This window comes from Platichthys flesus, chromosome 20 (genome assembly GCF_949316205.1).
Source record: "Platichthys flesus chromosome 20, fPlaFle2.1, whole genome shotgun sequence".
In the NCBI taxonomy this organism is placed as follows: domain Eukaryota; kingdom Metazoa; phylum Chordata; class Actinopteri; order Pleuronectiformes; family Pleuronectidae; genus Platichthys; species Platichthys flesus.
The window spans coordinates 9128276-9254767 of NC_084964.1; the positions used below are offsets into that span (position 1 = coordinate 9128276).

Sequence of the window (126492 nt, forward strand, 5' to 3'; positions counted from 1 at the left end):
CAAAAAATTACAAAGTACACAACCAAACGACTCAATTACAGTAACGTGAGTAAATGTAATTTGTTACTTTACCCCTCTGACCTTAACTTACTTGAGTAATCCTGCGAAAAAGTGAGACAGACAAACAGCAATGATAAACCTCAGTGTTAAATGTTTTAAAGGTTAATAAACTGTGGCAACATTGGTAACTTTGCACAGTTTCACCTGCAAAACTCCAGTAGTTAAGGCTATTAACCATTGACCAAGTGACTGTCTGTCTGCTTATCATGAAAGCTGTCATTGCTTGCTCGGCATTTTAGGCCTTTTTCTTATCTATGTAAATTGATGGGGAGATTTCTTACAAGGAAGCATCAGCATCCTTCCTTGAAGGAACAACATAAAAAAAAAAACTAGTGTGTTTACACTTGCTAAGAATACAAAGAACCGGGTTTATGATCTTGAAAGAGAAAAATAAAGCATGTGTACGTGTTATGTCATTTGGTTAATTACTGTACCTGAGCACGTTTTTGGCTGATGCACTGATTCACCACTTAGAGTATGTTAGCTAACCAACCCTTTAGATGACATGCTTCAGTTCTGACTTCCAATCAGGGCCATGGTGCATTATAACTGGCTGCGGACACTAACACTGCAAATATTTGTATTATAACCTTGTCCTGCTACAAACTCACCTGTGGGAATATTCCCAGATGTCACCACTCCTCTGAACAAGCCTTTAAAAGGTAAGTCAAGCTTCAAAAACCAAGCCCAGTTTAGTCTAACATATCTGGATTGTACAAAAGATAAACCCTCTTCTTAAAGGTCTCAGTAATAATGCAGAGATCTTAATGAAAAAAAACAACACCATATGTAGGGGGGGGGGGGGGGCTGGGGGTGACACAGATATTATCTTTACACAAAATACACAGAATAACTACACACTTTTGCTCTCTCGTTATTCTAGCTTGAAGTGACTTGGACTTATTGTGACTTTGATTATCTTCATTTTCCTTCTTTCTTTCATTTAAACAGCAGAGACCTAAAATGACAAATACTCTGCAGCTATAACACACATGCAGCCACTAAATGAAGTGCGGATATCCATGGTGCTGGGAGGATGGATCCTAACAGCTTTGATAATCTGTCTGATTTTTCCTCCAGTGCCACTGAGGTGACGTGTTTGCACAGTATCTCAATCGTCTGCTGTTGGGTGGATCTGCACACGATGGCTCCGGTGATTCACTGACTTCCCCTCTGGTGCCACCGTGAGGTCGACGGTTGTGGTTTGGAGTGAAATGCCTCATCAACGGTTGAATGGATTCACCAGAAAGTGTGCAGCACACATTCACGCCACCCTCAGGACAAAATGTATTAACTTTTGTAATTCTAGTTATCAAGCTATTATAATCATTGGGTAATGCTTATATTTTGCATTTATATATATATTTTATACAAACATTTTCCCCCTAAATTTCTGCAAAACTAGTGACGTTCCCTGTAACTTCTGTACTTTGTGTTTCATGACAATTTAACCTGCACCATTGTGTGTTAGTACATTGACCACCATATATTTCTTTAGCATGGTGTTTGGCACTGTTGCCCCACAGCCCTGTGATGGACTGGCGATCTGTCCACACTGTACCCCACCTCCCGCTTAATGACAGCAAGGGATAAGATTCAGCTCCACACCCGATCCCTAAAAGGATAAGCTGTATAGCTGATGAATAAATGGATGGAATTCATTTCTTTCCCCGATTTAGCTCGAGAGGGTTTTCTCTCTTTCTCTCTTCAGCACTTCTGTATCGCAGCGCCCAGTGTGTTCCCGTGTAACGCCACCCATAACACTCCTCTGTTGACTCCCCATTCTGAAAAATCCACTCAGCTGTACACAAAGATAATGTGAACTTTTTGTAATAATTCATGCAACATGTATTTACTATGTAATGTGTCAGTCAGAAATTCAAGACACAGGGGAAAGTTTTTGAAACCAATTGTTTTTTCTGTTTTTCAAATCTGCAATCAATTCTTTACAGTCACACATCAATCAAATCCAGGCTTGTTCTCAAACACACTTCTGACCTGTTATAATACAACTCTGATAAACGTTTAAAAAGATGGCACCATCACATGGAGGGGGATCATGACCGGGGAGGACGGTGATTTCATAGGCAATTTAACAAAAATACCTCTTTTAATGAAGATAGATTCTTTTTTTTTGTAATTTTTCATATACTCTTTAACGATAGAATAAACTTTTTGTCTCTGAAATCCGGAGGTTTGATGTTTGAAGAGTGCTATGTTGACAGTGTTGCATAGTCGAGGAGACGTGTAAATGTAGGGATAGTGGGGGGGTGGGTCTTAATTTAAAATGACACATAGGGAGGTAAAAAGCTCTGCGTTTAATGCAGAGCGCAGGGCTAAATAAAATAATTTCTCTCTGAATACTTCTATGTAGTTGTTTTGGCTCCAAACACTTTAAAAACAGTCTAAGTCAAAGCTTGACCTGCCACCGTGACGCTCGGAGCTTGTGTACTGAGGAGTGCGAATGTAGAATTCCGACTGCAGGCGTTGGTAACGCGTACTCCGCCTTTGTGCAAATTCTCAATAGATTCAGATCCACAGCAATCACGTGATAATAATCTCACAAGAAGGTTTGACGAAACACAGGGGAAAAGCTTGTTTTGTGTATCACTCACACTTCAGCCTTTAAAAAAAAGGTGCCACGCTGCGGCAATACTCTTGGCAGGCAAACTAATACCAGCTTAGCGTTAAAAAAAGAAATACTGTTATTATACTGTAGCTTATGGTTCAATTAAAGCTCCGATCCTCAAACGGGAAGAGCTCTAATCGTGAAAAGCAAAATTTACGTGATTGTACTGCTTGAGGGATTGTGTTTATAAAAGCGGACTCTTCCGAGGAGTCCTTGTCCTGCTGTCGTCGGACGTGTTTACGTAGCTCGTTCTGCATCTGCTGGATGAAAGCGTCTTGAGATGCTTGGCAAAGCGTCTTTTAAAACCAGACATTAAAACACGTGATAGAATGGGTGTTTGATATGACCCACGGCCAGTCTCTGCTGCTGGTTCCAACGTCACAAGCTCCAGCCAGGGAGCAGAACTGGCTCCTCCTTCTGGTCTCATCTGTGCATACATTCATTTGTCCCTGTCCATCCGTTGAGTGTGAACACACGAGCACTTTGCCAAAGCTCACGTTTTCAACCTTGGTTGTTCTCCTTGTCCTCCACACTAGCATCTGCAGAACTCTGCTTTAGCCCCAAGTCTTTGTCCGTCCAATAATAAAAAAATTAAAGATCCACGATGTTGGCCGGGGTCACCGGAACTCATAGATGGCTGCACTGTGCTCTGGAACATGGGTGAGGTTTAGAGACTGGTACCTGCAGTGCAACAACACGGTATATGTTAGGAAAAGATAAGGGCCGACTTCACAACATGCTGATGACAACGTTCTCCATGGGGGAGGAATCTGGTGCTAACATTCAGTTATACGCCCTTTACAGCTACATGGCTTTAATTGGTAGTGTTTGAAGCAGACTGCCAAACTGGTTTCAAACCGTCATGAGGGATCACAGAGAAAATTACTTGAAATCTGTAATTGTATCAAAGTTAAGACAGATGCATACAAAACATCTTGCCTCTTCTTCTTCTTCTTCACATAAAAGCATACAACTAGCAAAACATGGGGCTATATTTGGTTAAAGCAGAGAATTAAACACAATCAAAAGAATTAAATTATAGTGCTTTGTAACAACAGCTAAACTATCATGCACAGAGGGAATTGAGGAAAACTAAAGAAACATCTAATTAAAGTGAAAACACTAAAGATGGAGAAAACGCAACCTCATAAGCAGGCAGTAGGACCGGATCAATCGAAAGCAACACATTGTGGCTTCATTCACATAAAGGTATATAAAGTTGTTCGTAAGCACGCCACATTAAACGTGTTCACCTTTTTATATTAATCCAATTTAGACAATAATCTGAATAAGCAATAATCAAATGAAGGCAGGTGGCGCGTTCTCACCTTAGTCGCGTTATGTAGATGTGTATACATCTCAATCACTGTGTAACATCCTATTGGAGTTGTCACAGCATTATGCGACCTTAAACATGTACAGCAGTTACCCACACATGCCCTGGGTTCAAGTGAACACAAGTAGTAGGAAATAATGTTGATGCAAGTCTTTACAGACAATGATTTGTCAGTAACATGTAAAAAGGAATTGGAAAGGAACATTCTACTACTAACAAATATCATAATGGTAATGTCTTATTCTGAATAAGGTCAATAGTCAGATTATTGGTTAATCCCAGCAGCAGCTCCCAGTGCACCCCAACAGGAGCTGCTGCAAACCTTGTCCGTCAACAACTGGAATTTGATCCAGAAACGTTTCCTTTTCCTTCACTGGCAAAAATCAACTTGACCCCACAGTGACCCGTGTTGTGCTGTGTTACCATTCAGAGCTCCTGTGGTAGTAGTAGCCCTCGATCGTTGCTGTGGATTTCTGGAAGCAGATGTAGTAGAATCCAGCAAAGGAAGCGCCGCTGATGTCTTTGATAGTGTGGTCTGGGACCAGGAACTGCTCCTGAGGGGACGCACAGGGTGAGGAACAGCAGCAGCTGCGGGTCAGGGGTCACTTACATGAACATGTGGTCGAGCTCTAATTCAGGCAGCACCTTACCTTCCACCTCATGAAAATAAAGTCTGAGTTCTTTAGATCCTCATAGTTAAAATCGTCTGAGTTGAAGGTCTTTGCATACTGGTAGAAGGCCTGGAACTTGCCCTTCACACAAAATGAATATTGATTATGGCACAATAAAACAGCATGTGTGGAGCCCTGCAGAGTGTTTGAATTCAGTTTTGGCCTTACCCAATGCTTACGATCCACATCTTCATCTGCATCCCATTTCCTGGTGAGAAATGGTCGTTTCCTGCTGATGATCTCTCCGGCAAAGAATGTGGTCAGAGTCGGGTATTCCTATGAGCGTGAAAACAACAGTACATAAATCATATTAGCGACACTCATTTTTATTTATGTTTTGCACAGTGAGATGAAGAAACACAGTTCAAAGATTAGGGTTAGGTTAATTGGAAAATTTAAATTGCGTTTTTTTCGTTCTCATCTGAATTCAAGAGAGTGGTCTTTCAGCTTGAGAGCAGGACTTATTGATTAAAAAGTCACATTCACAACCTGTACTCGCTTTTTTAGAAAAAAAGTAGTCCCGCCCTCCTTGTGGGTGCATTAGCTAGTTTCTTTGTTTTTCAAATCTGCAATCGATTATTTACAGTCACATATCAATCAAATCCAGGCTTGTTCGCAAACACACTTCTGACCTGTTATAATACAACTCTAATAAACGTTTAAAAAGATGGCACCATCACATGTGAAGCCAACACATTCACAAGGGTAAGTCAATTTGATTTGTAAACACACCACCTGGCATTCTAATGGTTGGAGAGTTTTGACGGACTTGTTGCACAAAGGAATACAAGAGCAAAGGAGAAATCTGAGAGCAGATGTTTCACACGTGGAAATCTGTCCAAGCAGCAAAATATCTGAGTACAAGCGCAAAGTTAGAACACAAGCAGAGCAAGTAGGGTGCTATTTAAATGCCAGTGCAGAGCTTAGAGTGAAAGGGTAACAAAATCCAAAGTGAAATCAGTAAGGCCTGCTCTCAAACTGAGAGACCACAGTCTTGATTCAAGATTGTTATCTGTCTCTGTGTCAGTCCTGTGATCCGCTGGTGACCTGTTCATGGTGTCCCCGGCTGGGAGTGGTTCCAGCCCCCTCCCCATCCTGCGACACTTATAAACAGTATTTATAATGGATTGATCTTTTTGAATGTTGAAGGTAGAATGATTTCAATCAAGTAAGAAGAGCTGCTGTCACCTACGAACATACCAATCGTCCTAGTCTGACCCCGTCCCTGCAGAGACAGTCTTCATTGACTGTGCATGTACTATTAAAAGATGCTGTCAAGTTGACCCGGGAACACCCGGGTTGTGAGGCACCTTCAACGAGCTGGGATCTGCTGTGGATTCCAAAGTGACATCCTCTCGGTACAATGCAAACTACACAATACTGAGCAGGACCGAGTGGAGCTAGATTGTACCAGTCTGCTGGGGAAAAAAAAGGGGGGTGGGGGGTGGGCACCACTGGCCAGTGGCCGGAACCAGCTTCTAAACATTCATGTTTATTGCTTGGTATTAAAGAGAATGACTCGTCTCACCTCAGTCAGTCCCTTTATCTTCAGGTAGCCACACAGGTAGGAGTCCTCCATGGTGACATGCTTAGTAAAGGAAACACAACAAACAACAGCGTGTTACTACACATCTGTAGAGTGACATTCAGCCAGGAAGCCGGATTATGTGATGTTGTACTATATGATATGGGAATAATCACTTGTTATTTATATCCTCTCACACAAATACAACCATAAACATGCATGTGTGTATGAGTCCTGCTACGTGGTGCAGCACAAACACATCAAACCTCAACAGGGAGGTGGTTACTTATAACGACAATGAATCAAATACGTATAGTATCAGTGGATTAAATGGGCATTAATGGTTACACAGGGCTGCTGGTTGTAGCTACAGTGACAGTTAGCTTGGCGCGTTGATCGACGACAGGCCCCATTGATTTCAGAGCTGTCAGTCACCACAGCGCCCGTTTGACAGATCCCCACATCGCCCTGACAGCTCGTCCCTGCATCATGAAAATGTCCGACCCCCCCCCGGCAGCGGCACCTGTAACACGACCTCCACGTCGTACGAGTTCCCTTTGCTCTTCTGGTGGCCCCGGAACCTGGAGCCGCTGTACAGCAGCGAGGTGACGACGCCGGGCTGCCGCGTGTTTATCGGCGGCGGCGGGACAAGCGAGGCCGAGGATGTGAAGGCCGCGGCGGGGGATTCGCCGAGGTATGCGGCGGGGACGGGCATGGCTCCCGCTTCGTTGGCTCGGGGCGCCGACCGCGTTCACTGGCCGTCCGGGCGAGGGGCTCTGTCGGCGGGGAGGAGGAGCGGTGAAGCCCACCAACACTCAGACCCCGACTTATTCCTCCGGAGTTTAGTTCGCCAGGCACCAAGCTCCCAAAAAAAATGAGGGGACCTCGAAGCGCCGACGTAGAAGCAGCATCCGCCCCTCTCATTGGCCAATTGAGTTCACTATGCAAAGATTCTCCACGGGCATTGGTTAGATTTGCGGAAGGCTCCATGGGAGTGCGCGAGTGTAGTTTTTTTGCTCGACGTGTGATACCGCGTAGATGCAGCTTAAAACTACACTTCCCGACTATTAACATAGTTTGACTCCATCTGTCAAGCTAGCGCAGAAGGTCAGACGCATGGTTTTGAACGTAGGAGCTCGTCTGTGAAAGCTAAGGACGAAATATGTGGTAGGGAAATAGCGACTTAGCACCGTTTGCAAGTACAGGATAAACAAGAGCTAAGGCTAACACGTAAAACAACTGTAGTCTAACAATGTTACGTGCGGATAACTAACAACCTGCAGTCACACAGAGATAGCCTAGCTTGTTTTACCGCTTCTTCGCCGGTGTCTTCTATTGGAGCCTCACATCTTCACCGAGCTGCCACCATGTTGAGGAGCCTGGTCAGACTCCAGAGCCAAGTTAGAAAGCCTCTCGGCAAAGTGTGCCTTGGAAGTCAGCCCCCTCTGTACTCCACAGCAGCATCAGGTAAGAGGAACACACAGCAGACTGAGACGCCTGTTGGTTCGCAGCTTAACTCTGTTGACTGATGATCTCTCCTCTGATGTAACCAGAGAGAAGGAAATTCTACCAAGATGTCAGCATATCCCAAGGTGAAGGTAAGTGTCAGATCTTCTTGTTACTGTTGTTGTTAAAGTTGTGTGTGTGTGTGTGTGTGTTGTATTTTCAAAGTCATGACAAAGGAAAGACTACAGTGAAAGAAGGCCCACTAAAGTTGTTCATTCCCCCTGCCTGTGTCACCCAGGTGGTGTATTTGAGATCAACCTGGACAGAAGGAAACTGAAAACTCCCGGAGGAAAGTTGTTCACAGTGCCCAATGAAGCCCTGGCCATCGCCGTGGCGACCGAGTGGGATGCGCAAAGGGACACGCTCAAGTTCTACTCTATGCACCTGGTACGACCTTTGACCCGGGGGATTGAAATTGGGTTTAAGGGTTCAGGGTGTAAGATTTAGGTGATAGGGATATAAAGGAAGGTTTTGAGGATTTTGGTTTTCAGAAAATATAAGATGCCTTCAGTTGTTATGTGTGAGACAGAAGCATTTTACTATAAGATCCCAACACCAGGATCCGCCATTGATATTGCCAGTCAAATTATTTTACCGTGAAGCTCTTGCGATGTTTTTAGTTTTTCACGCCACTAGTAGAGGTAAACTGTTTACTCTTCCTGCAGACTACGCTGTGCAACACAGCTCTGGACAATCCCACAGAGCGAAATAAGGACCAGATGATCAGTGCTGCTCTGAAGTTTCTGGAGACTGACACTGTCTGGTAAACTACTCAATCACTTATTCAGTTAGATTTTTTTTGTTTTTCTCATAATGACAATTATAACCATTATTTATAGTAACCGTATTGAAGCCATAGCTTTATAGTAAAAAAATGTAATATTTGCTCCTCTTTATATTCATATACAATCAGAGCAAATCCTAAAAACACTGTCTTAATAAAAGCCCAGTATAACCAAGTAAATCCACACTGTAACTCTGCTTGTGAAATGCATTTACATATTTGTTATCAGTGAGTTACTTGTGTTATATGTGGCTTCAAATGTTAATGTTGCATATGTGCTGCTGTGTAGTTACAGAGTAGATGAGCCTCATGCTTTGGTTGAGCTACAGAGGAATGAGTGGGACCCGGTGCTGCATTGGATTGAAAACAGGTAATGGCAGCATTCGTTTTTATCATTGTAAGAACACTTGCCATTAAATATTCTAAGTAAAGCACTGTTAAATCAAGCTACTCCACCAGCTTGTTCCTAATTGTATATTTTCCCACAACTGTCTTGCAGATACAACGTCACTATCGGCTCCTCGTCCAATATTTTGGGTCCTGAGATCCCAGAGCAGACCAAAGACACGTTCCGGCAACACTTGAAATCGTACAACTTTTGGTCTCTGACAGGTGAAATATTTCTATAATATATAAAATATAAAAATGGACAGGAGTGTGACATTTGTGATAGTTTGTATAGTACTTTACTAGGCTGTAATAGAAGCCGGACCGAGCTGTGCAGTAATTTTTTTCTTCCTGCGCAGGTCTTGAGTTTGTGATCACACAGCTGAAGTCTGTTGTGCTGTCGTTGGCAATGATTGACACACATCTGAGTGTGGAGCAGGCGGTGCTGCTCTCCAGACTGGAGGAGGAATACCAGGTGGGTTTTTCCTCCAAGATCTTTTTCAACAACCTTTACTTTATATTATTTTATATTACACCTTCTCACAAATAGTAACTCGCTTTTGGGCTATTTTATCAAGTGTCATTGTGTCCTAGATCTGTCACTGCCAGAAAAATGTATTCTGCATATGGCCATGAGAGAAACAGCACCCTCTTGTGTTCTAATAGTGATTCTCATGAAATCAGGACTTGTAGCATTAGACGTACATTGCAGTGTAGAGGCTGACCTTGCTAGTGGTCATGATTTTGTGATCTTGTATTGCATGTAGCAGCTTAAGGGTTAAGGTGAGAAAGTATAAGTCAGACCCTTTTGCTGACAGTCATTGGTTGTTCCTTCCCCATAGAGAGTACAAATTCACAGAGGGAGGATTTGTTCTGCAAATATTTTTTAACTAATTTCCTCCAAACTCAGTAGAGGAATGACGCAGGGGCCAGGGAAGAGGTTCTTATATTTTGGTGCAGTGGATACAGACACTTTTTACCACTTTCCATAACATTGCAAGATAGTGCATTCTTTCCACATTTTGGTTAGTTTCTTGGGTAAAAATGTATTGATCTAAAAAATTGTAGAGTATTTTGGATAGTTTATTCCATTCTTGATTTTTATTTATCCTCCTTTTTCTTTCTCCCACACAGATTCAGAGTTGGGGAAACGTAGAGTGGGCGCATGACTATGACACGTATGAGCTGAGGGCCCGGACCGCTGCAGGAGTTCTTTTTGTTCACCTCTCATCTGAGAGTTCAACTGTCAAGAGAAAACTCATGCAGGATTGAGAAGGAGGAGCTCAAATACAAAAACTCAATGGGCACACAGCAAATCTGCCCTCAATCCGAGATCCCCCAAAGTTCAAAGGTTTATCCGTGATTTGTGATTCTACATCCATGCAGACAGACACCATGCATCCTCTTTGTTCTGTTTAGCAGTGACAGCTGTTCTGTCTGTGATCTGTAACAGAGTCATCTCACTCCAGCACATCATACAGGCTGTCTTTTTTGCCATGTTTATTTGTGGCGGCTGCCAAGAGTGACACCCTCTCAGAGTTTCCAGGCGGTTCTCAGTCATCCGTGACATTTTGGCCACTGGTAACTACTGCTGTTGTCTGTTTGGTGGTGGAATGTTAATTCCACTGCTGCTTTATTTTCTCTTTGCTACATTTGAATGCTGGAAGGTTCATAAGAGGATGTCGAGTCGAACTGTGCTGTGTGTAGATGAAGTGAAATCCTTTTGCAATAGGTTAAACATACTGCATTCAAACTACTATTTGTAAAGACATGAACTCAAGTAGGAGATTGTTCGGGTCAGACGCATTCACAAAAGGAACAAAATAGAGATGTACTTACATGCAGGAGGATATTACGTATACATTTCACTCCAGGATTCACGTTTTGGTTCATAGCACATCAACACTGGCATCGGGAAAAGCCTTTGAATCTTGTCTTTCCAAGTTGACATCATAATTGGTGTCCTTTTCACAAGGGTCCAGGCAGGAGTAGTTCTGGAGCAATGTCTGGACATTTGTGTTCTCACATGCAGACCCTCATGAAAATTTGGGGGAAATATTCAGACTTCAGTGCTTATCTGAAAGAAACATACGTAATATTGGCATCGTTTATTTGTATGTATTCAGGCCTTTTCAGTGCAGTAACATGTTGAGAGCTGTATAGGAAAATCCTGGTCACTGCTGTCATCTGCACAGAACTGGAACAAATTGGACTCCATCCTCATCCTGTAGTAACGTTTAAGTGCAAAGCTCTGTTTCTTTTACAGGTCAAATAAATCAAAGTGTATGAAAGAACGACATTGTCTGACTCATGGTTTGCTGATTCCTTTCCAGCACTTTGAAGCAATATTTGTTCATAGAGTTTAAGGGGTCTTACATTGAGAAAAGACTAACCATTGTAACAGATGTCTCATCACAATACAAAACTAAATGTGCATGTTCTATGTCTGCATTATATAATATCAGAATAAGCTCTTGAGCCATGTAATAACCGCTTCACTTTTATGGACGCAACCTTTGGTGCCTTTTATTTACAATCGCCCTGCTCCCTTGATGGATGCTCCAACTGTCCAATCACGCCAAAGGTCAGGATGTTACGGCCAATCCGGCTGCTCGGTGGGCGGGGTTTTCCAGTCTTTTCCTCATGTATCGCTCTCCTCACCATCAGCCCATGGACTGACTTGTTTGTTGTCGAGCAAGATGGAGTTCCTTCTGGGAAACCCTTACAGTACCCCGGTGGGGCACTGCATCGGTAATGTACCTACACATTTAAGGGACGACTGTGCGTAGTGCTCGACGTGCGTGTGTCCCAGAAACGTGACTGTTTTTGGGGCTAAATAACCGCTTACGGTCAATGCTAGCTTGAGCATGCTAATGTCCCCGAATGAGTTGTATACAGCTGGAGAGCCAACGTTAGCCGCCTAAGCTAATCAGTAGTTACGTCGTTACCTGCTGTCATTTGGCCGTTGTCACTCTAATGCTCCATTGTCTGACACCGTCACTTCTTAATGTATCGCTTAAAACACCAGTCAACTCAGTGACCTGCTACATGTTAAAGGTTAGCCAATTACTAAGTTAGCTAACAGCTTGCTAGCCACCGGTCATCGTCATGTAATTGGGCTGCTTTGTTTTCGCTGAAACGTCTTCACAGGTTGTCTTCTCAACCTCTGTCATTTGTGTGTGTGTGTGTGTGTGTGTGTGTGTCTGTCTGTGTGTGTCTGTGTGTGTGTTGCAGAGAGAGCCACTGATGGCTCCTTGCAAAATGAAGACTGGACCCTCAACATGGAAATATGCGACATCATCAATGAAACAGAGGATGGGTGAGTAACAAGAGGAAACCAGAGGATACCTGATCCCTACACTTTATTGATTAACTCATGAACAGGTTCTCTTCCTTGTTCCTGGGCTGATCACACAATGCATTGCTGTTGCATCCTCCACATGTCAGTGTCACTCCAGTTTTCCTGCTCTGGCACTGGCTGTGTGAGGTGGATGAATGCAAGAGCACCCTGCTTATCTCCCTGCCCCATTAACCTTGTACTCTGTGTTTCGGGCTGCTGTGTGAAGTCCAGCTCTTGTTTGATTAGAGGCTTGTAAACAGGCTTCAGTGGGTCTAGACTGCTGCACTGTACTGCATCCCAGCAGCAGAAGTCTATAAAAAGATTCCTGACTCTACTTCTTTATTGTCACAGAGGAATCCAAGGGCTGTCGTACGCCAATTTACTCGGGCAATGATGTCATCTGTTAGGAGCAGTCAAATAATAAAAATGTTAATCATTTCTGTCGGGCAGAAGAGTGGTCACAGTGGAAAAGAGAAGAATCATTGACTTGTACCTCAACATGGTGATTAGACTGCCATTCAGGATGTCTTTGGCCATTATCGCCTAAGTCGTTTATTTTGCTCTGCTACATATGTATCATCGGTCCATTATAAAGCTCTGCATAATATGCTATTCTATACTTGTGTGTTTAATGTGTCTCTTTACATTTGGATGTGTGTGTGTGTACAGGCCAAAAGATGCCATTAGAGCAGTGAAGAAGAGGCTGAATGGCAACAGGAACTATAGAGAGGTGATGTTGACTTTAACGGTGAGTGTAAAGTGGCAAGAGGAAGACTCGTACACCTATTTACTTATTAAAAAGTATTAAAAATATTAGTAATTTTTCTAATTCTCCGATTGTTACAATCAGGCATTGTGTGTTACAGTTTGTCATCCCTATCACACACTGTGATATTGTGTAGTGCAAATCACTAAGGATTGCTTAATTTTATCTCACAATTTACATTCAAAGGTTTTTGCAATCCACTGTATCCAAACTCTTTGCATGTCTCTTATGGTGTTTGACCTACTGTTTGCCTGACATTAGCCTGCTCTTAAATCAGTCTGTTCTCTGCATCCACCAGGTGCTGGAGACGTGTGTGAAGAACTGCGGCCATCGTTTTCATGCTCTAGTCACCAGCAGGGACTTTGTGGATGGTGTGCTTGTTAAAATCATCTCTCCTAAAAACAACCCGCCGACAATCGTTCAAGATAAAGTACTCGCCCTGATTCAGGTATGATAACAAGCAGTATTGAGTCATGCCTTCACAACCTGTGCATGTCATTGATCTTAGTCGATTATTCATCTCACGGATATCTAGTCTATTTTTCTTTTTTAATTGCTGTGGGGGAAACTTGAGTCAGTTAGTGAAAACTGATATGTTTTATTAGCATTGGTGTTTATTACTAAGTTACCTGTGAAGAAGTTCCATAGGTTGTTTGTCATCCTCAGGATGAGCCTCAGGTAAAGTCCAATGTCTCTAGGGCTTCAGCCAGGAGCAGCCTCCAGTTACCTGCCACAGCTCATGTTACCTTGCAAGGCTCATATGGACTGCTCATATTTCCACCATGGGAACCTTGTGTCTACAGCTGCAGCCTTGATCCAGCAGGGGAGAGAGTCTGTAGTTGTTGTTTGTCTCATCATTAGAAGTTTATGTCACAATGGTCATCTGGGACGATTGTGTGGGAACATTTTTCGAGCAACACACATGTGCAGACACACACCACAGACACACATGCAGAGTTGAAGCACCCTTTAGCAAGATGTGTATCATCCAGTTAGACGACTGTGTTTTGGGTTGTGCAGCTCCCTCACTGTCTCATCTCTCCTGTGTTAATGTGTAAAAGCAAAGAAAAAGGTTCAGTTAAAAAATTCTAACCAAAGTCTCAAGCAACAGTTAGAGTATTACTTACCGTTTTTATTTAGCTTTTAATCAAAAGAAGGAAGCATCTGTAGAGATTTTTATTTAGATCAAAACAGATGTGCAGTTTAAAGTAGCCGAGTAGAAAAGAACTCCCTCAAAGTCCATTTGAACTAAGTTTTTTAGAAGTGTGGCTTGTGCTTGAGCTATTATTGCGTTCCAGGGTAGCATTAGCCTCTCCACTGCTGAGAGGGATGCCAAGTGCTTTGTTGTTGGCTGACTGACTGCATTCAAGGCAGGCGAACAAAAATGATCAGAGAATAGGCCTGATTTACTATTCTGACATCTCTTTGCTTGTTAGCTATATTTTTCCATCTCTTTTCTTGTAACTCTTTTCTTTGCCTTCTCCAGGCATGGGCGGATGCATTCAGGAGCAGTCCAGACCTCACAGGGGTGGTTCAGGTCTATGAGGAGCTAAAAAGGAAAGGCATCGAGTTCCCCATGTCAGAGCTGGAGACTCTGTCGCCTATACACACACCTCTGCGGGTAGGAGGCATTTCATTAAGCAGCTTACCTCAGCTCATATGCAAAGTCTAAGTATCGTAAGATAGTACTTCTAATTAACCTCTCACACTCTATTATTTATATTAAATCTCTCTTTGTTGTTTCTAGTCTGCAACTGCTCCAGAGGGGGACTCCACCTTACAGAAGTACAGCGCCCCCGCTCAGCCCACACCGCAAGCTGTCCCGCCAGCCTACATTGAGCCACAGGTCCCCAACATTCTCCCCTCTGGATCCATCAATCCTACATCTGACCAGGTGCAGAGTTTTTCATTGAAACAGAATGAAACCACAACTGCAGGTTCCTTACAAAAGCACCGTCGCTTACGTATTCAGACTTCTTCTTTGGTTTCATGCAAGTAACAAGGGTGAAACAAACCAAACTACAGGATTAAACCAGAGTTTAAGTCAACTGCTGCACACATGCATGTTGCGAAGATGTCTCAAGCCAGTGGTTTGTATCTGCCACCTTTTTGTTTAACCTTTATCCCCAGAGCTGTCAAGACAAAATTATCAATATTTGGTCACATTTGTAGATTACTACTAGAATTTCAAAAAAAATAGTTTTGCTTATTATTTTAAGTGTTCTATTATATTTAGCTATTTGACAAATTCATCCTCTACTTTTTGGCAGCTTAATTCAACTACTCTGATTTCACACACTTCTTCCTCCCCAATGCAATTATAGATTTTAGTGAGTTTAAATCTGCCTAATTTAGTTTTCCACCCACTGTTCAGACAAATGTATAAATGTGTCTGTGTGTCCTCCAGATTTGCCAGCTGCGCAGCGAGTTGGACATCGTTCGTGGAAACACTAAGGTTATGTCAGAGATGTTGACCGAGATGGTCCCAGGACAGGAGGATGCTTCAGACTATGAGTTACTACAGGCAAGGAACCACTTATGTGTTTCGGTGTTTGTCTATATCCTGAAGTGTGAAAAATGAGCAAATATAAGAGCTGGTTGTTTTTTGTTTGTACAGACTAGTACAAACTGTAAGAGAACCATAACCTGAGACCATCATGCGTCCGTGTGTGTGTACGTTCTTAGGAGCTGAACAGGACTTGCAGAGCCATGCAGCACAGAATAATGGAGCTCATCTCCTGTGTTTCCAACGAATCTGTGACTGAGGAGCTACTGCACGTCAACGACGACCTCAACAACATTTTCTTACGCTACGAAAGGTTCGGAAAAACTGATGAGCACACATACAACGGCAGGGGCAGGAGGACAAAATTACACCCACCCAAACTCTTCTGTTTCCTGATGTCTGCTCTTATTTGGTTAGATAGACTGAAGAATTTCTCATTCATCTCTTTCATGTCGCCTTGTCTTTGCCTCAGGTATGAGAGGTTTAGGTCTGGGAGGTCTTCTGCTCAGAGTGTCAACAACGGGGTGAGTGGGGAAACGCCCAGTGTTTGTTTTACTCTTCAAACTCCTGGATTACCTGTCTGTATGTTCTGTATGTTATTTTCTTTTCTTCATTCTTTCATTCCCACACCTTTCACTGTTGGTACTGTGTCCGTGCAGGTTACATTATTTGTCGGGCTTTACAATGTCTGTGGGTAACCATCAGAAATGTACACAATGTCCATACCTAATTTAATGGAAACCCAAGCAAAGGCATACATGCATTTACTTTTATTATTATATTTTGAATGTGCCACGTTCCAAAATGTTTTCCATTGCGACATTAATGATACTTTATGTAAAACATTCAAATCAGGCCTGTTGTATTGGAGTAGTGTCCAGCAGGGTGAAACATTCACTGTTTCAATGCACCTCAGCGTCCGGTCTAGTCACAGCTTTGAAGCTGATAATTATTCATAAGGTGTGAAACAGTGGCCCCCTATCTGTTTGGTGAAGCTTTATGGGCGTCAATTTTTGTTTTCCGAGGTTTCAAACTGATCCGTCGACAAACCAGACAAAATCTCGATTGAGAACGACTTTCATCAGCAGCTAGGTTTTACTTCTTGCTTCCATGAGTCACATGCTTGCAGCTGCTAACAGCAGCATCTTTCTTTGCTTCATACCTTCTCTCAATTTCATGTTGTTTTACCTGATTACCGCTTTAATACTTGATAACACAGATTAAAATTTAGTCAGTCAGGCTCTGTTTAGACTTGGTATTAACATCTGTCCTGAGAGATCACAAGTTGTCTGGGCCAAGTCCGTCTGTTTACACCAGGTTTTAAAATGGGTCCTAAATGTGCCTCCTTTGACAACTTGTGATTGGATGTCACATCCCTGCCCTCAGCTCTACAATCAAATAATCGTGTATGTGATTTAAGTTCACGAAGACCAAATTTGGTTGTTTTAAATCAGTTTACCTCTGTGTGTTTGGACACTGAGAAGCTTAAAAACACTCAGATCATTCATTGTGAAACTGTCGTGGGTCGGATTGGGATGTCAGCTGAGTAGGCGTGTCAATCATATGTGGCTAAGGATGCATTTGCAGAAACACAGCAGAAATGATGTGGCCAGACGCGTCCCAGACCATCTCCGAATGTGGTGTAAGCGATCGGATCTCAGGACACATACATGGTGCATTTGGGTGCGTTCAGACATGAACTTAGAGCTGACCACCTGTGATGAGATCACTCAGGAAGGATGTTGATGCCAGGTCTCAATGGGGTCTACCAGAAATAAAATGAAAAGCATGAAGCAACACTGTGCTTGTGGAGGCTCTTGGGTTTCCCATTTATCTGGGAAAGTATATCTCCCATCGTTATGCCATTACATTGTGTCCCTGCACATGTCAATGGTATTCACTGTCTCTTCCTTTCTGTCCTTTTCTGTTCTTCTGTGTCTGTGGCTAGCTGAGACAGGCAAGTATGAAAATATTGTCCCTGAACAACCAGTGTCACCCAACAGCTACCGTTGAAACATAGTTTAAATAATATGGGCCCAGCGTAGTGTCTTTCACCCCATATGGCATGTTTTGACTCTGCAGCCCCTATAGCCAATGATATGATGAACCTGGAGGTAGACTGACGGTGTCACCGTCACGTCGTGTTTGCATTATCTCAAATGATCTGGGTTTGAGATTTGCAGACTGAACTTGGTAGAGCAGAACCTCCAGAACCCACAGACTTAGTCCTCCCCCCTCCCTCCCTGCTGAAATTCTACCTTCTTAAGGGGATGTTTTGTTTTTTAATAGATGACCAGTGCTTCCGATGCATCTATAATAACTTCCAACAAATCAGAAATAAAAGGAGAATTTCTTATTGGCAAATACCAAACATGCCCTCAATGTAAAACAGTATCCTGAAGCCCCTTAAGAAAAAGTTTTTCAGAAAGTAATTTAATTTCCTGTTGCCTTCAATCACAGACATTTTCATGCTCTCCTGTAGCCAACCAACACGTTTTCCAAGTGTGTACTTCTTATGCACTGTGCCATCCTTTGTTTCATTTAGACCACCATGTACTGTCTAATCCTGCCTTTTCGTTAAAACTAAATCCTTCTCTCTGCTTCTACATGACACAAGAGCCGTAAGTGTGTCTCATCCCTCCTCCTTCACCAGGTCCTCAGTGAGGCCACAGATGACAACCTGATTGACCTCGGCCCAGGCTCCCCAGCGGTGGTCAGCAACATACCCAGCGCAGCCCCCACCAGCCTGCCTGCCACCATCACTGCCCCTGCAGTAAGGCCCTCCTCGCCAGCCACCTTGGCCTCCCGCCTGGCTGGTCTCGGTATGCAAATCCTACCTCAGCCATTAGACAAATGTTCAGTTTGAGACTCCAGATATGATTCTCCTCTTCTCCTTGAGCGAGTGGGCGGTTTTATAGCTTTTAATAACAGTAGTATGTAATGGTGGTTGTGTTTGGTTGAATCACACCAAGAGAAGCGGCTCTATGAAATTAGCCAGATGGCAAGTTATCTCTGGTCATGTTCGACAGTGTTGCATTTAGCAAAAGATGAATATGAGAAAAAACTAGTGAGTACACAAAGATTCACGGCTATTTACACGCCTAACCCGAAAGTTCAATGAACATCATAAAGTCATGCCAGGACAGCAAAATTGCAGCAGAGCATCTAAACGGCCAAAATATAGCATAGGATCAGGAAAAGGCGCATTCATGCGGGGGGTTGTGTTTCCATCACTGCCAATCAGGGCTGATTCAAAACGTATTTATTCGTCTGCGGACTCATTTGACCTGGGGGTGAAGGCGGATGTGTCCATTCCTATTGCAGTTCAAAGCCAGATGTTAGTGGGAGTTAGTGGGTTTTTTTTACCACTGCAAATGAGGCTTTAGTAAATGAGAGAGAGAAGAGTTACCAAAGTTCAAAACTCCAGACAGATCCCTGGTATTAAGCCTCCATAAAACCGCAACTTGTGATTATGCTTCTCAGTTTGTGTGTAGATTAAACACACAAGATACAGCCTGGTAATTAAGGCTAGTTGGTGGGCATGTTTTTTTATCTTCGGACAGAGCCTCGCTAGCTGTCCCCTGTACTTTTGTTTTGATACAGTTTAAAAAGCGTACAATTTGTACTTTGTGTTTCACGCTGCAGGGGTCAATGACAGTCCAGTGTGTTTTCTCCTCTCCAGATATGGGTGCAGACAGTGTGAGCAGTACCTTGAGCTCTCTGACCAGCTGTAAGCCTCCTCCTGCTCAGGACGACTTTGATGTGTTCGCTCAAACCAGGACTGGAGCCATGTCGGAACCACGCAAGATGTAAGCAACAGAGATTTATTGTTGATTCTTCTATCCATCAATTGTAGGCACTAAAATGTAAAGTTTGTTCTGCTTGAGATGCAACGTTTAAATTAAGTTTCGGCCTCTGAAACCCTGCTGATATTTTGGAAGCTTAGAATAATCATAATTTTTTATTCAACCTTCAGATTTTTACCTCGATTAATCGTTTGATGTACTGTAGCAAACTATGTACCTCAGTTTCAACTACCTTCTCACACTGGAGAAGAAGCTGGAATCATAAAATCGGTTTCAGATCAGTTTTCTTTTGATTAATGAAGCAATTGATTGTTTAAAGTGGCAAAGCAAGTTCCAAATACTACTACAAAGTCCCTTGTCTGTCTCGTCTCAGTACCACAGCAGAAGACAGCCACGCCCCTGGCAGCCTTCCTCCCACTCTGGACGTCCTACAGCCGACTGCAGTCGGGGTGAGTCTCTTTGACACCGTCCTTTAAGTCCAGTCTGGTCTTAAACAGACACTGTATTTATATAACCACTCAGCCACCATCTGAAGTATGTTTGTGAATGTGTGGTTTAAGACGTCCTGACGAGCTATACCATCACGATGCAGATATCTTCTCACGTGCTTTTACTGCTGCCGCTAGAAGCAGGATGCTGCCAAACATCCCAAGTTGTAGACTAACGAACCCGACTGAGCCAGAAAAAAAACTAGCTGAAACAAACAGGCACGGTTACCGGCACGTGGAGCTAAAGTAATCACGTATATAAAACAGTCAGAGTGACTAAACTCGAACCCAATCATCATTTCAAAACTTTGGTCTGAGTCCTGAGGGTCTTGGTACGGGTATCCAAGCACTAGTGCATGGGAACATGGTCCAAACAAGCAAGTCATATAGATTACTCTCAAACCTGGATTCTCTTATTTTAAGTAGTTCTTATCACATAGTTTTTTGTTTGTTTTTTATTTGATGCAATAAAAACCAGGTGAACCGCGTGATAAACAGATGAGACTGACCCCCGATTGGTCAACATGTGTCATCCATCTTTATACGTAGTTGAAGCCGCATTGCCAACAGGACTGCCACATTATGTCTTGTCAGTTGTTTGTGAGCTTGTCATGAAGCTGTTTTCACGCATAGTGATTCTGAGCAATCAAGTATGGAAGGAAACACATCAGACTCTGTGTGTGTGCTCCAATAGCCAACATGACACTTCTTTTTAATGGGTTGTTTTCTTTTAACAAACCTGCTCCTGTGTGTGCGTGATGGGCCACACCCTTCACAAATATTGATGACCCGTTTCTTTGTTGTTTTGTTTCCTCAGAAAATACTTTACTTCCTTAAGTTGTATTTGAGTTATCACTTCATTTGAGTCATTTGTTCTTTTGTGTTCGGGTGTTTTTTTTGTTTTCTTCTGTTCTCACTTGTCACGGCCTCGCTGCTGCTGTGTAGGTTGTCGGCGGCCAGTCCTCTGTCATGGATGACATAGAGGAGTGGCTGTGTACAGACGTGGTGAGCCCATCCTGATTTTTTTTTTTTCATTTCTGCCTGCAGTTTTCTCTCTTTCCTTTTTTATGCTGTTGCATCCACTTCTCCTATTTTTTTTAATTGTTTTAATTACATTCATTTAACATCCTAGTCCACTTTAAGTTACTAACAGTTTGTTGTTGGGGCAAACTAATCTTGTCATGTATAAATGTTGTGAAATGAGCATAAGGTCTTAGAACTGAAAATTGTTTACAGGTGCATCTAAAGGTATATTGTGTAAAATGTCAATAATTTTCCTCAGGTATTTAAGGTACTGAAAATCCAATATCCAAGACTCATTACATGTAAAGTATTTTATTTTGATAAATACAGCCTACAGCTCAAACAAAACACATCTCAAAATATTCAGAATATATAATTTAGAGTTTGAGGAAATCACTATTATCATAGTATAAATACCTCATATCTCTCATTCTAGTTCAGTATAGAAGGTCATTGCTGAAAGAGCTGGATATTTGCAGAGTGCTGTATCCAAGCATATTCAGGGACAGTTGACACAACGGGAAATATGTGGTAGGAACAACTGCACAAGGAACAGGGATGGCCGCAGCCTTTAGAAGATTGTCAGTGTCAAGAACTTGGGGGAGCGTCACGTGGAGTGGACTGAGGCTGGAGTCAGTGCATCAAGAGCCACCAAGCAAAGACGTCTCCAGTGGATTGATTACAACCGTCACATAACTATGATTAAACCAATCCTGATCCAGAGACAACGTCAGAAGCCTCTTACTTGGAATGAGGAGAGTAATTTGTGCTAGAGGAGCGCCGACCTCCAACAATTGTCTAAATGAACATACTTGTCAGTAGTTGGACATAGTAATTGGCCATAGTAACCTAAATTAAAACAAGACAAGATGAACATTTCACTTTATGTGTAATGAATCTTGAATTTATGAAGGTGTTTTGCTTTTTGCTTTTTAATTACCCCCAACATTTTTATTTTTCCAAGATTTAAAGATGTACCTGTATAATCAGGTTGTCTTACTATCTGCTTTCATCTCTGACAATCAAGGATAAAGTTCCTTCTACTGTTTAGTTTATAAGCTTTATCCTAAATCTTTCCAAATTAGGTTGCCTAAACTTAGCGGAATTTTAACCAAAACATCAACTGAGGTCATCCCACAGGCAGATTTGTAATGTGACGCAGTCAAAGAAAGGAAGTGTGATTAACTGCCCCTGGTTCACAATAAGTGAGCACATGACTTCATGCTCATTTTACTGTGTTGCATTACTAAATGGTGAAATGCAACTTATTTGTTCGGGAGATAACTGGTTTATTTGATTGGGTATTAATTTGTTGTTATGTAATTGGGCATCAATACAAAGTGGTACGGCAGGTAAGTGGCTCCTTGTATTGTAATGAAAACTGGTGAATGTCGCAATTAAAACTCTATCCTGAGCTGCTGTGTGTGTGTGTGTGTGTGTGTTGAATTGAGTGGTTTGGAGTCATATACACAGGATGAGAGTTCCTCTTGGTTTTTGGGGCTTTCCTGGGAAATATGTTTTCAGAGTGTAACTATGTCCCCCCTCCCTCCAACAGATAGGAGATGATGGTGAGGAAGGCGAGGAAGGCGTGACAAGTGAAGGTCAGTCAACACATATCTCATTTTCCTTTTTTTTTCTTTTTCCACTCACTAACTTACTTCCTCTTGTGTTATTCCTTTTGCTCATATTCTCTCCTCAAGAGTTCGACAAGTTCCTCGAGGAAAGAGCCAAAGCTGCAGAGGCGACGCCCAACCTGCCGTCGCCCCCCAGTGGTGACCCAGGCGCCAGGCAGGGAACCCCCAGCCGCAAGAAGGCAGAACAGCCAGAGGACGCTTTGTTTGCCATGTAGACCTTCAACCTCTGACCCTCGACTGCCCCCCCCCCCCCCGACCAGCTGAGCAGCATCACACGAGGACCGACCTGACGTTAAAACACATCCACCTGATACACACTTCGGTTACACTACACAGATCCGTGCTGTCCTTGTACAAAAAAAAAAGGAAATTATTCCTGCTCTCGGTTAATTTTGGATCTCCCCCCCCCACATGATGTCAGAGGCAATGACGCCGCCTGCTTATTCCTGCATCTTTATGTGTGAAGAGTCTCCCCCCCGCCTGCTGGGGACTGCAGAGCTTCATGTCGCGGCTAATCCGGATGATGACATGAAGAGTTTTCTAAAAAAAAGAAGGAAAAAAAAAGAGTCATGGCCATAAGTAGGAGACCCATTTCCTTTCTAAGCCTTCACAGCATGAATTAAGACCAACCAACCTTGATCATTTTAGTTTTTATGGATTAAAAGACCCCCCCCCCCCCAACAGAAGCATTACGGTTGTTTTCGCAGCATTGCTCTTTAAAAGCAGAAGCACCGAGCCTCCATTTACCGATATTGTTTTGGTGTTTGTATCAGTACCTTTGCAAGTCCGTCTAAGTTGGATTGTAAATCTGTAAATGACAAATGTCAAGTTTATTAGTTGTTTGTATATTTAAGCTACAATATGTATGAAAGAGACGTGGATTTAATGTAGATTTTTTGAAGGGTTTATGTTCGCAGCTGCTCTGGCAATAGGGATGTGCCTCACTGGGCACCAAAAAAGGGAATAGTATAATTTAAAAACTCTAAATCAGAAAGATGAAGAAGGGATTCTAGTTTTGTGATCAGTAAAGTTGCGCAAAAAACTGACAAATATGTTTTTTTCCTTTTAAAGCTTGTTGTAGATTTCTCATTTTACAAATGTAACCCGAAGGTTCGACGACGCGTTGTCGGAAACAGATTTATTGAGATTATTTTGCTGAGATTTTACGAGTGTGAAGCTGCTGTTGTTCACGTCTGCTGGACAGTTCCTGTCGATGTAAACATCCGTATGCTGAAGATGGATACAAAGATATTTTTGTGCCGTTGAATGTTTTAAAACAGGTTCCCAGTCTGAGTTGCTGGTACCTGAGGAGATGATGCTGTATGTAAGGGACCAAACCTATGGATGTGGAAGGAAATTTCTGGATAACAAGCGTGTCCGGGCACTTTTACCCAGAATCCACAGATTTATACGTGTAAGGGATGTCATGAGAATTCAGTGTCACACTTCAAAAGCTGTTTGCACATATATTTTTCGTTGTTTCATCTCGCCAGCATCTCAAAAGGCCTGACCTTTCAACGTGACATTTGTTTTTTTTCAGAACTGAGCTCACCGCGGACGCAGCGCCCACAAACAAGACATTTTACTCCTTTTGACAATAGTAAATGCGTCATGTTACACAATCGTAACGAGCTGAAAACAAGCATGCACTCTGACGCCCGCGTTACCTTTCAACCTGCGCTGTGAATCAGCACACGCTTCACCAGATGTACGTAATGAGAAATACATCAGCGGAGGTGTAGAAATATGTCCAGCACTGCTTATTTTTCAGATCAGTATTTAAAAATCGATTCATTGTGGAAAAGAAAACTGGGAATGATCTGAAATGTCGATGAGAAATCGTCATAATAATCTTTAAGTGTTTTTTCTCTTGGTTTTATGGCGTCCTGATTTCCGTTTTTATACATTGCTGCTGGCTAATGTATCTTTGTCATGGTCATTGGTTTTGTGGGTTTGTTGATTGAGTCCACGCGGAAAACGTTAAACGCCGCGCGAGCATAACACCGGTTCTTCTCATTTTATCTCATGAAGGATACATGTTTTTAAATCGACCACTAGCACACGACAAAGCTGACGTGCTCCACCTACTCACGACACTTTCGACGAATCATAAACATTGCACATTTTAAATACATTGCCCTTCTCGTGTTTTCTTCTTTTTAGTGTAAAACATGTGGGTGTCAGCAGAAACGGTTTTATCTCAAATATGCGTCGTCACTGTCCTGTTCGAAGAAGCGCCCTGGGTTGATTTCAGTTTGAGCTCGGCCTGTGATTTCTAACTGAATCTCAGCGTAGCGGTAGCTTCGGCCTGAGCGTCATCTGGGCCCTGAATTACAGAGGAACAGTGTGTTTCTTTGTTTGTCACTGGATAATAGAAAGAGATGCTCGAAAAGGGACGGCTGTGCTGTGTGACTGCAACTTTCCTCCGTTGCCTCATCTGTCATTTCTCTTTGTGTTGTTGGACTTATGCATGAACTCTAATAAAACATTAGCAGTGTGTGATCCGCAGCCTCGTGTCCTGTCTTCATTTTTTCTCGTCTTGCTTTCAAGTGTCTGCTGTTCCCTCTGCCACGATGCCCGGCCACCGCTCCAGCCATACCACCCCTCTTACTGGATCCCCCTTCAGATGGTAATAGCCCAGGCTGTCCTATAGTAAACCCCTTCATTTACTGTAGCCCCCCTGCTACCACCTCTCTCTTGAGGCCTGTGGGCCCCACACCAGTGGCTTCCCCATTGGTCGTCAGGCATCGCCTCATCCCACAACATGGCCCCTCACATTCTGCCCCAGTCACTGGAGCGTTTTCCCGGTCAAAAAGAAAGAGGGGTGTGTCTGTCGGACAGTAGACTGGAACACGCCAGTACACAGGATCCCTGTTTTGATGCAGCTGGAGTCCGTAGCTCAGTTATTTTCTCTAAAGTCGTATCGCACAAAAGAGCTGGTGGATTTCTCTATGAGAGGTAAATGAAATGCTTTTATGTTTTCAGTTTGATCACTGAGGAGATTTGAGATACAAACTAAAAAGTTGTGGCTGGATAGAAACGTGGTCTTTGTTAATATGGTGTATGCTGCATTGTTAGAAGCAAATATTCAAATATGGTGCTAAATCAGAAAAAACTCTATACATGGATTGCCTGTGGCAGAAGCACCATCTGCTGCTTGTGAGTGTTCGTGTAACAATGTGCATCAACAACTACCGTTTTATGTTTAGACAATGATGCTGATGATACACTTAGACAAGATCAAAAGGATTTCTATGACTGTTTTTCTCTTCAAATACAAATGAGGCTTGAATTCTGATAAGCATCACTTTAACCCTCTCTTATTATAACATCTGTTACAGAGGAGCTGCTGGATCAGGGTCGGATTCATAATCAGAGAAAAGAAATATGGAGGATCCACATTTTCTCAGGCTTCATCCACCACCCTGGTGTGTGTTTTTGTCAGAGTGTGTGTCCTCCTGTCCACACGCAGTCAGTTAGCGCCCCCTGCTGGCTGGATTACAGAGCCTGTGACGACACGTGTCAGAGGTCAGCGTGTGTGGAAAAAGCAACTTGAACCACAGAAATATTGTAGGAAACACAACAACCCTCCTGGACGAAGTGTATCCAGCGTGCGTGGACATGCTGCTCTGGGCTGTGGTGCATTGTAGTTGCATTGCATTTCAAGCTGAGTCAGTGCAATGGAGCTGCTCTGCAACACAGACCTTGGCCTCAACACAACTCCACCACCAACAGCATCGAGTGTGATAATTATTCTATAACTTACTGTGTTTGTGTGATGTTGACCTCTGAAGCTGAATCAGGAAGAACATCTGGATTTGAACACAGGCCTGTACCATGATGGATGATGTTCAGCTTCATTACTGAAGTTATTCAATATTAAAAACGTAATCTCACCTGTGTATTTGAATCTGCTTCGACTTGTTTTTCTGTGACATATTAAACAGAACATCTATTTTATATTATAAGGTTTATTATGTGTCATAAAATTCCACTGTTATTAAATATCTATTACACTCAGTGACAAAATTCCTTCATTAGTCGGAACACAGTCACTGTAGTTCATTCTCTGCGGAGACCACGTACGGCTGTGGCTCAGGAGGTAGAGCGGGTAGTCCACTAACCAGAGGGTGGCTGGTTTGATATAGATGCACTGAGTGAATGTGTGTGTGAAATGATGAATTTGAGTCAAGACTAGAGAAAGCACAATATAAAACTAGACCATTGTCCTGACACTGAAATTGTAAAGTATCAAATGTGTATTCAAATTAAATGTGCAATATCCACAACTGGGAGTATTATCGCCATGTACATCTGTGTATCTAAAAAACTACAGTACTCGGCTGTTTGTTGAAACTACTTTTACATTTTTGAAACAAATACAGACCAGTTTTTAATATTTATGTTGTCAGTATATAAGTATATGATGCTGGGACTCACCAGAAAGGTGTCTATCTAACCCTATATTATTAATTAGGTAATACATTACAATGCATTGTATACTATTCCTGTCATATGTAACCGCATATTTGTGCCTTTGCAAAAGTTCTCTGTAGCTTTCCGGTGCAGGGGGCATTAAACAATATGAGTAAAGGGTCAAATCCCGGCTCGACCTCTTTACTGGAACTTTACCGAAGGTGGCATGTTTACGAAATGAGATGTGACAAATTTAAACATCTCTCTGGCAGATCTCTGTGGTTTATTTTCCTTTTGAATGTCAAACCCCCTTTCCCCTTTTATTAAACTGCCCATTTCCCCCTTTTTTCTCTCTCTCTCCTCGTCTCACCTCCGCTGCCTCTGTGTTCCTGCGAGGGATGTCCCTCCAACAGTCAACATCTTCCAACTTGCATTGATTGACATGCTGTGTTGATTTTCTCATTACTGACACACACACACACACACACACACACACATATATATGCACTGGAAGCCATTTAAAAACATCAAAAGCATATTCCAGTGTTAAAGTGCGCTCAGGCTTCACCTGCAGCTCGCGCCACAGAAATGGCAAAGGGCAGAGCTGCATGTACGTCAGAGGCCTGAGGCTGTTTCACTGATCTTCATTAGCTGGTCGCTCGCATTGATAACGCCGAGACCATTCACCTCCTCCGACCTCGGCCCGAGCAAACAGCCGAATTACACAGACACACCCTCATTAGAACCGAAAAACAACAACACGCTAATATTTATCTTCATCCCACCATCCTCGCCACGGCCTCAGCCGCCCAAACACGAGCAGCGAAGATTAAATCACCTGTTTGTGTTTATGATTTATTTCCTATTTAACGTTGCAGATCAACGCTTTCCCAATTTCCTCCACCTGCACTTCCGCTGGTTCCTCGCCCTGAGCTGCTCACTTCACCCGCCGAGCGTAATGAAGTCTCAAACAAAAACACGACTCCACACTATAAATGGGAAATGATATTGTGTGCGTAATTATAAACAAGTGGGAGAAGATGGTAGGGGGATTAGCTGGAATGAACCTATAACCGGATGAGGATATGGTAATTTAATGGAGTCACGTTCATTGGTAAACTTGCGCCAGTAGCTACACGTTCACACATTCTCCGACAGGGTGACATGTGCATTGACTTTTTCGGAGGGCCTCACTTGCTGCCTTGCTTTCTCCTTAGCTGCCTCAACAGACCCCGCAGCCTCAGAGCACTTTATGCTAAGTTAATTTACCCAAATATATCCACGGCATCATGGCGGCGGCGGCGGTCCCGGCTATTCAACATCAACAACTTTGTTAATGGAAACTTACTGATCCATAAACGCTTGCGCTGCCACAGACGTCTGCTGGGGGGCAGTTCACATATGAATGTTAAAAAACCCACAGATCGATGAGGGGGCATTTGCAAAAGAGGCGTAAAGGTGTGTTTAATTATAATTGCGTCTAGGGGTTTTGTGTGTGTGTGTGTGTGTTTGTCGGGGGGGGGGAGGGAGGGGCAGCTGCTTGGCGGGGGCCTCTGTATTTAAATAAGGTCACATTTCGGCCTCACCTTGCGAGTGTTATGCTATATTAAATGCCACTCATGTTAAGTGCGTTGAAACTCCGCCGATGTAGTCAAGACATAATATAAAGGTTAAATTGAAAAATGTCCCTTCAGCCGCTCAGGCGAACGCCATGATTGATCTCCCCACCCCCCCCCCCCCCCCCCCACCCCTCTGTACAGGCAGAAGGAAATGTTACAGGCCTCAGTTTGGTTCGGCTTCACTTTGAGTGTGTGAATACAGTTCGTTGTAATGAGGCCTGACGGGATTAGAATTTAAGTGTCAGTCAATCAGGAATTTGAAAGGTCAATGAAGGGAATTTGAAAAAATGTGGGGGGTGGGGGGGGGACTGGAATAATTGAATTCAGTTGGAATAGGCCTTTTTTAAAGAAAATACTCGCGGTAGAAAACACAGGTAACAGCGTCAATGATGGCTCTGACCTATGTGATGTGTAATATGTTTATATATTGTTGTTCGGAAATGGATTTAGTTCTGAAGGTCTATATTTACCTCGGCCAAGGAGGTGACGTCTTCAGACAGTTTGTTTGTGGTTTGTTTTGTTTGTTTGTGAGCAGGACTATGAAAAAACTACTGGTCGGATTTCCACAAAACTTGGAGAAAGAGATGAGGTGTGGGTCAGGGAAAACATTTTGGTTTGGATCCAGATTAGAGAGTGAATCCAGGAATTTTTTATAATTTTCTTTAACATTGTAAGATATATATGATTTTATTTATTTATCCATTTTTTTTTTTTACTTTTTCACAGATTTCCAATATCGATGAGTTTCATGGCTTTCCAGTTATGTCTTAGTTTCAGTCAAACAAAGTTTTAAGCAGCAACGAAGCAGATTTTTGTCTTTTTTCCCCCCTGATAAAATCATTATTATCAGTTTAAATTCTAAAGACCAAATGAACAGGGGACAATGATGTGACGACACCAACATGAACATAAACTCTTTGTTTATGAAGAACTTCATGTGACCTGAAGATAAATCAATAAATCCAACATATGGAGTTGGCTTCACAAATATTTTAAACACATCATCCTCACAGCTCTAGTGTATTTACATATATATACATATATAAATATATTTAGATTACCGTAAACCTACAGTCTACGTCAGCACTGCACACTGTACTTACAGTTTACTAACAACATGAACACATGATGACTTGATCCCACCGTACTGTACCTCTTCATTTGTTCCTCGTGTATATTTTAAAGTCTGTCAAATTCCTCTGGTGGAATCTCTCTTGTCTGTGGACGTCCTCAAACCTCCCAGTTCTGGACAAGTTGTCAGTTCAGTCTCTTTGTGTCTTTCCTCTCATGTTCTCACAGAGTCCAGAAGTGCAGGTTCATTTGCTGGGACTCCAGAACATGTAATGGCGGCCCTGTGGGCCCTATGTGCATGGGGCCGTGGGAGGATCTGAACCCAGGTAGGGGGGGATCTGGAGTGGACAGGATGTAGTCAATGCTAAACTTGATCTCCGACTCGGGTTTCCCCTGCTGGGGGGGGTTTGGGACGAGGGGGTTCTGCTGTGGGCCCGGCCTCGGCCTGTCAGGGTTCAACGGGCAGAGGGTGGAGTCAGATTCTGGGTGCCGGGCTGCGGCTACGTGCCGATTGTTGTGGCTTTCCAGAGGGTGGAACGGGGATTCTCCAGAATCACGGAGACCGATTTTCATGTTCCTCCGGCGCCGGCGACGCCGAAAGTTGCCATTTTCAAAGAGGTCGAGCATGGATTCACAGCCAGTGGCAAAAGTCCAGTAGTTTCCCTTCCCCTTCTCATTGCCCTCTGTCCGAGGAACCTGGGGAAATAAAAACAAAAACTTATCAATGAGAAAACATTATTATTACTGGATAAAGGATAAAGAACACTATAACAGTATTTATGAACAGATAAAAAGGTTAAATAAACTTAAGATTAATTACTATTAATTAATGAGGTATAAAGGGTATTTTCACCAAATTTCTTTCATTACCCATTAAAACACTTGAACATCATGTTAAACAGATCGGATTTCCCAGGGTGCAGCAGCATCCTTACCTTGATGAAGCAGCTGTTGAGAGACAGGTTGTGTCTGATGGAGTTCTGCCAGGCTCTCTGGTTGGAGCGATAGTACGGAAACCTCTTCATGATGAACTCGTAGATTCCCGACAGAGTGACGCGCTGCTCGGGGCTCTGCTGGATCGCCATGGCGATCAGAGCGATGTAGCTGTGACACAGACATGAACAAGATCATCAGCACCAGGATGTGAACACTTGTTTTTACCATGAATAATGTTGCTTGACTAAAACAAAAGTTTTTATATGTCACAAATTTCTCAATTTTCTAAAGATGACAAATTTATTATAAAGAAATATTTTATCTTACATATGGTTTGCATGAATATATAGATATGAAATAGGTTTTGAAATATACACATATACAATTTGAGAATTGCCATATTTTTAAATCAAGTGATTTGCAAAGAAATGTTTGATATCATTATACGTTCCAGAACATCAGATCCTATGAACAAGCTGTAATAAAATAACACACGTTTAAACAGACTTAATTTAATTCGAAGGATTAAAAGAAGTGATGGTGCATGAATCTGCTGTCAACACCAGGCACAAACAGAGAGCGAGTGTAAATCCATTGACTGCTTCTGAGAGCAGCAAGCAGAAGTAAAGCAGGTTTTTTTATATCAGTTTTCTGAAAAAGTCAAATTGTGTTCAGTAGCAATTTGTTTAAAATTTAGTAAAATTCATGAAGTAAGTGACTAAACAACGATGAGTACGTTTTCTAATGTATCAAACAGAGCCCAAAACAGTGGGGCAAAATTAATCAGAATGAAATATTTTTTTAAGGATTTTGAATTAAAGTTTAGCTTGATTGATGTGTCTAGTCACACTAGAGTAAGCTGCTGTAAAACACGTATTTATTGTTACAAAAATCTATAATTATAACAAATTCAATTATAGTTAAGACAAAATGAAAAATAAATAGCAAAATAAGGAGAAATTACTCATTATTTACTGTATGGTAAAACAATCTTTGAAGAGGGATGACTGCCAAAATAGGAGTCGAAGGTTTGATTTTTGTTTTATGAAATGAAATATAAAATACTGAAGTTATACCATGAACTGTAGTGGGTGGAAAAGGGGGAAAGTGACCTGGTAAAACTGACATAAGCTCTCACACAAAATCTCTATCTTCTCCTTTACCAAACTAAGAGATCAAATTCTGGGACACTCGTGATTAAACTACTGATACACAGGAACTATTAAATGTATTTATCTTCACCAGTGGGTAAAGTGAAGTGAGGTAAAGTGAAGGTAAAGTAGAGGCTCAGCAAACGTTTGAAGAAGAAAGAAAGGAGAAGGGAAATCCCCGGTACCTGTACGCAGGTCTGCACATCTTCTTGTCCTCGTCCGTGCTGGATGAAGGGTATCCGTCCCCATCGTAGTTGAAGCAGTTGAAGGGGTAGTGAGCGCTATCAAACATGTCTCCACCGTGAGGACGTGTGAACCTCGGCTGCTGGGGCTCCTCTGACTGTCCCGGCCTGAGCCCAGCAGCAACACCTCTCTCCTGCTGCTCTGCTCAGCTGACACACACACACACACTCACACACACACACACACACACACAGTCACACACTCACACACAGAGCTAATGACGGCTGCCCCTCCAGCCCCCCTCTCCCCTCCTTGTCCCAGCTGCAGGTCTCAGGACCCCCCCCCCCCCCCCCCCCCCTCCCTGAGCTCTATGAACTCTTGAGCTTGTATTTTTGCCATCCAAATGAGTTTCATATTCTTTATCAAGATTTTTTTTATTTCAGGGCCAAGTCTGCTCCTTTTAGCACCAAAAATGCTGGACAGTTTTGAATAAAAAAAAATCTGAAACAATTCTACTCTAATGTTTAGAGGAATCTACCTTCTACGTACTTTAAGTTTTGGAAAAGAAGAGCTTAAAACCTTTTCCTACAATTTTACACCGTGGAAATGCTCTCTTTTAAGGCCAGAAGTTATAAATTGTAATAAAATAATCATAATAATAATACACATAAACAATTAAGAGAACACAAATCAAATCAAGAGAAAGAAAAATCAGCTTATAGAACAGAATCAAATGAAGTTACACACATAATAAAAACAGTATATCTATATATCAAACATTAATAAAAGCTTTACAATGAAAAAACATGTTTTAAGAAGATATTTAAAAGACACGGAGGAGGTTTCCTGTCTGATGTCGATATGGATGATTCCACAGTCTCAGGACTTAAACAGGAAAGACCCAGTCACACACAGAGGAGTTAATATGTCCTTGGTATATTTAGGACTGAGGCCATTTATTGCTTTAAAAATGATGAGTAGAAATTTGACATTTATATTAATTGTTATGGGCAACCAGTGCAGATTCATTTATTTTTTAAATATGTTGCTGGAAAGGAAAGAAATCCTTCTGAATGGATGTCTGGAATCCTTTTGTTTCTCTTTAGTGCTGAATGGTAAAATAAAAAACATGATTCAGCCCCACCTCAGCTGTTACACTCAGTGAAATCAGTCATTCTCTCCAAAGTGCAGAGTAAAAATGTGAAGTCTCGCAGACAGGAAGTGCTCGCGTGCAGAACATGTGGCCTCAGTGCATCAGAATGACTGTGGGCTGGATCAAACTGTTCCTGTTTTCAGGCTGAGCAGGAGCTGTTTTATATTCTTATTTATTTTTGACATCAGTCTGTGTTTACAGATGAATGAAGGATATTTTCAGACCATTCTCAGTAACGTCTGATGTGACACTAATTCACGATGGAAGTGTGCGTGTGTGTGTGTGTGTGTGTGTGTGTGTGTGTGTGTGTGTGTGTGTGATTATTTCACTGTGAGTGTTGGCATGCTCTTCCTGTGTCTGCGTAATCTAAACATATTTAGCTCTACCAAAAACCACATTTCCCAGCATGGACACAATTTCCCTGAAAATTACCTGAATATTTCAATCTTTAACCTCAGTAATGTATTCAACAAAATGAAAAATTGAACAAATTATAGCTTTGGCTCATTGGTGTTTTCTTGTCCAATTATCAGATCCCTGCAGAACTTTATTCAGCATTCAATTCTGATATTATTTGATAGTCTTTTGTGTTCTTCATTCTCTCCAGAGCCTCAGAGGACATTAGTGTAATGTGTTTGCACGGTGAGTTTTACTGCTGCGACCAGTAAACACCTTACTAGACCTATACTAAAGACCTATTATGATAATATAATATAAACTTAATTGATATAGAACTTTTGCAACAGAGTTTTGCTTCACAGAGAGAAAACATGAAATAAAAGGAACAACAGGATGAAGTGAGTAATGCATCAGCAACAGTAAATATATTTCAGAGGAGCGACCTGGACTCAACTAGTCTGCTTTCACAGTAGCAGCATGGTCGTCTCAACCTGGAGCGAGTGTGCTGAACATACTCCTCCTCTCCTCCTCCTCCTCCTCTTCCTCCTCCTCCTCCTCCTCCTCCAGCGGGATTCTGGGTGGTCTCGCCGGGCCCGCAGGCCGCCTTCATGTGTTATTCTGCTTCTTTTTATAGCCTAATCTCTCCCACTGTACTTAAAACAGCTCAGCCCAAACCAACAAACAAGGTCCTTTGCATCTTTGTTGTCTTTTTCTCCCTGTTAACTCTTTGGGGTGTGTGTGTATCCACTCTGGCAGACGTTTAGTCAACAACGGGAAGTTTTTGAGATGCTATCTATAATGCTCTGTAATGGCCATAAATTGCTTCCGTGTCTATAAAGCAGGGGGATGTGTATTTTGAAGGGCTCTTAACAGGGCAATCGGAGGCCTCCTGTGGGGCGACGGAGGCCGGGGGAAACAGCCCCGAGGTCTGCCGGGCCTCTGTGTGTGGCCCCGCCGGTGCAGGAGGAGAGACGTGAACAGAGGCTGAACACTGGGGCGACACGGAGACATTAAAGCGGAGCTCTGTTTGTTTCTGATGGGGTAATGAAGCAGCTAAAAGGTCAATGCTGTACTCAATTTTAGGTGCAGGCCGGGAGTTTAAGTGGCTTCATTAAAAACCGCACCACATCATGAAGTAGAGGAGCTTTTCTGGCGTCACTGCTTTCTGTGTCCTTCTTTCCTTCATTCTCTGTATATATATTTATATATATGTCACATTTTTAAGCGTTTAAAGTTTGTAAGACATGTGGATTATGAAAACAGGAAGGATCTAGGGAATGACGATATCATGTTGCATTATGGGAAGTGTAGGATTCAGTATTTTTACCATTTGGAGACGTCCCAAAGGCCTTAATGGGTCCATGCTCTAAAACTGCAACATCAAACACCAGTGTCAACCTGTTCTTTCCTATATATAAAATACATTTTTCAAACCCCACATTTTATAAGGTCTCAGCCTCACTACTTAAAAGGCCTTGAGGTTATGTCAGTAATGTTTTGGTGTTATAAAAATACATAAATGTTTTATGACTGCTGAGAAAAACGGGAGGAAATGTAGTTTCTACTCAGCCTGTTATTCGACTGTTTTGCTGAAAATGAATCATGATACAGAAACATTACTTTACCTTACATTTGATAACATATTCTCAGTTCTATAGCTTGCTGAAAATACTTGCATTTCATTAATATTTCCAATACAAGATATTTACTTGTAATGAAGCATATTTCAAACATGCAATTCCTACTTTTATTAGAATTTAAAGACCTGAATAATTCCACCATTGAGTTCAACATCACTGAAACACTCACAGATCAAGAGGACAGACTTCAACAAGTTCTCTGTCCTGTCCCGTTCCAAGAAGAACAGATTCTTATATGAAAGAGTGAGAGAGGAGGAGAGGAGGAGAGGAGGAGAGGAGGAGGTCACAGTATCAGGCTGGTTTGAACTCAGATCTGATAAGAGCCCCTTGTCTCACTCCCATGACGAGGCTTCCTCTGGCGTCCTGTCTGCGGCCGGCCACACTGATTACAGCCCTCGGTTGTCCTCTGGTCACTGTCTGTCCCTCTGATGGTTGTCTCACACACTGCTTCCTCCATTCATAGCCGGCCGTGGGTTTGTGTGTGTGTGTGTGTGTGTGTGTGTATGTGTGTGTGTGTGATGGTCTGTGTGTGTGTGTACGTGCGTTTACGTAAACCAACCAAGTAGCTTTTCTGGGGGCTGTTCTGCGAGGAGAGGTTATCAAAACACAACAGTGCGTTGGGAGCTGTAAATATGCTCGTGCACAGAGCTGCAGGGGCTGAGGGCCGTTTCCACTGTGCAGCCTACTTCACTGTGGGCCACTGGACAGGCCTCGGATCACCTGAGTATAAACCAGTTTAACAACTCTGCCTTAATGGGTCTGTTGTGTTTATCTTGGTAAGAGCTGATAGCACGTTGTAGTTGTTTGTGTATCTATTCCAAGCTGGCTAAATAAATCCTGTTTGAATTTGAATAATTTCCTCAGATGGTTGGGTGACATTATTTCTCGTCCTTTTTTTCTTTTGAAAAGCTAAAACTTTTACTTCCTGAATCCACTCATTAAACATTTGGATTGTGGGTCAGATTCAATGTCCAGCTCTGCTCATTGTTAGTTTGCTTAGATGCTGTATAGCACATATGTGTAACTTCTGACACAATAAAACTTTCACATTTACCTGTTGAGCGTGGGACATTTTTTTGTCTGTATTTTAAATCTGAGTTTAAGATTGTGAGAGTCCAGTGCACTCACACTGAGACTGAAATTGATAGAGAAATCTTGTGCCCCGCTGTTAAAAGTATTTAAGTAAATATTTGCATATTTACAACATATGACAGCACATTATTATTTTTTTTAAGTAATTTTGTTATATAATTTAAAAATGTATATATAACATATCTTTACATTTTTTCATACAAGTATACAAATATATAAAATCTTTAATTAACAATCTGACCTGATGCTTTACATCTAATGACTTCTCAAAAAAGATACATAAACACAAGACAAAGAGAAATAGCAACATGTGTAAAGCGTCCTTGGGTCTCTTGAAAGGCGCTATCACTATTCAAGCTATTAAAATTTGTATTATTATTTTACATGTAGTCATGTAAATCCCTGAAAGCGTGTGAGCTGTGATCACTGGGAGCTTGTCACAGACTGTATTCCATTCGGCTGGAGGAGCAGTCAAATGAAGGAGGAGGCTCAGGTCACCAGACCAGGTCAAACAGGGTCAAACAAGAACTTAACTGGATAAGTTTACAGACAATTACAGATTAAAAATTAATCTGAAATATCACATTGGCTGCAGGTTGTAAGATGTAAAGAAATGAAATCAATGGCCGTTATCATCTCTTAAATTACCTTCAAACATACACACACACCCATGTAATTCTCCTGCTGAAGAAGACATAAGAGACGCCATGATATTATGCTCATTTTTGTTTTATTGCACTTTTAACCATGATGCAAAGAAATGAACAATAAAATCCACAGAAACGATGAGTGTGATGAAAAGATTAAAGCAGGTCATCTAAAGGTTCTCCATGGATCTCTCCCCCCCACACACAGACACATACACACACACTAACACACAAGGTCCATCCACTCCCACCTGACACATGACGATGGAAACTGTAGAATAAAACCCTCATGGAGACAGATGAAGTCAGCAAACGCACACTCACACGCACACGCACAAATATACATGTAGACCTCAGGGTCTTATCTCGTACCTGGGAGAAGCTCGAACCTTTTCCACTGTGAAACCAGACATTCAAGTATTTCTATCATTGCACAGGCACTAGATTTGTCCTACTCTATATATTAACCTTCAGCTGAATCACTGACGCCGTCAGTTCGGCCGTCCGCTGTTGGCGATGAATGAAATTTACATCCTGAAAAATAATCTCTCCACAACAGCAACATCTGGACATCAAATATATTACAAAGGAAACAAAAATATAAAAACTTTTTCTGGTCACATTTGGCTCGTGGTACCGGAAACGTGACCTACTGTCATTAGAATGGAAAGAAATAGAAACAGAAACAGTAGTTTGGATTAAATGTTGTAAACAGAGGCACAGACTCGCTCTTCTGAATCTTTCTCATGGTGACTGGAAAACTGGTTTGAAATCAGGTTTGATATTTGGAAACGGGTGGAAATATGGAGAGGGGTCATTTTACTGACAGGCACAGACCTGGTCGCTCCTTTTGCACATGCTCAGTTTGCCCTCTACTGGACAAATGAAGAAGTACACCTCTCTGATGTCAACTCAACAGCTCTTATTAACAAAAAAACCCTCAAACAATAAATATGGATTTTTAATAAATACTCTCTCAAGGACATTTAGGGGCAAAATGAATCAAATCCAGGAGTAAACCTGCACTCCAATCAAATATCGCCTTCTCCAATACCAATGGTAGGAGCTGAAACAGCTCAGCAGAAATAGAACATAAAAAAAATAATAAAAAGCAACGCTATAAACATTCTGCAGCGAAAATCAAAACGTCATTTTGATAATTAAGACAACAGGAAGTTGACCTCCTCCTCCTCTGTGAACTGAAACACTCGAAATACCCACGATACCCAGAAACACATGACTCAGCTTGTGTTGAGGGGGGGAGGGGGTCAGGAGGTACTGCACAGGTCCCTCAGAATTCACTGAATTCAAACGAAGGGTCCCGGACAACACGGAGAGAAGGCGTCCCTTGCGAGACTGGTTTGGTGATGCTGCGGTGGGTCAGTGGGTGCTGGGGTCTGCCGTGGTGCGGTGATGCTCTCCTACACTACAGTCAGGGCTGGACACTTTAAGGAGTCTGGGTGATGTGGAATGGTTTCGGTTCCGTGCGGAGCCCTGACTCTCCGCTGCGTTCTTCACCTGCGTCCAAGTCTAAGTCCTTTCCAGCAGGCCTCTACTTCCACGCAGCGTGTTTTTTATTTATTTATCTCAGGCAGGTGGGCTTCCTCTGTCAGCTCAGCACAAACCGAGCCCTCTGAGGAATTCAGCACAGATGGAGCTCATCTGTGTAACAGGAAGCCAGTTCAGTTTTCAAAAACAAAGACTGGATCTGCTCCGTCCAGCCTCCTATCTCCGAGTAGTCAGTTCCATCCAGGGCCCCCCACCCCCGGACAGCTACCTCCGCCGCGGGCCGGCGTGGCCGTGGTCTTTCCCCCTGTCCCCCTGGAGGTCGTCCTCCATCACGTAGCTGTAGCCCTCCTTCTCGATGCACTCGGACAGCACATTCAGCACCTGGTGACACGAGACAAGTCTTTTTTTTATTGTTTTGTCCCCATCAGAGGTCAAACAGGCTCCTGGCACTTAACGGCCTCTTTAAAAGACACACCGAGTGGCAAATTCAATGAGACGATTTATGCCGCTCTCTCGTCTGCACTGTGAGCAGCCGTTAAGTTCAGAGTGGAAACAGCTAGTTCAGCTCTGTCCACAGGGGAGAGAGAGTCACCTACCGGCACCTTTAGAGCTCATTAATTGTCACATTATGTCATGTTTGTTAAGTTTGTTGTGAAAGAGTCAGTTGGTTGTTTTTGAGGTTTTTTGGTGGGTGAGTTCTGTCACTTCTGGCTAGCTGTTTCCCCCTGTTTGCAGTGTTTGTGCTAAGCTAAGTTAAAAAAAAGGCTAAGAATATTCCCTGGTATGTTGAACAATTCCTTTAAAGTTCAACTAACAATCATTACGTGCGGAATTTTCACCCGTCTGTTGTTTCTAAACAGGATTACAGAAAGTGAAAGGCGGGATTTCCACAAAACTTAGGGGAAGGATACGGTTTTTAATCACTTTCTTTAACTTTTTTTGACATTTTCCCTGATTTCCCAGTGGATGATTCATGAACTGTTGGGCCTCAGTGGAGGTATGAGCTCTTCTGAGCGCCAAATCTAGTTCGTCTGCCAACCTTTTTCTTGATTTCCTGATTAACTGATTGATTGTTTGGTCCAAAAATAAAACAAATATGTGACACATGTCAGAAACAATTTCCCAGAGGTCTTCTTTAGAGACTCTTTTTTGTAGTTCTTAAAAAAAAAGTAGATTAAGTTACTGTAAATCAATTAATCAGTAGACTGATTAGTTCAGCTCTAATTTATTGATCAAAATAATAAAAAAAAAAACATTGTACAGGCACATCACAGAATGAGTATGACGCACTGACCTGGCGTATTCGTCGGTCCATGGCTTCCAGATGCGGCCGGATGAGGATGGGACTGAGCCGGTCCCTCACCAGGGATTCTGCCATGAGCGTGGACAGCTTGTATTCTTCCTTAGCCAGCATCTGCAGACGCAAGTGGGTCGACTTCCTGACCCTGCAGAAAGAGAGAGAGCGAGAGAGCGGCCGCCCGGGACGGCAGAGTCAGTGCTGCCTCGTGCACGGCTTTATAGGCTCGGCAAAACTGATCATGTGCATACAACATATCGCAAATCCTGCTTTTATTTTACTCTGGGGGGGGGGCTCACCTGCAGCACTGGGTCAACGGCACCAGGATGGAAATCTCATCGTGAGAGTGCTTCCCAAAGCTGGAATTAAAAATAGAAACATTTTATGTAAAATAAAATCGCACTGATCATTTGTTTCTGTCTATGAAAAGGAATAATAGAACCTTCATTTCCAAATGTTCAGTACACCCCCCTGACATATTGTAGATGTGTGTACTGTATATGCATTTGAAGTACAATATCAGTTAGATATTTAATTGATTTAAAGTGACGCATCCATAACCCACCCAACACATTCAGGTTAGTGAGTTTCTATTGTTATAAAGTTAGCATCATGGCACACAGCGATCACATGCATTCATCTGGAAATCCTTTGCTTGATTAGATATTAGACATCATCTTCATGTCGTGCACGTGTTTTTGTAATTCTCTTCTTTTCTGTGATTAATATGGACCTGAAAATGCACTAAAGCTAAACGTAGAAGTAGAAGCAGGAAAGCTGCAGAGCTCTTAAAGACAGATCACATGACAGTTTGGGACGTACCCTCGCCCGTTGTCCAGATGGATGATGAAAGTCTCATTTCCAAACTTTTCAAATGTCTCATAATGGTGGCGGTCCATGTTTCCTGTATTAGAATATAGGCAAAACCAGAAAGTGTGTTAAATGTTAATGTGTTGTGTAATGTGGCTACCCTTTATGTTACATTCTGCATATATTTACAAATGTATATATACATATATATACTTTTTTTCAGCACCAGAGGAGAGTCACAGTTTGGATCTGTAGTTGAACCACGTGAGACGAGCTGACTCACCCATGAGGAAGTCGAAGATGGTCATGTCCATGATGTCCAGCAGCCGCGTCCCGCTGTCGTACGGTGGCGTCTGTTTGACCTCCTCGCAGTAGTCTGGGTCCACCTCCCACCTGAAGAAACAAACACAAACACACACAATGATAAAAGTGTTAACATTTTACATTTACTCGAAAATTCCGATGGCTTTCTTCCATGAATAGATGTGCAGTCTGTGTAACTGTATTTTAATGACAGTCAGCTTTTCTATATGCAGGGGAAAAATGTAAATAAATAAAAAAACGAATAAACGACTCAATCAAATATAAATAACGAAATAAATAATAAATACTTAAATAAATAAAGGCTGAAATGAATAATTGAATACATACAAAATAAATACAGCTCTGTGATGATAAATATATATATATTTCTAAGGGTTTTTATTTATTTAGGTATTTATAGAATTATTTTTATATATATTGACAAACAGATCTCTTGCTCTGCTCTCTCCAATCAATCAATTGTGAGGTATCGCCGCCGGTTGTCGTCAGTGAGGGTAATAAATACCCCCCCGGTGCCACAGGGCTCCACTGCGCCTGCTTCTATTGAGTGTCGGTAAACGCCTAAAGCGCAGGGCGGATCTCTTACTCGGCCTTCTTGCGTTTGTGGTAGGAGCGTCTCCACGGGTTCCTCCAGGTCTTGCGTTTGGCGAGGGCCAGGTCCGGGAGGAAGGCAGCCAGGGATCCCTCGATCTGGTCCGGCTTCCCGCACAGAGCGTGCTCGGTGGAGCAGTAGTACGAGCACTCTCCGTAGAAACACACGTTGTTGGCTGAGAATCGGAGAGGAAACACACTGTTGTCGTTGTTTCGTGGACCCACTACCGAGCGACACCCTTTGAATCAAATCTGTTATTCTACTGAGAGTTAAACAACTCAAAATGGGACTACTCTCTTTCTGTCCTCTGGGAGTTTATGCTGAACACCCTCTTTGAACACGATCCAAACCACCGGGGGACATTCAGGGACTTGTATTAATTACTGAATTTGTCTGTAATTTGAATCCTCTGAGAATTCTCCCTGTGTATAATATGCAAGGTAAAAAGTTGCATCCCTAATTAACTGTAGCACTCTGGTGCAAGCTAAAGACCCCTGATAATACTAATCCCATGCAAATGGATATCCTGGGAATTCAGGGCCCTGAAGGAGCTCTGCTCGACAAAATGAGCAGGAAACCATTGTTCATGCTGGACTGTAGTGTCTGCAAGAAACGGGGAACTGAGTTTAAGATCATCACAGTGTGGAGTGTGGCTCCATCTATTTCTTGACAATGTCCATAGAGTCCAAGAACATAGAGCTGATGCGTGCTTCAACTAAACTCCGTCGTCCAGGAGCTGAGTTTAAAATGTTTTCGGAAAAGTTTCCTCCTCAAACACTAAATGAAAACTTTGAAAAGGTACTTCAAACATACTACACAGGCATAACCATAGATAAGAATATAAACCCAGTCAAAGACTAGTGTGCCCTCTAACTATCTAACAAGCACAGACAGCATATTACAGTATTTAACCAATTGGAAACCAGCGCTGACTGCAAATAAAATAAATATACTGCTGTAATTTAACTATGAAAGCAAAGCGAACATATCTTTACAGCTGTTTTGCAAATGTTCCTTACTGTTTTGCATTGCACATAATTAAAAGGTTGTATAAATGATTTGAATTAAGGCATTTCTATCTGCACTGTGGCTTTGTCTCTGAAAGCCATCATTACCTGGCGAGATGAAGAAGGTCCTCCAGAGTTTCTTGTCTCGCGTGACGTCCCTGATCTCCTTGGTCATGTTCATCAGCCTGCCGGCCACGGGGGGCACACGGCGGAAGTCCAGGATCCTGCAGGACAGAGACAAACACTGAGGGGTTACCTTCCGCCTTCCGGTGCAGAGCAGAGGTTTTATCAAACTTCCAGGTGAGTGCAGGAGAAGCACTTACATCCGCCAGCAGTCACAGGAGTACTGATCCCCCCCCCCCCCCCTCCTCTGTGGAGCCTCAGCTAAATATGAACTAATCAGAAACGACTAACACGTCTTTTTGTTCAGTGAGACCTACACCTTCACAGGAGATCAATATCTCCGTTATCACACATAAATATAGACCGCGGCGGCTCGAGGAACTCCCACGACACACAGGGAACTCCTCTGTTCTCCTCATACATATATACAGTAGATCACACCTCTACAACAACCTGTGCTGACACTCTGGTCTCTCCTCTCAGTCTAACAGGGCAGACTGCCTCCCACGCTCAGTCTGGATCTGTCAGAGGTTTAAAAGGACTTTATCTCCTTGTGGGCACTGCTGAGTTTCTCTCTGTGATATTGTAAGGTCTCGACCTGAACAATATGTGAATTGCTTTGGGACGATGTATGTTGTGATTTGGACTGATGTAAATAAAACTACACCAAACAGAATGTAATACAAGTATAGAAATAAAAAAAAGAAGAGCTCTAACCTCCAGAACTTACGTGAAAATCCTTTTGTTTTAAGTTTTTGGTCAGTATCAAAGTAACTCCCATGAATATAATTCAAAGAGGATTTTATAAGAGCTGACTAGACATTCTGTTAATTATGAAATGTTGCTTAAAGGCAAAAAAAAAAAGTGAAGCCATTGAGGTTTGCCTCAAAGTGACACATCTACACTTAATCACAGTAACATAATCACAGTAGATCAAAAAATATCCGGAGAAGGATGCATCTGTGTTTTTTAATTATTGGCTCTAACCCTGAAAGTTGCTTTGTTTCATGTATCCTCTTTAAAGTAGAAAGAGTTTTTGAATGTAACAGCTACAAGGACAATCAATTTGATAATGTGTGAAAACTAGATTCCACCCGAGAATCTAGTTTTGTCACCGACAGCAGGGGGCACTGTGACACAAGCAATGACAACACCATGACATGGTGGTATAAACTCGCGGTGGTTTTTTTTTTTCAACTTTAATTTTACACCAGACACATTTTTTACTTCCACACATAGATACCTGCTTTATGGTCCTTCCTGGTATAACGTTTCGTGGGGAATTTATATCCATGCTCTACTTCTGGAGCATATTGTGTTTGCATTATTTGAATATTTATGTGCATGGAGATGGAGGGAGGGAAAAGGGGTGAAGAAAAGTCGGCTTGGTTAATGAAAGATAGCGTGACTGTCATCCCGTGTGCGTGCCACATGCCTACTTTATGCATGTGTAGCCCCCTGTCGTCAATCCCACGCAGCTACAACCTCAGCTCGGCCTCTTAAAAAATTGATGCCCCTGACAACACCTAATGGCCACGGCCCGAGGGCAGAGAGACACAGGAAGAGAGGCTGAGATTAAAGATGGAGGCGGGGGAGTGAGAACTGAGAGAGCAAGACGTGGGGAAAACGAGGTGGGGAAAGGGAGAAATGGTGGAAAAGAGGGGCCCATTAATCCAGAGCCCGCGAAGTGAAGTGAGACAGACGCACAGAGTCGTGTGTCTTTCTTCCTCGCTGTCAAACAGATAGAAGGACGCAGGATGGAGCGCTGTGGAGCAATGTCGGGCCTGCTGCCGTATAAAGGAAGTATTTTATAAACCTTATTCCCACACTGGCCGCTATAAACTTGTGTTACATTCAGCGTGGGACAGAGAGGCCGGCTAAGACTGAGCATCAAACCCGGCTGAGAAGTGTATTAGACCCCCAGTGGGTGTCGTGAATTTGGAGCGATATGATTTACTATTTCAAGGTGATACTGTGCCTAGTATTGTCTGTACATTTGCTGGCTGCCTAATGCAGCCAAGTGCACTTCCCATTTGAATCTAATCATTTAATTAATGAAGCCTAAAGCTGTGCAGCCTGTATAATAGAAGACAGTGTGTCTCTGTGGGTATTTGTGCACACGTCTCTGTGCGAGTGCTGCTTTTAAAAGAGCCTGTGTGTGTCGGTGGGCCCCCTGGGAGGCAGTGCAGCCTCAGCCTCTGCACCAGCAGCTCTGTAGCCAGGCTCTAATTTAGAACAGACAAAATAAGGGGGGGAAAAAATAAAGCGCTGCTTTTGGCAAACCCTGCCTGGCTTATATTTAGAATGGGCACAGGGCCTTTCATACCTTTGGTTTCCTCCTCCTCGCCTTAACCCACACAAATGCCTGGAGTGTGTTTTCAAGTGTTTATGTGTGTGTGTGTGTGTGTGTGTGTACAGAGGAGGACCAGATGTGTAGCAGACTGGTGTATAGAAAGCTGCTGCTAATGCAATTGCTGGTGAACTGTGTCATTTTGCCTCAAGCGAGAGCAGATTCAACATCCCTATCCTCGGTTGGCCCTTTGTGTGTGTATGTGTGTGTGTGTGTATGTGTGACCTCAGTATCATCTTGGGTCACCAGCATTCACTACAGCACTATCCCTCCGCTCACAATTACACAGAGCCACGGTGGCGTCACCTTGGCTTTAACAGCGCCTCCGCCGCTGAGACTCAATGCTTGCTGTCGTCGATCAGGGAGCCTCGCAAGCTTTTCTCTTTCCATTAAGGTCTCTCCAGCAGGCGGGCGGACGGGCAGGCCCCGGCCGTAAAGGGTTAGTGAAGTCAGAGAGTGTGGCGGTTGGCAAAGCAAGGAGGCGGCAGTCATTGTTCAGTCAGATGCTAGCTGCGGGAGGGAGGGAGGCATTTATTCTCTATGAGTCATGGCCTCTCGGAGCTCGCAGCCTCTACTGTACGGGAACCGGCTCACAGCGCTCGCTGCGTTTGAAAGAGAGACGAGCTTCTGAGGGACGGCCGCAGAGGAGAGGAGACGACGGTCCACGAGCGAGCGGCACAGACAAATCTCAAGCGCTCTGACGGCGTTCATGCAGAGAAGAGACATGGGTCTGCTCTCAGTTGTGCGTGCACACACATACTGTATGAGTGTTACTACACATATCATAAAGCTTTACTGTGGCACGCAGGTAGCGAGCTCCGGCCCTGCAGCTCTGCTCAGCTCTCCAGGGCCCGTGCTCCTCCTGGGAGGTTAACGAGCTGACACAGAAAGAAGCACATGTGCAATCAGGGAGGAACAGAAACCTGCAGGATACCGGCCCTCCAGGAGGGAGGGGAGGAGGATTATTTGATTATTACATCTAATTATTTGATTATAATCAATCATTTTTTTTAGAATGATTGGATTATTTAATTTATTACATTAAGGATTAGGACCTAAATTAGTTAACCTTAATTTAGGTTCTTCTTGCCAAACTATCATCATTAGTTCCTTAAAATTAACACACACACACACACGCGCACACAAACACACAACCATATCCACTGAACAGGCTTATTTTCACCTACTTGTCCAGATGGAAGGCAGCGATCTCAGCGTTGTGTCTCTCAAAGTCAGAGAAGTAGAAGAAGTCTGGCGGCGTCTCCTGCTCCCGGGTCTGCCTGCGTGAGCAACAAAAGGAAAAAAAAAAAAGGCTTAGAGGTTTGATATAACTGCAGCGCAAAGCCGACAGTCAGCAATATGCTAAAGGAACAGTGTTAACCTCACAGCACGACATGAGAACATAGAGCAGCTACCGATCTTTATCCTCCTCATAGATTGATGTTCCAATTATATCCTCAATTGAATGATAAGGGATTTAGAACATCAGGTAACAGCAGAAAACCCAAATTATATGTGTTTTTCAGACTCGCAGTCCAAAAGCCAAATATGTTCAAGAAATAAAGTAAAAACCAGAGGGAAAAATCTGTTTATTTGTCAGTTTTGCTTTAAATATGACCTCAATATCAATGGTGGCATACTTTTCTTTGAATCAACCATTAATTGACCATCATTTTCATTTTATAATAAACTAATTTAATTTGAGGTGTGTGGTTCTGAATTTCCAAGCAACAGATCTCACACTAGCAAGAATTCATTACCTCCGCCAAAGAGGTTATGTTCTCACCCCCTGTCCGTCTGTGTGTTTGTTTGTTTGTAAGCAGGATTACACTGAAACTACTGGACGGATTATCACCAGACTTGACAGAAGGATTGTGGCACGTGTCAGTAGAGAACCCGTTACATTTTGGTGCATGTCAGGATAAGAGAGCCGATGTAAAAAAGAATTGCGAGATACAGTGTTTTTCAAGCGTTTCAGTTTCCCAGGGATTACATCATTGATCTTGAGAAAACAAATCATCCATTTGATGACATTTGATGCAGCTTGATTCAATTTAAAGGACTGTTGGTCCCTGTGGAATAGAAAATCTGTATTGTCCACTTATAACAGAGCAGACAAGGCACATGAAAGTGACAGGTCAAAGTCCCACGAGGGTAAAAAATACAATGAACACAATAAAACAAGCAGCTGGAGTAGCAAACTAGAATATACACAACTCACAACATACACATTGACATTGGCACGACGTGAGATCTTCACATTTCCAGTGTCACTCAAACAGCAGCCCGGCTCTACACCTGCGTACCTGATACTGCCAACCGGCATTTGTGAGCAATGACCAAGACCCGATAAAGTGAAGTGTCCTTGCCTCACAGGGAAAAAAAAGGCCTCGACTGAGCTGTTTTGTGGGACAACAAAGACAGAGAAGGGGGACGAGCCAAGGTCAAGGACCTCCTCCTGAAGCGTCCACTCCTGTTCTCGATCTGTACCTATTTCTGTCCGGCTCTGATCCCACCCCCCCCCACCCCACCCCCAAAAAACTGCTGTTCTCACACATTCTGCCTTAAAGCTCTTACTGGAGGGAAAAGAGGCTCTTAAAGGCTTAAATTCCAGAGCTGGCGGAACACGGGCCAGGACGGTGCAGCGCAGACAGGGCGGCTGGGGTAAAAAAAAAGAAAGAGAGAAAGGCGAAGTCAAAAGAAGTGGAGGTGAAAAGACGCCCCTGAATAGGTGCCGGGTATTTAAAATATGGAAATGTCTTTGAAGGGGGACAAGGGGGAGCAGCGAGGTCCATCATCAGCTCGCAATCGTTCTCCAGAGGAGCTGCATATTTGTAGTCATTCTTCCTTTTATCCACACTGGCTTCTTTGCCTCTTTTTTTTTTTTTTTTTTTTTTATTGACAACAGTAAATACTTTCCAGGAAGGCAGTGTGTAATGATTTGGACCGCAGCCTCTGCCATTTCTGTTACAGCGAGGGAGGATGAGAAGAATGGAAACTATCTTGGCAACTTCTCCGTCTCTCCTCCTCTCTCTCTCTCTCTCTCTCTCTCTCTCTCTATTCCCTCCGGATGCCTCTCGCTGTTTATTTCACTCAAAGTCCTCTATCTCACCTCCTCTGCTTCTCCCTCTTCCCTGAACAGTTTTCTCTGCTTTTCTTCTGTGCATCCACGGCCTTAATACTTCATATCTGTCTGCCTCACTCCTTTTTTCTTTCTCTTTCTCTTTCTCTCTCTCGCTCCTTTCAGTCCTCCGATCCCTTCCTCAGCTGGCTGGCTGATTGCGCCTCCACAGCTGTGTGGCTGACATTTGCACCAGTCATTAACTAACCCAAGACGGAGCCCAGAAACACACTCATCCGCTGAAAACTCCTCAATTTCCCCCTCTCCTTATCCTCGCATTGTGTCTTTGGCTGAATCTCGCTGGGTGACAGACAGCCGCTCACTGTACACATGGGGAGAGCCGTTTGACTAAAGTAAGCAGGGAAGTACTATGAGGGGGATAAATTGTGGATTAAAATAGTTTTGAATATTGCTTTGAGCAGGGGCTGGGCCAGGGGGCGGGGCCAGGGGGGCACTGGGCCCAGCTGAAGTCTGATTGGCCCCTGAAGTGCCCCTGTCCTGTCAGTAGTGTGTTTTTTTGTGCTTGAAAACTGTATTAAAAAAATCCTCAACTCTATAGAGCTAACAGCAAACAAGGAGCGACTTAAACGTTCCCCTTAATGAATCAGGGAGTGTGCGTGGATGTTGGACATGTAATTGGATCCACTGTGTAAATTGGGGCCCCTGATACCGAAAAATCCATTTAGATTTGGAAAGGTTCTTAGCTCCAATTTTCTCTGCCGACAACCATGATCAACGTCAAAATTGAACACAAACTGTACGTGAGGGTAACCCAGTCCTCCTTTTTATGTTTCCCTTCTACCCGCTCTCTCCCCCTGGCCCCGGCTCATCCCTCACTCCCGAGCAGCCGTGACGTCTCTCTGCCGGCAAAGGCCGAGCGCTGTCTGCTGATTGTATCGCGTCTCCTCTCCTGGAGGCTGCCTCGCTTCAGGGACGCGGGTCCTCGCGCCACTTCAAGGAAAAATGACGCTGACTTTGAAAGAGGAGAGCAGGGCTCTATTTACACCAACGGGACGATATCATTGGCTGCGGAATTTGAAGTGACTACAGCTGTTTTATTGATGGGGACATTCGTGCAAAGTCAGGGCCTGAATTTATTTACCGCCAAATGTCGGAATGATTAGTCTTGGATGGATGAATCATTGATGTATCAGAAAGGCCGTAAAACTTTTGGAAGTAAAGTGAGTGTGAGGTGAAGGATTTGAGTAAAATTTGCGTAAAATTTACTAAAACAACTTATTTAGGCAGAGCTTCTTTCTGCCATACAAATCTCATTTGCCTGTTTACAGACATTAATTCAACTTGCAGCGGGTTAGGGTTTCAAACACGTATGTACAGTTGTACAAGGACACTTCAGAATACAGACTAGAGGTGCTGGAGATCGAACTGCCGAATTTCTGGATCGTGGACGACCCTCTCTACCTCCTAACGGGGGTAACAGACGGCCAATGGAGAAGTCATGTTAATTGTATGAGTCTTAATCAGTGAGCTTAAGAGGTGCTGGTTAACAGATTTCAGATCTTGTTACCTTCGCGCAGAGCAATGCTACCCGTTTCCCTATGTCTCCAGTCTTTATGCTAAGCTACGCTAGTTGCCTGCCAACTACAGCTTCATGATTAGACTGAGACTAAGACTGAGAGTGGTGTCAATCTTCTAATTTAACTCCCAGCAAGAGGGTGAATAAGTGTGTTTCACATTATAGTGCTTCACTATATGCCTTAATCTATAAATAATGGTGTTAAAACGCCATCAAGTGTAAGTTCTTTTAATAAATCAAGATTTAGGATGTTCTTATGAAACCCATCTTTTGACATCTGGATTCCAGCACTCTCTGAGATAATATCCTATATTAAAATAAAGAAAATCTTTTCTCAGGAGGGGAAGACTGTCGAGACAAATTGTGTGATATTGGAGTCTAACAGTATTTCAGTATTTCGTGACCACACTGACCGAACAGGAGCGTAGTCATGGAGATTCCTTGAAGGACAAGCACGAGCAAACACTGGTGCAATGATTCACGGTCAGTCAGCCTTATAGAAATCCACAAGCATACTTCACATGGCCCTGCTACCTCTCAGTCTCCATATGGGGAAATCAGCACAATACGCTGCTTTGTACCGGTTTCGATCTCAAAGCTCCGATATGATCCAAGAAGACACGTCTCAGGGAAATGTGTTTGGTGTTCATCTTTTGTGTCTTTAAGTAACAGTCAATGATGATAGTGGTTAGAGTTCCCGTGCGTGTGGGCCCGGCTCGAGACGTGGCTGCACCGATGCTCTCCTCTCAATGAACGCCAGACAGGAAGCAGGAAGCCAGGGTAATTACAATGATCCACATCCAATTGAAATGTCAATAAAGTTATTTAGAGCATGGCACGACGCCCCCCCCCCCCCTCCCACGTCCTGTCCGGGACGGAGGACAAGCAGAAGAAAGGGAAGTGAGGGAGGAGAGGAGAGGGAGGGAGATCAATGTGACAAAGGTGCTGCTGTCGAACAGGGAGAACAACCAGGGACAAACTACGGTCAATGTCTATTAGTGTCCTTTGAACTCACAAACACGCAGCTGCTGGAGACGTTACGTAACAGCGTGTCCGAGGCCTCCGACAGCAGCACCTGTGTCCAGGCAAAGCTGAGCATGTTCCGATGAAGGAAACCATTAGAGGAGCTTTGTTTAACGAGGGAGCCGCTCCATCGACGAGAGGTTTATTTACATACATAAAATGCAAAAACCCACACGGCCTCTGAATGTTTGAGTAGACAGTGTGCACTCAGATCAGAGGAAATGGAGAGGAGGGCAGAGAGACGATGGTTGCTCAAGAGCTCACTCCCTTCCTTTCGCTTTGGACTGCCTGGTTCGAGCTTAACTTTTGAAATATTTACAAATCCACAGCGGATTTACGCCGAATGATAAGTAGAGATCACGCGGCAAGCTGCCAGGAGGAGCACACGTTTCCTCTGCTCATCTGCGAGGCACAGTAGAGCTGACAAAAGTTGTTTTCCGCGAGCACGGAGAGGAACTGTATATTTTGTATAAGGGCGATTCGGTGGCGCCACCGTGGCCGTCTGTGTGCACCGACATCAGATCCTTTATCATCGGCTGCAGGTGAGATGTGCTGGGCCGAGCGTGCCCACAGTGACCCTGGCCCCCGCTGTAAACAGATAGTTTACACTGGGTGGCCAGACAGTTTGTTGGCTCTGCTCCCTGCTCCAAAGGGGCCCCAGCAGCCACCGGGGCAGCAGAGGTCTCGAGCTGCAAACACACAGCAGCGTGAGAATATAAAGGTGAGTTAGAGCAGTGCATCTGGAAAAATCTACCTGTGCAAACAGCACACAGCTGACCTCTGCATCAGCAGCGGGAGAAAGGGGGGGGGGGGGGAGACAGGAGGGGAAATAACATAAGAGGCATTTCCTTTTGCCCTGATATTGACATCAGATCGGAAAAATATGTTTTTTTTTTTGCCTCGATGCTGAAAAAACAACAAAATAAAAAGAACTTTTCAGATTTATGTTTGTTCAAAAAGAGTCTGTTGACTTTCTCACACATTCAGTGATCGGCTGCGATGGAAACGCACACTCCCACGCAGCAGCAAGAGTTCAGCACAGTGAAGGCGAACCAGCGTTATATCTCCCGTCCCTTCGGCATTAGAATCATCACAGACCAACCATTCGACATAGCGAAATGTAAATGGTTGCAGCGTGCACTCTGCCGATACACTTGCGGGATTTCTGGGTAAATTCTGACATTTCACAGTGAAAGGAGAGCTGCTCTTTTTCATGTAGTTGAGAGACATGCAAGGGTGAGATTTTTAAGGAGAGAGCTCCAAATTGAAGCCGCAGAAACAAAAATATTAAGACTCTAAGTTGCTTTTAAACCTTCAAACATGCTCGGTCCTACTTCCCCCATAATGCAGCTTGTTAGCATATTTTTATTAGAGTTCCACTGCCTGGTAAATGCCTGCAAACTCCTTGCCCCAGTTTTGTGACTTTATTTTGTATTATTTAGTCTTCAAGCCCAAACTTTTGTTTTCACCGATTTGAATAGGCTCTCCCCCAAGTCATAGAAAAGAATAATTGTATTAACGGAATGAGAAGCCCTCCTGTTAATGAGTGAACTGCATGTACACCTTTACCTCTCTCTTCTTCCCATAATGACAGCTCCTAACAAAAGAATGCATATGGCACAGTGTCTTGTTCAATTTGTTAGCTGTGGCACATGTATATTTAACAAAATTGTAAACATGAGCAAGACGTCTCTTCGCTCTGCATCTCTGTATCTAAAAATCTCTCCTCCTGCCTGAGATACAGAAAATCCTTCCAGCATTTCTGGGAGCTCACACCACAAATCCTTGTTTTCCCTTTTGTAAGACAGCAATGTTGCATCTCAGTGACTACAAGTCATTCATTATGAAGACAGCGCCACATTATGCACAAAGCATTTAACTGTGACTTCCTTCCATACAAATGAATCTGGAGTACAGTCTGGGTTTGATTCACTCTCGCCTGGCCTGTTCTTCACTGTTCAACCTGCTCACGCTTGAATGGCGCCCGCTCACAGCTCTCGTACCCCTCGCTCCACAAGCCTGCTTGGTTTGAATTATGGAAACGAAACATCGTCAAAATGTTGTTGCCTTTGACTTTATAATAAGAGGGACTCTCTTATCCGACGTGATAGTTAACGACCCGGGTGTCCCCGTGCCACGGAGCATCTGGGGCGTAGCGAGGAGAGAGGATGTTTTATGTAATTTCAAAGTCAAACTGCCAATCGATCACCGCGAGCCTATAACTATGGTCGTGGGCCACGGAGCGGGGGTGGGGTGGGGTGGGGGGGAAGCGGCGCGGAGGAGTAAAAAAGATATGCTGTAAAATATAAAAGGACAAGGGCATCTTCCAGCCCCAGCGGGTTCCCACCAAAGGGCTGACTCCACACACTTGTCACACATCATCTGTCAAACCCATGGCGACGGCAAAGCGCGTGCGAGAACAGCTTGAAAGAGGTTTTTAAACGTCCTCTAACTAGAAGGCCGGCGGTTCGAAACCCAGTCTTCCCCGTCCGTTTGCCGAAGTGTCCTTGGGCAAGATACTAAACCGCAAATTGCTCCTCATAGGAAAAAGTGGTTCCTTGTATGAATGTGTGTGCATAAAAAAAACTAACAACTGAACTGTAAAGCGCTTTGAGCGACCATCAAGACTAGAAAAGCGCTATATAAATACAGACCATTTACCGCAAACCTCAAGAGGGGGCTGCTGAGCTGCGGAGAAGCAGGTGAGCCTTAAACGCATGAGAGCGTACGATAGCGATTCCCACCTAGGGGTCAAATGGGAAAGAACCCCCCCCCCCATCACCACCACAGGGAGACTGGGGATGAGCGGAGGCGGTGCATTGTTTTATCTCAAGCATAACGTGTGTGAAGGTCGACCTTTGGAGCGATGACATTTGATGAATTGAGGGAAAAGGAGCCGTTCACAAGCATTTGAGAGCGAGCGTACCTGCACAGTTTGCACCTGACAATGTGCGTTAGCGTTCACTGGTCGTTCGCTGTCATCTCATGCACGCGATGAGGATCTGGCACGCAAAATGGCAAAGCGTGAGAGGGTATTTTGTAACTGTATAAGCAGGTGTGAGCGGAGATGACATTTTGAGTGTGTGTGTGTGTTTGTGTGTGTGTGAAAGGATATGAAGAATATGTTTTTATTACAGGGGAGAATTAGCCTTTTAAGGAGGTTTCTCCCCCCGACCACAAACAAATTAAAAGACAATATGAAAACCTGTGATATAAATGTAAATATAAATGGTTTTATTTAGTAATATAAAGGCTCAGCTATAGACTGTATATAAATACGGCCGATGCGTCCCCACTTCCCCCCACTATCCAGAAATGAAGCCAAAATATTTAGACCCAGAGTCAGCGTATACAGGATTCTGAGTAACAGGTAAACAGACTAAAGAGTGATAGACAAGATCCTGCAGTGGGAGAGAGAACTGCCACTTGTGAGTACGAGCAAAACTGCAACCATGGGGTCTAACTGTCTGCACGGACAGTAAAAACTTCTGCATCTGCCGCTGTAGAAAACCAAAGAAAAGCCTGAAGACTTTAAACAAAAACAGACAAACATAAAACAGCCCATCAGGTCAAACTGTAAGTGTGAGCAGGCATAATGAGTCAAGTAGTACAAATTTCACCCAGGATTTTTAACTAGCTCACCACAAACACCCAGAGGCTGTCGAAGTAACCTTCACACTGCGATCCAGGTGTGTGTGTGTGTGTGTGTGTGTGTGTGTGTGTGTGTGTGTGTGTGTGTTGTCACGCTGCGTGTGGCTTGGGCTGTGTGAGTTGCAGTTTCTTAGTGTGATGGCTGTCATAGTTCCCCAGGCACTGCCGTGCTCGTCCTCCTCCTCTTTTTACTCCCCTAACTCTTCAGATCCCAGGCCTGACATACAGAGAGACAGCTGTTTCCTTCCAGCAAAGCTCTCTCTCTCTCTCTCTCTCTCTCTCTCTCTCTCTCTCTCTCTCTCACACACACACACACAAAACAAAGAGAGTCAGATCATGATGAAAACAGAATAAAAAGGAGAGAGCCACAAAGCTGCATACATAGTCAACACACAAGGAGATACAGATACACAATGGCAAGTGATGAAAGTATGAGCTGGAAAGTAGAGTAAAACACACGCACACAGATGGACACACACACACACACACCATGCAAAATCCATTTAACAGCTTGATTCTAATCTACATGGAAAACTACATGTGCGTTCATGTTGTACGCTGCTTCCCTCTGAGACCAATTCATAAACACAACCATGATTCACATACATCACAACGTGTATGAATAAAAACAATGTCAATATAATGAATAATGCATCAGAGAGGATTCTTTTTTTTTTTCCACTTCATCATGTTTTAAGTTCAGCCTCTCTGTCCTCAGGGTCCAGCACCATGCAAATGCAGCCATCCTGAATAAAAAGCCAATGCCTTCGGAACACAGCAGACTATTTTATTTATTCTATCTGGAGCCACTTCAAAGAGGCCTGTGCTTTAGCAAAGAAAAGTCCTAAATGAAAATCACTGAGCAAAACACAGCTATTAGAGCGTGCGGCAAGACCCCATGACGAGTGTGAGCTGCTACAGGAGAAGGAGGAGGGGAGACGCTGGAAGAGGGATGTTCTAGATTATCACTGAGGGGGTTTGAGATGATGGCAAGAGACAAGGGACCGAAAGGTGAAATGTGTGGACAATTAGTTTAAGTCAGCAAGGATTAGCATTGTCATTTTCTTTGTGTTAATCCCAGAGAGGCAGGATTGTGTAAATACACACACACACACACACACGCGCGAGGAGGCAGAGTGCACAGTAACATCCCAGCAGCTACAATGCCTCCTCTTCCTCTCCTCTTGCCTGAGCTGTTGTCATGTCATCCTGTAAATATCCTGTGCAGATAAACAGGCCGTAAAGATGAAGCCATCATCTCAACATAATCTGAGACAGATATACCGCCGCCCCTGACAGCCAGTTCGATCCCCTTATCTCTGGACAGGATGCCTCTTTCCAACCGTACAGGTTCTGTAACCGCACCCCCTCCCAACACAGCATCTCTATCCTCCTCACTGTCTCAATAAGTCTTTCTTTATTAGAAAAAAAAACTGCCCCTCTAACTCTATCTTTCCTTCCCTCTTTCCAACTCCCAGGCTTGAATTTCATTTTTTCCCCCCAATATGTTTCTTTTGATTTGAATAGCCCAGAAAACAAGCAGTGAGTCATCCTTCCAGTGCTGGAAATATGTCTTGGAAATATCCAATCATTTCTTGTTTAGTTCCAAAGGCATCAAAGCCGGCAAGAATTCAGGGAGGGCTCCAAGTTAATTAAATTGCAATTGATTAAAAGCTGAGTTTGGGAACGCAATTAAGCACTGCAAAAAACGCCTAATGCCATGTCTTCCGTCTTGGACTGGAAAGGAAGGACAGAATGAGGCGAGGATACATGGACGGATGGATGGAGCCTTCAGAGTCGAGTGTGAAGCGGCAAAAATCGATGGAGGAAAGACTTAAGGAGAGGATGAAAGAAATACATAAATGCAATTCATGCAAATAGATGGAGAGATGAAAACCTCTCTGCTTAGCAATTCAAATATTTCCCAGTTTCCCACGGGGAGGGGAAATCCAATTTCCATGCAGCAAACCAGGAAATAAAAACATGAAGTCACGATAAAATCATGCGGAAGATTGAACCTAAATCTTGCAAGGCCAACAGAAGCGTAAACACGCGTAGTTGAATTCCCATATAACTGTTTTCTAATCTCCATTTCTGAAGAAGAGGTGGATTACACATGTGTGCGTCTCGCTGAGTGGGAAGAAGAGATGATGAATTCTACCATACAGAATAAAAGAGGACGCTTAATCTGCAGAATTCATTCAGCTCTCAAACGTCGGTCGGCTCACACGAGCTGCCTCACAGTGTACTGTGCCACGTACTGACCAAATAATCGCATTACATGTATAACTTCATGCTTTGGTTTGACTGCACGTAGAGACACAGTAGAAATGTCCTGCTGATTTGTCAACCCCATTTTGTTGCATTGAATAACTAATTAGAACCAAACTTACCTGAAAAACAATTCAATGTGATAAGAACTACATGAAAGAACATACAATCTTGATTGAACGTGTCCTATATCTTTTTTTTTTGTTCCATGTCCCATCCACCATGGTGGCATGAATGACCTATACTGCAGCAAGCCACTAGGTGGCGATGGAGATGTTTATTTTTTTCGTATATACATCTGTGGTTTGACCTTGGAAGTACAAATATAATAGCTAGCACTGAAAAGAAGTTTAACCACCAATTTCTGAGGTAGTTAAAAAAATCTAATTTCATTATTGTAACTTTGTAACAATGCTAGCAGCGATACAAGTAAACCGCTGGATGAGCTCAGTGCTAACATGCTTATAATAACAATGCTAACAGCTGATGTAAAGGATCATTTTTTAATCAGTATTTCATTAAAAACTGATATTGATATTTTTTACAGTGTGGATTAAACTGGACTTAACAGACTAAGACATCAAGCTTTGCATCGAGCTTAAAATAGCACGAGACTGTAATCACACAACGTCAACTTCATGTGATTCATCTTTTTTTCAGAAATTTGTGACAATAAACACAATCAAAACATCTATAAATATAACCACTACAATTAAAGCTGCGATGATAACAAATGCACACGAAGAATTGCAGTAAGTAATGCTTTGCTTTGGTTGAACAAACATTTGCTCTGAGGCAGAATGGGGGAGAGAACGTAGCTCAATATGATCATGAAGCCCCACCGGCTCGACGACTGCCAGCCATTTGTGATCAGAGTTATTTATTTGCCAGTCGGCCTTGGCAGCTCGTGATCTGTGGTTTTGCCTCGGCCTCTTTGGGTTCAAGTCAAGCACTGAGATTATATCTGCCGCCCTCTGTCTCTGATCGCTGTCCGACTGACTTTGAGTCCGACCTGCTGCGGCAACACACATGTCCACCACTCCACCGTCCAGCAGGGACAATCAGCATTTAAGACAGACACCGAAATGCGTCATATCATATTCAATTATCCATATCTGCCATTTGCTGCATATTCGACTTCATTGGAATCACTTCAAGTGTCATTTCACAAAAATAGCCTCCATTCACAATGAGGATCTCGACTGGATGATTAGGGGACAGGCTCGCCGGAGACTGATTGCTGTGGCCTTTTCAGAGCTATTCTTGCTCTGCTGAGTGTGTGCCTTCCACTCAACATTGATCTATCGACCCACAGTCCAGTAAAACCTCGCTCAGACCAAAAGGTGAATCTCATTTCTGAACACACACACACACCACCCGAACGCACACTCAGGACCAGTCGAGCTTACACACACAAACACAGAGACACAGACTAACAAGCATGTTGATTTTTGATGACAAGATTGATGTAGCCTCTCTGAATTCTCCTTGCATCGACAATAGCCAGCCACTCTTTCTCTCCAGAGTGTGTGTGTGTGTGTGTGTGTGTGTCTGTCTGCGGTCGTGCACCACCGGGCAGCCTTTGTAGGCCTTTGTGACGCCATCGCAATCACTGCAGTATAATTGGAATTGAGCAGCTCCTCCATGTAGCTGCGGCTCCGTAGGTGGGGTTGGAAAAACGATTGCTATTGTTGGCTATAATGAGATGCAGGTGGATGCCTGGGGGTTAAAGGTTAGCTGTGGAAGGTAATAACCCATTCATCAAAAAAATACACGCAGGCCACATTCTGGTCCACTGAAAAAAAAAAAAAAAGTTCTATCCTTACATGCAAAATGTAAAATATGATTCACTACAAGATGTTTGTGATGTTTGATGCTTGATATCTGATGAAAGTGTTTCCTTTCAAATACATGTATTATGACACAGCAGAGCATTTTTAGGATGAATAATTAAAGACGGATTCCCACTGCTGTTGGAAGTGTAATCCTAAGAGGGGAGGAATTTGTCTCTTAAGTTTCTGAGTGTGTGTATTTGGCCTTTTCTTGCTCAACACTCAAACGGCAATTTTTCTCCATCGCCTGTGAGCTCATTCACCTACACTGAGCTTTCCTCTCCAGCGTGCCGCCACAAGAGCTTTACGGCCCCGGCCTTCATGTCACTACATCCAGGGCTGTTCCTTGGCCGCTCGTTCTCTTGCTTTTTGTCTGTTTCACCTTCTCTTTTGCTCTCTCTCGTCCTCTCTCATTCCCCAAGGCAGTGAAGAGTGCGGAGGGAAGCCTGCTTTTACAGCTCTGTGTTTCCAGTGCTCATGTGTCAGGTCCTCACTGGATGTTTTCCTCATCCTGTCCATGCAGCCCACGATTAAGATGCAAATGAATATTCAAACCTTCACAGGATCGTGATCCTTCATTGGCTGGATATTGTGCAAAAACGTTCAAAGTTCATTTCAGTGCAGGTTGGCTGCAATCAGACAAACTGTGTGTAAATGATATATCGCTTCACAAAATGTTATAATGCTGTTAACTGCATTAATATTCGTTCATTTTTAAATTAAAATCCATCTTTCTCCTTTTTTTTTATGAAGCAAAGCAAACATTTGAGATGACTCATCTTGGAATCAGGGACGTGCGCATAACTTTATTCAATGAAATTTGACTTTGAGTGACAGGATGACCCACCCTATTCCAATATACCCAACATCATGGGTCAGAGGTGTATGTTTGGATCTCCGTCAGCGAAATACTTTTATTAAAAAAAGTTGTCCTATTACTAATGTGGCTGAGATCTAATATATTAATTTCTCTTCTGACCTTCCTCCCCGGATCTGACAAAGGGGGTTGGTGGAGGCCAAGTCCTCGACAGCTCCATCCCGCTTCATTTTCATCTCAAGTTGTGTCCACTTTTGAGCGATCAAATCAAATCGTAGGGAGGGGAGAGAAAAACGCTGTTACTTACAGTTTTCAGGTAATTTGCTGAACTCACTGAAGTTTTGTGACTAACCAGTTTCCTTTGGCATATCTGGCACTCTGACTTTTAGACGCTTGACTTTTATGACATCTTGCTAGCGTTGATGAAACTTGTGAGCCTGCCATGTTGTCCTATGTGAATTGAACATCACGCTGTATGTATGAGATCATGAAATCCGGTGGAAACTGTTTACCAATGCATTAAATCAAGTGAGAAGTTGGCTCGTTTTCTCAGTGGGTTTAATCGAAAGAGACGTCTTTTGTAACCAGTTGAGTCACCCTCTGCTGGTCGTTGTAGAGAATACAGGTTTCAGGCCCTTCTGCATTAGCTTCACTTTCTGGACCCAGAGTCTACGTCCATTTTTATATACAGTTTATAGTTAGAATTGCATGGGTGAAAATATGATATATCATATATATATATATAGATATATATATATATATATTATTAGGGTTAGGGTTAGGGTTATATGGCCAATACAAATGATTCACTTGACTTCCCCAGCAAAGAGGACAAACATTTGTTGATTCATAACATGAGACTTGGTTTATTAAAATAAACCGTATATATTCGGGGAAGATGTGAGGATCTTTTTAGACAGTTTTTGCCAGATATCTAAAATGAATATAACTAGTTAAAATAGACATGTGCTGTGTTCACGTCAAATGTAATACAAAGTGTTACAGGCAAACACAGGGGTAAACAGGAGAAACTCTCCAATGTAAATACACCAGAACATAAAATCAACCTCCAACCAAGTGGCCTTTCTTTCCCCTGACTGAACCACAATTACTGCTAATTATCAGCTGCTCCGCTCTCCTCAGCTTCTGCCCTCAGCTCTCAGCTCACGTAGAGCACTTCCGTCCGCTCACCTCTCGGGCCGCTCTGCTCCGCCTCTATCTCCCTCTCCCTCCGAGCCTCCGTCTGCCTGTTACCGAAGCAGCACAGGAGGACGCCCGGGTGTTGCCGGGCCCGATGGGCAGGCGTGAGTCCTCGTTGCTTTTTCATTATTCATGCCCGCCCCGCCGCCTTGTCACGGTTTCCCTTCTTTCCCCCCTGAATCCCTCCATCCACCCTTTTGCTCCCGTAGCGTGCAGGGGATTTATTAGACGGTATTACAGAGAAGGCCCATCTCACATCCTGATGGACCAGATGCAGAGGAGGGAGAGAGGTGAGAGCGGGAGAGGAGGAATGATGAGAGGAATTCATGGAGAGGAGGAGGAACAGACCAGGGGAGGAGTAAACACAAACAGGACTCAGGAGAGATGACGGGGGAAAAGTGTGTGCTTAAAAATACACTTCCTTCAAACGCAAAGATGAAGCAGTTTGTTTTGTAGTGAACTGAGTCGTATCCTGAGTTCTTTGTAGGGAGCCTGCTGGAAATCGGCCTTCTCCTTTCCATCTCAGATTTGGTTCATTATTTCAACCTTCACTGCATTTTTGTTTTCTTTACTGTTCATATAAAGTGAGCAGGCGTCGCTCACATTAACCACGGGAACCTAGGGAGAGGAGAGGAGTGAAGGCTTGGTCCGAGATGATGACCGAGTCAAAAAATCTTGTCCAGCCCAGATTATCTCTCTCTGTTAGACACAGCTTAATGGTACAAGCACACAGTGCAGACAGACATGGGCCATATTAATCTTCCCTTGAGAGGCCCACTCACACACACACACAAACACGCGCAAAAGCACAGACACACATATTCCCCCGGGGCAGCAGAGACAAGTCAGTGTGATTAAGTATGTCACCGAGTGTGCGTGTGCTATTGCATTTGCATGCATGTCACTAGGTTTGCTCAATTACGTGTCTGCAAATGCATTTTAGTGACAAACACAAACACGAGATGCCACGCCGTGCCATTTGTGGCATCAAACGCATGAAAGTCCCGGAAAAAGACCCGGGCCTTTCCCAAGCTCATCAAGCTGCTCTCAGAGCTGATAGACTGCAGCTTACTGTACCAGCAGCAGCCGCCGCTAGAAGCTGCACTGGCGAGAACAAAGACGGGGGGGCCCTGTGGAACACCACACAGGCCAGCGCGGTTCCAAACCCCACAAGGGCCTCTCCATCGCGCCGCTCATTGTGTCGCGGACTTATCGGGCCTTTCCTGAATGGGACGCGCTAATAGAATTATGAGCGGGGAATGAAAGGAGCAGAGAATGGCGGCGATGTTTCTGTTGAGAGCCGGTTCACTTCCAGAGGAGCGCGGCAGTCGCGAGGACATATGTTGCAGGCATTGTGCAGCCTCCCAGTCAATGGGGCCGCGGCTGACACTTAATGAACTGCCAGGCACGGGGGGGGGGTAAGAGCAACCACAGGAGTCACATCCACATCTGTGATTAGGGAGCAGGCAAGAGTGAGAAAGGAAGAGAGGGAGGGAGAGATGGGAACTGAAGGCGAGTCTGTATCCAGTTTGACGCTGAGCGAGCAGGTGGAAAAGTGGAGTTTCAAATCATTAACACACACAAGAGCTACCAGCATTGAGATACACACACTCACACACAAACACACACACACACACACACAAACAGGTCACTTTGATGGGCGTGAAGAGTGCGTGTGTTCCACCAGAAGAACGTCTGAGGCCGAGCAGTCAGGAAACAGCTGGACCGGGTCGATCAGCACTGGTGCACAGCAGCAGAGAGCCTCACACTGGTTTGCTATAATGGTTTATAATGCACTGGTGCCCTGTCTCCCTTTATTAACTCTGTCATTAAGTTATTAAAATGATTTAAAATGCATTTAGAGAGCGTTTATTGCTCGTGGAGCATTCGTTTCTTAAATGTGCCTCAATTCAGAGCAGTCGAATTAAAATGTGTTCCCACGTGCAAAGCAATTGCTCGTATGTTATTGTTTCAATTGAGTGTCAAATAAGAATTCACAAACACACTTCCTCACAAAATGACGGCTGGTAAAGAAATCACACTCCACGGGAAAGAGTCCGGTCGCAGCAGGTGGGCTGAGGGCGGTTTCCTCCCTGCATAGTGCGAGCTTGCTGCTGTTTAGAAGACAGCTTTGTGTTTTGCTCTTGACTTTCCATTCATCAACCCCGCGTGCTGGGAAGACTTCCTGCATGTGTGGGCAAAATAAGGCAAATCCCAGCATCTCAATTTGGAGAGGACAGAGTGTATCTTCCCTACTGAAGCCATTATTTGTGACTGACACGACAGGTATTTTTTTCACATCAAATGTCATCGTATTCTATCTACAAAATGGACGACGCGAAGCCATTTGAATTCAAATTTAGTTTGAATTTAATAGTATCACACTCTTCTCTTTTATGACTCAGGTTCACAGACAAATAGCTCCACTGGGCGCAGCAGACTCCTGCTCTGAACTGGGAGGACAACATGTCTGCACATGATCAGTTTTTTTATGACAAACCACTGTGCTTGGGGACATGCATATGGCAAATTGGAAATGTAATTATCCAAACATTTCAAGGAGCCAGAGCCTTGATAAAGGCAGAGCTAATCTCATTGGCTGAGATTAGCATCGGTGGGCAGAGCTGCCGCACCACAGCTGTCGAGCTGATAAATTACATCCTGAACCGAAACCAAGAAATAACAATAATCAAAGAAATTTAAAAAATGTCAATGGGTTTACATTTGTGTGTCATGGTATTTGTGAAGGCGATGTTCTTCAAGGAGGTTGTGTTTTTGCCCCGTGGGTTTGTGGTATATTGGTTGGTTTATTTGTTTTTCAGCAGGATTACGCAAAAAGTGTTTGTAGTATAAGGATGGGACATGTGCCAAGAAGGGATCCATTCAATTTTGGCACTGATTTGGACAAAGGGGCGGAGCCAGGACTTGCTTTCACTTTCTTCAAAATCATAAGATTTTCGACATTTTCACCAATTTTCACCAATTTTCACCTAACACATTATATGTAGTAAAATAGTGAAAATGTCCACTGTGATATTCTAGAGCTCATGGTCACATACAGTATCTTGTTTTGTCCAGTCCAAAATAAAATAAAATACTCAATATAATATCACATAAAACCTAAATACCAGCCAAATGTGAAATTTGTAGTTTGGTTCACATAGCCTTATGAGATGGCCCCAAAACCAACTTTTTACTTTTTACCATCCTCTCTATTAAAGCACAGTCAAATGTTTTATTTCTGCAAGACATTATGGAGACAGCAGACACATGAATTCAGCAGAAACATGTCTTGTCTCGTCCATTTCATTCATATGCACACAGGTACGCCATGGAAACTCCTTCAAAACTGGGCACACACTTTCACAAAAACAAACTGGTGTCCAGACTCAACACAAAGTGAGCATTCATTTTACTCCACCTTCAGTTCCTCCTGTTTTTTAAGCAAGTTGTACCACTGGCTGTCACACCTACGTGAGGCCTTTACGTCCATGTGGAGTTTCACACAGTACATCTCCACTGCTCCCAACAGCAGAAGACACATAACAACCTCCGGCCAACAGCAGCCCAGCGAGCCGTCTGACTTAGACGGCAGGTCAAGGACAGAGATGAGAGCAAAGATTGTGTAATTTGCCAGCAACTAATCATTATTCAGACATATGGATGAGAGTTGTGTGCTTGGAGGTATGCAGTGACGGAATATTATAACTCCCCGGAGCCTTTGTGTGTGTGTGCGTGTGTGTGTGGGCTCCAAATGGCACAGTAAGTATGGCCTGGCTGCATGTAGATGCCATCAGATTGCCTCTGATTGAGGCTGAAGTCATCCCTCTCCTCCTCTTGTGTTTCATGTCGGCTACATTAGTGACAGGAGAGTAATCAAAGCCGCCATTAATGCCCGGCCATTTCCTCTGCCCTTGTCATGCGGGCCCACGGGGCAGGGCCACGCTAAAGTACAGAGTGGAGGGGGCTTAAACCACCGGGCTAATGGATTTTCCTCATTTCCCGTGGCTTTGGACTTGAAAGAGAGTTGAACATTTTTTCCAAACATTCTGGTGAGGGTGAGAGTACTGATTTGTAAAGAGAGATAATTTGGAGACAAAAAAGTTGCTATCTTTTAATCAGCATAAGCTGGGGTTGGAAATGATTAATGCAGCAGATCGCGCCATCTCAGATCACGGCTGACTGGTTTTTAATGTGGCAGCCTGAGTTAAGAACCACATAGGTTGTACTGTGTGGCTGCTAAATAATTAAATCTTCTCTCGACAGGTTTCCATCACGGATGGATGGTAAATGTACGGCACCACAGGTAAAACTCACTACCCCCCTCGTTTTTATCGCGTCAAATTAATAACTAAAACCAAACGTCCCGCCAAAATAAACACTTGAACAAACATCAGTGTGTTAATAACTGACAAACGACGACAACCTTTTTTTTCAGCTTTTCAAATTTGGGGTTTGGCCCTTGTCCTATCTTCTAGCATGGAGGAGGTGGACTTTCGGACCTTTACTGAAAACAGCCACTAGATGGCGATCAAGATGCTTCCGCTTCACTTTTAAGGGGCCATCACGTCGTCCATCTTTACCTATAGTCTAGAGGTCTTCCTATACTGTAGGTTCAGTCCCCATCCCCCATCCAGTGTGGTGGAAATGCATTAATATATAATATTAAGAGTAACAAAACTAAATCAAAAACTTTCCTTGTGACAACGCGTCTAAACCCACAATGGTAACGTCTTGTAGCCTCTAATCCTCACAGATATTTTGTTTTGTGTTACCTCTAAACCGAACCAGGCCCTGAGCAAGTTAATTGTATTCTGGCTGTAGCTTGAGATTTATGACAGAGTTGGGGAAGAGTTGGGTGGCCTGGGTGTTGGGCGCCTGAGTTAGAACCACATAGGAGTATATCCCCATGTGGTTCGACTCCTGTACTTCCCCTCCTGTCTTTCCCGACACATCCTGTCTGTCTGCACTATTCTGATATAGATATTCGTGTCTAGAGACCTGATGGTTATATTTCCCAAATGAGCAATTCCTATTCTGACAGAAACTGTTGTTCTGTGCTAAAATAAAACATCCCCAAATACAAAGTCATGCGTTTTCCATGATATAGTCACTGACCTCATCAGAGGAAGTATAATATGTCAAACAAGGGGGGATATTGAACTTACAAAATGTCATTAGGACGTAAGAGCTTGCCCCCCCCCCTCATATTCACCTGCAGCGCCTCGCCTCATTCACAATGTCTGACAATGACAACGGAGCGGAGCTGAATTAGACATGAGAAGATAAACCATTCATACATTTCGTATAACACCCCATTAAATCCAGTAGAAGTGTCCCATTCTGCCAGGCATCCCTTCACCCGTCCGCCCACTCTGTCGCTCTCTGTCTGTCTCTCTCCCTCTCGGCGTCACACGGCTCGCTACAAAACACCCAAGGTGCATTTTATTTCAATCCGGTGGCGGCTGTGCACAATTTCATTTAACTGGGCCTCAACTTGTGAGCCACTTCAATTGGCTCTAACTTAAAATTACCCTTCACCACTGCGCATTAAGCCTGTGTCTTGTCTCTGAGCATGGGCTGGGAACTATGCGAGCAATTAGCAATGTAACCCCCCCCCCACCAAATTCTTTCATGTCTGGATTGAAATTTATTGCTGGGACAATTAGTATAATTATGCTGTTTGCCGCCTGGCTTAGAAGGCAGTTGCATGCCACTGAAACAGGACCCAACTTGTGCGCTTCTGTGTGACTTCAGTCTAGACTCACATGTTGTCGCAAATGAGGAAACACAGAGATTGTGCGTATGTGCTTCGTGACGACGTGGTGACCGGCCAGCATGGATGATTCATGACACTCAAATCTCCACGGATTACAGTTAACGGATCACAGCTGGAGTAATACACACGTGACAAAGAGGAGCAAAGGCGAGGAGTGTTACAGCAGTGTTTTTCTACTGGTGCTGCTGGAGGGAAACCAGTGAGTGGCAGCGGATGAGTACTCGCTCTATGGCTGCTTTCACACACGCACTGATCTCCGGATATTCTCCTGTAATTATCCAGAGGGATCTGTATGTGAGAACGCAAGAGTCAGTTGCTCTGGACTTTCTCTGGAGTTTTCCTGCCCATGTGAGAAAACAGCAGGATAACGTCTGGAGAATTCACTGTGCGTGAGGGGAGCGTGCAAATTACAGTTCTTACACGTCACTGATGTAAAACTGAAAAAAAGAGAGAGAATACAAATATCTCTAATTGAAAAAGATGTGTCACACACATAGATGCTGCTGCTGATATCAAATTGGAAAGACACAGAGATTCTGCAGTTTTTGACAAACATGTAGAAGGCAAAGGAGTTCATGTCTAAAAACTGCTTATGTCAGACCAGAGAGAGGGTAAAAGACAGAGAAAATAATAAAAAAACGTGCGGTGGAAAGACCAAAAAGGAATCAGCACAGACACAAATCAAGTGATTTCGGGACACTTTTATAAAAAGCAGCAGATGAGAGAAAGGGGAGGACAAACATCAAGGTCTGGTTGAGCTGCGAGTGACGGCAGGCACGGCCTGTGGCGTCCTGAAATCCCAGGGCAGAGTCTGGCAAATTGGTGGGTGGGGTACATGGTGGCTGTTGATAAGCAGATAGAAAATAAGGCCGTGCGCCTATAAATACACTATAAATACACACGTGGAAACCCTGTAGCCATGGTACCGGCAGGAGTGAGGTAAAGCTCCACGCTGGAAAGACACAGTGAAAAAGAGGCCGATGGGTGGATAGCGGGAGAACGAGGGAAAGAGGAACAAACATTGAGGTAGCCAGGAACATTTAAAAGCAAAACATTCACCAGCACACGTGATCAGATATCAGTCACCGCATGAGTCACTGCTGTTACATAAGAGCAGTAAATGAAGGTAAAGGGTGTATCTTTCCCCTCCAACCTCAGAGGAGCCATCCTCTTTTTTTTTTTATTGCCCCACCATTGTAACCTCACAAATATAGGTGGAGGCCAAATGGATGGACGCAGCTGGAAAGTACAATACAAAGCTGACCTTGTTAAGCTTTTATGTGGCCTGTCTGGGAGGCTTTATGAGCAGGGAAAAACTAGTTTTGCGAGAAGAGGAACAATAAAGGACAGATTCAGATTTTCCAGGGATGTCAGGGAAGAAAGAAACTCACAGGAGAGGAGCGTAGAGGAGAGGAGAAGAGAGGAGAGGAGAGGAGAGGAGAGGAGAGGAGGGTCAGTGTGTTGTACAGTGAGCCCGCATCCCTCGGCTGAATTCCCCATATCACATCGGGAGAAAATGAGAAGATGAGGGTCTTGTAAGGAGCGAGTGAGTGCTGCGCTCTCCTCCCGCTTTCTATTCCCACAAGACCAAGAGACTGAGATGTGTGGCTGGGGGTAAGACGGGGTGATGGTGAAAAGGAGTGACGGAGGGTAGAGAAAAGGGACAGAGGGACACGGGAAATGGCCAACGGAGGGTCACAAAGGAGGTGAGCGAGGAAATAAAACAGAAGGGAGGAAGATGAAGAATGAGGGGGAGAAGAAAGGAGAAATAAAAGGTGCTGATAAAAGGAACGGAGGTGGGATACTTGATATGGGCTCATACTCGCAGGTTTATCCTCCCAAAGATATGAAAGCGCTAATTAGCCTGTGAACATGGAAATTCTATTAGTGAGGGATCTATTCACTATCAGCAAGGTCGGGAGGAGTAATAACACTGATCAAACGCCTGTTGCAGTGTACACCCGGGCATGTAAGCAGTGTTTCAAGTAGGGCTGGGTGAAAAATTATAAAATTTCACATGAATGTCACATGAATCATTATTTAAGGTTTAAAGCCCGATCCTTGCCAGTGAAGGTTCTGGTTTTAAACTCTTCTTTAAGAGCTGAGAGTGACAAAAACAGCAAAACATTCTAAAAATCAATTAAGTGTGTGACCTCCTCACAGTGCTCACACAATGCATGAGCAACAAATCGCATTATTGGGCCTTTTTTTTTTTAATTGATATTGATAAAAAATGATGTTGCGGTTATAATTGACTTCGCTGTATTGCCAAGTCCTATAAGCCAGGGCTGGTAACTTCATTTGGATTGAATGTTTGTTACGATCCTGCGAGGGGCCACATACGCGCTTCAGTCCTTTGTCTATTGACGGCTGTCCGCATCAGAGACATGCAGTAAAATGTCTTTGCCAAGAAACTGCAAGTAAAGCAGGAGAGGGACGCACAGCAGCGAACTGGCCATCGGGACACAAACTGTCACAAGTCGCTGTGTTCCATCAACCAAACACGAAGCAGCAAATCCAACTGTAACATTCCTGTGTCTCCCCCCCCCCCCCCCCCCATGAAAGACTCGTGCAGATTTAATTAAGGAATATAAAAAAAGGGGGGAACGCATGGGGAGAAAAGGAGATCTGTGTAATATTTAATGTGTTTTTTATTCAGAAGTCTGCTGCACTCAACTGCAGCTCCTCCATTTCTGCTCTGCAGAATGAAGGGGGGGGGGGATATTGGCCGAGAGCTCAAACAAACTGCTTTTAATGTCTCCTTAAATGGTACGACAGATGTGAGAGCCCCTCTTCAGTCTGTCTGATGAATTATGAGGTGCACTCTCATATTCAGGCCGGTGCGTGCTGCATGTTTAAGCGCCGCCGCCGCCGCCGCGTGCTTGAGTTGTTCATGAGCGTGGGATTAGGGGAGGACGTGGGGGAACAGAGGTGTATCTCACTCGGGGCGACGACTTCATCGGATCATTACCCTGAATGACGAGGCAGCCACGCCCCCCCCCCCCCCCCCCCCCCTCCCCCTGCTCTGGAGATAGCTCGTGCTTGGACAAGAACTGAGACTCCAAAGCTCATATTTGAATAAGCCGCTGGACAAACAGCCCAAATGCATGCCCGCTCCCCTCCCTCCCCCGCTCCCCTGCTCCCCCCCCCCCCCCCCCCCACCCGCCCAACGCTGACTTAACTGAGCACACAGGACAGCATCACAGTTGGTAGGGAAGTGCGCTCTCCCAGCACACTAATCCGTGCCATTTTGCCAAGCTGCTTTCTCCTCGCCGGGCCCAACAATGCTGAAGTCACTTCTCATCCCTCTCTCCCTTTTTTATTTTTGTGCAAACAACAACAAATCATAATCCCTCGTGAGCCCCACCTTATGGTCGTTTCTTTATCCTTTCTTTATCCACACTCCACTGACATTAATAATCTGTGGGGCTGGGGAGATGCTATGTGACGGCCAAAAAACACACACACAAAAAGCATTCAAATAGTGTTGTTTGTTAAGCTGCAACTGGCTCTGATGTTGAACGAGTGTTTTGCAAGTTTATGAGACAATATCTTAGGAAAAATAATGAGGAAATCTATATTATACTGTATTGTTCTAGATGATTAATTGCACAACATTTAAAGCTGCACTAATCTATTTCGATTTTTTACTAATAATTTCATAAATAATGATTAGACAGGTCTCGCCTGCTGTTACAAACCCATAGTTATTATCAAATATATTTGTCTCATGTGTTGGGGACCAAAAAAAGACGCTGCTAATTTCTCATTTCTCAACCAAATTTAAAAGTAGTACAATGACAAATGACGCAGACTTTTTAGCATAAGACCCATCCAACAACGCCTACGTCCTATCCACTAACATGGATGAGGTGGGAACAGTACTGCGGTCTGCCAGCAGGGGGTGCTCGAGAAGCTTCAGGGTTCAAGCTGTCATGACGTCCATCCTTATACACAGCCCGCAGGTTACAGATTGTCGTGCTGCCCCCCAGTGGCCAAACATCAGCGAAAAAACACTCTCATAAGTGTTTGTACACACAAAAAATATTTTACGAATAATGCTTCTTAGAGCCGTCGACAATGTCAAACAATAGAGTGATTCACAACGAAATAACGTGTTTATTTGAACACTCTTGAGTAATCTATTTCGAGAACAAACACAGCATCACTGTGTTTGATGTCATTTCTGTCACGCTCCATAACAGTCGCTCTTTAAGTCAATTATAATCTGTTACCTAATGTTTTTCTGTTCCAGCAGTGAGTACATTTGCATTCCGTGCCAATAGAGCACATTAAAAACGCTGCGATAAGAAATAGCCAACTCGGTCTGAGTACATTATTGTGCCACTTACGCAGCACTACCCCGGTGAAACAAATTACATGCTGTCGTCGTTTTAAAATTGTGTTAATTTTCCAAGACGACCGGTGCTGTTTGAGTGCAGAGCCTCACTCCCACCCTCTATCCATTCATGTGAGGCGGCAGTTCATGTTGAGACTTGGGCGTTATGGGAGGCTTTTTAATCTCCCCATCTGAGGCTGGTTGCATCAGTTATTTTGACTATCCTCCTTTTTCCAGCGAGGAGGAAGTCACTGGTCAGGCTGCAACATTGAATTGTAAGAACGGAGCTTTCTACTCTAATCAAGCTCGTGAAGCGTTCGCCAGTGTGGAGCAGATGCCGTTTAATCCGCATCTATACCATAACCAGAGTGCCGACAGCTGTGGTTCACACACAACCTCTTTCCCTCCGTGACACCCAGTCGCCTCTCTGCTGTTTGCTAATTACCTATCACAACATGCCCTCATAACGCCACGTTCCGGAATGCCTCCCAGAGCGGGCCGGCCCTTCGGGGGGGGGGGGGGGGGGGGGGAGCCTAATTAGACCGAGTGTCCGTCTGTTGGAAAGGGAGAGGTGCAGGGCGAGTTGAAGAAATGAGATAAACGCTGTTAAAAAAAAAAAAAAAACGCCCCAGAGACCTCGCAGTGCTATAATTAAACCTGACAATCAGGAATGTTGGAGAGCGACGGGTGAACATGGTGTTTTACCCCCTGCTTCATTACAGTCTAATGACCCCCCCCCCCCCCCCAAGGTGTTTTCCCTGACACTAACTGCAGCTTATAAAAGGGTTCACTTTCTGCCGTGGGGACCGCCGAGGAGAGAGCGGGAGCTTTAATGGTGAGTGAAGGTAAAGACAGAAAGAAAGGAGGGGGATCACAGTGGGAAATCTTCGGCTCCGCAGACCAGACTGAAGCTCCACCGAACTATAAAAGCACTCGATACTTCAGTAAAACCAAAGCTGCGTCTCTCTGTGGCAGCAAAGCAAATTCAGTGTCTTTTACATGAACCACAGAGCACAGCTGTTTCTCCAAGACTTCGCTCTTACATGAAAAAGCACTGACTTTGTTTACACCATGCAGTGCACTTCTGCCCTGCTGATAAATCAAATCACATTGTCCCTATGCACTCTAGACATTTTCCTGAAAATTTCTAGAGCGACTGGATATGAGAATGCACATTTTCCGTAGCTCTTCCCATTCGGCCCCCCGGCGAAATGTCAGGAAAATGTCAGCGAGAGCTCATGATCGAATATAGCAGCGTGTTGATGAAGCTTCAAACAAACGACGGAGGCAAAACTGGAGGAATAACAAATATTTCAAGATGAAAAAGCGGTGCCATACCAGAGGAAGACGCTGACAAGGATGTCAACTTCGAAACACAACAAGTTTTGACGAGGATTTCAAGATGAAAGCTGATGTCAATCTTCTGTAAAAAACAGAAAAAACCTACAACAGCAACAAATACATGATCTACCCAGGCGTCATTAAGGTTCGGGAAATGTCCCTGTCCCCGTGTCTGACCCAGACCCATCTCCTGCTGCGTTGTTCATATGTGTTTGGACTCAAATCGCTGTATATTTTCTGTAAGTTCAGATCCTGATCAATGAAAACAGTGGGACCTCTACCCCTAACCTGTTGGGAGCCCTTTCACCAAACTCAAGTTTCTTTGGCCTGAACTTTAAGACTCAAATAACCAAACCTAGACCAGTGAAAATGTTTCTTCCAAGAGAAGCGCTCTGCTGTTTTTAAGATGTGAAACTGTAGGCCAGCTGCAGGGAGCAACCCAGAAACTGCCAGGTTTGAATGGTACACGAAGACGGATGTTGACGTCTGATAAGCCGGCAGCTGAGCAAAAACAAAACAGCCGTCAGGGCTCTGTTATTTCCTCACATGCTCCTAAACTGGTATAAACAGCGCAGAAAGTAAATGAGTCCATGCTTTTTGGCCAAACGTTAAAGGGGCTGCGGTTGGATTTATTTAGATTCACTCTGCTGCCAAGAACGTCTAGCCTCGTAACACGACAGGTTTCCTAAACGCCGTCCAGCAAACCGGAGCATTGTGAGTCAGTGTGAATTTTGTTCACAAGACCTGGTTTGTTTGGGTTAGACATCTTGAGAGTGAATGACCGACAAGTGAGAATGCAATGAAGTTGCCAAAGGAAAGGAGCGCGCAAGGTGGGATCACACAGAGAAAGGTGTGGAAAGCTTCATGTACTTCCCCTAATGCTCCTTTTTGGCCTCTGGAATATTTTGCATTGTAAAGCAGCCGGTGATTCCACTTAACTGGAGTGTGCGATAATAAACACGGGACACGTGACACCGGCCCGCTCTCCCTTTGTTCATTGACGCTCAGACGACATTAAAAGGCTCATTTCCAGTTATGAAACACCCTCTGCGCCTCTTTTCTCCTCTCCTCTCCTCGACGAGGACGGCAGCCCCGATGATTCAACGTCTGCGGTGATTGTCACATCATCTGTCGAGGTGCACTGTGCCCGGGGCAGAGACTACAGCGTGCCTCTGACTGACGGCTCCTTCGAGGCACAGAGACAAGATGACAGATGGTATCAAAGCCCACGTTCCCAAAGAAACACGGAGCTGGATCAGGTTTTTTCTGAAACGTTGATGGGCGAGTAATTAAGCTCCTCTTTTTCATTATTTCTGAGAAACAATGAAGGAGTCCATCCACGATGAACTGCAGTTGTGACGACCCGGGAACGACTTGCCTCTGAGACTGCAGAGAAATCGCGTGGCACATGCACGCACATCTGAAATGCATGCAAGTTTGTGCAAGTGTGTGTGCAGCTCTGGCATTCGCTCGGGCGCATACACACAAGCTTCCACACACACACACACACACACACACACACACACACACACACACACACACACACACACACACAGATGGCAGAGGAATTTCTCCGAGGCTTTGCTATGCAGATTGGATGCTGGCTCTGTCATTTCTGCTGGCTGCAACACTGTGTTATCGCTCCTCCAACACAACATTAGAGCTGATAACATTCACCTGAAGGGGGCAGATGACTGATAACATCGCCAAGACGTTTCGGCTCCTGGAGAGGCCTGAGCGAGCGCGCTGTATGGAATTTACCACAACCGTATCATATGCACGGGCAGAGGAGCAAACGCACAACCACACACACACACACACACACACACAGAGATACAAATACACATTGTTCATCATGCAAAAACCCAAAATATCACCACGTTCTGTCTCCTAGGCAACTGCAGTACAAATGCCGTGACAGTTTGTCGAAAGTGGTGAGAGGTTTGCTCGTGCACACACGTGCACACACGTGCACACACGTGCACACACTCTCACACACGTGCACGCTGAGATCTCACTTGCAGCGACAGCAGTGCAGCACGCGAGGAAGTCCTGAGATGAATGGATGCTGATGTGGAGGGTTTTTTTAAGTCTCAAGGAAATAGAAAGGAGAGAAGTTGATGCCGGCATCTTACAGAACTGTCAGACTTAATGATTATGCTAATCAACCACACTGATTAAAAATGGCACCGAGCGTCAGAATATATTCCAGAGGAAAACATCACTGGCTTACTAATATCTACATCCTACATAAATCATGGTGGCTGATTACAGGGGATGGCAGAACGCCAACAATACATTAACAGATTATTAGAGTGAGCTACTTCCTTATGTGGAGCTTTTTTTTTTCTTTTCTATTCCCACTGGTCCATAGATTAGTTGCATAAGCTTCTGTCACTAAGTGCTCATGGCATGTTTGCCTATAGCAGAGCGGGCCATAGGTCTGCACTGCTTGCTCTCCATTACCACGACAACTTCAGTCCCATATTAAGAGATTTTAATCAGGGTGAGGCGGCTTAGCCTTTATTTTCAATTACTAAATATTCCATAAAAAAAAACCACACACACACACACACACACAAAGCTAACGGGAGATATCTCTGTCCTGTAAGACCATGGATTGAGACAAGTATGTTTCTCATCTATAATGTGTTTTGTTATGTAGCGATGTAACAGCCTATCAGCAATCATCTGAACTAGCCTCTGGGGGCAATGGCCAATAATTTGGGGCTTAGTGGATATCTGGGATACACTGTTTACGTTCAGGCTACTTTCTATTATCACACGAGTCAAACGTTTCTCCACCAAAAAATAAGTTTTAGTTCCAGATGACATATTTGCCAGCTATCGGCATATGAATGCAGTTAAACATGAACTGAAGCTAATGACAGACGTGATTGGTCGATCTAGAGACGCAAACCAGGAAGCCCTTGTCCCCCGCCTCCTGAGTCTGCGTATTCACAGGTATAATCTGTTTATAGAAATATAATAACCATTGCAAACGCGATTCATCAATAATGTGACTCTGTCTTTTCATAGGAGCTGTATAAGACCAGGTTCAGGGCCTCGGCCTTTTTGGTAGCAGACAACCTTTTACGATACAGATCATCTCAAGAGAAACAAAATGAGCATGTTTGAAAAAAATTCCATTATGTGAGTCCAGCCCAATGGAAATCTGTCTGCTTCTCTGATGCTTCCCTGACACGGCTGTCATTTCAGCATGCCCTAGCAACAGTGCTCTGCAAGGTCCCCCCCTCTCCTCCTTTCACCTATTTATCTAGCGATGAATAGAGGTGTTCTTAGCTTGGTATCCAGCCTCAGTCAGAAGTGCTGATAGTATTATATGACGGAGGTTCGGCAGCATGTGGGTGGATTTCACCACTTTTGTGTCGTCTTTTTTTTTTTTAAATCCTCATCTCTCTGTACATGCTGGGAGCAGCCAGGCCAGCACACAGTGTATTGGGTGAAAACAGTGCAGATGTGCTCTGCATGATCCTGGTGCACCAGCAGTGTGTCACAGTCTCTGCAGGGAAGACAGTAAAGGGGGTCAGATTACCAGGCCTGAGGGCTCCATTTGATTATATGTATCACTCTGCTGCACACGGAAATACATGTTCAGCTATTGCAAAATCTCTTCTTTACTACGTGTGATGACTGATGTGTGTGTGTGCGTGCACGTACCCGCTGCACACATGCGCTTTAGCGAGCAGTTCCTCCAAACGGAGCACTTGAACACAAAATATGCCGTAAACACTTTAATTTCTGCGTCGGCACAAACTGTAGGGCAGACAATAATACCCCGGTGAAACAATTATAGCGCAGGGGGAAACAGCCAGAACATTAAGCAGAGAGCTACGCTGCTAAATCACACGTCTCGCAGTGGCTGTAATTTTAGATTAATTATTCAACTGGTTCCTCCACCGAGCCAGAGCCAGGTGGCGGCGCAGAAAAGAACCGAACAGACACCTGTCCTGAGGTCAGTAAATGCTTTTTTCACAAGCGATTATAATATTCTGCTATTATTCACAGCTCTTGAGTCTAAGAAGCGGAGCACGTGCACGCTGCGTTGTATTTTGCAGTCGATGTAAACACACCATTTTGATTAAGAGAAACTGAACTGTGACAGTGGAAGGATTGCTGAGAGTTGACAGTTTTTTTTCAATACACACTAATATTGGGGTGTAGTGTGAGCAGGTTTAAAAAACAGCTTATATGAGATGTAAACTTTCCTTGAATTAAAAGCATGTAATCCATGCAAATGCATTTACTGTGGATTTCACTGATGTGCTACCTACTTTAATGCCGCAAGCGTGTACAGTATAGATTGTAATAACTACACGTACTGCACATGTCCACGTGATTGTGTTTCAACGCCTTATGCCACGGTTCACCGCGGCCCGCTGATGTGTGTGTTGCATTGCTTCCAGGTACGTGGGCCGGCAGCGTGAGGGTTAACGTGGTGCCGCGGCCCTCGGCTCCTGCCACTGAGCTGCTGTGAACGTCCTGTATTTTCCAGACAGAGACACACTCATCATCTGCACTCTGAAGGACTTGTCCTGAGGCCGGTTCGTCCCTTTAGTTTCTGACTCAAAGTCGCAGCACAGGCACAGAAGACCTTGTGAGTGCGACACCACACAGTAAACAAGCACACATGCAGACGAGCCCACAACCGACATACCAACCCAGCAAAAATATATATATAAAGAATGATGGGAGGAAAACAGAGGCACGTCCACATAGAGGTTAGTGTTTTTTGACGTCCATTTTGCCAGGCAACATACAGGAACAAGGGCTGGATTGTCCTTGTCTCATCAGCCTCCCTGTGTTTACTGTTTGTCTTGTTCAAAGGCAAATTTAGACGGGATAATAAGGCTTTTTGTTAAGGCATGCCCACCCCGGCTCCACACAAAGCTCCCTCAATCTTATTCTTTCACCTCCCACAGCTGAGGCCGCTTAATGAAACAGCATCAACACTCGCATGCAGCCAATTTCCCCACTCATATTTCACATTTAATACGGACATTTTTTTCTCCAGGCTGTTGTTTGTGCTCCCGTCAATATGTTATTGACACAAACGATGTGACATCATGGGCCTCCCGTCTCTTGCCTCCCCGATGTGTCAATCAAAAATTAGTCAGGGACCCGACGCGCCACCGATATGGATCGCTCGGAGGGGAGGGGCGGCGGAGAGAGCAGATATCCAATCTGCGACAACGCTCCCATGTGACCGAGCCGAGAGTCGTCGGATTGACAAGCGACACAATTAAGCCGAGGCGAGAAGAAACGGAAGACCGTCATTATATCAATCATCGCGCCTTCCTTCGTCGATCATCGGCGCTCGTCAGCTAATGGGCTTTGTGTGCTCGGAGACTAATTTCACTGCAAAACGTTGCAATCAAGCTTCTCCGGCTCAGAGCCATAACGGCAGGAAGAGACAAGGACCGACGGGAAAATAAAAGATTGTTTTCACAGCCAAGACACTCAGGTTCAAAGTGCTCAGAAAGTACAACACTACAGCTGGGACTCAAACCTACCGTTCAGCGGCTACATATCTGCAGGTGATATTGTAACAGAGGTCCCTAGATGTCCTTAAGTTTTTTTAAGTGCACCTCTTTATTTGCACTAAAAGGAACATGGACCTTTCTGACAGCAATAGGTGCACTACATGTATATACTGTATATGTGGTATTATTTGAACTTGAGGGTTAGCTTTTGAAGGTACAAAATGTCTTGTTGCTGGAGTGGTCCTCCCAGAGGGACTGTACCTTTTCAAAGGGACTGTACCTTTTCAAACGCTTTCTTTCTTCAGGGCTACAGAGCGCCGCTATGGGCTACCACTCCGCCTTGTAGTGCTTCCATTTTAATTGGTGATGGCCACAGTTGTGACCCCTGTTTTTTGCTACATGGTATCCAGTTAGCCAATGGGAGTTCAAACTGAGGGTTGGACTTTCAGCGTGATCAATCGAAGATCAAACATTGTGCACTGGAAGTAACGTTAAGCTTCATTAGCAGCACGCAAGGCTTTAGAGTTCCACCTTTCAGGCAAAACTGGATTCTGCCTTATCTCTATCTCATACATAACCAGACAGGGACAACTAGGGGCACTGCTCGGCTCACACTGAACAAGATTTACAAGAACAACCAGTAAGGATCAAGAGTATACTTGACTAGTTATTCCTGTTTTATGCCTCAGAGTCGGCAAGAGCTGTGGCTGGAAGTACCACGCTTTTTAGTTGCCTGTCCATAGTCCATTTGTCCCATTCTCTTGAGGTAATATGTTGTTGTTTGGCACTTGACCTGATAGATGAACTGATTCGATTTTGGTGGTCCAAGGTCAAGCTCCCTGTGACCCCATAAATCCCATTTGGCTGTGACTTAAGAACTTTCTTTCTTTTTAAGGGTTCACTACAGATTTTATATGAGTTTGGACAGACATGGATTCAAACAGGGACTTGACTGATCAGTGGAGACCTACATACAAATAATCATGAGGCAGTAATTCTAGTTCAGGTTTTAAAGAGATAGTCTATCTTCTGCCGGATAATATCCAAATGCATGCAGATGACGTGGTCATTTCCTTACACGCTGATTCAGAATAGAAAGCCACATCTTCACAAGCTGAGCCCCTGTACCTTGACTTCCACAGGCGTTTATTCGAAGACCATGTTTTTAGCACACACCCACATGTTTAGAAAATGCCCCAAAACAGTGCAAAGCGTTTGTTTATGGGAATAGAAAGAATAAATTATGGAAATGCTGAAATTCAATCCCGGCCATAAGCATAACAGGATGCAGAGGATGACGAAGATGATAATTGTGCTTAGTCATCAAACTGAGTATTATTCAGGATCCAAATGTTTTTCAACTGTCTGCTTAGGCAACACAGGGCTGGGACTCAACTGGGATTTTTTGGGTCCATCCCATTAATACTCTCTGATCTCACCAGGACTTTAGTCTTCACAAATGTTGCCCAACAGGCCTTGAGTTAGATTAGACCTGCTAAGACTGGGTTTATTCCAGTCTGGAAAAGTGAACCGCAGACAGCAGTTGAATGGGCTGATTCATCTATGTTTCATCATAGTGGACAGGTGTTGTGAGCCATTTCGTGGTGTCTCAATAGAGCAGGCGCTGATTAAATCTCCTACACATCATGCTAAGGTGTGTGAGGCTTTACAGACACATAAAGCGGAACCATCACTAAACAACATCACTGACTGTAGTATCAGAGTATCACTCTCTCTTCTTCTCTCTCTCTCTCTCTCTCTCTCTGAGAGGTATAGAGGAAAAGAAAGAAGAGAGAATACCTGAGGAGTTAATAGGGCAAGCCTGAAAATGGATTTCTTCATCTGCGCTTTTCAGTAAAGACCTTGTGCGAGAGAAAAACAAACAGACCGAGTTGCAGAGAGCGCGGCTGAATGATGGAGAATACTAAGAGCGTTAAAAAGACGGCGGGCCCGATAACCAGATAGAGCGGAGGAGCGAGAGTCCAGGTTTCCACAGATATGGAAGGTTGGAGGGTCGATGGCTACCCAGACGCCGCGTGCATGCCTTCCTGCCCGCCTCCCCCTCGCTGCCTGATCGCCTGGCACACATTTGCATTAGGAGTTGAGAGGAGCTGAGCAGAAGAGCACAGCCGGAGAAGCCTTTGATCTCTCAGCCTGGGTCTCTTTGATGCACCATGCAGAAACACACCAGCAGATTTGGCAAAGAGGGGATGACGCTGGGTGTTAAGTGTGTGTGTGTGTGTGTGTGTGTGTGTGTGTGTGTGTGTGTTTGTGTATGTGCAAGGGTGCATTCGTACAGGTGTTTACGTGTGTGTGATCTCTGCAATGATGTATATAGCTGGAATGACAATGAATGTGCAAATCTGTCAAGACCTTGATTAGTGTCCAAATGAGCAAACACACACAATCTCACATACACACACACACACACACACACACGCCACACACGCCACACACGCATGCCAGCATGACTTGCCCTATTTTGTTAAAGTCAAGTGCATTCAAGCAACAGGGAATGAAAAAGCTCTTGCTGTTTTCTGGGATTATCAAACATCACGGCGGCTCTGACAACCCCAACTGTCAAGCAACAGATTTACATCCAAACCCATCACCCCGTGCTTTTCTCCGAAAATGTCATTTCACATTTCCGTCTGGGTTCAAATTCGAGGCAGTGCACCGAGATAATCTGTGGGATTTCCACTCTGTGCGTGTATTGACAGCACTCTCCGCCCGGGTCTCCTCGTCGGTCTCTATCTTCCTTCCCCTCGCCGTCTCCTCCTGTCCTCTGCCCCTCACCTCTCCTTCCTCCTCCCTCGCACACTGCAAACCTCTCCTCTTTCAGATCTTTATCCCTCCTCTCACCTCGTTCTCATCTCTCCTCTTCCTCGGCCTGTCAGCATGATTTCAGGCTTGTTGCGTCTGGCCTGACTTAGTGTGGTACGACTGAAGCGGTAATTACGCCAGTCTCTAAATAGCCTTTCCTCCCACTGAAAACCTTACTACCTATCATCCACAGGCTTAACCCCGCTCCCCAGGCCTATATGCCGGGGCCAGACAACAGCCTGCGTAGAAAACCATTAACCCACAATTAAATCACAATCACCATAACAAAGGACGGGTGACATTCAAATCCACCAATCGAGAAGGGATTAGAAGCAAAGAGCACTTCTCTCGGGATGTCTTATCTTCTAAAATATGACAGCGTGGATAAAGAACAAGTGAATTAATCAAATATTTCACAGTATCTACCGGGGTATTTTTTTTACCACTGGGGAGACTTATCTCCTCTACCAGTTAAGCCAGTGTGTATTACAAGGTGTGCAGAGGTAGGCTCAGGTAGAACAGGAACATGTTGTTTTCACCTCTTTATGTGAGACATCAATGATATGCTTTAGTTCACAGGGTTGGATGTTCTTATATCACAACTATAAACAGGGTTCATACACATTTTGACCAATGCATTTCCATGACTTTTCCATGACCTTTCAATGACTTTAAACCACATTTCCATGACCTAACATTTTGTGAAACCTCTGTGTATACGCGGAAAAGTGACAAAATGTAGTATTCAAACCAACAATGAAAATTCCAAGGCATACAGTATACCTTAAATGACACAAACCCAAGTATGCCTACTTATATTTTGAGCGTATTTCTTTAAAAGCATATGAATTTGTAAAATTTGTTTAAAACTCAGCACAACGACATAAAAATAGGAATATAACAAATTTTCATGACTTTTCCAGGTTTTCCATGACCATATGACCCCTGTATAAAGAGCCATATGCCTGTAGCAAAACAATTTGAGGTAATCCATTGAAAGTTCCAATTCAGAACCTCAAACTCATTGTGATTTGGTTTGGAGTGCATTGTGTTCAGAGCATCACAGGCTGTAGGATCAGTCCGCTTGTGTTCAAGGCGGTGACATTTCGCTGACAAGAAGTTTTAACATCAAAACACAGAAAATTGATCAGATGAATCAGTCATAAAAGGAAAGTCACTGTAGCCCGAGGGCCGGCCGACCTCCAACGTGGCGACTGAAGGATGTGATGTGTCACCTGAAAGCCCCGCGAGGTGAAAAAGCCTGTTTAACGTTTTGGCTCTGACACAGCAGAACGGCGTCGGGCCCGTCGGTCTGATATCATGATTGTGCTGAAATGAAAGCAATCTGATATATGGCCAGAGAGGAGAATGAGGAAAGGAGATTGATGTTGTGAGGAGAATGAGTAGTTGGCGGGACGCGAGAAAGGGAGTCAGTCCAAGGCTGCATGGTCGGAGTTTTATGCTGAAATGGCACTCGAGGTTTAACGCGATGCAAAAGAGATTGCCTTTTGTCAAAGAGGGTGAACCCGACGCAGGCCACCCTGCCTGGTGGAGCAGGCAAGAAGTGAGGGCAGTTTAACCCGAGGAAAACGCTGCTCCAGGAAACTTTCATTTAACACACGTGAAGCAGAAAATGCATTTTCTGCTGAAGAGCAAAATAACTTACTTCATAGGTTTGAACAGAGCCTGGCCGTAGTTCTGGAAGGTCATGATGAGCTTCAGCTGAGTGCCTCCGGACTTCATCGCTGCCGGAGTCAAACAGATAAGACTGCTGTTAACAATATATACAATGCATTTACTGTTAGGGCAAAACTTCACATAGCTCACTGTGGAAAGAAAGAAATGAGCCGTGCTAATGTAAGCCAACAGTGACTGATAGAAACTGACCCACTGGAGATGAATTTTAGTTTCACAAAGGTTTGGACGCTAGGTATTACCTAATAGCTGGATAGCCAATCTGACCATGGACATTTATAACAATCATACGACATTTTATCTCAGTAATTAAATAACACTTCATAAATTATACCAATAAATGAATAAATAAAACAGGCAGCTTCCTCCTTTGTTATACCAGTGATTTTTTCGCCCGCTCAAGTTTGGAGTTCGGTTCATCTGGAGCTCTAGCTCTGACCAACACAAAAAAATGGAGCGCAACTTCAGTCGACAACAATTTAACAAGATACACAGAAATTACACGGAACATGAATAGCTATAAAATATCAGAATCTCAAAACCCAATGTGAATGTGTTCTAAAGTTGCATGTTGATTTTAACCAGCAAGCTGAGACGGGCCACCGATTTCTCCCAGTGCTGCTACTGGTCAGTCGGACTGTAATGTCGATGTGTTTGTGTGGGAAAGCAGGGGGGGGGGGGCAACACAGAGCAATGCACACACCTCTGAAATGAAACACAGCTCAAAATGCAAGGTTAGTGCAAAAAAAAAAAAAAAACATCATTATGAAAGTGAAGCAGGGCAATTATAGGTTGTGCATTCTTAGTATTTACAATGCGCACACAGGGTATGCATCGACCCCCCATCGATTCTTTTCATAACAACTTAATGATTAAACATTAGTGTGGCTCCATCTATTTCTATAAAATACCCATTGAGCTGGAATCAAAGCAAAGCAAACCCGAGGAGCCTGCTTACACTGATCTGCTCACAGGCTTCCATTGTTTCGTTGAATGAGATATTGACTGACACTGACATGTCAGTGCACACCTGATGCCTAGACAATCGATTCCCCCGTTGCCCGGGCTAAGTGAAGCGCACTGTTGTACATGCGAGCTTGTGCGTGCGTGTGTGCGTAGATGCGTGTTTGTCCACGTGTCCGTATTTGTGTGTGCTCGCTGTCTGAAAAGAGGGAGCACTGATGTCACAGTGTTTGTTCGACGGGGAAGGGAAACAGAGAGGGTGAAGGACAGCGAGTGCTCGACCGCCGCTCTCTGTTCCTCCGCTGTTTACTCCCTCTGTTTGAATTCTCTGGGGCGCCGATGTCTCGCTCTCTTTCGCTCGCTGTCTTTCTGTGTTTCAACTCATCCCTCTGTCCTTCAGGTCCCTTACTGAACATGCTAATGCCGTCTAGAGGCTCTCTCAGGACCGGGCTCGGGGGGCCGGGCCGAGGACCACACACAGAGCTCAAACAATCTGCGCCTGTTTCAGCTGATCGATTGGAAAACGGCGTGTCGGTGGCCTTTTGCCAAAGAACAACCCTTTCAATCAATTCTCTCATTTATTTCTACATATGGGAATCATGTGGACAAGCCAAATGTTTACAGAGAGGAAATGACAAGCGGAAGGATCGATGTGCGGCTGCCCTCACCTGCTGTGTTCGCGGGGAGGTCGAGAGACGCTTCAGATAAAGGGTCATTTAAATTTACTCGATAGGAACTCAGTCATGTGGAGCGGCAGTTCAAAGATCATGAAAATTAATGTTTCACGTTAACCTCCACTCGCAGTAAGCAAAACATTTGTTGAAATCATATGTAATATCATATCTGATTCCGTGGCTGCTGCACGCTATGTCTCCACTGATGAACATTGGTCATAAGAGGTTACAGTACAAAATTCATCCAAGCAGTCCTATCCTTAAGTTTAGATAATAACTGACTGCTGTTGGCTTTTATTGGTATTCTGCCCCAGGCCTGTGTTAAGGCTCTGTAATTACTGAGCCACCATGTATTTAGCTGGCTGGAGACTCTGCAAACTCGTTCCTCTACCCAGCGAGGCCGACAGACGAGGGAGCAGATCTGGGAAAAACAGGGAAGCTCTTGAGCAGGAAGGACAGAAAAAGAAAGGAAGAAAGTCTTTGTGGAGCGACCCAGGCAGCGCAGGTAGTTCTGCAAGCAGTTAATCCTGCCGGCCGACAAGTATTTAATCTTAGCTACAGGCCAGTAACAGTTTTGTCATTGGCAGATAAATCTGAAATCTGCAATCACTTTTTCACAGTGAGTGCCAGATGCGAGACCTTGAGTCGACAAGCACTCTTGGAATGTGGGAGCTGGACGGAGCCAAAAAGGGAAGACAATCTCCCCAGAGAGAAAAAAAAACAAAAGCAGGAATAGATTCCATATAACCGCCCCGGGGTGGATTATTCCCGTCGTCAGGTATCCACCTGCACTTGCAGCTAAGGCTTTGTGGCGCCACGGTCGGAAGCTAGATTTGCTGTGTGTTTGCCGATTCAAATAAAAGTCCCAGAATTTGAAATGAATCAAACCCCAATGTACAGTAGCTGTGTGATATGCATTGAGAACCAGGTGTTATCTATAGCTTGATGCATTCTGCTGCGGCACCCTCGTATACCTGCAGACTCGGGCGGCAGGAGTGTGCAGGCTGATCAGAGTCAGAGAATCAGAGTCCTCTTTGGCTCGCTCTTGAACTGACGCTCAGCGCTGCCAAATTGGACTGTTCTCCACAAACCTGGGCTGCGTCTTATTCGAATGAGCATGCAAAGTTTTCAGCCTCCTTCTCCTCTCTGGGTATCACGACTGGGGCTAACAGGGCACTTAGTTAAATAGCTTCAATTCCTTTTTACATAGTTATTTGATTACAAAGTCTTTGCTTTGGAACAGAAACCTTTTAAAAGTCCTAACCCTGCTCTGGCAGACGATGAGCCAGAGCAGGGTTACAGATATTATTTTATTCCTGTAAACAAGGTTTTGGTTTCTTCTATTCAGCCTCATACTGTAACATGGAGGACTAAATTCCTCTTTCAGCACCAGAACAAACCGAATAAAGTCTGTTTATGGATGTCTAAATACAGATATTTGTGACCCACTTTTTTTTCTTCAGAAATATTTAAGATTGTCTTCCTCTGAGATCTGATTAGGCAACTTGGCATCAAGTCAAATCTGGCAACTTTGCTGACGCCCCTTTCTCGTACTTTGACCCCCTTCCCCCGTCAACTTATGCAGCCACTATGGCCCGGGTTCAATCCATGAGCAAAACTAACATCTGCTTGCGTCTGCAGGCAAGTGATCTGTCTGAGTGTCATTGTAAAGCATCTAAGATCATCTTTAAAGCTCAACACACCTTGGGGCTAAGTTTGATTTGAGTGTGACCAAAAGACGTGTGTAAATTTGACCCTCCATCTGTGCACCCAAACCCTCCTGTCGGCTGCTGCTGCCATTGAGTCACCCCATCTGTTGTTTTTTAGCTTCCGCTCGTGACTCACCCACACTGGTGATCCTCTGGGTGACCAGGTCCTTCAGGAGGGCATCGATGACCGGGTTGTGTCTGGAGTACAGCTCGTATCGATTAATCCCAATGTGGAAGCGGAGCCAGTTAGGGTAGGACTCTGCTGTCAGCTCCCCTGTGGGGCTGAACTCATCAACGTTGCCTTCAGTATTCCTGGATGAGAACAGGAGGAGTGAGAGAAGAAAGAATGAGAGTGGGTGGGAGAGAAAAATAAAGAGAGGATTTTCAGGTTTTTGTGTAAAGAGTGACCGGTGTTGTGCAACAGCACATGAGCACAGACTAAGGTGATTGGGCAGAGCTGTAAGCCCTCTCATGTGATGTTTTTTTTTTTTTTTTTGACAAATTATTCAAATGTTTCATCAGGGGTGAGAGGCTGGCTGGGAAAGGCTTCAGGTTTTTACCATGCCTGGTCCTCTGCTGCTTTGGGGTCAAATCGGATGTCCGTGTTGACGTTGAACAGCGTGTCCTCGTCTGTCAGAGGTGGCAGGGCTCGTTTATATAAGGGGTGCTCATAGAGAGCCAGCAACCTTGAACCCTGCACCGGCATGTTCTTGGCCGACGCGGCGTCCTGGATGAACTGTCTCTTCCTGTCACCGCGCAGCCCGTGGAGCTCCAGCCGCCGGAGAGCCTGCGTCTTGTCGCCCGTCACCGGGCTCCTCTCCAGGGAGTGGGAGGACACGTTGGAGCTGGGCTCGTTGCTGAAGTCCTGGAGGATCCGCAGGGTGTGCTTGTTGGGCCAGCCCTGCTGCTTCCCCCAGCCCTGGGGCTCCTCGCTCGGCGTGTGGGAGCAGGAGCAGCCCCCGCTGCCGTGCCTCTCCAGCTTCGGCAGCAGGTCTATCATTATGTGCATGGAGCAGGCGATGAGGAACACCATGAGGATCAGAACCCGGAATTTGCGCAGGAGGATCATCTTCATGGTTTCCCGCTTGAGCAGATGGGAGTATTTACTGCAAATGATCAGCACGCAGATGAACAGGCTGACTACATCGCTGATGATGTTGATTAGACTGGACGCCAATCGGATGAAATACACATTGAACACGTAGGAGCCATCGTCACTTGCCGTCTTGAGTGAAGGATTCAGTGTTCAGCCTTCGGATCTTCAACATCAGAGTTCCGCTCAGTGCGCGCGCGTGTCCGGGCGACGGTCGAGAAGCGCAAACAAATCACCCGCAAGTGTCCAGGTGGAGCAGGTCGAGTGGGTTCACACCAGCGCTGGATTGGCGCAAAACCACATTCTTTGCGCACAGCCGCTCCCGTCGACCCGCGGGTATTGTGCAGAACAAGTGAGTACGGTCCGAAACCAGCTGAGGAAGTGGATCCATTAAACGCGTGTGTCCGGGAGGTCCGACTGCGCGCAGAGGTCTCAGCGTCCAGCCTCGGTCCCGAGAGGGGGAGCGCGGCGGCAGCAGCAGCAGCGCACCAGCTGGGACGTGGGATAGAAATGTACGGGGAGTGCAGCTCCTTCGCAATAAACTGCTTTTTTAGGGAAAGTCCCCGCAAAAGTAGCCGACGTGTGCGCTCTCATCCACCTCGGCGGTCCTCGGCGGGATGCGTAATTCTGTCACATCTGGCCGTAGCTGATAACCCGACGCGAGCCCGAGCGGAATAAGAACGCGCACATCGGGTATAACAGGAGACAGGAATCCTCCCCGCGGGGCCAGGCAGCCTCCAGGAGTGCAGCGGTGTGAGAGAACAGCACCCCATGTAGCATGTGTGGTTCTGGGTGGGTGTGTTAAATACGACGGCGCAGTCGGGACTAGATCCTGCCTTTGCTCAGCGTCACCGTGCGCACATTGGCTGAGAGGGGGAGAGAGAGAGAGAGAGACACTGCGACCGTGCGAAGCGTATAACCGCTCGTCTGTGCTCATCCCGGCCTGAAATCCTCCCCTGCACATCCCGGCTGCGCAACAAGAGGGCGTCTTTTCACCGGCCACCCTTTCTCAGTCTGGCTCACACGCAGCAGCATCAACGCCGTGTGATGTTGTTTTCCCTTCATCTGCCGGAATCCCTTCTGAAACGTCTCCGCCGAGACGACAGTCGATCCATCGACGATACATTAGACAGGCCTATTAGAGCGCGCATCAGTCTGAGGATCCAGTTCCATCCTGCGCTGCTGCCACTCAGCAGCAATTACATCTTCGATAATGTTTAAAGGGCTGCATGAAATGAAAACCCACAAAGCGCCTCTCAGCACCGAGCTCTTCATGGAGCAGGGAAATCAGCTGGCCGTCCATGCTGCTCTCCAGCTGACCTCTAACCCGTGTGAAGCTCGTGCAGCACACAGATTACCATGAAAGCCAAACACGGCCATCTCCAACATGCAGCCAGGGGAGGAAGGCTTCTGTTTGACGGCTAATTGGCACAGCGTCATGCCTGCAGCCACGCGTCTTAGATGGGCAGCAGATACAGGGAATGAACGTCTTATGTTTCACTGTATACGGGATATGAGTGATTGTCATCCTGTCTGTGATTACAGTGGGGGCAGTTTCCAGTCAACGCTGGTCGAGATGCACAAATGAGCACAAGGAACAGGACATATCAGGTGTTTTATACCTGCTGCTTGGATCACGTTGTATCAAATGCTGGGTTACATGCTCTCTTCACAGTGAGACGTGTCTTCCAGGCCATCTTGTCCTTTTTTCGGACATTGACTGAGGTTTTATGGGAACTTTATATTTGCATAAAGAAGTGGAATGTCTGGTCACTGCGATACAGCCGGGGTACATAGGATCTAGAAATCCCCAGTACATTCAATGCTCATAAAAAAAATCTAAATTTCCTCTCATTACTACAGATTGTAGTCCTGTACTACCTACTAATAGGGCAATTAAAACATAGGTACAACTTCAAAAGCTAGCGTACGTAATATATCATCATCACTCATTATTATAATCACTGTCATTAGGTGGGAGAAAGAAGGTTAGCCAGTCATGTTATCTGGTATTTCCCGAGTGCCCAGTATGTAGATGGTGTGGCAGATTCCTTCTTGGGGCGGCGTCACCAGCGGCGATGGGTGCCGTCAGGTTTCTCGTTTATAAATGTGCATGGTGAAATAAACAGTCCCGGGTTTGCCTTGTGAGATTCGCTGTCATGATGGGCCCCTCAATTCTCCTGAGACACTCAGTGGGCTTGACCTCGCGGGCAGAGCGGTGCCATCTCCACAGGGGGGGCGGTGTGCAAACACAGCAGCTCCCACTGGTCTCTTTCCTCACCACTGACAGCCCAGCTGGGTGTCGCCTTTAGGTCAGGAACCCAGACTGGGCATAAAATAGTTGTCTTGTTGTTCTGGTTTTCGGGCTCGGGGGTGTGGCTGATGTTTAGGGTGTTGCCAGATATGTCTCATGTTAAAAAATAGAAGAGCGAGGATGATGATGGCGGCAAGCAGGAGCAGAGCAGGTTTCTCTCCGTTGGCTGCCTATACCTGGTGTCTGAGCGGTAGCAACGGGACGTCTCCTCAAATCTTCTTCTGCCATTCTCACAATGAGGTCACCTGTCTCCCAGCCTCAAGCACCTGGGGCGGTCTCTCTACCCCTCCCCCCACATGCCAAGTTCCAAGCAGGTGGAAAGTTCAGTGTATCTTATTGTGTGGTGAACGCTTAGTCACTGGGGCCTCCCTGGTGAGATGTGACGTCTACTGGTTTGGGAACCCATTGTCATTGTTGGCATAAAACCGAGTAGTGGCTACACTGATGTTTCTATGGTTAACGGTATCTGGAATGGTCCTTCCCACCTGCATGCTCTTCAGTCCTTCCTCCCAAGGTCTCTCACCACAATAAAGTCACCTGGTTCCAAAGTGTGAATCCTCTTCTCTACAGCCCTCCGGTTAAGACTGCCTTGCAGAAAGCTGCAGTGGAAGAGGACAGGGTTTCAACAACAAAATGTCCTCTTCACACTAACTTACTGTGGGATGTTGTCTTTTCTGATGTCGAGCTTTCTGACAAGTGCAGTATGAGAGGGTTTAGAACCACTTGTGTTTTTTTCAACACAATAGGAAATGCTTCTATTCCTATCAGCCCTGTTACTTTACAAAATTTAAACCAGTTTGTTAATTTTGTTCTTAGCCTCTTGTGTGAGGGTGTTGTTATCAGAGTTGAGAGCAATGCTTGGAATTCTCCACTCATAAGCACAGATGGAAGATGTTCAGCAGCTAGGGCGAGTACAGCTGTGTCCTGCCTGAAGATGGAGCCATGTTCCTGGTGGTCCTGCTGCTGCAGCATCGGAGGTGACGAACAGTGGGGGTCTGCTCTCCTGCTTGATCCCTCATGCCTCTCCCATCACTCTGCTGAGACTCGGATGGAGCGGAGGTGAATCTGGCTGCGCCATTTGGGCGGATGATGATGATGGTGCTGGCTGTGGATCTCCAGATCAGTTTCTAGTTTGTAGATGTTCTTCTTGCAGCCAGCATGCGTATTCCTTCCAGTTTGATTCAAATTCTATCTTTTCAATAACTTTCTTTTTTTGTTTACTTTGCTTTTGGTTTCTTGTTGTCTTGCCAGTGCTTGGGAAACCACACTTCTTTATTCACTTGTCGATTGGGTGCTCTCTTTATCTTGACTGGTAATCATGTATTAAATATTAAGGTTAGTTAATTTAGGTGCTGTCACATTGAGACACATACATATATTATACCCTATATAGTGCACTCAAGGTTTCCCATAATGCATCATGAAAAATAGTGCACAACCGATGGTCACTAAGCGAGCAGGGCAGCAGAGAGAGAGGGCAGCAGGAACAGCCCAGCCGGTCCTATAAATGTAAATACGAGCATCATATCCCATCACAGCACAAACTGAGACAGACAAGTTTAATTCTATATATAAAGATGCTCATTCAAAGTGTTAACACTGTATGTGTAAAATAAACCCTTTTTCACAGGCAGATGTAACCACTGGAACAAAACGTCAGTTGAGAATGTAAAGCAGAAACAGACAGATAATTCAAACAGCAGGGTGGAGATCTTGGCTTATCTGATGCTCTAACAAGTGTGTGTCGGCACAGCGAGCAGGAAGTGATCGGTTTATTCCAGAAAGAAGCATCAGGTGACAAACTTGGTCTTTTGTGTCACACTTAAAAGAAAGGATTGTTGTATTTCTACAGAAGGGAGCACCCGCCCCACCCACAGCCTTTCCCCCCTGAATCACTGCGTAATCGAGGGTTTACACTCAGAAGATACACTGGCCGTTGACATTTTGGGGCCTTTTAACAGTGACTAATTCCAAACAAAGCAAAATGTCCACGGGGCTGCCTCCTCTGGTGTCGGATGTCAGTGATGGCGCGAGTGTGGGAGACAAAGTGATGCTTGTTGCCTGTCCAGATCTCATGCCAGCCACTGTACCCTGTGGCCTAGACTGGCCTGGGGTGAAACAAGCAGAGATGAATGTGTATTGATGTCAGTCAGACATGGATCACAGCCGTCGATGGGTCAATGGCTCCTCACAGGGCCTGTCTTGTGCAATCGTATACTGAGCCTTTCAGGAGGAATTTCTCGGGCTGCTCGATTGTCTCTCTCTCTCTCTCTCTCTCTCTATCTCTCTCTCTCTCTCGCTCTCTCGCCGGGCTGTCATGTCAACACACTTCTTTTTTTTAACTCTCATTTTACATGGTGTCAATTGACATTAGCAGTTCAGATGTACTAATAGAAGCGGACTGTCGTGAGATGACAATTTGCGACTCCAAAGTAATAATCTCGTTCTGTTACAGGGCAGGAAAAACAGGCCATCATGACAACGCATAAGAAAACAAAAGAGCCACAGACAAAAGGGATCCGTCTCTGGGATTTCCTGTGTCCAATTTCCCCCTTTGTCGGCACCATGCATATCCTCCATGACCGTGTTTTTTTTTTTTTTTTTTTCAAAAGAGTGACATAACCGGCTGATTGAGAAACACCATCCGCCGATCCATCCCACCTGACAACAGCGTTCAGAGCACCTAGACCTTGCACAGACAAGATCAGAAGGAGGGGGGGGGGGCAGGGCACCATAACAGATAGCTGACTACAGCACAGGTCATAAATACATAAGATTTATGTCCTCTACAGTTCACTGTGTCTCCCGGTGAGATATCACAGGGCGATAGCGAGATAGCACCATATCCGTGTTCCCATCTGCACTCACACTGTGACAGGTGAGCTCCACAACTGCTCAAAGTCTCAGAGCCACATGTGATTTGAGTCGGAATGGAAAAAAAAACAAACATGATATTTTACATCATAACACAATCTCCTCTGTGATGAGAAGAAGCGTAGTACAGTTATTCCCTTATGTTTCTGCAACAAAACACCATTATCTCTTCTTGTAGCCATCATTTTTTAATACCAGGAAACGCCAAACAGGTTTGCTCGCTTGGCTTTACTGGCCGGGGTTTTTCGCTTTTTGACGAGTGAAGAAGGTATGACAGCTCAGTGCAAGCCTGTGAACCCTTTTGAAAAGGTCATTGAACTTTGAGCTTCACATAGGAAGAATGCAGAAGGAGAATGTTTTGGAGAGGCGCATTCAAAACAGCAGAAACATCTCAGCGTTCAGGTAAAGGGTGACATCCGAGTACAAATGTATGACAGTAACAACACACAGCTCATCAACCATCATTGTCATGTGAGATTCAGCTAGGATTTTAGCATCAGTTTTAACCATGGCTGCAGTGGGCAAATGTACCATGTTAAAATGTGAAAGTCACCCTGAAGCTGCAAAGAAATAAAATGCTGACAATTGTTTAGCATTTCAAGAAAAAGAAGAGAGCAAGAGCAGGTCGGAAGCCGAGCTGAGGCTTGGACCTCCCTGCCTCCCATCCTCCCACATCCCTCCATATTGTCGGTGTTCCACATGTATTGTCTGAGTAAATTCGTTTGTCTGAATTTGCCCTTGGCGTGACCAGGGCTGAGTGGGGAACAAGACTAATTTCCATCCCTGAGCAGCGCCCCACTCGCCGCATCTGATACGGCACATTTGAATGGATATTACAGATAACGATGCCCTCTGTTGGCCCCAATAAGCCTCACGCCGCACTCACTGCTCCTCCAGCTCCTTGACCCTCCTCCTCCTCCTCCTCCTCCTCCTCCTCCTCCTCGTTCAGCCCCTCCTCGCCACCCATCGCCGGTTGCTCAGTGCAGGGAGCCCACCGACATATTTATACTGTCGTGAAAATCACTTCGGTAAAAATATTCCACAGCTGCGGGAGACCAAGTGAAGTTTTCAAATCCCCAGACTTGCCTCTGAATCACTCGCACCCAAAGCTGTTCTGCTTTTGTCGTTCTTAATACTGTTTGCATTCTTTTGTCATCCCCTTTGTTCGTCCCTTCTCATCTCTTTTCCTATAATGTCTGAATGAATCATTTTTGTTTGCACAATTATCACTTGAGGGTGCCTGCACAAAGCAACGCTGACATTCTATTTGATTGCATTTCAGGGGTGCGTGAGAGAGACGCGTGTTTTCTTTGTGCGCTGCACTTTGTTTCCACTTGCAGAGGGATGGAAGTTGTTTATAAAAATGATTGCCATCTCATTTAGAGTTCATTGTTTTGTGTGATAATGCCTGGAGGCTTAAAAAACAACCATATTTTCATCTCTTAACAGATCAGTGGTTCTAAGTTATTATTAGTTTATCTACAAAATGTGACAAGCCGGGAATTAAATGTTTTTTTTTTTCTCATTAGGAAAAATCACAGTGAGTTGATTATGGAAAATATCCATCACCCATATTTTTGGCTAGTGCTGATGATGATGATTTTATCGAAAACCAAAGTTCATTCATACATTATCTATACTATATATATAAATATATCCTTTTGAAGATCACAGGTAACCAATCCCAGCTGACCTGTGGCTAGAGGCTAAAGTTAAGCGATTTATGTGAAAAATTTTATCCAATTTAATATCAATCCATTCAGACGTTTCTAGCAGAGCCGTCACCTCGTGGTGCCACCAAAGACATCAGGGTTTATCCTCTGGGGACCCTGGATACCTATATGAAATTCCTTGGAAATATAGAACTCCGCTCAATGGTTGTTGAGACATTGCACAAAAATTCTTGGAACCATTCATGAAAATGTTTGCGCCAATTTGTCAAGCAAGGGGGAAAAAAATAGCAACATTGTGATCTGTTAGTGGCATTAGGGTGAAAGGAAAATGGGATCAACAAAGTCTGTATGATTCATTATCTGGAAACCACGAATGTTCCAAATAAAATAAAAACACGGCAATCCGTTGGACAGTTGTCGGGATTTTTCAGTCTGGACCGTGGACTGACCAAAGCCAACTGCAGTCCCTGGAGCCGTGCTGCTAGCGTAGCTGAAACAATACACAAACAGTCAAACGATGGAAAACAGTTGCTCAGAGTTGGCTTTCCAGTCCTGCAGAACAAAACCATTACTTATCTACTTATCTAACCCAAAAGGGAATGAAACGACTGAATGAGCATAAAGAATTAATTAAACGAGAATGAGGTTGTGTGCGCTTAAACAGAATATCTACAGGAAGGGAAAAGGAAAGAGAGTACACATGTTCCTCCTTGAATCCGTACTCTACTAAGTGGTGATATAGATTCCCCATGGGTCATCTCTATAAACATCTTAAAAGCCCAGACTGTCTGTGGCTCTAATAAGATGTTATTGAGAAAACTTCTCCTGACCCCGTATGCCTCCTTCTACTCTCACACAGTGGAGCTGACTCTCCCTGCTTCTCCACCTTGGGGTTATTTTTAAGTCTATTTGGGAGGTGCTCTGTCTGCACTATACTTATCCAGGATATGCTTGTTTGGCTTGTGTGTGTGTGTGTGTGTCTGTGTTTTAGTTCAAACAGTGAGAAGTGTGAGAAAGACGAGCGCTGTGCAAATGAGTGTTTGGGGTTAGTGCTGGAGTGTGCGTGTGCTTGTGGGCGGACACCTGGGTCACTAGGTACAGTGATCAGTGTGTTTTGGGGCTGATGCATCCAACCATAGGCCCTTGCTGTGTTTGTCCCGCTGGCTGCCCTGTAATCCTATAATTAGAGCCCTGGCCGGACCACTTTAATGAAGGCTGGCTCGGATGGATGAGTGTTTCTGTTTGGATCATTCAGTCCGAGCGTGTGTTTATTTTGGAGGGTGACTCCGTTGACCTGTAGGCCTCCCCACCATGGCGATCTCTGCTCAGCCACGGATATAGCAGCGACCCTCTCCACTCGCTGCCCGAGAGCAATCATCTGTGGTTAGTCTGTCAGTGCACTTTCACTCTGATTGCCTGAGATGCTCTTTGACCTGTGGGTTCACCTCAGAAAGCTATGAACCCTCATGAAGGGACCACAGCATTTAAAAGCACTGATACAACTGTTGTGTTGTTTGACAGGGTAAACACCAGTTTGTTTTCTTGTTTACTTGCTGAGAGTTAGATGTTGTTCTGTACCAGTCAGCTCCCAAGACTAAATATGAGGCTAAATTTAGTGTTGAACTCAGTTTCCCTCACTCTGTCCTCCCCCTCATCAATGAACAAGATACAGCTCATTAGAAGAAAAGATAAATAAACATTAAGTTGAGGTTTTACACGTGGTTATGAGCTGGAAAAGTTTTAAAGATTTCATTTTTGTTGAGCACCACATACCGTGTTTTTTAATGAGCTTCAATGGCACTAGTAGCCAGATTTTATTTAAGGAGAGAGGCTAGCTGTTTACCCACTTACAGTATTGATCTCAGGCTACTTTGGTCAACTGCTGGCTATAACTTCATATTTTGCAACTTCTGCCAAAAAGCTAAAGTAAAGCACAAACTGAATAATTAATTTAGTATATGTGTAAATTATTAAGTTGGTTCTAAAACAATATGTTGATCAAGCAACATATTAATCGACAGCAAATAAAAAGACGATATTGATAATTAATAAATAGTTTAAATAGAAATGCAATGGTTGTGGTTCCTTAGCGGTAAAGGGTTTGCTGCTTTTATTAGTTTACTTCATATTAACTGAATACCTAATAAGCAATTTGTATGTTTTTATGATAAACAATCAATCAGTCATTTAAAAAAATCATCAGCTGTAGCAGGATTTTAAGCAATTCGCTTTCCAGAAGACTAAAACTGCCTTAAACGTACAATATGTAACTTCTGCCACTAGGGGTCTATTAATCAAAACAATAGGAAAAATAGCTCTTTTGAAGAAGCTGTGAAGAATTGTGGAATCATGGGAGTTGTTGCCTTCACCACCTTTGCTGATCAAAATCTACCTGTTGTGACATTAAGCAGCAAACGCATACAAATAATCGTGATCCATTGTACCGAATACAAACAGTGGAAGCTAGCAGTGTGTTTCATCACAGTTATATCAGTGACGGGAAAATCCAGGGGTAAAGCTCTTACAACGCAATTAAAAGACGATCGAAATAAAATGTCCCGTTACCTTGAAAAAAATAAGGGGTTTGAAAATTCTTGGAAACATTTTGGATAATGTAAGTACAAAGGTCAACAGAAATTTTAATGAAGGTTTGTTAGAAATTATCCCTTTAATGACAGTAAATCATACCCAATCTGATATACTTTTAATATCATTTAACATGATACATTTTAAATAAGGATTTTCCTATTTACTCGAGCAGATTTAAAGTTTCACCAATTTCACCAAGTATGACTACTTTTTCTCATTTCTATAGAGTACTTTTTATTCCCTGCTAAACTGCTTCAACATCGCTCTGCCTGTACCTCACACTCTGAATGTTATTCCACGTCCACATATTCATTTTCCTGTGACTATTTTAATTATAGCTAAAACCACAATTTGAGTTATTTTTTTTATAATGCAGTGTTATCTCGTGACACTCTCCTTTTGCTAAACAAACTCTTGCTCCCTGTCCGCTTTTAAGCGACCTCTTTCTACTGATACCATCTCACAAAATCAACATTTATATTAGAACATTTTATGGGCTTAGTTAAGACCGCCTTCACAAGGAAGAGGGTGCTGCGAGAGAAAAGCCTCGCGTTGGGAGCTGGAAAGACAATAAAGATCCCGATGGCTTGGAAACACAGGAATCTCACTGTTAATCGTGCCGCCCGCCCGACACAGACACGTTTGGATTGCTGAATGCAGTGAGGGTGAACTGGGGCGGAGGGCGTCACGCTGCCGTTATTCTCCATAGGTTTGACAGTCATGCTAAAACAAGGCTAAATGGAGACAGATCCTGAAGTTAAGTCATAATGAGAGATATCTCAAAGATTTGATTCCAGGCCGACGACATTGTGAGAATGATGTATGAACCTATTCCATCCGGGATCTTTACTCACAGTGGACAACACAAACACACACACACACAACTTGCACATATTGTCTCTTTGTGTCTCCATCACACAGACACACACACTTGCCTGTAACAGTGGTTCTCTGCAGCTCCCCCAGAGCTCCTCCCACACACACCTGTCTCTCCTTTCCTTTCCTTCTTCCTCTCCTCTTCCTCTTTTCCCTCTCTGCTTACTGTTCTCCTTTCTTCCTTTTCCCCTCTCTCTTTCTCTTCCTCTGCCCCTATCTTTTCCCTCCTCTTCTCTTTCTCTACCCCCCCCCCCTCTCTTTCTATTCCTCTCCCTTCCTCTGTGCCATTCTGTTCCTTTCACTTATCTCTTCTGTGCCACTAAGTCCCATCACTGTCAGACAGAAACACACAAATGTCTGCATAAACACGCGGTCGCAATACTTGGCAACGCTGCCCTGGGTTCAGTGTGTGTGTGTGTGTGTTTGTGAGTGCGTGTCCACTCACATGTGTATGACTGTGTGGGATGATAACCAGTCATGGTGACACAGTTTGAGAGGCACTTGTCTTTGTCTGTCTGCAGGAGGTAACAGGTCTGGTTTTGCCCCTCACACACAGCGTGGAGCCACAGCACCACAAAAGTACAGTCGGGGGTGTGTGTGTGTGGGGGGGTTGGGGGTGGTGGTGGATGAAGTGTGTTTTCAGGATGTTGTTTCGAAGAGCTGTTGTGCTCATACTTGTGTGTGTGATCAATGATGAACAATAAGCCGTTCATTCAGGGATCTGTTATACTGCCAACTTTTTTAATTGAGCACTGGCTGGATTGCACACGATAGGCTCATGTTGCAGGAAACATTAATTCAAAAGTCAAGCGGACCTTTGCGTCACTGTTCATGTGAAAAACCGAGAACAATGACACAAACGTCTTCCAGGAAAGACTATACCTGAAAATCTGCATAGTTAAACCGGATATAGTATATTTAATGACACCAGATCACCCATCTCACTAAAAACGCTGGTTTTTAGCTCCCACTTTCAAATGTGGCCTTCAGAATCAGGTGTAATCCCATTTTTTCCAACGTGGTCAGAAAACACATCATAATAACTATTTGCTGCCATCTTGTGCATTTGACAAACTTTGGAGCCAGAGTCTGCGGAGTAGTCATGTTCCATCCACTTACATGGAGGAGATGTGGTTTAGGACCTGTACTGCAACCAGCCAGTAGGGAGTGGTCCAGATAATTGGCCTTGTTGTACACTTTCTAAAACGTTCTACTTATGTTGCTGTTGTTGTCTTAACTGTATCCAAAAAAATACATTGTTCACCAGCCTTCCTGCCAGTAGCTTTGTGTTGCTTCCCTTAGCAGGTCTAACAGGTTTAATGGCAGAGCTTGGTTTCAGGTTCAAATGCATTGCAGATGGTATATGAGGTGTATCTTCTTACCACACTCACTTTCAGTTTTCCCTGAAAAGGTTTGTCTGTGAATCTCTGAGTTAAGACTATTATGTGACAGTACTCTCAGGTACAGCTGTGCTGAAGAGAAGTATGAGCTCAAGATGAAGGCTACTGGTCCAATTGCACATCGTCTGCTTATTACCACTAGACACACAATAATGTTGTGGCCAAAGTTTTCGGACGATTCCAAATTTTAACCTAATGATTTATCCAGAGGGGGACATGACAGCAAATTGCATGCCAATCTGATAGGTAATCAGATATTTCATTCAAAACCATAACTTCATGGTGGCACCAGAGAATCATCAAAGTCATTAGTGTATGTGACCATATATGTCTGGTTAAGTTTCAGGGAATCCCTTGAATAGTGATAAAGTGCAGAACTGACAAACTGCATAATTAAACAAACCATTGCTTTGGTCTATCAGAGCTTGGTGTGAAATACATAAAAAAATATGTTTAAAGCTAAAATTGGATATGTTGAAGAATGACACATCGCCAAAGGGCAGTGTAAATGTGAAAGAACACACAATGCATGTCTTAAATCAACAGAGTGTTAGATGCCCATCTATAGTCACGATGATCAAAAGGTCAAAGCGTTGCACTGACATTCTCTACACCACCGGAGCTTGTATCCCCCACCGGGTCGCACAAATGTTACTGTATGAGAGATGATAGCTGCACGGAGGCCGGTACGAGACGGGGAGTGCGTATCCTGAGCAGAGTTTCCATGAGATTAGGTGTAGCGTGACCTTTCAGTGATAGCCTCAACGTGAGGTACTTTCCCCTCAGGGTAAAAAGAAAAAGTGCGTCTGCTGTTTTTCCTCCCCTCAAAGGGAGCTTTATTGAACGGGGGGAGCGAGAGAAAGGAGGGCGGCTGGTTCTCCTCCACTCTCCCTATCGAGTGTCAGGCAAAATGATGACAGACTCGCATGCTCATCCATTTCCCAACCTTGGAGAGTGAACAGATTTTCTTTTCTTTTACAGAAATAGTTCCCACCATGCAAATGCATTAGGGACGGAAGGTGTATTAAAAATTGAAAACATTGAGAGTATGGGACACGTTCCAGTGTGGCTCCCTAACGCTGGCTGATATGAGCCATGAAACCTGCATGCCTGGATGTCTGCACTTAGTGCATCCACCATTTTATTGTTCTTGGGATTTTATACCTCAGCTTTCAGGATTTCACTGCGTAATGTCTGTTGCGATAAAGCCTCATAAAACATATATAGAGGTTCTGTTACTGTTAGTACTATCCAATGGACAGAGCGTGCACGACCTCTGCTGTCTGTGTTTTAGCCATTCAAAGGACACATTGATTCAGCTTTACACAAAACTGTTCCTGTCTTATTTCCCTGAAGACTGCAGCGACTAAAGCCCCATGTGCTCATGTTGTGGATATTGAGCTGTTACCCTTAATACATCAGCACGTTGCAACATACCTTTGTCTTCCTCCGCTTAACGCTCCAAAGCACAGGACAGGTCATCTTTCTCATGACATTTCCATATACAGACTATCTGACCCCATAGAGAACAATGTAATCCTTCAATACAGTTTAAAGAATAAAAAGGGTTCTTACATAATATAGTTAAACGTAAAAAAGGCTTTGTGAACATTCACTGTATTCAGTTTCTGTCTCTCTAGGTTTCCTCCCGTCTCTCATTCCTTCTTTTCACCGCTCGATCTGAGCGAACAAAGACCTTGTGTCTCTGTGCGGAAAGACAACATCTCTGTTCTAATAGGTGGTGGTTCGCTGCGGCCAAGGCAGGTACCGGTTGTGATTGCACAAGACGGATGACGTGCTTGAAACGCCAGAGCAGGGATAGGCAGGGATTTGGTTTCCCGGCACCTGCCAGTGGTTTGAGATAAAGAAACATACAAGGGAGGGATTGAGATGTGCAGGCCAAGAATAGCGCCAGATGAAGCTAATTCACTGCCGGCGTTTCCTGATCTTTTAGGGCGTCTTCAATTTATAACACACGGCAAAGCTAATTTTCCCCTGAACACAAAGCAAAAATTAAAGCTCAGGGTTCTGTTCTCTCACAGATTACCAGGCCTCGTGTATCTCAGTGCTTTTTGCTCTATCTGAATCCCCACGCTCCCACTTGGTTTACCGGGGGCTTTTTTGCAGGAGCTTTGTTGGGCCCCAAGAGCAGCTTAATACCTGTGGCTGATCTTAAACCGGTAAAAGGCTTTCTCCCAGGCCTCCTGCCGCATCTCATTTCCTTTAACTGAAGGTCCTTCGAAGACAACATGCAACGCTAAAAAGGCAGAGAATGAATGTTTTCCCTGTGTATATTCATTCGCTGCCTTTTAGTGGTTAACAGAGGTTCAGATGAGGCAACAAGGCTTTGGCGAGAGGGTAGTATAGGGATGGTCAGCGGTTGTAAGTGGACCAGGAAGACTGTTTGGATGGTTGCACCCAGCAATAGCCGCAAAGCAAAAAGGCTGGAAATCCCCCTGATTTTTAAAAGCACTCACCTAAATGGATGCTGCCTCTGGGCTACCGCTGAAAATCAGAGCCTGAGCAAGATGACGAATTCCAACCAAGAGTAGATGGACTCTGTGGCCAGTGATCACAATCAACCCAAAGACACTAACGACCTCTGTGTCTATCTGTCATTTAGCCCACTTTAAATTAAGGAAAGAGAGGAAGAAAACAAGCCAGGACCTCAGCATAGATCTCAGTCAAACTGGGCGAGGGAGGTGGGTGGGGTCAATTGGATTAGCAGTCTTCAATCATTCAATTCTGTTATTGATCCCGAGCCAGAGGAAATATCTGAAGGGCTGCTGCAGGATCCAAAGTGGGATTGATTAGGGAAATGGGGACGGACCGGAGCTGATTTAGTTGATGCAATCCAATCACTTTTAAGTTCTAAGAACACACAGTAGCTTCTGAACTCCGCTCACCCCAAAGTAAACACACGCACACACACACACAAACACACATAAGCAAAAGATCAGCCAACAAACTTTGGAAGAGAAATAATCCTGATGTTTTCCTGTGTGTAATTCAGCTCACAGTGGAGATACCCCTCCCACCAATACCACCACAGTTACTGATCTGTACACCGCTGAGCTGCCCAGTTAACCCACAGTCCTGCCTTTAGCATGTAATGCAACCCTACAGGGATCAATGTCCCAGGGGTTGGTGTGTTTACTAGGGTATACATGTTTAAAAATACATCAACCTGCTATTTATATCCAACTAAAATCAATGAAGTTGTCTTCATCAAACGTTGATGAGGGATTACATACAGTATGCAGCTTTGCGCTGCAATAAGGACACTGTTTTGTGTAAGATAAAATAAAAAGCATAGAAAGTTGGCAAACATACAACAAGTGATTTTGTTTCGTAATCAAAACTGTGAACAGACTAAAATCTTGGTTTTTAAAATCCCCCTTGGAATTTCTTAATCACTCAATATAATTGTAGAATTGATGCCAAAACTGGTCTGAGGGCTCATAATGGGTGTGGTATCCCATTAACACCCATTATTGTTAATGAATGTATTTCTCTAGTCTCGATCAGACTTAAATTTATTAGCCTGTTCCACATACTGTTAGAAATTGAAGGTGGGCAAAGCGTAAACTTCTTCCTGTATTAGACTTTATCCGTCACCTGCAGCAATTAAATCAAATTTGCGAGAGACTTTGTGTAAAGATCGATGTTCTAAAGAAGAACTACCACAGAAATGCACACACGTTGCTCTGCTTTGCTTTTTGGGCCTTTGTGGTCCAGCAGTCACAGGTATTGATCAACCACCCTCATCGATCTCCATCAGGATATTTTGTTCTATGAGGCAAGAAGTCCGTCTTATTGGTCCTTCTAAGTGGAGCAAATTTATTCCAGAACAACATCTTACACCACATCAGAGCAGCCAGCGTCTTGATTCCTCGTTCAGTGCCGTGTACAGCAGGGGTGCGGGGGGGGACGTCCCACCTCTAGGCAGAACGCAGCCTGAGAGATCGTTTGATCCAGCTCACAAGGGAAATCATAAATACAAAGTGTGCATCTCAGGAATATGAAACAATTCTCAAAACAACGATCGCTTCATATTTGGAATAAAAGAAAACAGCATCAAACAGGAGTCCACCATGTCCCTCAGGGGCGAACACATGCACTTAGCCGTCACCGATGAAAAGCAAAGTAGATGCGGAACGGCATGGTTTCAAAAAGAAATTGACATTTTTCATCAAATAGACAAGCCAGTGTGCGTAGTTTGAAGGGAAACACTCTCAGTGATGAAGGGGGCTAATATCGCAGCATCCTTACAAATCCAAAGAAACCAAACTAGTGTTGCAAGGACAGATGTTGTTGGATGAGGTTAAAACTATTTAGAGATGATGAAGTGCCCAAAAAGCAGCTTTCACAAAACCACAGCGTGATGGAGACAGTGTCATGTGGGCAAGTTTTAATTAACAAGCTGGAATCCTATTCAGAGGGAGAATTTGTGAGAGAAACATTGATGCTGCTGGAACTGGATGAAGTAAAATTGTGAAGTTTGTTTTGAAGAACTAATATACGAAGGCATGGAAGGAAAGAACAGGAAATCTCCAGTTTTTCTCTCTGGACTGTGTTAAAATGAAACACGTTTTTAAATACCACCTGCCAATCAGCTATTTTGTGTGAATAAAGAAAAATATCAAGGCTTTGTCTTTTGAAAATAGACATAAAAAGACATTGAAAGTGCTTGAATTGATTTATTATGCAAAAATAGAACTTGTAACTTCTCCTAATATTTTTACTCTGTATCAGCAAATAGGTTTTTGTGTGTCTATATATCACACATTTGTCTACAGTTGCCTATACTGCCCTCACTCTTCAACTTGTCATAGATCTCTCTCTCTCTATTGCTTAGCTTACACAATACATTGCTGTGCAGAGTAACAGAAGGCAAGAAACCAGCACAGCTGTGTTCATACATCCAAGCCTTGAAATATTTGTTGTCTGTCAGCCTCTGTAAAGCCTGCTGGTTCTCATTGTGGAAATTATGAGTGTTGTAAAACAAGTTTACCTTGACCCCTGTCTTGGGTCCTTGAATTTGAGGAGCTTAAAAAGTCCTTTAAAATTCCTTAAATTTGACGTTTAACAATTTGTGGGGGCCCTGCTGCAAAACAGCAACGCAAATACAACAACCAAGTTCTTCTTTCTTTATGTACGTCTTGGGATTTTACCATCATGAGGAGTTTGCATCTTTATTCCCAACACCCAACTACTTTGAAGGTTTCAAAGTGCATCTTAAAAAGACTCAGTTTCACTCAAGTCTGACTGAACCAAACCTGGAGAACCAGCCACAAGTAGAATCATAATCATGACCATCTGACATCAGACACCTAGCAAAGAGGCAAGCAGTTCAATCTATCGTGTTATAATTAGTAAACAGTTAACAAACAGTACGTGTTCAGTCATTGATGCACACACGCACACACACACACATACAAAATAGCCCTTGTTTGGGTCTATTTCTTAAATCTCATTGTCTTTTTTTTTCTCATTCTCCTTTATCGTTCAGCTTTGACTCATATTGCTTGTGTCTGACCCCTGCTTGTGACCTCTCTTCTCTCTCTTCCCTCCCTTCCCTCTCTTTTCTCTCTGGTAACTATTCATGACGAGCCTCTGCTCTGTCCCCATAATTATGAGGGCGTGATCTGGTGTTGAAAAAGGAAAGCGACTCCATAACTTACGGTCAAGTTTCTCCAACTGCTGGCGGGAGAATGTACATGAACATGACTTTTTTGTATGCCCCTGAAATAGATGTGATGTATTGTGTGAATGACCATTTAAACGTTTAACCCGAGCACACAGAGTTTCATACGTGGATGATTTGGGTATCAAATCATTCATTTTTCACTGGCTTTGAGTAAAACTTGAATTAACCTTTGAGGCTTTATTTCTGGATGTTGTAAATGAAATGTGAATTATTGATCCTCAGAGTGCGAGTCCAGAGAGATGACTTCCATTGATAAATGGATTTATATTTCTAAAATCCATCAAAACAGAAAAAAAAAAAAAAAAAAAAAAAAACTGAGTAAAAGAATCTAAATCTATGGTAAACAGTTTGTTTTCATCAGAATCGAGTGTAGACACATTAAACCTGTGGCATCTGTTATTTGAAAGATAGGCGCATGGAGATTGTGATAACATACTTGAAATATTACCGTCATTATTGGCCACCCAGCACATCTGACAGATGGTGCCCATCTGAAAATGTTGTTGTCTTATCTGGACAGTGGCAGATTGAAATGTTAATGAGGCCTTTTGATCAGCAGCGGCGCTGTCTGTCAAGCTAGCCTTTAAACCGATCGGTTTGTTTGTCCAGAGGAGGATAAATCAAGCCTGGAGTCTGCTGACCTCTTCAGCGAATTAAGAGATACAAATAGTTTTCCCTGCAGCAGCCGGTGGATGGTTCCTCGCCTCCTGCCGTGTCCAGTTATTGATTTGGTCATGAAAAGAAATACAGAAGAAGAAGGAAGTCTTTGATTGGGGGGTGTGGGGGATTTGTACAAGAAATCCCAAATGGAGATGAGTTTCAGAGAGAAAAACTGGCATCATCAGCAGGTTGAGAGCGGCGGCAGCAGAGACTTAATCCTGAAAGGGAAACAGAGCAGAGAGGAACTGCCAGGAGAGAAAAGGCGGAGACCGAGGAGGAGGAGATGAATGTAATCATCTGGAGTTGAGAATGAACAAAGAACAGATCTTTGATGTTTCTCAATCTCCGTGGTCACAATGAGGAGTATAATTTCATTATGACTGACAAAAGAGACAGGGATGAATGGCTCCAGCGTGTCTCACTATGTGGCAATCATCCTAACTGAAACCCTCATTGAGAGCATCCTAAGTAAAAGTGCTGATTGCAAATTGGTCCCCTCAGAGAAATCTGTCAGACATCGCCAAAAAATTATGTTTAAGCAATTCTATACCTTCCTACAATTTAGACTTTTTTCTATGTAATTTATTTATATCTACAACATAGATATAAATAAATTACATAGAAAAAAGTCAATCTTAATATTTTAGTGACATTTCCTCAGGCACAATGTGATTCTTGTTTATTATGTATAAACTGCCGTTGTTCACTTATTTCATAGAAGCCCCAGTGACTTTCACATGAAAAGACACATCTGCCTCCTTCAAATAACAATCATTCAGACTTCTCCCATCTTGCACATCCCGCTGACAGAGTGTGGGAGGTACGGTGACAGTGAGACAGCAACGTTTATACTATCTGTCCTCAATCTTATAAAAATATATTGAATGGGGAGGCAAAGACACAAACAAGTTAGTTTTTTTGCCGTGAACATTTTCTGTTAAGAACAAATGTGTCAATCCAAAATTGTTTTGGGTAAGAAAGGATAAAATCCACGAAGTTTGTGTTATCTTTTGTATTAGTCTGCAAGTGATAGATTGCACACACAAAAATCTGTTACTTGCTCCATTTATATTTTTGATGGGTGGAGAAAGCAGAACAGATAACATCATTTCATCTCCAGGAAGGTAAAGGCGGTTAACCATCTGATGACAGCCTTTTGTTTGCTTTCATTACCTACTGCATAGTCCAATGTGTGTACATTATGGGGTATGATAGACAATTTACTCAGCTTCATACACTGTGTATAAAGATGGACGACACGTCTTCCCCTCCCAGTCTATTCTAAAGAAATAAGGCCAAAACATCCCAGATACGGTGGCCACCATTAGAGCCAGAGTCTGCTGAGTTTCGATTTTGGTGTGGAACAACAAAATCAAGATTCTACAATGATGTCAATAGTAATGTTTCACCTTGTTTTAATAGCATCAATAAGGATTTGAAAACTTATCCAAAAATAAGCACTTGAAGGTTGTCCGTGAAAACCATTATTTGACGTGTACGTTGAATTTTTACTTTGGTCCATGTCCAATCCACTAACACAGAGGAGGCAGGATTTATCACCACCAGGGGGCAATCAAAATGATTTGGCTCCACTTTTGGGAGTTTTTATGTCGTCCATTTTTTATATACAGTCTTAGTTGAAACACGGCTGTAGGTTTAGACTTGAAATAGCTGAGGCTCGCTACAATAGAGCCCACATCGGCATACGCTATGAATTAAATGATATGGTTATCATTCAGTGAACCTCATATTATTACTGCAGGTCTCCACTTAAAGTCATTTAGGATGGATTGGGATCCACCGGCTCAGCAACTCTTTTAAACCATAATGAAAGAAGCTGAAGGAGAAGGCTCAACTATTTGATCACTTATTATTTTAGTGCCTGAAAAAGGCCTGACAACTGAATTGAGTCTGATTGTCATGAATCTGATCACAGGTCTATAGCTGGATTTGCATGAGTGAAAAAATGAAGCTAGATCACAACAGTATCATTGTAAACTATGAGCGATGTAGGACAAAGATCTAATCAGCGCTCAAAAAAGCAACAATAACCCCAATTATTATTATCTTCAGCGCTGTTGGAGCGAGGGTCATGAGGAGCACAACGGCTCCAAGTGCCCCTCGACCGCACATCCACCGTCACTCAGTCATTGTTCCAACATGAGATATACAATGACTCATTTAGCTCACTGTGCTCTCCTCATTAACCATGCTATACTCAAAGACAGTCTCGGGAGGCCTAATAGCTGCAATTAGGAAAGAGAGCTGCTCTTTAGTATGACTATCATGGCACCCAAGACCCTGCACACACACACACACACACACACACACACACACACACAGATAGCGATGGGGCAGGAAACCTGTCAGAGGGAATTGTAGCCCTGGTGTGTTGAGTGGGAGTTAAGATGGAGGGAGTGACAGACCCAGCAGGCAAAGGCGAGAGTTTCTTGTGCATTTGCTAATAATGTTGAGGCGTGTGTGCCAGGCTTGATTTCACTGGCTTTCAGGAGGAGGAGGACCACTGGGCCTGGATTAGCACTGGCGATGGAGGGAGGTAAGAAATAAATTAAAAAAGAACTCACTGTGAGTTAAAGTCTAATAAGGGGCTCTTTTTAATTTCACTAAAAGTACCTCCATTAGCTGAATTTAAACCACTTCATCCGTTTAAATGTAATCTCAGCCCTGGTGGATAAACAATTGACTTTGCGGAGGCTGCTGGTGCAGATTTTCCATCATTTTAGTGTCATTAGTTAATCCACATTTCACTAAGTGTTTTCTAATGCACAGTGAGGGATATTGACAGGTCTGGGTGGGAAGAGGGCTGTTACATAATCCCATTACAGGAGCCATGGCCTGTGCTTCTAAGTGAACAGCAATGTGTTATTTTTGATTGTTTAGGATTTGTTGATTTATCTGATGTTAAACTATTTGATTTGTATTGCCATCCTATGTATAGTAAATGTACAAATGAATGCACTGTAGCATTGGTCACATGATGCTTTGTTGATAAAAAAAATATTGATTATAGCATCTAATAATTTGCTTTAATGCAATGTCAGAATTTGAATTTTCCAATGTACAAATATTAACTGAATTTTCATAGCAGCAATAGAGGCAGCAAATCAACAATAGAGCCTCATATTAAACACCAGCAGGATGATATTTTCCCTGGTCTCCGGTGCAGTAGACCTGCAAAATGCATCATGGGACTGGACAGAATGTGTGTCTGTCCCTGTCTGAGCTGCTGTTCTCTCAGTGAGGACAGCTGTCACGGTCTTATATAAAGGAGAAGGATAGTGTGATAGGGGAAAGAGGAAAGAATCACGAGGAAGAAATGACAAGAACGACAAGGATGAGGGGCTGATGTCCAATCTCCCTCTTCCTGAAACATTAATCATTCTTTATGCAGCACCTGGAAATGGAGAGTAGAAGGTAGAAGACGGTGGAAAAGATGGAGGGTGAGCAAAAGAAAAATAAAGAAGATGACGGGGACAGACAAAGAAGGGTGGCTTTCATTTCTCACCAGGCGGGTATTTGAAACAAGGTGAGGCTGGGTAAAGATGGAGACTGGCTGATGGAAACAGAACGAGGTCTAGTTATCTTTCAGAGAAGCTCCCATTATCTGCCATGCAGTCTCTGAGCCTGGAGCACGGTCCCTGGGGATGCAGACACACACACACACACACACACATGCACACACAGGGGGGAACCCACAACCAAACTACGGCAGAAGCCCAGAGACACGCATGCAACCGTGCAGACAGACAGCCGTGCAGACAGACAGCCGTGCAGGCAGGTAGACGTGCAGGCAGGTAGACGTGCAGGCAGGTAGACGTGCAGGCAGGTAGACGTGCAGGCAGGTAGACGTGCAGCCGGTGAGCTGGAGGCGGGCAGGCAGACAGGCAGGAGGGCAGGCCAGCCACGCTCAGGCACCCAATGTCCCCAAGCAGCTAGAGATATTGCTGCTCCACTGAACAGCATAATGACAGTCTCTTCTACTTCACATGGGCCGGCCGATGTGAAAATCTACTCATGGTCGTCTTTTGCTTCAATTTCATCAGGAGCTCGAGTGCACGGCAGCGGGGGCCCTGAAAGTAGCAAATACGGGAGTAAATGACGGCAGGGCTCGGGGGTGTAAAGTCTTTTTTCTTGACTACGTCAACTGATTCCAGAGCAGTTTTGTGTGGATGGTATCTACATGAGGGTAAAGGACCGGGAGTATTCAGTTCCTCTAGTTGAGCACTGCTGGCCTCAGTGGCAATATAGACAGTTTGTGTGTGCCAGGGATTGTGTAGCTCAGATCTATTTTCAGATGAGCCACAGACCCACACACCGCGCTCCACAGGGAGGTTGGAAGGGAGAGCGAGGTCTTCTGGTGAGGTTGGACGCACACACACACACACACACACACACGCTCACACACACACACGCACCCACACACACACGCACACTTGCACACAATCAGAAACTTGGACACTCCTGAAGTTGGACCTCCTCCTTGATTAAGATGGACAAACACATCTTGCAAGCTGTTGTTAGAGCTCAAAGTAGCTGTGGATTCCTGCTACATATCATTTTACACATGCCGCACACACACACACACACACACACACACACACTCACACACACACACTTAGTCAGCCCCTACCAGTCCGACACGCTCCTGATTTCGTTATCCAGATGATTCACAAGGAAATGATATCATCCAACGCAATGATGCAGACTCCAGAGTGTGATAGTGCGTTTTATTTGGTCTGATAGGATGGCAATTAGCCACGAAATGATCACGCAACCTCTCATACAGGGCTAATTAGGCAAGTATTCACGCTACAGTTGTTGTTTTTTTTAGTTCAGAGAAGGGTCCGACCCGTTTCCACGGCCGGATCAAGGTGCAGATGCAAGGTACCACATCGTCTTTATATAACGGTTTTCAGGTTTGCTTGTCATGTCTTCGTTTAATTGTTTCTCAGTAGTTATTGCCGCTCTGTTTGGTTTGCATTGTTTGCTCGAGCCTTCGTTGGCTGTCGGTTATCGTTGTGTTAAACTGTGTGTGTATTTGCTTATAAGGCGTGGGTCCTGTTTATCTATCAATTAGGCTCTAACCACAAAGGATTGAGTGTAACTTTCTCATGGCTTTGTTTGAATAAAAAGAAATGATGCGCACAACGCCCGTGGCCATTCATTTTTCATTTTTCAAGATCGCATGGTGACTATTGTGGTCTTTAAATTACAGTAGTTGCAGGGTTGTGTGTGTGTGTGTGTGGGTGTGGGTGTGTTTTTGTGCGGCACCGGCTCAAACTTTTAATGCACTATTCATTAATGTGCTTCTTCAGCAGATAGTGAGGTGGAGATAACCTCAGTCACTCACAGCTATGCCTCCTCCTTTTGGGAGAGAACTGAAAAAGACAAGAAAGCAATTATATCTCTACCACCACGCTCATTTTCAGGTGCTCTCTCTCTCTCCCTCTCTCTCTCTCTCTCTCTCTCGCTCTCTCTCTCTCTCTCTCTCTCACACATACTCTCTCCGTTCACCCAGGCTGGTGACAAATGGAGGAAACGGAGCAGAGCTGCAGGTGCTGAAGGTGTGTGTGTGGACTGGAGAGTGTGTGTGTGTGTGTGTGTGTGTGTGTGTGTGTGTGTGTGTGTGTGTGTGTGTGGTGGGTGTGTGTGGCAGGGTCACGCTCTATTTCGGCTCACGTTATGTCGGGGAAGCAGCACTGACCAAAAGCGCTGGGAACTTTAAGTGTTTTCATCTGCCACTCTTCTCGCCCACGATCAGGTTTTAATGGCGACATTTTGAGTGACATGGTGACAGTGATGGGGATTCACCTGAGAGAGAGAGAGAGAGATGCTTTTTATTTTTCGGTTCTGAGCTGCACATACACTGCAACTGACCCTGTAACTGAGCCTCTTAGATTTGAACATGTATTTGATCAGTTTCTGCATCAACAGCCACATAAGCAGTTGACCAGTAGGGGCCAGTTTTTGTCACTTTTTTCCAAAATAAGTAAAAAAAGCAATCAGACAGTGTGTGTGTGTGTGTGTGTGTGTGTGTGTGTGTGTGCATGAATGCGCGTGTAGATCATGATGCCTGACCCCATGTTTACTTTGCATTGTCACATAAGCGAGCAGGTGTACAGCGACTCGTGCAGGCTTCTCCCGCTGCTTCTTCACTTTTGTTGACAGAAAATGCTCCAATCAACCACGAAGGCAAAGTGTGAATGATACGATCGAGATCATTTGATTGCTTTTTCTTCGTCGGTGATGAACTGAGAGCCGATGTGTTGACGCTCCGCCGTCGGAATGAGAATGAGAAATCTGTCCACTTGTGCATGAAATCGAAGATCCATCGTTTAAAAAAAAAAAATGACTGCAAATTTCAGGTGGTGAATCAGCCGCTTTTTTTGTAAACTGCAAACACGCAATTGGGTTTCTTATTATCATTCTACAGAACTTACAGGCCACAGAGTGTTATACACGTGGAGGCACAAGTGATGTGGGTGACTGGAGCTTTGTTCCCCGTCTGAGCTCAGAATCTCTCACAATCAGAGGGAACATTTCGACTTTGTTGGTGAATAAACGTCTCCTGGCGGCTTCGCGAAAACCCGAGCGGCTGCTTGTCGAGTCGCTTTTGTTCTCGCTTGCGTCGTGGCTCGGCGACAACGGAGGAGAATCAGCCTTTTTCGGAGGCTGAACTTTTCGTTTTATTCGCACAGCCGCCCCGCGCACCGATGCCACAGAGTACAAAGCACTCATCCGACAGCAGCCCCGGCGTTATTAGGAATGTAAAGAAGATACAAGCTATCACACGCGTGCTCATGTAACAAGAGCCGATTGCTTTTGCACATCTGCCCGTGACAGCGCGGTGATATTCCGCGGGCGCTCAGCTCGGAGAGGAAAGACGGCTGGCGAGCACCACTCTGGACTTGAAAGGATTTCGGGAAGCTGAGACGACGACTAAATTAGGCGATATTGTCTTTCTGTGGTTCCTCCGCTCTCCCCCCACCCCCCCCCTCTCTAATCTCTCTCTTCTTCCCTCTATCATCTTTCAATCTGTCTCTGTTTTTTTCTGATTGATGCAGCCATTTCACGAAGATTTCACGCTTGACGAGGCCCAAATGGGTCTGCTCTCGTGACAAACAGATCCATTTTTATAGACTTGAAAGTTGCTGGTCTTGAAAATCGTTTGACTATCTCCAAGACGCCGCCGAGTTTTGTGGCGACAACCTCTTTCTCTCTCTCTCTCTCTCTCTCTCTCTCTCTCTCTAGGTTCCTGCTAAGTCATGGGCTTCATACGTGCGGGTGTCATAAACCATTTAGGAAGTGGCTAATATCCCTTTTCGCCGCCCGGATACATTTCGCTCAACCTTTCACACCGAAATGAATCTGCAAAGGCGAGCGACCAAATGTGTCAAAGGGGCCAAAGCGCTGCATTCGGAGGAGGCTGAAACATTGTTCAATATGCTGACACAAAGACCTGCATGCTATGCTTCATGCTCCGCAGGCTTGTAATGTACACAGCAGGTGGCTGAGCCTCCGAGCACCGAGGCTGCTGCTACACAAAAAAAAAAAAGATGTTTCTAAGAGATCCACCTGCCTCTTTGAGATACCATTGGCAGCCTGGAGTCACACGTTCGCCTGCTCACATATGCGCACACACACACACACACACCCACACACTCACACAAACACTGAGTCAAACGCACAGGGAAAGTACCGAAACACACAGCGTTAGAATTCAGCTACACCAGAGAAAACTCACAAACACATTCATATGCCGGTGCGTGTGCGTCTGTGAGCGCACCCAAACACACACACAGGGACACGCAAAAAAATCACTGTGTCTGTGCGTGTGGGGATATTACCGTGAGCAGGTTTTCACGGTGAACAAGAGCAGCCATGTTTCTGAAAATCACTTTGATCGCAGCGGGATCCTGCGGTGCCAAGGTGAGCAGCACATTTACATCTCCTTCACGGAGTACCTGGCAAGGTGAGCTGTGTATGTGTGTGTGTGTGTGTGTGTGTGTGTGAGTGTGTGTGTGTGTGCATACTTTTCCCTCTCATACCTTTCATTCAATCTCTTGTATTGTTTGTTTGTGTAAGTTTTAAAGCAATTCGGTTTGCATTTTTTATTCATTAACAATTATATATACTAGTGCAGTGGCCCTTGTAAACTAAACCTGCCTGTTTGGAATGACCTGTTTGTTTTGCCTGCAGTCTGGGGACACCATGAACGGCAGGATGTTGGAACTGGTCAAGTGACATGAAGTAGTTGGGCCGCGGCTAATAAAGACCTGCTGCAGGACTCAGTCCTCTGCAGCTGCACCACCGCTGCTGCACACGGGGCTGCTCACCTGTTAACTCAAAGTTCAGTGAAACTCAACTTAGTGCACAGAACCCCGAACTGGAGAATCAGTTGTTGTCAGCGTGTCCAGATTGGGAAATGAAGCTGCGTCAAACACAAGTCATATCCTAGAAACAATTACAATATGTCAACAGGAAATTGACATATTGGGGGGGGTAGAAGACATACCCCCCCCCCCCCACGTGTGCCAATTATGATAAACTGGAAAGAAAGGAGATACGTATGGTCCATATTCACCACACGTATCTCCTTTAATTATCGCTATACTGATAATTATAGCATGGATTAAAACTCCTTTTACTGACTATAAACTGTAAAATATTGTACACCATGAAAACTCGACACTCAACACAGCTTATTGATTGTTAATATTGAACGCATTGTGTGTCCAAATTGCGCCAAATTTCCACACTTCCTTTCTCCCTTTAATTCACATGCCAAGTGGGAAGCTGATAAGATCCACGGTTCCCGAGATATGCGTTCTACACACAAAAATGGGACTAGGAGACGGATACAGTATATGCATTGTGCATATGCATGTCAAAGCCCTTCTGCCTACACCTGTATTTTAAAATAGGATGTTTTTGTTTGCTTTTCTCTGCTACCAACCATCTTTTTTGCCATATTGGTTTGTTTCATTTTCTCGCAAAACTAGTTTGTTCGGAGTTGGCACTTTCCTCGACTGCAACGGTGCCTCAGACTTCATATTTATTTTCTGATCAAATAAAAAAACACTCACCCAGAAGAAGATGTATGTATGGATATATGTATCTCTCTATATATATATATATATATAGAAATACTTGTTCACTATAAAAAGTGAACAAGCAAACTCTGACTTTTAAATGTGTTATTTTTTGTTCAGGTTTTCACTCAAAACCCCTTAATGTGGCTCCACCCGTGAGTTCGGGACTGTAGCTGGGTCCTCGTGCGAGCGGCTGCTTCCAGAATCTCCGGGCCTGTAATTCTCCACCTGTCTGACTCACAGGACTTTTCGACACGAAAGGCCTTGAGTGTACATGTGCGCCCACTATGGATGACATCATTTCCCAGTCTACTAAATCCCGAGCAGGCAGCCACATAAATGGCCTGAATGGTGGAATGGGCTCCGGAGGGCAATGACTCGGAACGCTGATGAGGGGGACAGTAGGTGGAAGGACAAGTTGAGTTTGATTTACCTCCTTTCCAATGGTCGACCCGCTTTGCCTGCTGAGACGTTAACAGCCGTCATGTGCTTGTTTGCGTTTACGGCATATATTCCAGGAAAGTGAAATGAGGAGGATCGAAAGGTTGTATGAAGAGAGGAACAGTAATGAAGGACAAAGCAGTCACCTAACCCGCTAAATGGAGGAGCAGCACAAAGTTACGATGCAGTTGCTACCTGGCAAAGGAAGCAGGTGCAGAGCCCAGCGGCGGCCATATGCAGCCGTCCGGCTCTAATCAGACCGGGTAATGAGGCGCTGCTCGGTTTGTCCAGTCCCAGACGGGGCCGGAAGCAGGCGAGTCGGATTAATCAGGAAGCGGATACACAGCATTGGTAAACAGCAAGCGGACACAATATATATATCAAGACCTGATTGTTCTCAGCTGGACAGGATGGCGCTTCACTCGCCCATAATCATTTCTGAGACGTGTCTCTGTTCCAATGCGGAGGCGGCCCTTCTGAAAAATATTTTCCCCCAACAGAGTTCTGGTTTTGTGGAGTGATTTTGTTTGAAGCGTTTCCGTAACACAACACTTCAGATAATATTTTTCCACGTGTGCGATTTGATTTCTGAAGAAAAAAAAAAATCTCATCAGCTGCTTCACAAACCGCTGACATCCAACTCCGCCCTTCAAGGCCCGTGGTGCGGGGAAAAGTCACACAAATCGGATCTCATCAGCACTTTTCCCTCTCATAATGTAATGAGCTACACACAGAATCAACCTGAGGGTATTTTTTAATGTTGTTTCCAAGGGCGGCAGCCTACATGGCATACCAACAGCATCCATCCATCCATCCATCCATCATCTATTCCACTTGTCCTTTTGAGGGTCACGGGGAAGCTGGAGCTAATCCCTGCCGACATTGGGCCGGTGTTGGGGTACGGTTGGGGACAGGACACCAGCTTATTGCCGGGGCCAGCAAACAGAGACAAGCGACCAATCACACTCACATTCACACCTTCGGGCAATTTGAAATCTCCAATTATCCCAGAGTAACCAGAGAAAACCCAAAGTCAAGGAAAGAACATGCAAACTCCACACAGGAAGACCCCGTCCCAACAGGATTCAAACCGGCAACCTGTTACTGTCAGGCAGCAGTGCTTACCACCACACCCCCGACATCAAAGCATTCAAACTTTAAAATATCTTTCATTCTATCCGTGAGGTGACAAGAGCAGAGGCAGTGGTCAGCGGTCAAAATGTTTTAGTAAGACATGCGTTCGGATTGATTTTCGTCTGTACTGAAGTGCACAGTCACACCGGGGGGGGGGGGGGGGGGGGGGTTAGGCTATAAGCTGTTGACTGTGTTATGTTCAGAATCGATTGGTGTGGTGGGGGCTTGTGGCAAAATAAGTAACAGATCAAGCGGTTTGGCGGGACACCGGGGTCAGACATGCAAACACAGTAGGAAAATAATGGTTTGGAATACAAACACCTCACAGGTACTTGAACTACATTTTGGCCTGGCGTGGGTATCACTTCATTTTGCATGGGAGCACAAACCAAATCTGACATTGCATTAGACACAGTAAATTAGGCAACCTGTCGCACATTTCATCTCTCAGTGAGGTGCTGTGTCTGCTCGTTTGGAAAGAAAAGGCTTTTCTTCTCCAGCACGGCACTAATGACACATGTCAGCGAGGAAAACCTGAAGGATGTCCACAAAGGTAAATGTGAGGTTTTTTTTTTAATTAGATGCGTTTTACATTCGAACCATCACATGATCTTATGATCATTCTGTGATTCTTCCGCCCCTTGAACAGACGACCATGGAAAGACACTTTGTGTCGGCACATGTGTAAATCCCTGTGTGCATTTCATCAAAAGCTGGTGGCGATCAGTGTGCAATCATAAGATGGTGTCATAGATGGCGTATTACAGCTACATATCACTTCATGTGTGATAACTCTGCTGTGATGATGGTGGTGGTAGAATCGGTCAAGCGCTAACAGGAGGCGAAGGCAGACAAGGAAAAGCACCTGAGCCCCACAATCTATCTGTGGATGCAAAGCATGTTCCTCTGGTGTGTATCGAGAGGTGCAGAAGCTTGGAAAGAAAAGAAGATTGCAGGTTGTGACACAGATTAAGATGACGAATGATTAAATAATATATGTGGGTATAAATTTTTGTCATAGTTTTTTACAAAAAAAAAGAAGGAAAATATATATTTTCAAAGGTGGCATCGTCTGTGTTTAAAGTAGCTGTAAAATCTCTACATCCTAACAACAGTGCACCGGCTTTTCCAACAGAATTCTGAGTGACAGGTATATAGAGTGAAAGTTAGTTCTTTCATGACAGATGCATGCAAAATGCAGTTGTGCACTCAGCTACTGAGACGATGAGGTCTGACTATCTACGTGGATGGTAAAAACTTTGCGGACGATAGCACGGACACCAACGGAGCAAAACGCAAAGTTCTCCTGTGATTTTATGAGAAATAAAAAATATAGTTTGGTTCATTATGAAACTGTAGTGGGATGAATAACAATATGGCGGCCAACACAGTTTAGATAATCAATGGGTTACACTGGTATATTATGAGCTCTGGGCAAAGGTACAGAGCACGCACAGGCTTCAGATAAATATGTTAAAAGGCTTTTCTCAATCCAATGTTTTACAATCAAACACTTCCTGTATTCATGTGAAAAATTGGTTTTAGCCAAGTAGAGGCCCGTACACGAGTAGACCATAGTGATGCACAAAAGCAAAATGAAGCCAAATCACATGCGAGTAGCATTTCGGCATCAATAACGAACATTTTCCGTGCACTTACTGAAAGCGTTGCCATACGATCTCACAGAGAATCTCCCCCACATGGTTCAGATATGACTGTTCTCCATTTTCCAATGATTTTCTGTCCAGGTTGGTGCATAACACGACCTCCATTATCTCCTGAAACTCAAGAGCTCGACCATAAACGTCCAATCGATAGAGTAATTTCATACAGGAATATACAAGGAGTTACAAAAAGGGGGTAATGGGGGGGGGGGGGGGTGTGAAGGGGGCAATGTCACATTCTATCCCCAGGACGCCGTGGATAAAAGCAGACATCAGAGGATCTGTCTGGCGGGGGTGAGTATCACGAGAAAAATGGACAATTGGACACTTTTATCTGCGGGCTTTGATGTTTGTGGAGAGACTGATGGAGGTTCAGGGTCCACTGCAAAAAAAGCTGCTGGTGGAGGGGTGGGGCAGGTGGGGGGACAAAACAAAAAGGTGCATGTATGCAAAACATAAAAGGCAAAACATAACAAGGAGAGCGAGGGAGGAAGAGGCGGTTTCCCTCGGCGGCGACTGGTCTTTAAACATTTACCTGTGCTGAGGGGGAAAATGGCTGTTTGATTCCATTACACTTCCATAACAGCTGTAGTTAATGGCTGTGTCACAGTCTATTAACTGCATTCATCTTTGCCTCTGATATATAACAGGACATCAGCGTTGAACAAAGACAGATGACTGTGGCTCCCAGCGATGCCATTACCACTCGCACCTTATTTCCACACAACGTGGAAGGAGGACGACGCAAACACACACACACACACGAGCACACAGGTGTAGGAAATTCACCGCAAAAAAAAAGCAACACGTAGTTTTTACTGTACACTGTACGACACAAACTGAGTAATACAGACATTCATCTGGCTGTTCTCTCCAATGCTATCGGAGCCGTGACAGACTGCTGTGATGAAGGAAAATGGAGAAAGGGGGTTTTAGATCCAGATTAAGATCCATTTATTCGTCCCAAACACATGCACAGACATGCAAAGGCCCACTCATGCAGGTAGGGAAATTTAATCTCTGCTTTTTACCCATCTGGTGCAGGACACACAGAGCAGTGAGCGACCATGTACGGCGCTCGGGGAGCAGATGTTGGGGGAGTAAGGTGCCTTGCTCAGGGGCACTAGACAGGGTAGGTAGACTCTTGGATTTTTGGACAGATCAATCCAGGTTCGTCTTTTGTTGTCTCTCCGTGGAGTCGAACCAGAGACGAACCAGAGACCTTCTCTGCCCATAGTCCAAGTTTCTGCCACTAGACCACCGCCTTAATCAGTGTCATCAAACTTCTAAATATGTCAGTATCTGTGTAATCAGAACACATGGCTGTAAACGTATATTCAGTTTTGACAGATACAATATAAACAAGAGAAAGATAGAGAGCCATGCACTGACTGTGTGTTGGTGTGTGTGTGTGTGTGTGTGTGTTTGAGGTTTCATTCACACCTCAGCTCTTGATGGCAGCTTCTCTCTGACTGAATGACTCAATGTCCATATCTATTATAAGTATGTAATCTACTTAATACTTAGCATCCAGATACTGTGATGCCGAAAAGAGGTACATGACTAACAACTGGTGTTCAGGCTTTTTCGTTCTCCCTTTTCAATGTCACTGCAGATACAGGATGTAACATATGTTCTGCCACCAAAGATATTACATATATCAGGAGAATGCAACTGCAATTTCACATCTTCTCCATTAAACAATGTTAACAACTTGAAAGCATCTCTTACAATAGACATAGAGATAAAATGTGATTTAATTGAGGGAAATGTTTTTGACATTCAATCTCTGCTACACAAATTGTAATTATATTTCTCCTGGAATGAATTAATTCAAAGAAATGGTGTTTGTGCTTCTTCAGATTACATATACTGACGGTTTCATTGCTGCGGAGACATCGATTTTTGTAAATTTGCAAAAAGGAACACATCCAAAGGAAGACAGTAAAGAATCCTGCTCCCCAAAAGGTAGAATTACTTTTACAGAAACAAATGTATTTATAAAATATATCAGGCTTTATTTATTAGATTATAACTAAATACAACCTTCAAGCAATTCAGACAATTGAACAAAATAGTAGTTTCCATTCGGTGTACTCTTCTTTGTACTAACAGTACAGAGATATTTAAATGTGATACTATTTGAGGTTTGAATAATGTCCAAAATCACGGCAATCCTTTGTGTGTCTGTTACATGTGATGAGTGAATAAGGGATTTGGACACTTCACTAAATGTAGATTATTAAGCTTTTCACACTGACGATTAAAAAATGAAACCATGTTGGCAGACTGTAAGCAGCTGCCTGCTCTCAGCACACACAATATATGTATTTGTATGAGACAAAGGCAGACATGGATAAATGAGCTCCTTGCACGTTTAGTTAATTTCATCAGGGGATTATACTTGGTCTCAATAGTGCTTTCAAATGAGCCACTCTGAGATGAGACTCTCACCGCTCTTCTCCTCCCTGCCGGCTCTCATCGCCCAGCATTAACCTATTTAGGGCAGCTTTTAGACCTCTCCTGCGCCCCTATATTCTTTCACAATTTATGAGGTCTGATCAATACGGAGCGGAGCAACCTACATGAAAAAAGGGTTCAATGGAAGCCTCAGAGGAGAGCACATCAAAGAGAGCCCTCCCGCCACACACACTCTTTTCTGCAAGAGATACCACTCTCCAAATTAATACAAACTAAATACACAACGTGAAGAGCCCAGACCCTACAGTAACAGGACCGAGCCCGGAGGCTAATACCCTGTTAAAGCGGTTTATTCTACCCATCCTGTTTCCTGCCTGCGTCCACAGCCCTTTATAAAGCTTTATCAAAAGCTAATTATACTCAAAAACAATGAGATACCTCATAGGATGGCAGCCCGCACGGAGCTTTTTGTATGAGCCTCTTGGCAAGAGCCCCCCCGCTGAAATTATATTGTCACTTACCTATTAATGAAGACAAGTTTGCAGGCGCTCTTTGAGCGCTCTTCTAATTCATATTAATTCTCTGTCAGCCCTTGTTACGGGCGGTATTAAGCTGCACCCGTAAGCAAAACAAGGCTTTTGACCTGAGCAGGAGTCGGAATAAATCTCTCTCTATCATTTAGTGGCTGTGAGCCGGCAAAATAGCTAACAAACAACCTGGCAGGAGGAGGTATGTGAGGAGAATTTAGAGGAGCCAAAAGAGGTTTCTACATGTTATGCAGATTCAAAGCAGGAGGTAGTAGGAAAAGAATAAAGTAGATCGAGGGAGACACCTTGGGGTTCATACCGCCAAGTTAATTATGGCTTAATTATGATTTTTATGTAATGTATGCATTTATTTTTGTCAAGGCATACTGTGAATAATTAAAAGCGTATTAAGTTGGACCAGGACCACTCTGCACCAGTCAAACATTTCCTTAGTCCTACAATTTTACTAGATCTATTTGTTAGTAATAGAACCATAGGCCGTACGTGAAACTGGATGACACCTCTCCACTTCCTCACACTATCCAAAAACGAATTCAAAGTAACATAGATGTGATCTCTGCCGTCGTGCACATTTGGAGCCTGTGCAGTTGGGATCGCAGGATGGAGCCGCGGTAATGACGTCCCGTCAGCTCAACCGGTTGTGATTCAGTATCAGCTGTCAATCATGTTTTCTCAGCGCCAAAACTTTGCAATTTATAATACCTCAGTGTAATGTAGTGATAAGAACTACCTAAACTGAAAGAAAAAATTTAGAAGAAAAATGTATTTGATGTGTGCTTTGACTTTTTTGTTGAGTTCAGGTACAGTCAACAAACCTGGAGGAGGCAAGATTTACGACCTAGCCACCAGGTGGTGATAGATTCATCTTTCTATTTGTATGTATGACACAATTCCATCGCAGTAGAAATATACATTTTTCCATCCTCGTAGCCTCAATGAACCACAAAGAAGCGTTGTATTATTAATAAGGAGGTTTGAGGTAGACAACCTGCCTTTTGTACACTGCTTCAATTTCCTTCTGTGCCGACTGCACCACAGTTACAGAGGTGATCTATTATAAGGATGCCTGCGTTAATGTTGCTGAAGAGAGGGTCATGGAAACTCTGCATCACAACACCTATTCTAACAGAATTAATGGGCAGCGATTGACTAATGAGGCTGAAACTGCACCATTCCAGTCAATTTAACCAAACACTGGGTCCTCGGGTTTGCATGGAAATCACGTAAATTATGAAACATACCTCATAGCGCTCAAGGTTGTCGCAGTTTTCGCTAACTAAGTCAAACCTTCCATGCGCAAACCCCAAGTGTTCATATTTGCAACCCTGCCACCCCCCCAATTCCAGGAGAGGGAGCTACTGTTAAATGATCCGTTTCTTTTTCTGTGGCTCCGTTGGCTCAACCAGGGATTCTGGTCAGTGGAGAGTGGCTAATCGGCCATTCTGTCTGTGCTCGAGAGGCTCTAACGGCACTGACTGAACGATATTTGTATTCCCTGCATAGCAGCGCTACCCACCGATCTAACTGCCCTGCCTGTCTGTCTCTCCAAATCGGCGTAAATATTTACCGCACTGTCTGCGTGACTGCTGACCTGACCGACCACCTGATTGTGCCTAACTGACTGTATCAATATCGAATTTCCCAAATGTCCGCTCTTTCTTTCTGGGAACATGACGATTTGAATTTCTGAATTAATGCTGACCTGTGTGACTACCTGTCTGTCAACCATCTCTTCTTTCGGACTATTTGACTGAAAGGACTTGCACACCTGTCTGTCTTCCCGCCCAGCTCGTCTCAATAGTTGTCTGCCTGCGTCAGCCCGAGAGTGAATCACACACAATCACATTGAGTGGCAGGAAAATGGGTATGAGACGAACAATCTATTATTGACGGCTTTATTTTTTGCAAATGCTTTCACACAGCCTGCCCGTCGCCCATCAAATGGTTAGACCCGAAACAGCAAACAGAATAAACACACACGTGAATCTCTCTATCGAGGTGTTTGTCCTGCAAACCAGAGTTATTAATAACATCCAGTTCACTGCAGATGCGACTGGACGTTCAAGGTGAAAAGCTTAGTGCCACTGCGACGACCCGACCGAGGGGAAACTGGCCAAAGCTGGAGCCGGAATGGATCTCTCCTGGGAAAAATTGCATGTGGTGCATTATTATTGCTGGTGGTGGGGGGGGGGGGGGGGGGGTATAGTCAGGTCAGAAAAAATGCTTAGTCAAGGGTTTATTGCAGCAAGAGGTAATAGCAGATGAATTTCTCGCTGGGATAATGTGCAGCAGTGCTTCTTCCTCCGCGCGTTGTCTCTATGAATTTGTCCAGTGGTCATGTCGGGGTGAAAGGAAAGTAGTGGTTATCCAAACTGCTGGTATGTTTCATAAGGTCACAGGCCTTGCTGACTCAATCACCATTATATACACAATATTATGAAAGTATTTTTCATTTCACTTTTTGCCTCTCATGTCTAAGCCGCGCATCCCTGTATCTATTCACATCTTGTTAGCGACACCTCCCAGCCTTTACAGTCTGCAACAGTGTTCCCTGTTCCTCTCTCTAAATCCCCCTCACTGTTTGCATTTTCTACGACATATATTAAGTATCATGAAATCATGTAACACCTACAACCTTGTAATTCTGTATGATATAACAAAAGTAGTGGAAGGTAGATTCTGTTACTTTTGGTAAGCCAACTAGTAGGCCCTTGTTTCATATAGGGCAAATACAGCATGCAGGTGTGATATCAATCTCACCAGTTGTCTTTTGTAAAGCGCATGTTACCACTGAACTTACAGAGCACCAAACATCGTCATGTTGTCCCCTTCCAAGCAGCTGACCTGGGTTTGATTCCCGGCCATTACATAAATCTATTGGTTCTAACTTTAGGATTTGTCGTCAGAAATGTTTGAAGGGATATTAGTATCTCCTCCGCCTCTCCTGATTGTCGTACACAAACAACTTTGTCATAGTTCAACTGTGTTTATCCATAAAGTCAATCAACTCCTTGAGCAACTTTTACGATCTACAATGTCGGTGGTTTGATCCCTCCAGCCTATATTCCAAAGTGTTCCTCTGCAAGATACAGAAGAAACTGCCCCTGACGGCTGTGCTTTTTCACATTGACAATGTTGTATGAACTCGTCAGTCCAAAGGTTCAAAGTTCACCACAACTCCCGAGGTGCATTTCAACAAGAAAAATCCAACCATTCAAATTCAGCCACTTGCTTCGCTAACGGCGGACGGGAAGATCATGCAGTTGAGAAATTCACACGTCTCTCAGGAAGCATCTCACCGACAGTAATGTGCTGAGATTGAGTTCCATGTTATTCAAAATGAGATCACATTTACACACTGTCTTAGAATGTCTGTTGAATATGAATGTTTAATGGCTCTAACGCAGTGTTAATCTGAGACCAGAAAGGTATTTAATTCAAAGGTTCACAACATGCCGCGGGTTATAGCTGTGGGAAATAACTGATGTCTCAGCTCTCAGTTTGGTGCCATATTTACAGTTTCTCAGAATCTGCCGTTCACTTTCCCATAAAAAACCAGCAGTATATTCTTACACTCCTCCTCCCAGTGCCATCGTATTTTGTTCCTCAATCACCCTTTTTTCCCTCTCCTCTTTCTTCCTTCTGAAAGCTGCGGTCTGTTCAATTAACCATCTGCTGGCACCGCTGTGGCCGGGCCGGTTTGATGGCGCGACCCCGGGGATCAGGACAGGTGAGTGGGCCGCAATCAGTCCCTTTGATTATTCCTTAACCCACTACAGAGCAGCCAATTTATCACAGGGTTACCACTGAACCTATTAACCTGTTAGCCTGCACAGCCACTGCACGGAAATTGGATGCCGGAGAAAAGGATGTAATGTGTGGGTTTTTTACCGATGGAGATTGTGTAATGTGTGCCCTTCAGGTGCAGCAAAAAAACATCGCGAAATACTGTGTTTATGTGTGTGTGTGTGTGTGTGTGTGGGTGTGTGTGTGTGTGTGTGTGTGTGTGTGGAACTCTGGGATCCATGGATGCCTTTGTTGCAGTCACCAAAAGAAAAAAAAACTCAAACTGCAACTTATTCAAAACGCCACCTCAGCCTCTTTATCTCTCTCTGAGCTGCTCACATTTTATTTTGCGCCCCGAGGCCAGGTCTTCACTTGTAGTCTGGTTGTTCTTGCTATCCACACTCATTAGATCGTGCCCCCTATTCACCGCTGCATAATGGAAAAAACACATTAAGTCACATGTAAGTATATCTCCAACAGGGATCACTGTTCTGACTGAGGTTAGCTCTGTGTGTGTATGTATTTTTGTGTGTGTGTGTGTTAACAAGGTCAGCACGAATCCTGGCAGCAATTAGTGAGCTGCCAGTAGGCCCCACTGCTGCAAATTGTATTTCACTCCTAACTGGATGTGCTTTTACTTCTCCTAAACATGTGCGTTCATCATCCGGGTGTGTTCTAACTCCCCATTGGCTTTACAGTAATTGTGGGCGTGTGGTTCACGAAGTAGAGTGGTGGGTCGATTCCCCAGCTCCGGTCGGCATTCTCATACATCCTTGGGCAAGACACTGAAACCCAAAGCCGGCTGTGCCAGTGTGTGAATGGTGTGTGATGGAAAACAGCACAGTATAAAGCAGTGATGAGTGAATGTGGCGCGTAGTGTTACGCCCTTTAAGTGGTCGATAAGACTAGAAAAATGCTGTATAAATATAGTCCCTTTACAATACTGAAATTACAGTAATGAAAAGTGAACATATATCATGTTATGTTACAATCTTACAGGACAGTACCCTTTTGCTCAGTGGATATAAGTTGAATACGCTGACCGTTTTTTGAAATATTTCTTAAGGATTGCACTGGGGCAGGGAGAGCTCACATCAGGGGGTGAAACCTCCAGTAATGAAAACCACCCCAATCATCCGAATAGAAGAAAAAAAAATTGCAACCACTTTTCCCAATCCATGCCATTCTCCTGGTACAATACAAGAACTCTGTGAATAATTTCAGCTGCTTTGCACTTGGAGTCAATTAAACTAAGCCGCAGTCCAATGGGATGAATGGGAAAAGGGAAAAAGATGTCGGCAGAGGGATGAAAAGAAAGAAAGGGATGGATCTGTTGGTTGTAGCAACGCAGTGCGTCCTCAGATCAGTGACGTGTGGGATTTCACTGAATAGCAGATCATCTTTGAATGCCGGTGTCCTGGAAAACACAATCCTGCCGCTGTTCTAACAAGGTCCTGGAGAGATGAAAGGAATGGAGCTGCAGAAGGAAGTTTGAAAGCTGCCGGGTCCCCTGGAGTTTTCAGAGCTGGAGAAGTGGTTCGTTGAGGGAGAACTTGAATGTTTGAATCACAGACTGTCTATCAAGATGGACGACGTGTCTCCACTTCCTCCCACTCTCCAGAGATGACGCCAAGGTAACCCCGGTACAAACGCTGCCATCTTGTGTCTTTAAGAGACTGCCCAGTAATGACCATAGGGTGGAGCCACCAGTCATTATTCATCCAACTCGTTAAATTGACAAATACCTATTTTGAGAAAATTGCATATAATAATGAACCTTGCTATGAAATTGCAATATGTTAAATGTAGGACACACGTTTTGGATCTTGACTTGAACTATGGGCTAAAGGTCAGGATATGTTCTAAATTGCATTTTCATGGTATAAGCTTTACACAATTTCTTGTTAACTTTCTTGACAAGAGTTAGATGAGATGACTGCCACCGCGCTCATGTTGTGTTGTAAATATGAAGCTTAGCGTAGCTTAGCTTAGCTTGGCACGGAAACAGAAGGCGGCGTCAGTTTTTGCAGATTCGACAAAGACAATGTGATAATTCATTAATTTGTCAACCTAACCAGTGCTGGTATCAAATTTTTTTCTTTCCCATCGGAAAGATCATCAGCTGTTTCTATCCATTTTCAATCTTTGTGTTGAGCTCAAGCTTTGCATCAAACTTTAGGAAGAGACGCGGATGGGTGCATATTAGCAAAAGATCAAAATATTTGTTTAAAAATCTGTCTCTCGAACAGTGTGGAGATGTGATACCTCGCAACCAGAGTCCCCCAAAATAAAAAATAAATAATGCTAAGTTCCAAAAACAACCTTGAGCTCTAAGGTCACACGCGGGTGAAGCTCAACACCACTTCAACACAACCCGACCCCTGATTATTGCTGTCGACTCGCTCCTCAGACCAGAGATCAGCCTCGATCCTTCTGCTTCTTTGACACACTCTCATACGTATGCTATTTGGACTTATTAACTCTGAGTAGCCATTCAGACAGACTCTATCCACTGTATGCATGTCATGAATCCATAAGTGCTTCTAATTTGAGATGGAGGAAGCAGAGCAGGAGCAAGGTGACCCCAGCTGTGTTCTTAATCATCAGCTGGTCTGGATGAGGTTAAGAATGGAAATTGGTTTGGCTGTGTCCTGAATCTATTATCATATCTCCCCGTCGCACCCCCCCCGCGCGCGCGCGCCCTCCCGCCCCTCCGTCTTTGTTGCCTGTCGCTGACACTCTTTTTTACATCTCGCTCCCTCTCCTCATCCTTCTCCTCTTTGTCATTCACTCTTTCTCTTTACATCTTTTTTCCTATGTGATGTAAAAAACCGCCTCAGCATATTGATAATAATGAGATTTATTTAAATAGCCGCCCCTTTAAGCGAAAGGACACTCTCTGTGACATCTGCAGTTGTTAGAGTGAATCAAGTCGGTGTCTTCATTATTCCTCTCCTCTCACTGGTCTGTACAATCCCTCAGACTGCTGCTGGCCGAGAATCATACAGACGTTTCTGATTGATTTCTATCAGCTCCGTCTTTGTCGTTTAATGATCAGCTTTGTGTAACATTCTGCAAAAGAGAAACAGAACAAGGTAAACAAAAAAAGAGACAGCTCACACACACATTATGTGTAT

At 44.1% G+C, this 126492-nt stretch overlaps 5 protein-coding genes across 6 annotated transcripts; 2 read left to right on the plus strand and 3 right to left on the minus strand.

Moving 5' to 3' along the window:
- Positions 1-1953: 1953 nt before the first annotated feature.
- LOC133975945 (glucose-induced degradation protein 4 homolog) lies at positions 1954-7126 on the minus strand. The gene is made up of 6 exons (XM_062413979.1): positions 6745-7126; positions 6225-6284; positions 4865-4972; positions 4676-4777; positions 4449-4579; positions 1954-3370 (listed from the first exon to the last, which is right to left on the minus strand). The coding sequence occupies exons 1-6, from the start codon at positions 6934-6936 to the stop codon at positions 3307-3309; spliced, it is 657 nt and encodes a 218-aa protein (XP_062269963.1). The 5' UTR covers positions 6937-7126; the 3' UTR covers positions 1954-3306.
- Positions 7127-7296: 170 nt separating this feature from the next.
- On the plus strand, positions 7297-11192 carry atpaf2 (ATP synthase mitochondrial F1 complex assembly factor 2). The gene is made up of 8 exons (XM_062413980.1): positions 7297-7688; positions 7775-7819; positions 7966-8114; positions 8393-8490; positions 8801-8881; positions 9011-9123; positions 9258-9373; positions 10033-11192. The coding sequence occupies exons 1-8, from the start codon at positions 7589-7591 to the stop codon at positions 10168-10170; spliced, it is 840 nt and encodes a 279-aa protein (XP_062269964.1). The 5' UTR covers positions 7297-7588; the 3' UTR covers positions 10171-11192.
- Positions 11193-11550: 358 nt separating this feature from the next.
- tom1l2 (target of myb1 like 2 membrane trafficking protein) lies at positions 11551-24969 on the plus strand. 2 transcript variants are annotated; one of them, XM_062413902.1, is made up of 15 exons: positions 11551-11649; positions 12133-12217; positions 12908-12986; positions 13303-13452; positions 14491-14625; positions 14752-14898; positions 15412-15528; positions 15690-15823; positions 15983-16034; positions 18164-18332; positions 19193-19319; positions 19690-19765; positions 20750-20809; positions 22383-22428; positions 22528-24969. In XM_062413902.1, the coding sequence occupies exons 1-15, from the start codon at positions 11598-11600 to the stop codon at positions 22674-22676; spliced, it is 1578 nt and encodes a 525-aa protein (XP_062269886.1). In that variant the 5' UTR covers positions 11551-11597; the 3' UTR covers positions 22677-24969. The 2 variants fall into 2 exon arrangements, with proteins under 2 accessions (XP_062269886.1, XP_062269888.1); XM_062413904.1 differs by lacking the exon at positions 20750-20809.
- A 4496-nt stretch (positions 24970-29465) lies between these two features.
- Positions 29466-31999, minus strand: foxl3 (forkhead box L3). The gene is made up of 3 exons (XM_062378661.1): positions 31840-31999; positions 30503-30671; positions 29466-30263 (listed from the first exon to the last, which is right to left on the minus strand). Exons 1-3 carry the CDS (start codon positions 31944-31946, stop codon positions 29790-29792), a joined length of 750 nt encoding a protein of 249 aa, XP_062234645.1. The 5' UTR covers positions 31947-31999; the 3' UTR covers positions 29466-29789.
- Positions 32000-36832: 4833 nt separating this feature from the next.
- On the minus strand, positions 36833-86945 carry fam20cb (FAM20C golgi associated secretory pathway kinase b). The gene is made up of 11 exons (XM_062413937.1): positions 85620-86945; positions 85196-85371; positions 81685-81763; positions 45968-46060; positions 42416-42531; positions 41295-41475; positions 40668-40777; positions 40397-40478; positions 39874-39933; positions 39572-39722; positions 36833-38658 (listed from the first exon to the last, which is right to left on the minus strand). Exons 1-11 carry the CDS (start codon positions 86132-86134, stop codon positions 38542-38544), a joined length of 1680 nt encoding a protein of 559 aa, XP_062269921.1. The 5' UTR covers positions 86135-86945; the 3' UTR covers positions 36833-38541.
- Positions 86946-126492: the final 39547 nt, after the last annotated feature.

Excerpts from the sequence above, each read along its gene's own strand:
- LOC133975945 (XM_062413979.1), bottom strand. The coding sequence starts at position 6,936 with ATGCCCGTCCCCGCCGCATACCTCGGCGAATCCCCCGCCGCGGCCTTC. Across the intron at positions 6,285-6,744 it reads ACGTGGAGGTCGTGTTACAG|CATGTCACCATGGAGGACTC; the intron begins GTGCCGCTGCCG and ends TCCTTTACTAAG. Across the intron at positions 4,973-6,224 it reads AGATAAAGGGACTGACTGAG|GAATACCCGACTCTGACCAC; the intron begins GTGAGACGAGTC and ends TCACGCTCATAG.
- atpaf2 (XM_062413980.1), top strand. The coding sequence starts at position 7,589 with ATGTTGAGGAGCCTGGTCAGACTCCAGAGCCAAGTTAGAAAGCCTCTC. Across the intron at positions 7,689-7,774 it reads GTACTCCACAGCAGCATCAG|AGAGAAGGAAATTCTACCAA; the intron begins GTAAGAGGAACA and ends TGATGTAACCAG. Across the intron at positions 7,820-7,965 it reads CAGCATATCCCAAGGTGAAG|GTGGTGTATTTGAGATCAAC; the intron begins GTAAGTGTCAGA and ends TGTGTCACCCAG.
- tom1l2 (XM_062413902.1), top strand. The coding sequence starts at position 11,598 with ATGGAGTTCCTTCTGGGAAACCCTTACAGTACCCCGGTGGGGCACTGC. Across the intron at positions 12,987-13,302 it reads AGGTGATGTTGACTTTAACG|GTGCTGGAGACGTGTGTGAA; the intron begins GTGAGTGTAAAG and ends TGCATCCACCAG. Across the intron at positions 20,810-22,382 it reads AGTGGCTGTGTACAGACGTG|ATAGGAGATGATGGTGAGGA; the intron begins GTGAGCCCATCC and ends TCCCTCCAACAG.
- foxl3 (XM_062378661.1), bottom strand. The coding sequence starts at position 31,946 with ATGTTTGATAGCGCTCACTACCCCTTCAACTGCTTCAACTACGATGGG. Across the intron at positions 30,672-31,839 it reads ATGTGCAGACCTGCGTACAG|CTACATCGCTCTGATCGCCA; the intron begins GTACCGGGGATT and ends TCTGTGTCACAG. Across the intron at positions 30,264-30,502 it reads TCAACAGCTGCTTCATCAAG|GTTCCTCGGACAGAGGGCAA; the intron begins GTAAGGATGCTG and ends TTATTTCCCCAG.
- fam20cb (XM_062413937.1), bottom strand. The coding sequence starts at position 86,134 with ATGAAGATGATCCTCCTGCGCAAATTCCGGGTTCTGATCCTCATGGTG. Across the intron at positions 40,778-41,294 it reads CACAAACGCAAGAAGGCCGA|GTGGGAGGTGGACCCAGACT; the intron begins GTAAGAGATCCG and ends TTGTTTCTTCAG. Across the intron at positions 38,659-39,571 it reads TGGACCGACGAATACGCCAG|GTGCTGAATGTGCTGTCCGA; the intron begins GTCAGTGCGTCA and ends TCGTGTCACCAG.